Below are 144179 nucleotides of genomic sequence, written 5' to 3' on the forward strand. Positions count from 1 at the left end.
TGCCTATGTAATGCGATGCCGACCTATTCTAGAGCCAAAAACAATCTGCATGCGAGGAGGCGATTCAGGTTAATCCCCGACGATAGGTTGAAGATGAGTGATTTCCTCAAGGCTATCTCCTCGCGTAAGAGAATCGTAGGTGATTTTTTTAAACCATCAGTACATATTCCAAAGACGCATGCCTGAATTTTTGTCTCAATAATTTTACTTCTTCAGAATATCGATGTGTATTTTGATAGCAAATTTAGCAGTTGATAGTGCTCTGTTGTGGGAAAGAAAGATATTTAGGATTTATGGTAAATTTTTCATCGATCACCAATTGAAAATTTTTATTTCTATCTTCTTTGCTGTGCTGTATTTGTCAGAGAATTTTTATCGAATGGCTGTTTGTTTGCCAGCTTTAAAAATTATTTGTTCTCCATTTCTGGCAATGTACTTCCATAATGCGACTAATTACTTCCAATGTTGACATGCATTTGTAAATGTATGCGCCATGGAACTTTTTCCCTTAACATACGGTATACACTCTTATATTTCTACGATTCAAAGTAAAACGTATATTTTCTATTAAAAGTGGTTAATTGCCCAAATGTACCTACACATGCGAATACGTAACTATTTGGTATGAACTCTGCCGTGTCTTCCCTGCTCCCCAAGACTCCAAACAATGGCTCATATTATAGTTACGCAAATTTCCCACAAAACGTGCGAAAAAAATTCCTCGATTTCAAATACTAGGGGAATGTATTGATTTTGTCAAGGATATGAATAACTTTCCTAGACATGAATATTTTGATAGATATGAAATTTTATAGACACGAGACATATTCATAGTTAGGCCCTCTGTATTTTATTTCCCCTTTTTGTACCTTTTGGCAACAGCAATTCCGTATCTGCAACGCAAACACCTATAGTTTGAGACGGTTTCCATCATGGGCCTAGGTAGAATCAAAATGTCACCGGAACGGGGAAAACAAGTTATAATTCAGCGGTCCGCTTAATATTTCAGGGACAGCGAGCTCATCGCATTGAATGCGAAAGGTAAACCAGAAAAATGACCCGGACGGTGAGCTCATGGCAAGGGCACCGAAAGTCCAAAGGAGTATTTTTTAGGCAATTACTCTTGGAGGCTGCTTTATGATGCAAGATGGCGGGGAATACCATTCCAAGGGGACCAAAACATCATTGACACAGTCGCCAGGAAGTTGGGAGTTCACTCTTCATCTCATTCCACTTCATCCTTTGACCTCACGTTACTTAGCATTTCGCATTCAGAAGTGTATTTTTTTCACCCCCAGGCTAAAGCTGTGAACACGTGAGGTCGAAATGTAAAATAGTCCACGGTGCCAAATTTCCTTAACCAACAGAGAATGTATGCCCGCGTCGACGGCTTTATTTTCCGGCAAAGTTTTCGAGGCAAATTGGATGCCATCGTCGAATGTAGTGAACGACTTAAGGAGGTTTGAACATACACACGCATCCTATCACAATGGGCAGCACGGGTTAGGTATATTTGAATTGCAGGAAAAGAGGAAGACTTCTTAAATTAACGACATATGCAATTAAATACTTATCTCAACAACTTTATGTTGCTTCTTTTTCAATGCTGTACACTGAGTTGCACATGAATCACTATTCACATTCAATTAAATGAGGTTAAAGTCATAATAATGAACTGAAGAGGAAGGAGTGCGTCAGTTCTACTACGAGATTAAAATATACTAAACTAAGCACCCTTTTCTATATCAGTAGCACACGAAACTCTCCACGCCAAGGCAGATGGACAGGAACGCCACAAGCACGTAGATAGTTTTAAAAAAATAACGGCAAAAAGTCTAAAAATGATACAATTTTGATTATTTATCTCATTGGTTGGTGTTAATTTGAAGATACCGAAAATTATTTAAGCTGAAGGAAAAATTCAACGATATTTCACTAAGCGATTAAAGAGTTAGCAAAATATATTATTAATTTCTTATAGGCTATGCATGAGAGTAGGTACAACATCCAAAGAAATATTCAAAAAGTAAATTCCAACCAGCATGGCTAAAGGCAGTATTAAGATTTACCACCGTTTTATATTTATTATGGTAAAGCTTGAAGGGAGGAGATTAAAAATGCGTATTTTAATTCCAATCATGCTGGCATTTGTGCCATGACAATCGCATTTTCTCCTGTGGTCAGCCTCCTCACAAGACTCCCATTTCGCTCCATTCCAAGGGCTTCTTTTAGTCCCCTAGCATTCCGTAGCCTTTACGTCTTCTAGCAGTGGCATGTTCCTTCATCTCCTTACTTTTTCTCCAACCGCTGCTATCTCTGATTCCGTAGCCAAATTACCCTTAGCTCTGAAAATATTTGCGATGTAGTATCCTCTCTTACTGTGCCTCGTGAGTTAATGGCAGTTTTTTTCCCCTTCCAAACATATCCTCATCTTCTCCCTGACCCAATTCTACAATTATACCCTCCTACATTTCTCCACGCTGACAAAAAAGTACCTATAATTCCTTTCCTCCGACTTCTTTAGACTTATTACTATGATAGTTCTCCACAACTTACACAGCCTCTTAGCAACGGTTATTCCCGCATTAATGTTAAAAACATGTCTGTATTTAAAATATTACCGTTGCAAATTCCTCAGATCTTTCACTTGTGGGTAGAGCGTTAGTGAAGTTACTAATCAAGAGAGTCCGAATAATGCCTTCAAACTTTCTAAACTATAACGGTTGGTAAAGCACCATCTGTGATCACTGACGGCAGAGTAAACCGAATTTCACTGGTAAATCAGCGACAATGAAGGATGGAAGAAAGATCTTAGGTTTTCCTGGAGTATGATGAGGCTGAAGTTGTTTCGAGTTTCTCACCGGGTGAGACTCTCCATCTCTACCGACGTTTCGATGGCCGTGTCTTCCATCGTCGTCAGGGCTTGTCTACGAGTTGAACCAGCATTTGCGATGGTACGTTCATCAGTCAATTCACCGGCTGTTGAACGGATCCTGAAACGTGCTAGAATATAAGTCGGATCACTCAACTCGCAGACAGGCCTTGATGACGATAGCTGACACGGCCATCGAAACGTCGGCAGCGATGGGAGCCTTACCCGGTGGGAAACCCGAAATAACTTCGACAATGAAGGATGTTCACCGAAGTTTACGTACGTGATCATGTTAATTATCAAATTCCTAACTTTTGAATGCTATTCCTCGCGATTGCAATAACACAAATCGCAAATATTGATAACAAATGAATCGTTTGTGAAATTTTTGCTATAGATGTTACTATTAACATGCGTGTGTTTCCAGCTTTATCCGCATCTTAACTAGCCGCCGAGATAAAAGACTGTGAGATATCTTCCTGATTTTTCATTTTTTAATTCACTTAATTCAATCCTACTCTTATTTCATCTCCGCATTCCTCTTCCAGCCCTTAGTCAACTCATGCCTGATTCGCTTTTTTCAGGGCATAATTAAATGCTTTAAACGTACACGTTTTACTTTTCCACAACGCTTTGCCAGAGTTTTTTATGCCACATTATCGGAAAAAATGAAGCACAAATGTGAAAGACCACCACCGCTGCGTAAACTTGCCCGCAGAGATTCTACAACGGCTTCCATCAATTCCATGAGATGCAAAACCAAATGCCGAAAGTCATTTCAAAACACCTTTGGGCATAATAGGTGACTCAAGCCCAGACACGAGAAGCTTGAAAGAAGTTAGGCTGAAAAAAGTTCACGTGTAACTTGATATCTGCTTTCGAAGCCGATCATAAATGGTATCCGTAACATGAGCCCGGCGCGTTATATGATATGGTGTTGAATTTCATCCGTACCGAACTTAAAAATATACCCCTCTATTTCCATGCTTGAATTCGAAGTAATTATGTGCGTTAGCCACAGACAGTTTAGTTAAACAAAAGCCTCCTCAAATTTGGAGCTGCATAGGATAAATAACAAAAAAATGTTCCACAAAAAGTTTCTAACTAACCCACTCTGGAACTCTTTGCAATGCATTGTCACGGTAAACGATAATGACTTGTACCTTGAGTTGAAACCCACGCCGGTATGAAAAACATTCTGAAGGATATAAATTAGCTGAATTATTTTCTGACGTTGCAAGGTGGTTACACTAATTTTAAGTGAAACCTGAGACTGTGTAATAATGAAAAATTACAAATACAATGCTTCGTATTGTAGTTTTCTTTACAAAAATTAAAGCGTATTAGCTCTGGTTTCCGCGATGCAGTGTCATTTATAACTTATGTAATCATAAGAGTATTTCATCACCGAGCACTACACAGAAACAACAATTCAGGAATATAATTACCGCGATTGTATGAACCTTATGTATGCTTTGCAGAGCCACGCAGCCAAATATTCTTTTCCTGCGCGATACATGACGAGGTTGGGTGGAAAACGAGCTAAAAGACTCGCGCCCCGCATGCGATTATGTTCGGAGGTGCTAAAGGGATCCTTGGGGAGACGTTTGAGTGCAAATTTGGGAGAGCGGCAAGCAGCAGATGTAAGTTCGACGCAGGAACGCAGGGATGCGGCGTTTGCCGCGCCACAACGCCGAAAATTCCACGGACCAGCGTGAATTTCAATGGAAAGACCTTGTCCACCACTTGCGCACGCAGGTGGCCAAACTACCCAGGCGGGAGGCGTAACACTCATAAAGTAATTGCATGCATTTCATCCTGTATTCCTACATAAAACCTTAATATAACACTCCGCTTAAATTTACGTACATAAGTGAACAGTATACATGATAGAATAGAGGGGCCGATGCAATCCCGTCTCCGCGAAGGCACGGGAACCCAATTATTCAAAAGAGAACGGTCATGACAGATAAGGGATGGATAGACCTAATAGTAGGGGATGGATAAACCTAAAATCAAACCTCTGCTTATGGAAACACCTCGCTAGGACGCCATAAGAACCGATATTCTCATACACTCTCCTCTGGCTTAGGAATGGTTTTAGATTCCCCGTCAGATGGATAATATTCCATATTTGGATCAATGGAGTTACCGAAGAATGATGGACATGAAAGGGATCTACCGGGAAAGTAATGAGCAAGTGTTGAGACGAGTGTGAGAAAAGAGAAATCTTCTAAAAACCTTAAGGAGAAGACATAGTTGGCTATATTATCAGACATGTCATGCCTGATGAAAACAACCGTAGGAGGACAAGAGGAAACGAAGAAGGGCAAGAGACGGCCCCGCTTGAGTTACTTAAGGCAGGTTATAGAGGATGCAAAAGAGAAGAAATTCGTGGCTATGAAAAGGCTAGTGGATAGGAGAGAGGAGATATAGAGATCTTTATAGAGATAAAAAATTTCCGGTCTCACAATTTTTAACTGAATTTGAACCGCTAATGTATAGTTTAAAAGGTAATATTATTGTCATTGGTGACGTGAACATAAATATTATGGTACCTTCTAATGATTCTGATCATTATTTAAACTTAATGAGCTCCATGGGATTAGCGTGTCTAATTGACTCGCCAACCAGGGTAACAGCAAGCTCCGCTACCCGCATTGATCACTTGTTTGCTAGGTTATATAAAATGTGCACTCATAACCTCCAAACAGAAGTGCTTCATGAAGCAATGACCGATCACTCCTTGATTAGCTGTTGTATAAGCGTGAAAGAGCCATTATGCAAAGAAAAATTAACGACTGCGCCTATCAAAACTAAGATAGATTATGAATATTTTAAAATCAAAGTAGCCGAAGTAGATTGGGGTCCAGTTGTTAATGAAGTTGACGCATCAAAGGCTTTTTCGAAATTTCATGATTTTCTAATAGGTGCGCTATCTGCATCAAGAATTAAATCCAATACTTATGACACACGCAAAAAATTAAAACCATGGATAACTAGTCATCTACTAAACCTTATTGAAAGGAAAAATTATTTACTTAAAAAATATAGACGCCATCCACTAAACGAAAGTTTAGCAAAGGAATTTACTAACTGTAGAAATAATTTTAAAAAGGAACTCAGGATTGCCTCCAATAACTACTATTCAAAAAGATTCCAAGGAGCAAATGCAATCTCTAAAATGCAATGGAAAATATTTAAAGAAATAACCGGTCGCATACCACTCAGCCCAATTGAAATCTGTCTGGAAATAGACGGTAGTATCACTTCTACTCTGTCTAAAATAGCTACAGCATTTAACGACTATTTTGTTTCTTGCTTTGATGGCAATAATAATAGTAATAATAGTGGTATTGATGAATTCGTCACTGAGTGTTGCGGTTATTCACATAGCTTCGAATCAATGTATCTGGAACCAGTTGACCCCGCAGAAATAACTAAATTAGTGAGATCCTTTCCTTCCAGCAAAGCCCCCGGTTACGACAACATAAACAGTGAAATTTTGAAACTAGTAATTGATGACTTAACTACCATCCTTTCACATATATTTAACCTAAGTTTTACCAGTGGTGTTTTTCCAGACGAGTTGAAAAAGGCGGTGGTCACGCCCTTATTTAAAAAAGGGGATCGTTCAAGTATACTCAACTATCGTCCAATTTCATTGTTATCGATATTTTCCAAAATGATAGAGAAGCTAGTCAAGTCGAGATTAATTAAATTTCTAGACAAAAAAGGCTTCTTCAGGAAAAACCAGTTCGGGTTCTTAAGTGGAAAGGGCACAGAAGATGCTCTTGAAAATTATTTCACTCATGCTTACAGAGCCATAAACTCAAATCGACGCACTGGCAGCTTATTCATTGACATTAGAAAGGCTTTTGATTCCATCGATCACAAGATTCTGCTCTTTAAGCTTCAGAGGACCGGAATTCGTGGAATACCACTGAAATGGTTTAACAGTTACCTGTCATCGAGAATGCAGTGTGTAAAAATTGGTGAGGTTTATAGTAATTATAGTATGATAACTTCTGGAGTGCCTCAAGGCTCTGTCTTGGGTCCAATCTTATTTCTTGTTTATATAAACGATCTGTGTAATTTCAATTTTAGAGGTCATGTGACAGCATTTGCTGATGATATCGCCTTAAATTATTCAGGTTTAAACTGGATAGATGTAAAATATGATATACAGTCAGATCTGATCAATTTGCGACGTTGGTTTGCCTACAACAAATTGAATATGAGTGTAGCTAAAACGAAGTATGTATGTTATAACTTATGTAACAGGTACAAATTTGATTGGGTTTTACATTATCATGAAGAAAATTGTCCTATAACTTTATGCAATAGCTGTTTACCCATTAAACGGGTTTCTAGTATTAAGTACTTAGGAGTAACAATTGACGATTCCTTAAAGTGGAATCAACATATCAACAGTCTCACAAATGTTATGCGTCACACACTGGCAAATTTTTATTTCATTAGAAATAAATGTCCTGAAAGCTTTCTAAAGACAATTTATAACGCCTTAGTAAATACCAGGCTAAGCTATGGCATTTTTGTTGGGGTGGCGCATATCTAAACTCCTTGAAACCTGCTGTTTTTTTACAAAAAAGAATTGTACGTATTATTTTGAAAAAGGACAGATTTGAAAGATCCTTCCCACTTTTTCATCATTTGGGTTTGCTTCCGTTGAGGCATCTATATATTTATAAGGTCCTACGATGTTTTTATGCTAGAAGTGGCAACTCTAAAATATTTCAGTCCCTGCCTTCTCCCTTTAGCCAGCGTAAAATGAGTGTGCCCTTACCACAACCAAATTTGACTGTGTGTAAAAGATGTTTTTTGTACGTAGGACCAAAGGTTTTTAATTTGTTACCCCAGTCATTTTTTATTTCAAAGTCTTTAAAAAAGTTTTTGCAAAATTTACATTCTTGGCTTCTCGCTAAAGAAAGTGTAGAACAAATATTGTTGTAAATGAGTTATAAATAGTACTTTAGTTGTTTTTTTCATGTACGCACTTAAGCTTTGGTTGTATAGATTATCAAGGTAACACAAAATGAGCTACACTATATGTAAAGCATAAATATTATTATTTTGGATGGTAGCCTCAAACAGGTTATCCTTCGCGGCTACCTAAAATTACTCAAATTTGTTATTGTCATGTAATTTGTGTATGGAGTAATAAAATTATTATTATTATATTATTATTATTATTATTATTATTATAGGAATGGATAGCTGCATCAAACCAGTCTTAGAATTGTTGACTAATGATGATGATGATGATTGAGATCAAGCATCGTGGGGTAAGTATGTGGGCATTCCAACTGAAGGAAGAGGCTAACTTTTCGCGCAATTATTTTCTTACGTGAACGCTACTTACGTGGATTTTTTAACCCACTCCTTGAAATGGAAATTATTTTCCTCTAAAAGTAAAATTAATGAATATCGGGGGCAGACGGTAATCGGAACAGCAAAGATGTTGAACAAGAGAGAGTAAGTAAAGAATATACTCGCATGCATTTCGGAAAAGGCAAATCTTTTGATTAACTTTTCCGTAAAAGGCGCTGTCTTTTAGTCTCCACGCGGGAAATGGCGATGGAAGTCTTATGCTGCATTGCACTGGTAAGGGCCTCATTGGTAATCAACTACAAAATGAAATTAAAAAACCACATTTATTGATCTTCATTTAGTTGATTAAGATGTTCGTACAATCATTCAGAAAAACGTATATAGGTCTTGAGAATCACTATATTTTCACCTCCCGAGGAAGGATGGACAACAAACCAGAAAACAAATTGGTGTTCATACATTTTCTCCTCCACTTATCCAACAGTGCATATTTCTAAATACTGAGAAGTGTATTAATATAATAATCATAGGTTTTATTTTCTTTGATTTTTCAATTTTAATACAAATTACACGATAATAATGTTCAATTGCCTTTTGTTACCACTCTAATAAACCAGTGCGACAAACCATTGTGAGCATTGAAATATTTTGAGGCTAACCTCTAACTTAATGTCCGCGAGTTAGAGGTTCCATAGTATGCATAAGCATATACATATATCCGATTGGACGTGATTGTAATGCGTATTTGCCTTGGCAGATGCCGAGAATTTGAATATCTCATTCTTTTTCGTCGTTCCATTCCGCGTCGAAACTTCCCCGAAACAAGATAAGTTCGAGAAAGGATCTCTCAGAGAACGGGCGAATATTTTAACTTCCCGAGGATGGAAAGACAAGAAACCAGAAAATAAATTGGTGTTCATGCATTTTCTCCTCCACACCCATCCAACATTCTACTTTCCTAGAAATCTCCTTTCTCCGGTCGATGTACCTCCAGGGCTGGATTTCTCTCTTTCTCTCTCCCATAGTTCAAAAAGGAAGCAGGATCGGTATTGCGAAGTATGCTTTAGGTCAGGCCATCAAAATATTTACGGATAAGGAAACAATTGCAAATCGTTTTTCCAAAACATAATATGTGCGATACGGCCATTACATTGCCCTTCGCTAATTTTCCATGTAACATTTATCCAGAGATGTGATTGCATTGAAGTCATACCTGGCTATAAGTGGCTAAGTCACGTAGAAATAATTATCGATGTAAGCAAACCAAAAGCGTAATTACTGGGTGAACTGAGTTAATTCTATGACAGGCCAAAAATGCACCATTGAGCTAAAAGACAGCATTCTATTTCGTCATTAAGGTTCGAAGAATTCATGGGTAGGGTTTAGCAATTGAAATTTACGACTACATTCAGTTATTACAGTGAATGCATTTCGTAAATGAACTTATCGCTATGTCATCATCAGGATCAAAAAGAGGCTGGTTTGCCTCAATGAACATTACAACGGGCGATTATAGATAAATATGGCGTTAGTTTCAATACTTGTCCATCCCTTTGGCAATGACAAAGAAACCAGCACTATCAGTCCTTCCGACATCGGCATCATTAAAAAAGATACAGAAGCGCAGACTCCGAGCCAAAGGAGTGAATAATTGAATATTGGTGAGCACCGCAACACCGATTTAATAAGCCCTACAATCCTAATTACAGCCAAAGAGAAAGCATGAAATTGGATTAAGAGGTGAAAGCGACTAACAACTGAGAATTAATAGTTTTGTGACGGCGTCGCAGGAAAGTACTCTCAATCATCCACCATTACCGCAAAACTAAATCCATTGTTACTGGAATTGTATTTGCAAATGGAATGAGCAAGTTCTCTAGCTTAAGTTGTACATCTTTCGACGATTTTTCTTTTTAAACAAGCGCCACGAGTATTCTCTCATTCATTTAAATTACATTACGTGTCGGTTTACATTTGTCAAAATACATGATTTCAGCTTGCTTCAATTCTTAATAAACATTGTCACTTGTTCCCGAAAAGAAATTGATGCAATTGATTCAAAGAAAAATTGTCTTAAATAACTTTCCTAAAACGCGACAAAAAATGTAAAACAACTATAGCACCTCTAAAGGTATATAAGGAATCAATTGAAAATATACCCTATTGAATAAAATACAAAAAACATAATTTCTCTAAAACTCGCAAACAATACTGTCGGCTATGCGTTTATCCGATACGCAAAATTATGAAAAACGTATAACATTTTTCATTAACAACCGGAATGAATTTAATATGATAATTCAGACGGTTTTCGACCGGAGTAACAGTAAAACGGTTGTACAAATTGACGTACTTAAGAAGATGGAAAAATATGTAGATAAGTACTCGAAAATATAATGTACTACGGCGAACTGTTAATTTTTCGAGGCGATTCATATCTGTAACCCATCAAGTATTAATTCTCAATCTGTGCTCATCACTGATAGAAACACATAATTATCGTCCAAGATGTGATAAGTAGAGATCAAAGTACGCCATCATGGATCACGAACTTCATGCGCAATTAATCTCGTTCGCAAGCAGCAGGGATTGGTGTACGTAGCACAAATGTGACTAACGCAACATACCTGGATGCACAATTGCCTACCATCACGTTACGTAGAGCATTGAACACCCATGAAAAGGCAATTATTCAACCGCCCGTATACCCCGGTAATTGTCGATAATGGTCTTAAGCAAAAATAATGGCATACCATGGAAATAAATTGCAATAATAATTTATTTTTCCAAAAGACACTGTGAAAAATAGAAGTATAAGGTAAGTGTATAGGACACGTCAGAATGAGGCAATGAAGTGTAAGGTTTACACTACTTGGAGCATGTTGTAATCACTGACACCGTATAAACACACCGTGACTAGGAAGAAGAGGGCACGTCTTCTCTTAAACACACTGCATGGGCCCTCTTGTTTTAAATCAGCTGGTAAACTAATAAATCCCGGATCAAAACGCTTCCCTCAATAAATCGTTTGTCTTCCTTCCAGACATAGCCTCACAACCCATCCTCAGGTGGTTTGCCAATTTTTATAACAGAATATATTTGATAGTAACTAACAGATTTGATAGTACACGGAATCAAAATTCGTAGTATTACAATCCTAAGAATAGTGTATGGCAGCCCTTCACTTCCCTATTCCTAGATAGTCCTTTTACCTCCCTGCGACTCTTTTTCTCCACATCTTTTTCATCTGTCCTATGCACTTGTTGCTCAATCTTATTCTGGAGTATTTTATTCCACTGTCTTCTTCCATTACGTTCCCCAAGTAACTTATGTGTCTCATTGCGTATAAAATCCACCGAGTTCGTCTTTGGCGTACAGCGATACATTGTGCCCCTCGTCTATTCTTCCATATACCTCCTCATTTCTCACGCTATCTGTCCAATTTATCTTCAGCATGCTTCTCCAGCAACAGGTATTGAAGGGCATTATTCTTTTTTCATCACTTTTTCTGATGGTCCAAGTTTCTGAAATCAGGTGTGGGACAGCCCGCACGACTGTTTTCACGCACTGTTGAAATTATAAACATATCGCGTCCCATAATTATGAGCTCATAAAAATCAGTTGTTTCTTTAAACCACGATATAAAAAGAATTGCACGCACGGGAAGCCGTACCACAAGTGAACCGCGGAGTAATATTTCATGATTCATTTGGTCTGCAATTACCGTGAGATATGAAATTGTATTAAAATAATATGCTAAAATGAACTTCAGAAAGCGCAAAACAATAATGGAGACGGAAGCAAAATGCAAATAATTCAACCTACTTTCCACATAAGTAATACCACAGTGATTTTGAACGATAAATGTTTGAAGAAAAACTCAAAAGACAGAGTATTTCTATAAGGATATGTGCCTGCAGAAGGCAGACGGTAGTGAATTTTGGCCAAAATAAATTAAGAAATAGAAGGCAATAAAGTTATGCTCAGCTAATAGACAAACAACGAGCCAAATTTATCTCCTCAAAGTAAGCTGATACAAGAAATATAATTTCAAGTATGTATTTCAAATATTATTTCATCGAATAATCTAGATTAGTTAAAAATATCTTCAATCGTATTTACGATGCCAAAAAATGCTGCCACCTAAACATTTCGTCTAGCCAGGTAAATATTCTTATTTATAACTTTAAGTAGGTAGGTTATACGATATGGCATGTAAACGTTTACTACTGCTACACAACGAGGTTTGGTTGCAACGACAGTAGTCTCTCATAGCATGAAACACAATTTAAAGCAGCTAATTATATACAACGTGCTTTTTTCATCCCTCAAACCTAATAACAACTGCACCCCAAAACATTCAGTGATCACTGAAATTTTCCGTCTTCATCACTGTCAATGATGTTCAGTTACAGCATTAGTTCAACGCAGTTCTCCACTCAGTTCTCTTAAGAGCTAATCTTTTCTTCGGAATCATAATAAAACTAATAGCGGAGACCGTTTAAGTTCACAGGTGTGCTCATTACGACCAATAAAAGGACCGCGATACGAGACTAACTGGTTCTCTACAAATAGGATACGCACAAAACCGCCGATAAAATTAAGTAAATTATTATACAAAATAAAATCCAAAGAGCCAAGTGCGATGGAGAGGATTTTTTCCACATGAAATAAATATTTGAAATTTTCTATGATTATAAATTTCCACAATAAACGCGGAAAATTGCAAGTGTTTACTTCATTGTTATATTATCATAAAGCTCCATGAAAGAGTTTTTAAAGTTGATTTCTTAACTTTGAAACAATAATTTTATCAAAAGGTGGAGTAGACGTATTTGAAGAAAGGAAAAGTTACGTAAGGCATCGCCCCCGATCGCAAAAATGTCAGACACAATAAGAAATAGAAGTGACGATAAGGAATGTCTCATTAAAAGAAAAACAATTGATTTCTTAGGAATTTGGGGAAACGATAAGTTCGCTTCTGATTGCCCTCTCAGTACAAAAGGAAAGGAAACTATAGGAGAGGTATTTTAAAGAGAATGCCGAGGAATAGATTCCAGAAAAAGGCATCGCTGGCCTAAGAATGAAACAAAGGAAGAGGTTTTGAACAAACAAAACGCTGGAGGAATGCGGGGACCAAAAATAGACAACATCATGTCTCCTCCTGCTATCATTCTCCTAACTGAACCATTCAGTTGGCTGGACAGGAGAACCAGGCCTTTGTGAGAATGAGATGAGCTAAGATGAAAAGTGGGAAGAGCTTGAAGGGAAATATGAAAAATGAACATGGTGAGAATAAGGCTTTAGAGCAAAAGTCATCAGTGTAAGCCAATGAAATAAGTATCGTAATATTAGCAAGTCTTGTGAATAGAAAGCCCAGTAATTAGAAGCCTAATGAAATTCGAAGCATGGCTGGGTTCAACAAGACTAAATTTCAAGCAGCAGAATGTAAAATAAATTAACATCGTTCTTTTCTAGCAGTAGAAGTTGGGTGAAGCATGACTAATCATCAAATAAAAATAGAAATGTTTGCTATTTTAGGAGACACAAACAAATAAAAAGCGGGAAATAGATTAAACCTAGTCAAGAATACTCACCTTATATCATTTACCAAGAATTTTTATAAAGGGCCATCGTATCTTGAAGGGAATATCTGAAATTATAATTACGCTTAAATCATCTCTTCGAAGCAGGTAAACTTCAAGAGTTATGAATCAGGAATCAGGTAAACCATAAGAGGAAGATAGAGCAGCATAATTGTACATAACGTGCGGTATGATGACCTTAAGCAGAAAATCATCGAGGGCAAGTGGATGGCAAGATCAGAAAAGAACTTCTTATGAAGTTATGTCTAAAATATGCATAAAACATCGGGAGATACTATTCAAAACACGTCCGGAACGGCAGATTTTGCAATAAATGAGAAGTACCTAGCATCTTAAAAGGATTCTAATAATTATATTTTGTCCTATGATACAGGAAATCAAAAACTCAAAAGACATGGCAATCGCTTCGCAAAGAAGAAATTGCTTCATCTTAAGAGAAACAAAATTTCGCTCGAAATGTTTGTTTAGGAAATTTTACATCCAGGACCGAATATGACAGATAACTACTTTAACTCTCTTCACCAAATGAAATTTAAATACCTACATATCCTAATTATACCTGATTTGCAATCCAGCATAACAAAAAACTAAGTTTACATTGCCTCATAATTTATTCGACCGACCAAGTTCCCATCAACTAGTCCCCATAGCCATCGCCGAGGCTGCACCGACGAATCAAAACAACGGCAGTTGAATTGCCGCAACATTGCTCTTTCTAGTGAATATTCTGTGACAATTTACCAAAGGCTCTTTTGCAATGAAAATCCTAAACAAATTTCAACAAGTACAGTCATTAAACACAACAAGTACCTATCATTAAGCACATCTGATCCAAATCACCATTCCTGATAATGAATTTCATTTTTGTCCCACCAACCTTCAAACAATATTTACTTTCGTAATAACATTGGAAAACGATGAATTAACCCTAAAAATCATCGCCGACTCTATTCATGATACGACTTTTCGGACCCAAGGACCGCTATCACAGGATGAAAGCAGGGAAATTCCGACGCCTACACGAGATTTAACTCTTCAGCGAGATATTGCCATCCACAGCGTGAGACTCCGTTAAACTCCTCGAGTGCATTATCGCTCGGCTCTAGGTGGTGGTCTTGGGAGGAGGGAGTCCGGATCCGCACAAGTCTCGGAAAACGTCGGATAGGCGTGAAGATATACGGGCCGGAGCGAAAGGACAAGTGATATGAAAAAGAGGACAGACGCGAAAAGATGAAGAGAGAGAGAGGGATAGAGTTGGAGGCGGAAGGTGAGGAGGCAGTTCCCCAAAACCCTTGCAAGTATATATATCACGAACCTATCTTCGCGAGGAAGAGATTCCTTCACGCCGAAAGAAAGGAACCCCACCTCAATTATTTCCTCGCGCTTGACTTGGCCGGCGGATATAATATATCCTTCTCCTCCGCGCGCTCCCTCCGCCAAGAAACTGAGAAAGGCTCCGTCCCTTCCTCTCCTCGGAATTCCACATTCTTTCCCTCCAATTCCACGGCCGTTATTTTCCCCAACGCACCGCTTCCTCCGGCGGCGCCACCGTCGAGGCGAGAGGGCGAACCAACGAGATGGAACGTCCCAATCCAAAGTCTCAAAAACCTCTAAACAACGAATTGGTAAACCAAGAGAGGGGTCTCGCAATAAATGCATGACACCATCATTCCCAATTCGAGAGTGTATCTTCATTTGACTGAATAAAACTTTGTCTGCGTTCGAAAAAGCAATGGATCTGTTGGAATTTTCTATTGGCTTTATTTTGGAATAAGATTAAGACGTTAATCAGAAGAGACAAGAGGATAAAATGCCGTCAAATATTTTTTCTCGCGCAATAATACAGGGAAAATCTATAGCATCCACCAGAATTAGAAGTTCACTTAGAGGTTCTTTTATTGCACCAATTACATAGCTACCCAAACAAAAAAATTACCTGAAATTCTTATTACTACCATGAAAAAGAACCATCTTTTATTAGTCAAAAAATGTGAATCAAATTTGTCATCGTGAATATATAACGCCATTAAAATGTGGGCAAGGGTAAAGGCGTTGCTACGCTAAATCACGTCGATAAAAGAACATTTACTTCATTTTCAATGCACACGTGAATAGGCTATAGGAATAATGAACCAAAATCTAAATCTATGTATGATCAAATGCGAGTTTTCATACATTTAATTTTTATTATATTTAACATTTCTGGCCGTGCCAGGAGAAACGATGCAGCGTAAACAATCATGATCCAGCACCGACTTGGACACAGCTATTTTTACTCTTTGAAAATGTTTTTTGTCGCCAAAAATTATTTTATGCAGAAAAATGAAAAAAGCTCCTTTTTCAAGGGATAGCTGCTCATAAGCCAGGATATCAATGTAATTAATTGAATCGGAGACATAGTTTTCATGCCTAACCATCCGTGCTTTCCGAGCTAAATGGTACACATACATAATGCACCGACGTACTCATTCGCCTGCTCATGATTTGGTTTCATCAACATTCACGGGAATCCAAAGTGCAGGCCTGAGGATTTAAATGACGGCTTCAAAAGTCACAAATTAGATGCTGGACAGGGGGTATAACGGCTATGAGGACCATTACCAATAAATGAGTGGGTGGGCAATTGACAATCTGTGCTTCCGCATAACTAATCATGTTTGCTGTCATAGGGACAAGAAGAATCATATGTTTAGACGATATATTGAGACGCTTGAATAATTATATTTGTCATTTCAATTCTTCAAAGCGATATTAATTTTTAAAACATTTGACAAAAATTTTTATAAAAATAATTAAACAAAATTATAGAACATTAACAAAAATTATTATCACTAGGCTTGCTTAGTCCTCCAAGAAACCACTTATGAGAATTAAATGAGGTGTTTTAGGAGATGACCATAGGTGTGCGAAACCATCCGTGAAATTTTGTTCACCCCCTTCCCTTTCCAATATATATACCCTGTCATTTTTAGAAACGATGCCTCAAGATGTGCGGAAAGCATATTTCATTCGCGGAATCAACAAAGGGTAGGTAGGACAAAGCACTTATACTCTAAGGACGGATTCGCACACCACGATCGGCACTTTCGACAATCACATACAACGGTAGGCGTCAGGAGAGGAGAGGGGGTTGGATACAGAAGGTGGGTGGTTCCGGACGTGAGGATCGGAGCTGAAGCTGGAAGTTTGATGAGGGATGTGTGCTCCTCTAGCCTAGACTCTTTCCCGTTTCACCCGAAAAGGTCGAGGAATTTTATGACTCGCCTCCAATTCATCTCCCACTCGCAGGGTTACCTAAGTCAAAGATTCTCCGCAGACGGGAGAGATGGAAGTAAAATATGACCTTATGCAACGGAAGCACACCCCACGCTTCCCTGCAAATATTTATCCCACCGGGGCGCATCTCTGGGGCCTACACAAATACTTTTTTGCGCGGGATGAACGTCGCTTCCCAGAATAGAGCATTGGGTGACTTCACATCTCAATCAGGAGGTGTCTGTCATCTTTCCGTTGGCGTTGAAGAATTTGCCCTTTCACGTAACGTATCCGTTGCTGAAAGACATCCATTTATAATAAAAAGTCAATGAAGTAGTTTAACACCCTGTTCCGTTCTCCGACTCACAACTTCTGATATCACTCAATTGCTGGATAAAATGGGAAAGTAAAGCAAATGAAATGAGGCATAAAACACAAAGAAATATTATGTTGATTCTCACTTCATAAATACGGACACAGGAATACATATGTGAATAGGAATATGGCATTTAAACTAGAATAACTCACAGAGTTACCGATACCACAAAATGTCGAAACAATTTGCGCATACAATACGTAAAAAATTCATAATTAGTAATAATAATATTGAACTTATATTTACCTGAAAATGAGGTACATAATTTTCCGCATTGTATTACAGCGAGTAGGGAATAAAACTGAATCATGAGCACGGATGAAAAATTTCAGGGTGCTGTTTTTGTAAAAAAAAAACTTTTCGATACCTGGTAGGATTGTTTTTCTCATTTATACTGGACTCAATTAGTTTCAATCATCGGATTAGACAAGCAATATCATGCTTGGCGATGCCAATAAAAAATGATCAGAGTGGACCCTTCATTTTTTATATTTTCGCATGCTTAATAAACTTAAAAGAGTATTGCAAGTCACAAAACCTTAATATAAGTTCAAGCAAGAATTTGGTGCAAATTAATAGTCCTGTTATTTATTTCATTTATATTATTTCAATTACCACTAAAAATTACCCTAGTACCACTACGTGTACGCCTCAAGAGAGGCAGTTCTTGAAAGATGAATTGTAAAAAAAGGGATACTTTTCACGTAAAATTAATTGAACAATCCCACATTACTTAAAAAATTTTCATCTTAGAAACGTAGCCTATGATCAACTAACAAATCACTAAATTTCCTTAGACTCACACAATGATTTTTTCACGAATAACATTATTCTGTCAGACTATAATGTAATTCTATCCGATACTAACAAGACATGTAAAAGAGTTGTGGTCTTTAAAAAACTACTATATTCACAGATGTTAGGAGTCCTTCTGAGTAAATAGAATAAAAGAATGGCCACCGTGATATTTCAGTGTTCTCTTCCAATTTCTTATTTAGGAAACCATATCTCCGCCAACGCAGGACCCGGAGCATATGGAAAAAAATCTGCAGGAAGTTTGAATGAGCACGGAAAAGCGCAGGGAAATAGCCAAAGGCTGTCTATGTGAGCGATGCAATGGGAGAGTCGAGAAATGTTGTGTCTCGCTGGGGCACTCAGAGTGAACGAAATAACTTGCAAATTCTTTCAATATGCGATTTATTTACAAGTATAATTTTTGGCATGAATAAGTATTTTTTATTTAGTTTTTTGGTCATTTAACTTGTTTTTCAAAGACCTAGGGAATTGATTACTCTGTAGCGCGCACTATATAAGTAATCGGAGGAAAAGGAAAATGTAGGGATGTGCGATTACTCGAAAATTCGAGTCGAGTCGATTAGCTGCTACTCGACTCGAGTGTTCCGAGTTGCATTACGAATGTCGAGTCGAGTATTTTCGGTTAAAGAGCTGCTGACGCCATTCAGTCCAGAAATATGGCGACAGAAGGTCATCATGAAAGTCACGTATTGATATTGTTTTTAAAGTCAATATGTTCTCTAAAACCTTAGCCTGGAAATTTCATCATGCTGTATAAGTAGCAGTGAGCCACGATATTCGTCGACGTGGACGCCGAATACTTTTCGCCAGCTGCGGCGGCCTATCGTCTTCCGACCAGCCACCGTAGTCGGAGTAATCAGAGTGGGCCACTGAATCGCGCATGCTTTCTTATGTTATACTTTCGTACCCGACCGCACTTTCTTTATTGAAACGCGAATAGGAAAGGTAAAATTGTTAAGATTTTTAAAAGAAAGAAAAAGATGTAACTTTAAGGCTTTGGCAGACAATGCCGGATTTTCCCGGTGTTTGACGTCACAACTGGTGCCATGTTTTAGCCTTTTTGAGTACTACGTACGTCAGATGTTAATTTTCGTTAAATCCTCTGTTGGGTCTAGTTTCCTTCTTAAACTTACAAAACAAGAGTTGCTAAGGTTGATCAAACGAAGAGAGAAACGAAGAATTTATTTTTACTCTACAAAGCGTAAGCTAAGTTCTATAGTTCATTCGCTTCGTCCACTTAAATCCCATGAAGATTTAGGATCCATTAAAATTTTTCCGTAATTTTAATAAAAATTTCCAAAGTTCCCAAATCTTGCAATTTTTGTAAATATTTATATATAATCAAATTTTCGACATATTACCTGAATCTGCAGTCTGATATAAAAAGGAAATGATAATGAGAAACGTTGATGGCAATGGTGTTAAAATCTGGAGATGAATCAAATTACATGTTTCTTAAACAGCTCCATCCGCACAATTGAAATTAATTAACCTCTCCTAATTTTGAGACAATCACCATCAAAGTTTTTCATTATAATTTCTTTTTTTATATCAGGCTGAGGATTCAGAAGAGAAAATTCACAATGGGATTGGAAAAATTAGAATATGTTGGAGCATGAACTGTGGTATTTCCTGGTCCAGAAATGACTACACTCGACTCGATATTCGCAAGTAGTGTTCAGCTCGACTCGAGATCAAAAACCACTACTTTCATAGCCCTAGGAAAATGTGATGTGGGTTGCCCGCTAGGTTGGCCCGAAAATGGCTTGAAAACTCATTTCCTGAAATATGTGGTTTTACAATGCCTGCGAATGAACACCAAATTTCTACTTGCATCTAAGTCAAAATTTCTGATGATATGTGACATCACTTCATATTTTGCCTTTTGCGAGCCAAATTGGTAAATTACACCTTCATTATTTTGGAGAAAAATCATTGAAAATTAGTAAATGGTTTAGCATTAATAAGCATACTATACATTGATGTACTTCATGTATGTCAGAAACTTTACATCACCGTTTCGAAGTTTTGGTAAACATTACGACATAGTTAATTATTTCTTTCAGTCAGAGAGACCACCTTTGAAGCAAAGAGAGATCAACCGCGATTATTACTCACATCTGAATATGTATCTTTTGGATAGAAATATTATCGCTCTTAATCAACTAGATGTCTTAATATAGTGTGCTTGTCATCATAATCAGTAGATCAACCAAAATACAGTAGGCTTTCATTTCCTTTATTTATTCATTAATTAGCTGCACGAAGACGTGTTTTGCAGTCGATTTCTTAGAAGTCACGGAAAAAATGTGCGTGTTAACTCTAAAAAAGGGGAATTAACTATATATGGCATTACTGCCTAGATAATTTGTACTCATTTTTGCGTTTGCCCAGATTTCAGCAGCAGCCAAAGTGACATCGATGGATAGCTTCATCTCCGTCTTATTCCTACGAAACTAATAGAGTTACACCTTCATCAATTTACGTACTGCAGAAATCAAGAATAATAAGGGAGAATGCGGGTTGCTTACTGCTTATAATGATGGCACCGTGGCAGTCCGAAGTGAGTCAAAGGAAATAGTCAAAGGAAAATGGGCAAATAAATGGCATGTTAAGGGGGGCATTGCAGATTCCGACCGAATCCTTTGTTCTTGCTCTTCCCCGGTGGTTCAGATTCAAAATGTTACCTCGTTCATGACCAGGACTAAGTTATCGTAAACCAGCAGAAGCCTGATTAAAACCTTAACAAGAAGAAGAAACAACCTTATAGGCCACATCTTGAGACATGATGGTCTGATGAAGACAATCGTCGAGGGACAATTGGATGGCAAGAACGGAAAAGGAAGACCTCGAACAAAATATACGGAACAAGTGAAGAAGGATGTGAAAGAGAAGAAATACGTAGGAGTGAAGAGATAAGCTGATAGGAGAACTGAGTGGAGAGCTGCGTCAAACCATCTTTAGGATTGTTGACCAGTGATGATGATTTATGCCCTTTAAATGTAACAATTTTACTGCAGAAATTATATGGATTAACTTTCTGTCCAGCAGACGTTAAGTGCCAGCACCTCGAAAACACTCGCTGACTCATTATATCCCGATCGAAGTAACTGTTTTCAAAATTGTTTATGCTCAAGGTTTTATGCATAAGAGTGCACATTCGGATTTCCATCCGCCGCTAATCCTGTTTCCCATCAATACAATCCGGCTACGAACAATAAAAAGTAAATAAAAACATTAGAAAAACTACTTTTTGTTTGACATGACCGTAACCTCAAGAAAGTATTAAAAAATGGGTTAAAAGTAGCTCGACATCTTGAAAAATATTTTAAAACTACGGAGCACGAGGGAGAGCTCAAAGCAATCCATTTATTTCCTGTACTTCCTATATTTTGGATCAGAGTACTTGCGTTTGCGAGCAATATAATTTAGGATTTATTGATTCTAATTAAATCAAATTATTCCTGGTAAAAATTTTAGTTAATAGCCCTTATTATAGCCGCACTTCCTCGTAAAATTCTGATTCCTCCTCTGTAAGACGACGAGATTGGTGACTTTCGTGAATTCATTTTAAATTCGTGGTTAGTGATGGCACCTTGGTATTGGAGAGACATCCATCGCACTATTCGCGGTTGAATAAAATAGCGTGTGAAACATGCACTATATGGACATAAATAGGATTTTTTTTAGGATCACAAACATTCACTTCCAGAAAAAAATGGCAACACAGCATGCCAATCTGGACAACGGAGATACGCTGAGAAGTGGCAAGACGGGTCGGCAGCCGCAGTCAGTCAGTCCCGGGAAATTTGCATTCATTTCTCCCTCGGCACCGCCCCCAACATCCCACGCTTTGGATTCACGCCTGACCCTAGGCCATGCGACCGTGACTTCAAGAGGTGACCGACCAGAATTCCCTCGGAGTTGATGCGTGGGACTGCCCGCAGCATCCACGAGGGATGACTCCCTCGCTACGCTCCATCGCCCACGGACCACTCCGAAAAGGCAGGACGACGAGGAAAAATTCACAATTTTTCATCAAGTCCTCGGAGTACAGGCAATTCCGTACTGTTTGCTTTTTCCCTCGGCGAGTCTTTAGGCAAACATGGTACACAAATATAGAGGTTAGCGAGAGAATGTCCTAGTGCATGAGACAAGAAAAAATGCTGATTCGCAATGGTGTCCATAGAAAAAAAGTAGTGGGGTACACTACTTTTTTTCTTCTATAAGAGACAGCACCTAAAGATATTATCGACAGAAGCTTGCCAATTAAATATTATGGTATGAGAAAAATTATGAAAACGCTGAAAACAAGACGGGACAACTAAATTGACCTCACTACGTGGCATAGTAGCCGGATGATGATGATGATCGTGTGAAGATACAGGTGGAAGAGAAAAAGGGCAAGGGACGGCCCCGAATGAGTTATATAGAATTGATATATTGAGGAAGGAAAAGAGAGAAAATATGTCGCTTTGAAAATGCTAGTAGATAGGAGTGCGGTATGGAGAGCTGCGTCAAACCAATCAGAGGATAGTTGACTAATGATGAAGCCGTGGGACTTTATCCAGGTAAAATATCCAAGATCACTGTTATGCCGGAATAGACGACTTTTTGGATGCTCAATTATAGCACCCGAAAAGGACTGGCCTCTTAATTTGCAGCGCTGACCAACTATTACGGAATATAGGAGTGGGGATTTCAGATAAGCGATGGTCATGAAATAAAGGCATTTATTTTATACAATGATTGAAAACCCTGTACAAAAAATGTGCAAGTATTTAGTGGCATGAAAGCACATCCTAAATGATAGTGCGAGCCGGTTTCGTTTGTCTCGAAAGGAATAGACTGATCCATTGACTAAAAGAGGAAAGAAAAGCAGGGTCGTCCTTCTTCTGTTTATACACTGATATGCTTGGATCGAAATATTGGATCCTGTCCCCAAGCGCTCTGCTTATCTCTATTTCAGTGCGGAAATCACCCCTTTTACCTTTTTTTCCGGCACAACCTTGTAACACGCCATTTTGGCCGTGTTAGCGTGATTTGGCAATTATGGACGCCATTTTGGGTATTTTAAGAGCATGTGCTGGCGCGGAACGACAATACCCTTATTGTTCGCGGGGTTACCTTGGAAATACGTGGAATAAAGGCGGCAATTTAGCAGAAAAGATGGAAGGGGTAACCAATGTGGTAATAATGCAACATAAAGAGCCAATCACGGGTTGAAAAAAAGGAACTACCAGCGAATCAGGTGACAGAGGAAGTAAAGGGGTAATGGAATGTTCTAGAACAAAAAGGAGGGGAAGACACGAAATATATAGGCACTTGCCAAGCAGGGGAGCGTCATAGGCATGGGCGGTACTTGAAAATGTACCGGTATTTTTGTGATGAGTATTAAAAAGCAATAATAGTACTGTCCCGTTAGTACCGGCGAAAAAATACCGGTATACCGGTACTTTCATAATTGATAAAATATGTAAATAAGTTGAGATTTAACGTTTGTTTTACCCTAATTATCCGGTATTTCGGCGAATTAGCGTAACATACAGAAAGAATACACCGAAAAAATCATTAACTGGATTTTTTTACGAAAATTTGTCGAAAAAATACATGGAGGCTAGATTCTCTAATAGTGAAAAGGGTGATAGCGATGAAGTTTTTAAAGGTGATGATTTTGGTGCATACCATTAAATTTTGGTGTTTTCCTTGCGTATATGAAGTGTGAAGTTCTCTCGGGAACTCTATCAGATGACTTGTTTTCCTAGAGCCACCGGTTTTTTTCGGACTCGAGACCAACATACAAACGTTTTCTGCCGAGAAATTATTTAAAAAATCTTCTTATTCACAGAGCTTACGTTTTCAGCCTGCGATTACCTAGAAAATAAAGCTCCTCTAATGTTAAGACATTTAATTTTATGACTTTACACGACAAGAATCGGTGTTAGTTATGGCTGAAATACTGCGATAGAATAAAATTTGACGTGTAGGTCGCTGTTCCATTTATGTCAAGGAAGAAATACATATGTGGAGTTCCATAACTTTGACTTTTCTTGCCCTATTTGAGTAAATAAATATCGTGTGTATCAATAATTATAACGTTTGTGTCGAACTCAGTTTTTGTAGAAGTACCGTCAAATGATTAGAAAACAAGAAAGAAACTAAGGAAGAAGGGCTTTGCTAATAGTTAAGAAACAAAATTAACTTGGTCTTCTTTTGGTAGTTCACCTGATTGGTTGTATGTAAAAAAATGAGAAAAAATGAGAAATGGATAAACATTACTAATATATTAAAAAAGTTGATAACTAGTGTAAACAAGCTTAAGCTTGATAGGAATACCTATATCATGACAGCATCGGTATTCTACAGTCTCTTCCTACGTTGACCAACTGTATTACACCATCAGTTTAAATTAAAATAAACAGATGGTATTATTTTCATACCATTGCATTTTCTTGTCTCTTGTTATGATTTCTTGAAAAATATCCTTGGAATTAATTAAATATACACTTCTTGCTGAAAGACAATGTAAATTGCTGTTTATTTCTTGGAAATGGGCTAGAAGGTTGTAAATACATAGTATATTTACAACCTCCTTGGAAATGGCCTACTTCGCTTGCAAGGGGACTCCATTATTAAAGGGGACTGTTTTAATCAAGAACCCTACATGGAATTTTAATATTCGTGTTCGCTTGATATATTATCAACACTCAATTGTTAAAGTAGCTGGGTAGGTAGTTGATTGATAACACACAAGATGGCAGTGCCGTCGAAGTACCGGTATTTCTAGTACCGGTACTTCGGTAGTACCGCTAAAAAAATACTGGCCGGTACTACCGAAGTAGAAAAAAAATAGTATTCGGTACTACCGAATACCGGTATTTTTTGCCCATGCCTAGAGCGTCATCAGGAGTCTTGAGTCAGCATTCAGACATTGGCAGTCGCATTCACAGAACTGATCGCCATTTCCAAAGAGTAAAGGGGGAAAGACAAGGCCTTACATTCCAAATTAGTATGGGAGGTTAATTGGAATGACATTACGGAAATTTTGATAGCAATTATCGACGCCAGTGTTCTGTGATAAGGAGAGGCATGGAGCACAGCATCTGAGGAGGAATCCAGCGATCCGTGAGCAGATACTGGGGACTTGAATATCAGTGGAGGTCACGTTGCAACCATTCTCGAGAAACGGGAAGGGATTGAACCCCATAGTTGCAGTGTCGGTGAAGTAAAACGAACATTATAAATATACATGAATATACTTACAAAAGAAGCACCTATTAATTGATCGATTGACTGAAGTGAATTTGCCTTTTGGAAGAATAAAAGGATCATTGTAAAATCTATGCATTGTTCTAGTGTATGATCTTTATGGATGATAATAATCCATTAACCCTAGCCGCAAAGAACAAGAAAAAGGGAGAAAAAAAGATCCCTCTCAAGGTAAGCAGTGTTTAAGTGGAGTGTACCTTTTGGAGTGTCGGGCCGATAATCGCAGAACGTCGCGTATTCCAGGACCACGTGACGCAGTATATGTAATTGTACTCCGGAATTAATAGGCTATTGGGTTCTCAATAAGAACGATAGCGCACAGTGAAAGATAAATTTAAGGAAGGTTAAAACCTTTACTCCTCATTATTCTGGCTGGATTTACATGAAGCACTAATATAAAGATCCACAAGTAAAACAGAATTTTATACGTTCAAATGAAAAGTATGAGTTAAACACACCAAATCATTTATTTTGCCATGGAAAAATATTTGATTTAGCCGGGATCCGAACCCGGATCTCCCAATTGCCGGTCAGGCATGTAAACCACTTACAACACCAAATTATTTGTTTGGTAAAACCCATCCCGAAGTTCGCTCGAAGAAAACGGCTTGATGATGTAACTGACTAATACGCCTGACGGGAATTTGAAAGATCCGGGTTCGCATCATAGCTAAGTCAAATGTTTTTCATGATGTACTTCATCCTTTGGTGTACTTAACTTTTCACCCGTTCGCGTGACTTCGTACAAAGCCACTTGTTCCGTGCGGTACTTTGCCAAGCATGGGATTGGATGCAATGATAACGACCACTGAAGATGAATTTATTACTATACCCGATCCCTTTTTCCTTGTTCCTAGTACTCCCTAATCTTCCCTTGACTCCTTCAGCACAGAACTTCTTCCAGCACCCACGTGATCGCAATGAAAATATCTCATTTCAGACTTCCCACAAATCTAAGCTATTCATCAGATCTAACCATCCATCACAGGCTCTAGATAATTACTTTCCTTTCCACCACCGCAGCAAACCCTTCTTAGAACCCGCGTAAATAGTGTCTGGCTTGGAAATTATTTAAAGCAGAAATAATGTGATAAAATTAAACTTACCTGAGTGATAACAATGCTAAATTTACAGCAAGGTTAAAACAATTGCAAGAACTCCATCCTACCCTTTACCACCTTCAACTAGAAAATACAATCCCTGTAGCTTGAGTCGGACAAAGTAGTCCTATGAAAGCTATTTTAGTGAAATTTTTTCACCTGAATAAAAAAATGCGACTTTGTAAAAAAGTCTCTATTTTTTAAACGTAGGGAAAGTACTAGGGGTAAATATCGATTTGAATTAAGCCGAATCGAATTCGAAAATTCGAAAAATAAGGACCACACGCTAGTGTGGTCCTTATTTTTCGATTTTTTAAATTTATTTCGGGACACCCTCTTGTTTTATGCCAATTGGTGTAAAAAAATATCCTGAAAAATATTATTGCAATTTTATAACTGGAAGACGTGCCGCATCGCACTCAAAGTTGAGAATTTTTTATATTTTTGGGTGTTATTCGGATATAAAAGGCGATAATAAGGCGCTGGTATTTTTCAACTTATTTTCGATGATAATAAACGTTATATTGGACATTTGGCATGCTGCAACTAAAATATTTTCCAATTGTGACCGGTCGTTTCCGAGATAAGGCCCCAAGAGTGAGCGCATGCACCCCAGGGCAGACATTTTGGGTGGTTCGCGCGGGTTGCATTGGCTCAATATTTGTTGGTAATACTCACTCATCGTAAAACTATAAAATTATTTAGACAAACTTTAAACTATGCGCACATCAAATGGCGAAATAACCTCCATACCTACCCGTAACTAAGCGTCAATAAATTGCGCACTCATTATTTCAGAATTTAATTGAAAGTAGATTAGCAACGAACTGATCAATAGGACATTGCAGTATAGAGCCTTCTATTCTTGGGCTGATATGCTCGGATCGAAATAGGATCCCATTACATCCCTCGAGATCTGCTCCTCCCTCCCTCCGGAACCAACTCCACATTCCTTTTTCCGCCACATCTCTCATCACATCATTCCGGCTTAATGCCTGCCCAACCCATTTATTCTGCCTCCCCGGGAAACTGTGGAAACAGAGGCATTTGCCATGGTACGCAGCGAACGGAGGAGTTCTCTTAGGTTTCCGACGTATCCTTGGGGGATTTCTTGAGGAGTACCTAACTACTGGAGAGGAAAGGACTGTGAGGTAGGCCTCGCGGAATAAGAAACCTTAGGAAGAATGCGCATACGTTACGCCTACATTCTCTGCTCCAGTAACTCCTTGGAGAAACTAAGGCAGAGAGTACGGATTGCATGCATTACCCAAAGCAAATCTAAAGCGAAGTGGGTCAATAGTGAAGACCAAACAAAAAACCCTGGGAAGAATCTTCGAGTTTCAATCGATATTCTTTACGAAGAGAAAGCTCGGATTCGTCGAAGGTGCTCGAAATGTTAAGAAAGTGAAACGAATGGAGAGGTAGACTGACGAAGTGGTACATGGTTGGATAACTACTGCAGGAAATCCGAAGTTCGCGCAATCTAGCATTGGAGAGTAAACATGAGTGCTAAAAACAAAGCCGTTAGGTGAACAGAAAATAAGTTGACTAATAATGGTTGGTTGCAAAAAATTAGCAACGTGTAATCGGGTCTCTTACAGATATTAACGGTTGGTTTGAAAGGAATACTTTATTCACCAGCACACTCGGTGATCTAACTCACTCGTTTGTTTCAATAGGAAAGTAGAGACTTTAATTAGACACACACTCCACCACAGGCCATGTGCAATTCTTGCATTCAGGGTAGGGGGGTCAGTTCCTTTCTCTGATCTAATCCGCACATTGAGAACTTTGTTCGAGCTGTCCGAAGGATTCAGACGGGATGAGAACCCGGGACTCTCCTTCCGTTCGAGTGTAAGTGATAAGGATGTACCCCTTCATGACCTGACGTGAAGTTCTTTAGGAGACCCAGATAAGCGTTATTTTTGTACCAATACGATATCATTCAACCTATTTTCTGTTTACCCAGCGGTTTTATGATGACTTGCATTTATGCTCTCCAATTCTCGGCTATGTCTACTTTGAATTTCCCTCAGTCCTCATCCTACACATACCACCTTGTCATCTCGCTTCCCCTACATTATTTATTCTTCACAAACTTCCATCTACAACTACGAAGTACCATACCAAGTTGTGTGGCACAGGTGATTTCACACCCGGCATGCAGCGCTCATCGTGGCCTTATTCAGATACGTGCTCGCTTGCTGGACACAGGACAAGAAGAGGCTTAACTAGAGGGCCTGGTAAGTACCGGAAGCAAAACATTTTGTTGAGTTTAGACAAACCTGCGTAACTTGGGGGATTTCTTGAGGAGTACCTAACTACTGGAGAGGAAAGTCAAAAACGGTTGATTATATAAAAATGTGTGGAATATAACATGCGCAGTGGCGAATCCAGAGTAGGATAAGGAGGGAGTTGAATGGAGAGTAACCTACCGAAAGTAGTAAGCGTCAGAAAAAAATCAAAATTTTATGTAGTGTAAATTGGATATCCAAGGGGTGGCTATAGCCCTCTTAGCCCCCGCCACTGATAGATTCGCCGCTTAGCATACATTCGTTCAACATAATGCATTAAAGATTTTACACGCAGAAAAAGGTGCAGTTTAATTGATGCAATGGTATTCATACAGAAGAATGCATTACAAAGTTTGCATTCCCAAATAGTTTTTCCGTATAACTGACGCAATGGTACGCACTAAGTGCTCGGCCTCAATCGTACCACAAGACAACCAAAGACGTTGGTTACCATTTGTCGAAGCATCGACAACGCCTATGCCTGCCTAGTAACTTCTTCCTTCTGTTTCGGCCGGAGTTGAGTTTTGGATGAAGGGAATACTTTGGAAGGTGGTACGGGGAGAAGGGAGGTTCTTTAAACGTGTATGAATGAATACACCAGGGTTGCACAAGGAAAGAAGGGAGAAGGGAAAGTTGGCAGTAAGGCGTCCAAGTTGGGGTGAAAATGGCTTGCGTGCTCGCTGCAGTGGTGAGGGGGGGGGAAGCTGTAATAAGAGGAGGGGGGTAGGGGGGCAAGTTGGAGAGAGAATGAGGTAAGGAGAGCATGAAAACGAGGGTTTGGAGGGGGGTTACACTCTCTGGGGCTGCATGCGAATGTCCCATTGCTATGGGGATGGCGAAGGGTGTGGCGGAGACTGACGCTTAAGGAGCGAAGTGATAAAAAAAAAGGGTAGGAGGTGGATGGAGTGAAGGTTGGGGACGCTGCAAGGGAGAGGTGAGCAGTGGTACGGACTGTTAAGGTAGTAAAGACGGCGGGGGGGGAAGCATCGAACTGAAACATATGACGGCAGGGCACAATTCATTGGCCCTTTGCTCAAGGTGGGCGAGATCCATCAATTCTAGGAGGCCAGAGTCAAGAGCATAAGTTGTCAATATCCCTGTTTATCAACGTTCAATATTGAAATAACAAAAGAAATAAAAGAAAAATGTCCGTCTTTCTCCGCTTAAAAGATTTTCGCACGAAAATGTGATAAAAGCAAGAAAGACGACACCTAAGAATCAACCATTTTTTCAGCACGTCAAATTAAAAAAAAAAAAAAACGATGCTTCGCGGCCGTGAATTTTAAAATACGTACCGAACATTTATTTTAATAAAACTAATTATGTCGGTTATTTACCATGTGAAATGAAAATTTAAAAGGATGAAATATTCGATAATACCAAATGAATCTATCATTTGAAAATTTCACGTAGATGATAACACAGTAACTGCCATTATTACCAATTGATCGAATGGCAATTTAGACTATGTTTCACATATACGTGAGGGCCTTTAAGCCAAATAATCCAAAACATTATGTATTATTCATTGGCGAGAATGTATGAGTGAAGTGGAAAGAGAGGTGAAAAGAAAACAGCAGAAGGATATAGCGAGCATTGTAAAGGTTGCAATGGAGTGGATGAACTTCAACTAGTTGAATTGTGCCAAGGATTGTAGGGCAGGAGAAAAAGCGTAAAAATAAGAAATAGAAACGGGGACATGCCAATAGTTAGGAATGCGTATGGGTGCTCTAGATCCGTCTCTTTGGTAGGCCAAAAAAAGGATGCCACAAAAATCGTAGCTTTTGGAACATAGCATAGAAAAAAGATAAATTTTCCCATTGCCGGCAAGGGACTTCAGCTCAAACAGTTACCTAGCTCTCTGTACATTTACACTAATTGGAAATACATGACTAAATATGTTTACTAATTTTCACAAAATTGAAAGTAAAAGGGATGAATATCTTATCAGATGGAATAAGGAAGCCTTATAATATCTAGCTTTGAATACTATAGGCATAAAATAAATGAAGAATTAATAACCAGTTACTGATTGATAAGAGGATATGTAGAAGTGATATCAAATTCCTATTTCATTTTGTAAGAGAAAAAAATAGCTTTCAAACATTGTAGGTCTCAAACATTTTTCCATACTTTTCATGATCATTAACAAAATGATCATAGCACATTAGGAGATGATATGCGAATTTCCACATTTCGGATATAGGAGTAGAAAAATGTCAATTTGGCAAGGTTCTCAACGCGAGGGGCCTCAATTCTGGACTTCCACAACGCTAATCTCAACTGTAAGGCGGCCACTTGGGTAGTTCCCACTATAACGGACAAATTTCTGATCAGGTTTCAAGAATAAACCTTCCGTTTAAAGAAAGGACGGGGGAAATGTGTCTGAAAAGTACAGGGGGGAGGGTTTAGTGAAAACTTCGGAGATGTTGACGATGGTAAGCAAAGGCGTTGGCATTCCTATCACGAACTGGAGGAAAAGCACCCTTAAAAGAAAATGCTCAGTCCTCTAAAAGCAGGGGGAAAAGTGTTTTATGGGGTAATATAAAAATGCAGTCTAATAATCTGGATAAATCCAAATCATGGCGCACCTTCGCGTTCAACGGTGCACAAATTTAAATCCGAAATTATAAGACAAGTGGTTACTACTTTATTAAATTACACTGGATAGTATACTGAAATTAGCAAGTCGGAGCCGATGTTTAATTCCCTCTTTTCTCCTGAATTTCCTAAAATTGATGCTTGAATGAAAAATGACATTTTGTGACGCTAGAACTTTTAATGAATGCAAGAATATGAATTTATTTAATATTAAACAAGCACTTTTATCAATGTAAGACCGATAACTGGTCTCTTCAATCTGAAATATCCATACATGAAAAGAAAATGTACGCCAAGAATTCAAAACTACTTTCTAATGTTTAACTACTTTCCTTTACGATGCTATTAAATATCTTCTGGAAAAATAACACTCTGGAATGATGTAGTGTTTTATTGAGCAAAAAGTTCCAATTTTAGTTGCAATTTGAATTTTAATAAAACGACACGGAGGCTATTTCAATGAAACAACTTTAAACTGAATCTTCTATATTAATGGATGCAATAACCCATTTTATGTTATTCTCACAAATATGCCTAGAGAGGCCTTTGTTCCTTATTGTCATTTTAAATAACTTTCGTAATAAAGTCACATGATGGTGATTTCTAATAAGGTGACGTTAGGTAATATTAAAGTTATGTAAGCATTGAACATCGAAAATAGTATACTTGAAAAGATTAAAACTCATTACCCAAAAAATGGCTAAAACGGGTACTATTTAATCTAAAGTTACAGACTCTGAGAATGGCATACACCGCCTGTTTTCTTGGTTTTAAATTAATCGCGAGGGGTGCATCTCTTAGGTAGCACTTTATTTAACGGAAAAGCTTGAGTATAAAATCTCATCCACCCTTAAGAGGTAAGAATGATTGCAGGGGGTTTTCCGGGTTGGGGTGCACAAAGTGGTTGGAAATTAAGGGTGGTAGGAGACGCAATTTGGATGGATACAGGGGTTGCAGACACTCACGTGCCAACCTTAATTGCAGCATCTTCAACGGGACCTTTTTTTCTTCAAAGTCTTCACAGCAGGGAGGCTAGGACTTAATTCCTTTCATTATTACTCTTAACAGGAGGCGGAGAACTAAGACGGGTCGGCGTTCTTTCCTTGAATATTCAAGTAGTCTATCGGGATCATTCTTAAAGGCAGCCGCAGCGGTTACACTTGGGTGGGAAATAAGAAAGTTTTGGAGACCCTGGGATCACGATGAGGGACATTTTGATGGATCCAACATCTTGTCTCCCGGAAATCGAATCGTCGTTTGAATCTGCAGTAACTAGGAGAGATAAAAATGCTAGCAGCTGGAGCTGTTAGTCGGTTATGTATCACCCCGAACTTCGATTTTACGAAATTCCAAATCCAAAAAATTACTAGCGATAATAAAACACTAGCGACAAGCAAATAAATTCACTACGGCATGACTTGATGGAATGTATCAAATGTTTCGAATGAATAGTAAGGAATTTGTGATTGCTCATGATTTATTTAACCTAAAATGTTTTCTGAGCAGAAAGTCCTCATCAAGGTAAAAACGCATGGTAAGAAATGTACCTGAGTGTGTAATATGTCGAGATTGCCACGATAATGGCGGGGAAATGTATACTATAAACGAATTTGTATAAGGAAACATTTTCCCGGACCGGTAATCGAGGTAACCGAGAAAAGACTCACGGTTCCACCGCCGCGGTGTCACTTCAATGAAGTCCTTTCTTCCTTGTGTTGCCATCTTTGATAGATTGCGAGAGCCTAATATTTAGTATCATCAGGCTTGGTATAATGCCATGGAAATTAAGGCTGCAGATTGATTCATAGCTATCCTATTCTAATACTTGTTGTGACGAAAAAGTAAGGGCCTCGTAATTCCGCATTAAACATTTAACCGACAATAATTTCAGCAGACAACGTTATCTTCAGGTGAACGTTATCAATGCATATATTTATAGGATAATAAAACATTCTCATGGACGATGAATGCTTTTTTCCCTCTTGTTTATCTGAAATAAATTCCGTTTAGGAAAAAAATGAAATAAATTTAAAACACACAGTTTAAAATAATTTTCAAAACAGCATTTGTCGTAAAAAATTCATCCAATTATTGATCAATGAATTCATTATAACGAGAGAAAAATGTTTTTCCTCGTTTAATTTACGATATTTCTATTGAAATCCATACTGATGCAATTACTACAGAAAACTACGAATGCTAACGAATAGATGGACGCATAACTGGATTATTTAGAGAATTTATTTGGCTTATGGAAGTAAATAACTTGGAAAAATACCTATATTCAATGTTTCAATAGTTAGTAAAAAATTACAGAAATTATTCTCATCAATAATTTGGAACCATGAGCAATAAAAATCATAATACATTACGTTACCACAAAATACAGAATTAAGTCAGGTAAGGGAGAGCGTAGCAGCTTATTGGGTAAAGTGCCTGGGTACTGATCCCAGGTCCAATTTGAATTGATGCCTTTAGAAGCCAATTATTAAGATACCTTGAATCTGAAATACTCAATCACCTCAGGTTTAACCTGACGTGAGATCTACCCCACTTATTCACAGAAACCTTCAATTTGAAACACCGACTGAGCGAGGAAATCAGGTTAATAAATTCCCAAAAAAGTTATTTTTCCTAGAGAAAATAACTTAAACTCACTTTCGCTTCAATTCAATGCAAACTTTTAAATTAATATATATACCAGGGTCGTCCAATAAGTCCTTAGAATTTCCAATAAATTACTCTCTTAGTATCAAAAATTAATGTTGACTAGAAAGTAGCACTCGTGACTACTCAGCTGTTTCCATCCCATGGTTTCATTGCTGTTGCTGATTCTAGTGAGTAACTTTCATTTGTTTATGATAATGGACAAAATTTAGTTTTGTGCGACGATCAAACATTTGTTTTTGAAAGGTTTGACGTCGAAATATATCAAAGATAACTTGCATGAATCTTATAGAAGACCTGCTCTAAGTTTTTGAAGTTATTTACAATTGGGTAAATGAGTTAAAACGTTGCCGTACATCCTCATAATGAACATTGTTTCCCACGCTCTGTGGAAGTGTCTAACCCCAAAATGATTGACAATATCCACCATATGGTTTTAAGTGCTGCATGAATCAAAGTGCGCGATATAGGTAAGGCCACAGGCATATCGCAAAGCACCGTTAATTTAATTTTTCACGAAAATTTGGGTGTGAAAAAAATATCAGAAATTTTGCTGCCGCGTTTTCACGCGCAATAAACGCAATCGTGTGGTCAACTCAAAGGTTGTTTTGGCGCTTTTCCTTCGCAATCCTGAGGATTTTTCGCATCAGTTTATAACTTATGATGAAATATGAAATCATTACTGCACCTCAGAGACAAAATAACAGGTAAAACAATGGAATTTTTATGATGAACTGACTCCAAAGCAGGCGAAGATGTTGAGATGTGCCGGTCAAGTCATGGCTACGATATTTTGGAACGTATGCGGAATTAATTACGCCTAATAATTGGAAAAGGGGAAAACGATGACAGGGGATTAGTATGCATCGTTATTGCACGTGTTGATGTTAGCAATCAAGAGAAACGCCCGAATTTGAAGCAAAAACATTTCAACCTTCAAGAAGAAAATGCACGTTTGCACACCTGTTCAGAGTCAATAGCCAAAATTAGAGAATTAAAGTTTCAATCATTGCAAAATTCACCGCATTCGCCAGATTTGCTCTTCGGTGACTCTTTATCATTTCACAACTTGAAGAAATTGTTTTGCGGACAAAGGTTTACGTCTGAGGAAGAGGTCATCGCCCAATCCAATGTCTATTTTGAGTGGATTCCGATGTTATACTTTTCAGACTGAATATAATTTGTTTCCATATCTAAAGACTTATTGAACGACCCTCGCACATCAAATTAAAGTAACATATTATCCATTCTGCTTCAAATGGATAATATATGTACCTTTAAATTTAAAAAGATAGCTGCAAATAAATGTTTTAAAACTATCAAAAGCACGTATTTACCTGCTCTGCATATTATTTCCTCGGAAGACTCCTCTCTCTCTCGTGTCGAACAATGAAATGGAACAATTTTCCATCCGCATTAGGATTAACATAAGTTCTATCTCATAAGGACTGCCTCGGTACATTGCGGCTGAATACTTCACTTGAGTACACACTAGAGCGCTGGCGCTAAGCAACGTTCCTGTTGATTTCTCGGATGAGTAGCCTTTTTTCCCTTGATGGAAGCCATACAGGATGAAGCCGTGCTTCCAAGGAAACAGTAAACAAAGAAAACACTACTTTTGTTATTTGTTTGCAGAAGAGCTTCATTCGCCTCCGCTACTGTCTAATTCAAACACCACCTTTGTTACTCTGACTCGTGGCGAAAGAAAAAAATTCCTGTCAGCGGAAACTCCAGAAAATCTTGGTCGTAGGCGAAACTTATGCCGAACTTACATCACGCGTATTATACATTCCGAGCTATGCTAAAAATACAGCCTCCAAATTGTGTAGGCAAAGACGGAAAATTTATTTTAAAAGCCAATATGATGGTATTAAAGTTCCTGATAGCAACACATGCATTGGGTGAAATTGCATACAGGAAGTAGTTGATTGCATATGAAAAGGTGCATTTAACATGGAAAAAAGCAGTCATAATACCACGTGATTCACCGTTCAAATGTTTCGCAGAAAAAGAATTTCGTAAATTTCTTTTGTGATCAACGTTATCCATTAAAAAAGTTGGTCTCTATAAGAAAACAGTACTAATTGTAAGTCTTCAATTTATCATAGATTATCTGAGGGGAAGTACTAAATTAGTTACTGGTTTCATTATCAAGTCCAAACTGGCTGATCGTGATGAGGCAGGTGGAATTTTTAAAACACCAACAATATTTATCATATAGTGATTCTTAGAAATATTTACATGGACATCTCCTGAAAAATGTAATTTTTCTCGATTATATTTTCTTACTCTGTTAAATGATAGCTTTAAACACCTACTACTACGGCTGTTATTATTTCCTTCAACCGGGTAAACTCTGAAAAACACCATTACAGGTAAACTCTAAAAGCCAAGAGACATCGTTACTTCTGACCTATATTCGAGTTATATTAACTTCTGCATGTCACCATCGCCACTGGTAAAATAAATAAGCCACACTTTCAAATTATGAAAAACTTTGATACAGAAGTTGTAACAGTGGACAATACTCGGCCGTGCGCGATGAACGAGTTACTAGAAATTCTTTAAGGCAAGCCGGTGAAATGAAAACGTAACTGCTCTGGTCGGCCATGAATAGATTTTTCAGTTACTTTATAAATATTTTATGTCATGAATCTTATATTTTGATGCATACTAATATTATTCAAGTAACTAAAACATCAGCATTATTTAAACTTGCAAATATATAACACGTGGGCTCATACTGAAAAAATATTACAATTATTCCTAGATACAAAAAAATAGCGTTAAAGGTGAACTCTAAAAACCAAGGGACATGAGAATTTCATTGGCAATGCCAGTCAACAAGGTTAGTAAGAGTTTAAGGCTTCAAAGCAGCCGAAATTTAGTAGGTACCCTAGAGTAGGCATAAAATCCCAAAGGGATATTCCCGAGTCAGCTCGAGGGACTTAATTATATCGGCATAAAACTCCGTTCAGGGCCACAACCTTGCCGAGGCAGTTATACAGAAAAGATTTGAGAAGGTAAGTACGCAAAGGGAAGGAAAATTGAAGCAAGTCTTAATCTGCTGCAATCCTATGGTTCGCCGGCATCCGAAGCCGTGGTCATAAAAAGGATCGCGAACACAACTGAAGCAACCACGCACTTGCAAGGGAGCGGGGGATGAATGAATTTCGGGGGGGTTGGGATGAGGTGTACGGGGGAAGCTTTGTACCCCAACAGCCGTGCGAGTCGGAACTCCTAAAAACCCTAGCAACCTCTTCCCCATTACATCTCCGGCTCCTGGGGAACATTAAGGTCAGGCTCGTTACAAACGCGTTCACTGCTGCGCCCCCTCCCCCCAATCCTACCGACTATACTGCCAGGCCAGCTCCCCTCCGTGAATTAACCGACGTCTTGAGAGAAGGCGTAGGCAGGAAGAGGGAAGAAAGTTGGAGGCAAGACAAGAAGCAGAGGGAAAGTCAAAGGATGAATGGAGCAAATCAGGGCCAACTCTGAGGGGCACTGGCCACTGAGGTCACGTCCTGGTTTAAGGGTGGGGGCCGCAATTATGTGTGAGGCTGAATGACATGAACCTTAGCCATGTACGAATTCCAAGGATGCTAGCTGCATACAAGAGAGCGTAGCATTCTTCCAGTTTCATTGGTTTACTTTGAGGAACAATGAAGAAGAGGGTACATAGGCTTCTGAGCATGTCTCCAAGATTGCAATGGAAAAAACCGGGAATTTCGTTATGCATAAAATGGGTCTGATTGTCTGACTTTGTTAATAGAGTATGGTATCATATTGCTTATTTCGATAGGAAATTATATTTAAAAAGAAGAAAAAGTACCATGATTAAATAATCTATTTCTATGCTTCATTAGTTAACTCCTTTCAACTCCACCGAATAATACGGACTTAAGGTTTTAAAGTGGCCTCCGCTTTAATACTACTTACTTAGGTGAAAGTAACGTAGTTAAGCATACATGCTCCATGCAAAGATCCCAATAAAAAAACCTCCTAAAAGTCCAAAAATATCGTGTGATTGAACAAGGTCGATTTTGAGTACTCTACATGGAAAATAATAATGTTGTTACTAATTTTCTGGCCAAGAATTTACCGACAAGGTAAAAGAATAACTCTGCAATATTTTTATCCCAGCTAAATCTCATTTTTAACCGATGCAAACGTTATCCGTACACTTGAATCTTTAACTCTAGCAAATTTATTTGTTAACTAATCTAAAGAAGCTTGTTGTTTGTTATTTATTGCTGTTAGCAACAATTTTCGTTATTTATTTCCATCAGCAGGGCACCGATTAGAAAATAGAAGAAAGGCAAAGGAATCTATTGACGACTTTCAATAACCCGAGAATGTCATACAACATGTGCTCATAAAGAATAAGAGCATTGTGTCATGCTTTAATAATTGATATTTTAACATTAGGAAGCATATTATATAATTCAGCATTAGGTAGCATACGCCATTTGTAAATTCAACAGAGTTTTGCTGTCCACATGTTGACAAACAAATTTTACTGCGACATCATAGGGAAAGTATCTACAACAATTCTTTTTTCTACGTGTAGGTTTCATCTTAAAATCATGCACTCGACATAAGCACCGTTGGAACCGAGGAGAGTGCGATACACGCTTTGGCTGAGAGAACTCCACAGCGTCCAGAAAATGTTAGGGGGTAGAGAAAAATGCATGCAGGAAATGAAGAGGGTGGAGTAATGGCTGCTGTCTGGGGGAATGTCGGATAGAATGGATGTACAAGCGATGAAAAGGGCATGCGACAGATGGGAGGGTGAGAGTCAAACCCCCCCTAACAGCCACGATATGATAGATTGCAGCGCACACGACTTCACCCCGAAGCGATCCGCTAAATCTAATTTCACCGTCCATACCTTTGCAACTACGGGAATGTGCACGAAAGGGCTCTCGCTCACACCAATGACAACATTCACCGAAAATTGGAAACACTTGATTCAAATTTTGTGTCATGCCCCTGAATTACACAAACAAATCCAAAATCTCGAAACGATGAGTGACCATATAAATTAATTCTGCACCGGTGATAATTTTATTGCGTTAGCATAGGCAAGAATGTGATAGCAGATAGCATTAAGTCGATCACATTACTCATAATATGACAGATATTCAGTCCATAATACCCCTGAATCACGCTAAATCCACATAAAAAGGGATGGATACAAAAGATTTATTGGCTAAATTAATTACGACATATTTTCTGTATATTTTAACGCTGCTGCAAGAGTAAATGCAATATTGCAGTGGGATGGATTATGCCAGTCATATTTTGTTTAATCAGAAAAAAGTTATAGTCACCTATGCGTATTTCACCATTAAAATCTGCAATATCCAGCGGAGAAGTTCAGTGGATGTACACTACGTGTGTTCATATTTGTAGTCATAATTTCACTGGGATGCAGCTGGTTTACTCTGGACACTGCATTGTTGAGTGAGGTGAATGACGAAATGGAAATAAAATGATGAATGCTCCATGGAAAATAGTGCTCTAAACCAAATCGGGAGAAACATGAAAAGAAAAACGCCATGGAAGGGAGACCAATTAGAAGTCTCCTGCGTCCTCTATCGACCAATGGGATTTCGTAGATTTGAGAAAATTAGTCTCTAAGTTGAAGGATTATAATAAACAAACCGCGAACTTTAACTTATCTTTTCGTCAACAATTTTAATGTCGCTTGTAACTGAAAACAATTGATTATCATTAAAATGAGTTTTGTTTTACATCTAATAATTTTAAAATCCGACACACTAGACTTCCATCAAGGAAGTAAATCGGTTTCACCGAATTATATTAAAAATACCAGAAAAAAATAGTGGTTACCAAAAATACCACCTTTATTATGCTGGCAGTGATTGGAGCAAATTGGCGGTATAGTTGCATGCATCACGATATCCTCCTGTAAGGGCAACTTTGGCCTTATAAATATGCATATGATACTCCTGGGGCGATGGAGCTCAACACACACAGATACAACACCTCTGCCAGCCAATTTCACAGCTTAATCTACAAGCAGCCAATTACTCCAAGCCAAAATACATTGGTGTCCTGAAAAGGAATACTGTTCCTAACTAAATAAAGCATCGGCATCTTAAACCTATTCTAGACGTAACACATCTATTCATATGAGCTACAAGGAATAAAAGAAATAGATTCACGTTTAAAATCAACGTTTTCGGAAACAGTAATCCTTGCCATGATACCGCGCTAAAGCACTGAGAAAAAGAACACAAAATACAGAAAGCCATTCGACGATTTTTTATTTTTCAACATTATCTATTATTGTGGCTTTGCAAGTTGATAAACAGATTGACTCGATAAATGCACGTCTTTCATTCGCCTCAAAAGGTTGCGCTATTTCTTCTCATTACCTCAAAGATCCTCTTTCAGTGAATGAATCTCTCAAACTCTTTTCCAATACCTACCTTCCCTCCTTTGGCACCCATAAAATATCACCTAATCTGAACACGGTATTAGGAATAGAACTTTGATTAAATCGAGGATCCGGGACAGTCAAAACCAAGTAAATACCTACTCTGAACTTCGTTCGCGGTGATAGACGAAACCCATGGAGGTAGAACACGCTCTACCAGAGTAAAATCCGAAGCAACAAATTACTCGAGAAGCCCTCGCAGGGAAGAAAACTTGGGATGCTAATTTCGCAAATGGCTTCGCAGCGGGCACCTCCACCACTCCCCACCACGCGCACGGGATATTCTGTCGGATATCGGCCAAAAAGGTTGTGGAGTGGGGCAGGGGTTGCTTCTGTCTAAGCCGAGAAGCCAAGACGTGGTATTGTGAGAGAAGTAGAAGGCGGAAGGGGAGATGAAAGAACTGGAAGGAAGAGGAAAACTGATGCAAGGAAGATTGGAGGGGGAAATGAAGCTGAGGGGAGGGGGAGGGAGACACCAGCGGCTCCCGGTGGCAATAGGGGGAAGCAGAATAAAAAAAAGACTGCGAAGAAGGAGCAGCGTCAAAAAGGACAGGGAGGCATTAAAGTGGAGAAGGAAGGAAGGATGTAATTCTCAAGAGGGCAAGCGGAGGGCTGGGGGCGGGGGAATAGGGGTGGGGGTAGTTTTCCAGTGGCGTAGTAGGCACAGCCGGGGGTTGGGTGTGCAGAACGCTTTTATTTAAAAGTAGGTGGGGGAAGGCATGAACGGTCCACGAGCCAAGAATGAGCGATGGGTTGCCAGGGATATGAAAAGGCAGGGATGGGGTTGGAATGGAAAAATACATATATATAACCGAGCAATAATGCGAGGAGAAACTTAAAAGACTGGGAATAAGAATTTTCATTCAAACAGTGTCCCCCCTCATTCCACTTGGTGCATGAGAGGTTAGGATGGCGGAAAAAAACCTCAAGAGGAAATGCGATGCACAGAGGGAGACATAAACGAAAAACGATACCTTCCGTAAGACTTCGAGTTCCATTCTCATCCAAATGGAAGTTAAGGAGAAGCTTTTAGGCAATAATCATGCCCTTAAACTTTTTCCAGAGGATTTTGACGAAAGGGATTCAAAAATTCCACAAGCTGTTAGTTGAAATCGTTGAACTGCTTTGATACTGATACGTTCTGGTATCAATTTGGGTAAGTGTCAATTACGACATCCATAAAAATGTGAGCACAAAATTCTGGACCTAAAAATTCATCGTTTATGAGCCACCTTTTTAGCCAAATCAATTAATTATTACAACAAAAGCAGAAGTACTCTCAGGTGGGCAATGCCATTCAAAACACTAAGCGCTGAATACATAACTATAAATTTTGCGATATACTTAATTTAAAGTACACAAATTTGTGAAAGAAAACCATGTTAATATTTCTTTGATGTTAACCAAGTCAGTAGCTACAAGCACAACTTTATAGGAACATTTGATCTAGTTTGAGGTAAAAGAAACATAGCATGTAAGATATAATCATTTATGTCTTTCACAATTTCCTTTATGCAAATATTTGGCGCCACTAACGTGGTTTTAGGATTATAAAATACTGTCCAATGACAGAGAGATTCAAGGGATCCAAAAGATTTTTAAGTATGCATACAAATAAATTAAGAGGAGCAGTAAAGGAAACACTGAGGTGAGACTACAAAAAATATCAGAATTGCGCACCGCTGAATTTGTTTGAAAACACCTCCTTGAAAAAACCAGAAAGCGCTCGTAATCTTAACTCAGTGCACTGCGCTGAACCTCAATTTCCACAGGGCAAAGGGATCAAAACCCGAACGTCGGGAAAAAGAAGCAGAAAAAATAAATAACGGAAACTCGGAATAAAAATTTCCGAGCATGTTTTATATAAGCGCGGAAGTTGGAGGAGTTCGAGAAGTCGATGACGATTAATATACAAGACCGAGAAGAGATAAGTTAACGACGCGTGGCGAGAAATTTTAGTGAAACATTTCCTTAAAAAGGGGATTGGTGTGGTAACTTTTCTCTTTTTCCGCTCTTTCGAGTCAAAATTTGTTCCGAGAAGGGTGCGAGTTCTGATGAAGAAATTTAAAAAAAAATTAATAAAATGAGGAAAGACAATACCATTTTTTTTATAAATTTCATTTCCATTTCCATAGGGTTGGTTTTTCTCAGGAAAAAAGGGATGAGTCTTTAGGGATGGAGAAAGACAGTGGGGTGGGTTGAAGGGAAAGGAGGAATCAAGCTAGCTGGTGGAGAGGAGTGGATTAAGGAGAAGACGATAAAAGCGAATGAAGCGTGGACGTGGGAGTTTTGAGATGATTGGCGGGGAAGGGATTTGAGGTCGCGGTGGGGACGACAATGCGGAAGGGAGGCTGCGGAGCGTGGAGAGGGTAAGACGGTCGTTAGCAGGAGAAGACGTTGATCTCACTTAATTTGAACAACTGCGAGAAGGACTTCTCTGCCCGTGCGAATATCTTGTAGACTAGATTTTAACGGAACGCATCACTTCTTCCTCAACGCTCTCAATTTGTCTTTTCTCCCATCGTAATACGCGTTTAAAAATCATACTGTCACATCGCAATTTTCGTGATGTCTTGCGCAATCCTTTTTCTATATTTACCTATGTGATTAAAATTATTACAGCTGAGAAGACACTCAGGTAGAGTTCTCAAATTCTAGGTAAATAATGACGAGATTTCACATTAAAATAAATAAAAATATTGAGGTAATGGCGTCAATCTTAAATAAGTAATTTGCCTTCAAAATAGATCGGTTATGGAGAAAATACGCGTTCGCCTAATAGAATTTATCAGTTCCGATTGACTGGTTCATTTCTTTCGTCTTCAGTGGCGTATTATTCATATAAATATCGTATTTAGCCATCATCTAGTAATTCTCAGAGTATACAAAGACATTCTCAGAGTATACAAAGAGACATTAGTCATAATGATCCTGTACCTTAAATCTTGAAATTTTTTGTGATGCACAAAGTAAAAAGCATTTAATATTAACCAGTACCTCAAATACAAAAATTTATTCTTCGGTGAAAGAAAGAATGAATTTAGGTAAAAGAATCACATTCAAATCCGGGAAGTATTGACGAGAATCCACTGTAAATACCATTAAAATTTTAAGGTGATACCATAAGTTTAAGGCAATTCAAATCGAGTCGATAGGATCAAACATGTCGTGGTAACTTGGAGACGACGACTAAAGAGCATTAAAAAAGGAATTGCATTTCGCAAAAGCGATTTTATGCCTATGGGCCAAGTATACGAGAAAAACCGACTGGAGTAAAGGATAACTTAATAATTTCACGCAGAATTTCTAGCCGGTTTCAATGTAAACAACACAGCACAATCACAGCAGAAAAGGGAAAAAAACATAAACTGAGTTTCTTGCCCTAATGAAGATGTATTGAAGAGAAAGATTCACACCCGCTCGATTTTTTATCGTAACACTTAAGTATACATGACTTTATACAATTAAAATATCTGTGACTCAAAAAGTAAAACTTTTAAATTCTTACCCGATACATAAAATGAAAAATTTACCCAATAAATTTATCAATTATGCAATGTTAAGCATGAAACCGGGTAAATGTTGACAAGGGCCTTGTCCCTTAAAACATGATCATTCCAAGAAATTCAAAACTTTTATTAGTTTAGAAAATAAGATACTTTACGATTAGTGGATCGGGAGTGAAAATATCTCCGAAGAGAGGAAGAAACACATTAGGAGAGGATGTCTTAGTTTCAAAGATTTTGGGTTCAAAGGGAACAACAAATGTATCCAGAAGCAAACAAAGGGCTTGCATAAAAAGTTTTCATATTCAAAATTTTTCCATTTTTCCCCATTTTCACTCAATTTTTTACACAACTCAATCTTAGCAGGGAGGGGATCTTGAAAACAGTGTTAGAGGGAAGAATGTTAGGTAACCGAGGGAGAAGAAGGAAAAGAATAGCAGTTTTAGATAAAATGAAAGGGAGTAGGCCTTATTGTGCATTGAAGAGGGAAGTGCATGATGGAAGGGGAGGCTCCCGGAATTCTTCTTAAGCACTCCATGAAAACCTACCATAACCGATAGAATACTTTAATAATAATATCAATGGAAGCAGAATGTGGGGCTTTTGCGAAAAAAATGCAGAAATGTGTACTGCGATATAGAATCATGCAGAAATACTACATGTAGCAGAAATAGAGCGAAGAAGCTCCAAGTGGGCGTTAACCCTCGTGACGCCCAGGCAGGATGACAACAAAATGTCCACTTGTCCGCTCAAACACAACAACACTTCAAGCATTCAACCACCATTTTCTACTCTTTACTGCACTCCTAAAGGTTTTCCCTGACATTTCCATGACTTCAAGTCCAGATTTATACTTCTCGGACACTTACTTGACTTCCATCATCGGTATGAAGTCTGAAAGACATTGATCAAATCGCAAATATTATTTACTTTCTCGGGAATAGTATGAGTTACTCTTATTTTTTTCAAATTGTTGTTCTTTTTATTGTGATTCCTTTTTTGCAGAACCATTTTGTAATTTTTCAAGTTAATAATACATGAGTTTTGTGTTTTATCAAATCTGACTTGGTGTACAACTCCATTTGCCTTTTTTTTACTTAGCTGCATCTATTTGCTATGCCTTGTAAAGTTGCAATTTAGGAAAATATAATGCATAGACATTTCAAAAAACGAAAAATCATTTTTTTAATAATTATATATTTTATATTCAATGAGCCTCCAAATTGTATTATGTTATTCCTGTTCTAATGGATTTTCTCTTGCCCAATAAATACTTTTATACCCATCTATCTAAATCACGACATTGAAAGTGACGCGATGAGGAGACACATGATGTGGACTATTAAACCTAATTCAGATCCAATGTGAAGAGTGATGAATGTACGTAGAGCACGGCGGGAATAGCAGTTGACCCTACGGCTTCCTCCGTGTTCAGCGAGCCAAGTCTTCAGCTTCTCAACTTCGAGCAAGTCAAACAAAAGAAAAGCCGAACCCGCAGGCAAGCGCATAAGATGTGGGGAGGCAGCGAGAGATGAACCCTGAAAGTTTGCAAGCGGATCAAATGTCTTTAGGAAAGGAGAAAGAGAATAAAACTTCATGTTCCCAATAATGGCGCGAGGTGGCAGGGCAGTAGAGAAGGCAGTGGGCCGCTTAGGTAACCTCAACACAGAAGTCGGGACAGAATGATTGATTGGTGAGCGAATAAGAATAGACAGCGTTTGGGGGCTAGAAGTAAGCATACTACTTCAAAATCATGATAGGAGTAGACAAGATGGCATGACGGCCAACAGGAAAAATATACCCCGGCTTTACCATGGGTTCACTTCAAGTTGGATTCGGTGAAAAATGAGCAGGAGTACCAAAGTAAAATGTTTTCCGAATTAAATTTATAACTATCACAAAATTTATATTTATCTCTGAGTAAAAAATTCCAATTACTCCAAAAGTCGCTAAGGATGCACATTTGATAGTATCTAATTAGAGAATACGAAACTAAAGACATAATTAAAAGAATTACAATTTTAGATAGCATAATGCAACCTTGAAAAAAGGATATCAGCAGGCTCAGGTAAAGTAGAATCATTCATTTACTAATTTATTTATTTCAAATTTAACATCAGGATACTGAGATTTACTTTCCATAGCCAATAATGAGCATACGGATTGTTTGAGTAAATTAGGATGAAAAAACTCAATAACTATTGCTGTGATAAGGCCAGTGAAATCGCAAACAAGAAACTAACATCTGTTGTAGTACAGAGTAAAAATAAATTACCATTATATTTCCAGTTCATCACTTTCAAAATGTACAGAGTTAAATAAACTTCAAGTTGCATTTTTAAGAAATTCTTCTCACCGGCTCGTAAATGAGAATGGAATTTCAATATTTTTGCATAACTCAAGCACTATTTTTTGATAAGTGAAACCATGAATACAACAAGATTTAGTTTCCACTAATATTATTCACTGATCAACTGGAATGGATTATTATTTCGTAACTCAAAAACTCATACACGCAGTGAGAACTTCACAAATAAGTTACCAACAGAAGAATTTGTACAGAAGCCATAAAAAAGAATGAAACTGAACAAAACGTGCGACAAGTTGACTCTCATATCGTGTGCTGACTGAAGGGAGGAGAGGTTCCAGATTTACGAAGAAACACTAGGCATACCAAGAAGTCATGGCTCAAATAAATATTACGGGGTCTGTAAGGGGCTGCAGAGAGGGGAGACTGTTCTTCTTTTGACATCAGCAGCGAAGAGTCTCGACCGCCCACGCCATGCCCTGGCCGGAAACTTCAAGACAGTGTGGGGGAGGCGCATATAGTCCAAATAAGTTGGCTTCGGGACAAGCCGGACTAGTGCAGACGGACAGGTCGATGAACAGCCCCCTCTTCAACGGCCGTTTTGTATATTTTGGTGACACATTGCCCGTTTATGACAAGAGTATAGAGTTTAGAACTATCGACTATAAATTTTCAAGCAATGTAGAGTAAACACTTTTAAAATATTTTCCGTAACTCATGTACAAAAAAATCGACAGCTGACAAAACATTCAGGCAAAATTGCAGATTCAGGCGAATGCAGATAATGGCCTCCTTTACACACTCCGGCAGGTTCAAGAATGCAGTTTGAGTTTTGAAAGAATATTTTTTTCGGAAGATGTATTCTGGCTGTCTACCCTTCTTTTATGGACCTCTCTATTCAATTCACAATAAGACCTACTCCATTTCATTCTATCTAAGGATCCTATTCTCTTCCTTCCTCTCCCTCGTTTACCCAACACTCTACTCTCTAACACTGTTTTCAGCATCAACTCCCCGCTCAGTTCTTGTTCAAATCAGTACCTATTCTCTCCTTCGTACCCCATCTAAAAGTTACCTCTCCTCAACCACCATATCCAGCACTTCGTAGTTCCTCCTCCTCTCCGTCCACTTCACCTTCTCCTATCTTCGCCACACCCACATCTCGAATGCCTCCTGTCTTTTCTCATCCTCCTTTCTAAATGTCCACGTTTCAGTACCGTAAAGCGCTACGCTCCAGATCAGGTTCTTCATTAACCTTTTCCTTAAAAGTCTTACATAGCAATGTAATACACGGTCTCAGTCGTTATTTTGTGGAATTGCTTCATTGTAGAATAAAATAAAATAACTTTGTTTTAAACTATATTATATTTGTTTTAAACACGACCCGGGTTTCAGCATCTAATGCTATCTATGTACCTGATGAAACCTGGGTCGTGCTATTTAAAGTGTGGAATAAAACAAAGTTATTTTATTTTATTCTTACATAGCAAACCTCTCACACGCTCCTTTCTGTTCATTAACGCCTCCTTTGCTAATGCAATTCCCTTCCTAATATCCTTACTACTGTATCCTTTTTCCTCCAAAGTACTGCCTAAATAGTTGAACTGCTCAACCTGCTCAAGTTTTTCACCACCAACTTTTATCTTGAGCCTTACATTTCTATCTCACGATTCCTTCAAAAACTGCATAACCATCATCCTCTGCACGAAAGTTATATTAGGAAAAAAAGGCGGAGCGGGAGTGATGATTGTTCTCAAGGAAACCAATACGTAAACGACAGGTAAGGTAGTTCCTCCTTCCACGGTTTCAATCCTTTTCCGACATAACTTATGGAGAGAATTACTCCTTACTTGCTGCATTTGCAATACTGCAGCGGAATTCAAAAGATTTTCCATGGTTTAAAAAAATTGACAGTGAATCTGAAAAACTTTTAAGGGATGCAAGATAATACGCAATATTAATGCAAAGTTAAAAATATATTTTTCTGACATACAAGCAAAGGTATGAGTGTAAGAAAATTTTCCGCAGAAAAGCTATTTTCCCATCTAACTGTTAATGATATTGACATGTAATTTGGACCCATTGCCAAGGATTAGAAGTAAAGAAATAAAATTTTGAGTTTTTCTAATAATGTTATTTTCGAAAACCAAAAGAAAAAACCCGAAAACCTCTTGCTCAAATATCCTAGAAACATCCCATTATGCATCCATATTTCTTTAATTTTCTAGCTTTGCCTCTTTGCAACGAGGTCTTCCATTTCTCTGGGAGTCCCTAAAACAGAAATATATTGCTAAGTTTGAGATTAATATGCCCTTTCAAATCTCCTTAAAAAATTGCTTCACATAACATCTATGCGATTGATACTGCCTGGTAATACACTGTAAAAATTATAAAAAGACAGTGAATGCGGTCACTCCTTTTAGCCACTAGGGCACCAATGGGTAAATGTAATAAATTCTCGTGTACGTGCTCAATAATGCTCTTCGTTAAAAAGCATCAGATGCTTTACTTACAGAAATCGGTGAATTGGAGGATTTTAAAGCGTAGGGAATGGTCGTTAACTGGAGAATAAATTCGGAAATATAAATACATTCAAAGCATCTTGAAACACTTGTTCAAAATATGTATCAGCAATTTTCATCATTAAATTATATTTAAGATAAAGTTCATGTTGTACTTCTCTTTATCTGCTACTCCTTGCTTTTTATTGCAACTTCATGTATTAAATTGGTTAAACCAATCCTGTAACTTTATTTTTAATGATAAAATCTGGAGTCTACAACGTCGGAGAAACTGGTGTTTTCCTCGAAGATAAACGCAATCAGGAATACGCAATTAATACCTTAATTTACAGCTCATGCAGGGAATTCCACGTAAAAACTTGTAAGGAATTTGAAGCTCAATAGTTCTTGTCCTCGCGCCCTAAATGTAATATCAAAGGCAAGGGTGTAATGCGAAGCAGTTTGCTTTTTCCCCAAAAAGGAATAACTTCATGGATGGGACACAGAAGGACGGCATAGGGGTGGCCCCGATGGCAGTTGAGAATGTCGAGAGGAGTGATGGCCAGACAGAGACGCATCACGACGAATACCGCATTCGTCGCATTGGGGTGGCGCTCACATATAATCCATGGCTGGCCGATGATTTATGCCCGCATGCCATCCCCACCAGTGACTCCCCACCTCCAACGTTAAATAGATCAGAAAAGGCACTTTATGCCAGCCGTGAAATCTTCCGAGCGGAACAGATTTCGAATTTCGGAAATATTACGGGGGTGGGGGGAGGCGAGAGACTGCGAGGGGTTGAGGACGGTTCCGGACGACGGACTGCTGCCTTAGTCGCTTGAGAGGGTTGGTTCTTCTTTGGAGGGTCGATCGGCGGGGGGTTGATCCGGAAAAAGAGGATTTATAAGGCTAGAAGGGGAGGAAGACAAAGAACTGACAATGAGCACGATGATGGGGCGAAGGAGCCGTACTTCAAAAAACCAAATGTGCCTCGCGATTGCTCACTCGTTGAGAACGTTGGGACGAGAAACGAGGTTCTTGTCATTTTCATGAAAATTTCAAAATATCCTCTGCTAATTATACCCCATAGAATAAAAACAACGAAAAATAGCCATATCGTACTATATTCACACGAACCTGAATTTCAAATCCGTATGTAGCATGCTAGGTTTCCGATAACCGTTTAAGTTAATGGAGAGTTTTTATCACCGATGGAATGTGGATTTCAAGTTTTTTTTTACTGAGATGTCCAGAGGATTCTCTCCCAGAACAACGGGATTTTGTGAAACAAAACCAACCAGCCGGTACACGTCAGAGATACAGGTTAACAACATGGAAAGTTAACTGGCTTCAAAACAGCTTAGTATAATTATGTGCGTAAGTGGTGTAATCATACTTACCTAAGTTCATCTATCTACTTCAGTCAATATCCCAACGATTCCGAACCTACACTATGCATTTTAATCTAGCAACACCTCAAGCTTAAACTTATGACGCGTTTGAGAAAAAATATGGGATTGCAGCCAATGTAAGGCAATTGAAATCGAAGTAAAGCAGAAGAAATTTGCGGCATACATGAAGCCCGTTGAGTCCTTAAAACTTTTTTATGATGTATAGCTATTATTTTCCTATTTCCAGCACATATTTGAACGTTCACCTCGATAGCACATTGTAATTGCCAGAGATAGACCAATTTACCACCCATATTTTACCTAACTTGAAATTAAATGATAACAACAAAGCATACCCCCACTCATATGAGTCAATACTTCTGTGATTTGAATTTGGTAATCCCATACATCCAGGGACATATTAAGATTTTGATTCATACTTGTCGTAAAAAGTAATAATATTTCATATACGACCCACAAATTGCCATTGAACAACATTCGGCGCCAACGACCCACCTTGCCTGAGGAAGCGATTAATGCCTCAAGTGGCGACAGATTTATTTCATTTTTATAAATATTATATCTAATATTTATAAAAATGAAATAAACCTACCGCCTTTGACGCTTATTAACAAACCAAATATTCTGTAATTTGGAGAAAATTGCCCTCCCAGCCTAATTAATTTCAACGACCGATATCATCCCTTAAATTGGTTATAACTTACAATTCTTCAGTTTTCATCGATAAATAATTCATTATTTAACAAATTTTCAATCAGACAAGTTAATATTCATGTTTCAGGGTAAACCTTTTTTCAAATTAACTCTTGAAGGACTGGGGTTGAACGGCTACCAAGTAGCACCATTTCCCGTTATTATGAGGGGAAGTAATTATTTCAAACATTTCTTTTTTTAAGTTGAAATTCATTGATAACTGCCTTAAATATATCCTTTTTCTTTATTCACAAATACTACTGATTTATATTTTACAAATCGTTCTGCATTAAATAATTTAAAATGAACAGCGGTTACGTGGCTCATGCTTCTCCTGCTTTGACTACCACACGGCAATCGGTATGGCAAATACGGTGCTTATTTCCATTCAAAATTTAATAATAAATGTCAAATGCATAAATGTGCTAACTGAATATCAAAATGGCCAGACGTAATATAGTATACTGATTCCATCTATAAAACACTTGCTATCGTTAAAAATAAAGTATGGACTTCTAACCCGTGATAGTGCCGTGTTGTACTTTTACGAAATCAAACTATATCATAACAGAATATGTGCAATAAAAAATTTATAAAAGTCAGGAAATATTAAGAGGATAGAAAAAAATCTAGGCAATATGATTAAGTACTTAGAGTTTACGCGTCAAAAATACGGCTTAGGTAATTTTAGTGTTAAATTTGGCAATTAAGTATATCTCACGGCAGAATAAATTAAAAATTTTAACTAAAATTTGGATGAGATTTAGCATTGAAATAAAATAAACTCATCCCGCAGTCCACCAGTTTTAACAGTCTCCTGAATCCGAATTTAAGGCGCAAATGGCCCAAGGAAGGAGATTAATTCCTAACTCAGGCGATAGCATCACCCTTCCTTTTTATCCCGCCAGAGGGAAGCAGTCACGTTCCGGAGATGAACATGTAGTGCTTACCCACTCACTTATATATGCGTGTACGGCCTCGTCGTCGCCCGCAATAAACGTCTCACGACCCCAACAGTCAAAGAGACGAACCAACGAAGGGGCAGGGAGACAACCCCTCGAAAGCGCTCCCTCTCTCTCTCCCCCCGAGGATTTATGGCCAAGGGTTTCGTCGGCCGAGAATGATACCAATCCGCACAGCACTTGTCGATTTACGAGCCAAGACTCACATAATGGCCATCGTCAAGAAAGGTGCTTTTCATTTATTTTTTTCCTCCATTTTAATATCATTTTATTCCCGAGATGGAAATCATGCCGTGATTCTCATTATTGCGTTCTACCCCCCAGACCATTTTGTCCGACCTCACGGTGGTTAAACGCCCTCCATCAAACACTTCCGATGCGCAAACAATACTCAAGGACAGAATATTTTACGTCCCGTCCTGGAATGAATCCACCTCCCATCCCTCCCTCCCTTACTTCCATTTATATTAGCGTTACGTGCCGGAACGAATTGAGCTGTTGCGCCAAGATTTATAAAAGTTTTCCTGTCCCATCAATGCCTCCTGTGGAAAGTTTGGCAATGTGTCTCGGTAATATCGTTCCCATCGACATAAATTTGGCCGAAAAGGTCACGTCTATCAGACTTTTGTCACATCAAATAGTAATAGCTTCTTCCGATTGGATGATATTATCATGCGTCATGGCATTCTTAATATAGAGTACTTGTTACATACCATAGAATACTTGTTTTTCTCAGTGCACTTTATGCTAAAAAAATATTATTGTACCAACTTGATAAACTCTTCATTTTAATTTGTACAAACAGCCAGCCAGAACATATCAGAGATACACGATAACTTAACGGTGGGAATTAATGGCTCCGAAACAGCTAAGTATAACTATGTGGATAAGTGCTCTAATTATATTTACCTAAGTTGATACATCTACTTCACGCAATATTCCAAAGATTCCCTGAAGACCTACGTTGTAATTTTTCAAATACAGATAAAAGTAAATCATTTGGCAGATCATACCCACTCCTTAGGCTTGACTGGGAGGTTGGTTTGGATAGACGAGGGCAGAGCTCACCCTGGACTCAGCCACAGGCGTGAGAATCTCTCATTTAGGGTAGAAATGCCGATTCATTTCACGAAGACCGTCTTGCATCGCAGCGTTTTCCTATTAGGGGTGTCCAAAGGTTCCTCATCCAGGAAAATGCTTTGGGGCCACAGGATATCTTATCCCAATTGTAATAATATTCTAGCCCTGAATCGACAGTTCATTGCGCAGAGAATGGTTTTAACCAGGTCTATTGCAAGGCGCTGCAGTAAATGTAGTACTACCGTTTTTAGAAAGTATACATAAAGAAAAAAAAGCTTAGTGAACACAGAATAGGACAATTTTTAATGGAGAAACAAAAAAAGTGCATAAAAATAAGCGTGATTCACCTAATCACAACAGTAATTTCCATCAAAATAGGGAACTTAAGTTTTACCTTAGTGAAATTTTAATTAACGCCATTTAAATACATACTCTATCATCGAAGATAGAAGCATATATTTTTTACAAAGGCTTCACGCATTGCTTGCAGTTTTACCTTAATTCGCAAACACATGTTACTAATTGGGCGGTATTATAAAAGAAAGTAGCATTTTAATCACATAAATTACCGTAATGACTTTAATAGATTATAAATAAAATTCCGATAACCTACAGAAAACCGTTCTAACTGAAAATCCAAAACAAAAAATCTTTGTTATCAACATAATCACATACGGAAATTTGTATCTCAATATAGCGATTGGCAAATACAGCACTCATTTACTCTGACCACCACATTGATATATATACATAGTTGGTTGGAAACATTGGAGATGGATTGAATGAACTCATGGTGCACTCAGGAGGATAATCGCCACCGCATTTTTTTCGCATACCTTTCCCATTACCGTTTTTTTTTCGTTTTTATAATGGTCATGCCACCTCCACTCCACAAACACTTGACCCTTAGGGCCATTTTTATCTGTTTATATTTTTTCACAAAAAATCGTGTTTTGAATCATATAATTGATTACATTTGTCTCTCCGCCCAATATTCATAAATCCACCACTATTATTTCATTTTTCAAAACAAAGACTATTTTAATGCATAAAACTACCGTGAACTCATCCCAAAGACAATTCCGGACTAAAGAATATTCTTTAGGACGCCGCGAGAGTCTATTTACTTATTCATCAGCGGATGAGATACAATGATTCGTGATAGCCACGATGGGATAGTCAGCAAAGGGATTTTAGCGACGGGAGCATTGGACGCGAAAGCACGCAACTGTTTTGATATCGGTCGCATCTACAGCTACTGGAGGATTACGCAGAGAACTGCATGCACGGGATCTCCATCATTGGCGGTCTAAATTCCCATTATGCTCACTCGACTATCTCTGTCACTGTCTGCGCTCTCAATGCCTTATCTGGCTTAGCAGTCCCACCGACACCCATCATGGCCCGATACTATTGACTACCAGTACCTTCCTCAGTGCATTTTCACACACTGCTGAAGGCGGCTCATCCCTAACTGCATGCCTCCTGATCTGGGTTCAGGAACGGATGGGAAATAAGAATGTGTATCGCAAGATTAACACTTTTGAGTGCTACGGGCGTAATATTACGCCATCCGTCTTCTGAAAAATCGTAGTTAGCCATTTTTTAACTAAGTGATACTATCATTTTTTGCACAAAGTGTGTTTCTACGAATGAAAAAAAGGAATGTTCATTCTCTAGCATGATACCAAGCACTTATTCCTTGTATCGAAAGTTAGTTGCAAATAAATAGCACAAAAGTATTGAAAATTGCCAGCACTAGGTCATAGATTCACAGTAGGGGAGATTGGGTACGGCTGTGACAATTTTCATTTGATTGCCCTTAGTTCTGTTAGTAGGCTACTAAGATGAACAAAGAGTATTTCTTAATGTAATTCGGACATTATTACACACTTTAATATTAAATTTGTATGCCTGACCACAATTGTAAGCTCATAAGAGAAAGTTATTTTTTTTTAATTAGGTGTCACAACCGACCACACCCCAAGGGCTGTTGTGTCAGTACTTCGGATCGGTAGCTATAGGCGTCTAAAATACTCAAAAATGGTCTGATATCATATTAATTGCAAGAAATATTCGACATGAAACAGCACAATCTTCTTTCTGGAAACATCGAAACTTAATAACAAAATTAATAAAACCTGAGAGCACTTCAATCGTTTACAACCAATAAGGCTGTATAGCATCTAAAGTTATTACGTTAGTCTTCCCATGTACTCTTTAGTTAATAAATGAGTCTTAATTAAAAATTAGTTGAGAAATGGATTAAACATTTATAGTTATGCTCTAAAGTAATTCTATCTAAATATAAAGCCCATAAGGAGATAGTCCAAGATAAATACCCGCGCTAAAAGTTAAGTATTTTGATATCTGCTGCTCTTGTTCTGCCGAATGGCGAAAACACCTTGCTGAGAGCATCACACCCCATGCTGACAATACTTTCATTTTCGCACGCACATGGGCTATCGCGTTAACGGACATGTCTTAGCAAAGACATGCGATTAACTCCGCGCCTTACCGCAGCTCTCCGTAAAGAAGTCTCTTATTTCTATTCTTTGTAACCGTATCCGTAGTTCAAAATGCCACACTGTCCTCTTTATACGCTTCTCACGCATATTCTGGGCATCTAAAATAATGAAATACAACTTTTGCTGGTGTCACAACCGTACCCACAGCACTCTTTCGCAAAAACGCAAACGCTATGTCGATACAAAATAACTTCCTTACAAAGTAATTGCAGCTAATGAACCAATAATTTCCATCTTGTATCGAGGAAAAATACTCAACTTTCTATCTATTATCATGTAAAAAAAAACCTTTTTAAAAAATCGAACAAAAAATATTTACTTTTGACTTTTGAAAAACCAATGTGGGCCCCTGTTAGCGTTTACGGCGCGCGACGGCAGACGCAATACTGTGAAATGGGTTCAGATGTATAATCTGCTCCTCTATACCATTGCATAGTCCGCTATTCCCTATAATTTTGCTAATACGAAAACTGTCACTACTGTACCCTGGCACAAGCGTAACCAGTCTACCCTAATAAGTTCATTTTTTTGATGAAATGATTGTAAACTCAACGGAAAAAATATTAAAGGTGATATTTTCCCTGAGAATATTGGTTCAATAATAATCTCCATAATCGGCTAAATGGAATTTGGTGAGGCAGCATCGCAGGGGCGTGGGTGGGTGCCTTTCTATTCTTTGTTGTCCGCCCGCAGAGGGCTCTCATATTACTCTGCCTGGGTGGCGTGAGGCCCCAATTAAAAGAGAGAGGTCCCTGCCCACAACCATCCCTCCTGGATGCATCCTCACTAAATTACCTAAAGCCGGAAATTCAGCTGAGGAAAATACTCACGTGCCTTGAGCAGGAATCCCTTCCGATTGTTTCCTCTGCATGAATTTCATGTCCACTTGAGTTTGACTCAAAAAAGAGACGCTACTGATTGGCTTGGGGTTATTTCCTCGAATAATGTCTAAAGTGAGCGCTCTGACCTCTCTGTAGGCCTTCGAAATGGCAACTCGGAATTACCACTGGTGAAGATATTGCTGGATGAAAATCATGTTGGAGTGAAAGAATTTGATTTCTACAGAAGAATGATGAGGATTAATTGGATCGACCGAGTAATTTATCATGAAGTCCTAAGAAGTGTCGGTGAGAAGTGGCATAAAAACCTTGATAAGAAGACGGAACAACTTTATAGGCCATACTTTGAGACATGATGGCCTGATGAAGATAATTGTCGAGGGACAAGTAGATGACACGAACGGAAAAGGAAGATACTGATTACAGATATAGAAAAAGTAAATAAAGAAGTGAAAGAGAAGAGATACGAAGGCGTGAGAATATTAGCTGAGAGGATAATTGAGTGAGAAGCTGGGTCAAACCAATCTTATAATTGTTGACCAGTGATGGTTACTTAAAAATTAATGCATTTCTCTAAAGATACATCACAATTTTTCAAGGATAGGTACCATTGTCAAAAACAGCCTAAATTGGAAAATTTTTACGGATGCAGCAGAAGAGACGAGTCAGAAGGGTGCTGAGTGGACGTAAGGTTTGTTCGAGGTGGTCGAGGTGCACATTATGCAAAAGAGGGGTACTCTATGACGTTCCATCATGGCTCACGCATTCGGTGACGGCATTTGCATCCTCAACACACTGCCGGAGATGTGTTGTCGATGCAGGAAATGAGGAAGGCCAGTTTCATGGCATAGGAGGCGGAGGAAATGTATGGGAGGAGAATAGTGAGAGGAAGGGGAGGAAAAAAATGAATGCTCAAATGCGACGCCTCTATTTTTCGGGAAGCCCCCAGAGATTTCGGAATTCGATGAAAGAGGGAGTTGGCGGCGCAGGGGAGGCTGATGGCATGGCGGCAGAAGAAAATTCCTCCCGCCCCACGCACACTGGAGAGCATTTCCCGATCCTCGTTTTTTTTCTCTCCAACAACGAGAAAGAAAAAAGAGACGTAGAGCGTCTTATATGCGCAGAGTTTGGGGAAGGAGGGCGGGGAGGAAGGAAAGAAAGAAGGCTTTGCTCGCATGACCGTTTTATGAAGATAGATCGACGGTCGCCATAGAGTACGCTCCCAACCCCAAGCCTTCATTCCTGTTATGGGGGATTGTGAAACCCGATCAAACCAACGACCAATGGCAGTGATTCTTGCGCCTCAAATGCCATGGGATGGTGTAAAGCGAAATCGTTATTTATCACCTGAGAACAGTTTTGCAAAACGCCACCCCCGCCCCCTAGACAAAATCCAAGTGAAGCCATATGTCAGTCATAGCTATCAATACTGATTACTAATGCAAATTCCATTGATTTTCCACGCCGTGACCACCGATAGGGGAACAGGGATATCACCTTTAGACACCTAACGGGCATGCAGTTATTCTTCTCTTTGATGACCTTCACAGCGTCAGAGCGCTTGGAGATGGCAAAAATGATTTCTCCTTTTTTATATAGCAGCGTCTCAATAGCACTGACTAAAAGCACTTTTCACAATTTTAACGGCTAACTCTGATTTAATTCTACCTGAGTGAAGACCAGTTTTTTATAGGTTTAATTGAATTGTAATGCTGTCGTAAAATTCTCATTCCTCAGGCTTATGATTGATAACGGCTTAGAGAAAGTATTTTATTACTCATGATATATACACTACTATGTAATTCAATGTCTATATTTGTGATATCATTTTTTAAATTTTTTTTCCACAGCAGAATAAATTTTGTTCAACTCAGTTAATAACAATTTAGGTAAATTAAATTAAGAATTCTCCTGCAATTCAGTCAGTGCTATAAACCCAAAAGTAGTTTTGGTTAGATGGTAAAATTTATATGGGACTAGGCTAAAGGCGGGTTAATATCACACAGCTTATTGTTGAGAGCTAGCAGCACATGTTAAGAGGCTAACTAGCTTTGCCAGGTCACGATTGCGAAAGTAGTCAGCCATGTACGCCAGCAGCCCCATAAATCCATTATATTTGCAGGGACATTCGCACGATAAAACTTAATGCGAGAGCTTAAAAAATTAAGCATACAAAAACATAGATTCAAGCACTTTTTAAAATCAGATACAGAATATTATTGAGGTAAGTAATATTTTTTATTAATTCTTATTATTTTGTCTTTTTTACCATTACCTACTTTTTAGAGGACCAAACAACCTTATAGGCCACATCTTGAGACATGATGGCTTTCGAAGACAATCGTCGAGGGATGGATAGGTGGATGGCAAGAGCGAAAAAGGAAGACCTCGAATGAAACACCCGGACCAAGTAAAGAAGGATGTGAAGGAGATGATATATGTGTGAATAGATTAGCTGATAGGAGAACTGAGTGGAGAGCTGCGTCAAACTTATCTTTGAATTGTTGACCAGTGATAATGATGATGATGACCTACTTTTTCCCCATTTCTTGTTGCACATTTTTCTATTTTATATTTTTTCTCTATTTTTGTAACCCCACTCACGATTAATATGTCCGATTGTATGATGATAGCGGTATATTACTGTAATCAATGTATTTTTAATTTTCGTGAGTCTGGACTTAAAACTTTTGACAGTTGGGTAACGAATTGGTTCACAGATGGCAAGTTAATGGGGGAAAAGTGATTTGGTTTCGGCGACTCGTAATCGCCGCTGGAGTCGGTATTTCTGGAGCATGTGGCATGTAGAGCATGTTGGAGGGAGAAAATTTGAGTTGATTGAGTTCGTCCTTGGTGCCACACACATTTGTCCATCCCCAAAGGATCCATCGAGAGTCGGCATTTGAAGCTATGGCTGATTATCTGCACCACTCGGAGAATCTCATGGACACTTTTTCCTGTACTTGGAATACAGCACTCTCCGAAGTTACGGCCGAGATTATTATTTTTTTATGATTTATGAAGGATCGCTAAAATGTCATCTTGAAAATGCCTCACCGCAATCATACGCGCATTGCGGTAACTTGTTCCTTTCACGAAATTATTCTCAGCACCGGTTATTTCGCAATCCTTTTAATTTATCATCAATCGCGTTCTCGAAAAATTTACATTGACGTATCGTGCAAAGCATACGCGCACTTCTCAGAGAGAATACACGTCACAGCACGTTCTCAGCTAATATTTAGGCCAGATATTTCTCTCTCAGATATGACATCTGAATGTCATTTCCGGCTTACGACCAGCCCAACATAAGACCAAGGATTCGGAGCGCATGGTGTTTGTAAGACGAGGATTAAATGGATTTAACATTTATCCCAATATATCCTCTCATAAAAAAAGCTATACTTAAGATACAAGTACGCGTTCAAAGATTTTATTTTACATACTTAAATTGAGTACTTCAAGATAATGGCATGAGTAGATATTTGATGCATTGACGCGTTACGAAAAAATAGGCTGCGTGCGTCGTTCAATAAGTCTTTAGAAAAAGATATAAAAACAAATAATAATGGGTAACGTTTTCATTGGTTTTCATTATAATCTTATTTCAGCGCTATAAACTTTTGTAAGCATTTTTACGAGTATCTTAAGCCACCCTTAAAGTAGAATTTCAGGATATCCTCAACATAGGCATTTGTTTGGGTGATTACCTCCTACTATGACGTAAAACATTGCCCGTGAAGCCATTTCTTCAAGTTTTGCAATAAGAAAAAATTCACTGGAATCTGGTGAATAGGGATGCTTTTGTAATGATCAAAACTTTAATTTCGTAATTTTTGGCCATTGCAACTGAAAAGGTGCATAACTGTGCATTGTCTTGTTGAAGGAAGAAATTTTTTGGCTTCAAATGAGGACGCTTTTCTTAATTTCTTCCATCAACAGGTCCAATAACGATACATAATACTCTCCTATTATCGTTTTTCCCTTTTTAAAGTGACTGATGTAGATCATTCCCCATGCATCCCAATACATCGTTGCCAAGACCTGACCGAACCATTTCACCATCTTCACTTGCTTTGGAGCCCGTTCATCTTCAAAATTCCATTCTTTTACCGATTTTTTGTATCTATAGTAGTGATGAATACATATTCATCAAAAGTTATGAGTCGACGCAGAAAATCCTCAGGATGCCGAAAGGAAAGGCGTCAAACCAGCCTAGTCTGAGTTTACCATACAATTTCGTTTATTCTCCACAGTGAGCAAACTCGGTAGCGAACCTGCCGAGATTTTTTTCACACCGAAATTTTCGAGCAAAATTAAAACAATTGTGCATTGCGATCAGCATTGCGATATGCCTGTGGCACCATCTATATTGCGCACTTTTATTCGACTATCACTTACCATCACACCGTGAATTTTGCCAATCATTTTGGCACTAGACATTTCCACAGGGCATCCGGAACAATTCTCATTTTTTTGGATGTACGGCATAGTTTGAATTCATTAACCCAATTGTAAGTAGTGGCAAACACAAAAGCAGATGAGCCATAAAATTTATGCAACTTAGCTTCGATGTCCTCCAGCGTTAACCATTTCAAAAACAATTGTATTATCACCGCACGAAGCTCCCTTTTATCCATTTTTATAAACAAATTAAAGCTGTTCAGTACAATCGGTAACAACAATGAAACTATGGGATGGATACAGCTGAAACTTTAACAGCTGACTAGTCACGAGTGCTGCTTTCTGATTAACACTATTTTTTATACTATAAGAGATTATCGGAGATTCTAAGGACTTATTGAACGACCCTCGTATGTAGGTGCAAGGGATCGTGTGAGCCTGATGCGCCCCCTTATTTCGCTGTCGAGAGAAAAACAAAGACACACTAACATGATATTGCCTGTGGCCACAGAAAATACCCAATTCAAGATGCACTAAAGCATAGTTTGGGTGGTTTATCGAGACTGCAAGCCATTCGAAACAGGACGATGCGAACAACGGTCAATAAACCAGAAAAGAGATCGTATTTCTATGTTTTCCTTCATGGTTGACTACGAAAAGCGATTCAATGACCAGATTTCTTTTTTCATGCGATTGATTTCAGGAGAGTCAGCACGTGTATGGGATTGGTCGGAGAGGTCAGTTACGGATGTGTGGCATGGATTGTCTTTTCAGCCGCTGACCACATTGCGACTTTGGGTTTTTCTGCTCAGGAGCACAAGACGGGGGCAGTAACGAGTGGCCGAAATGTTCCCACTATCTCCAACGGAAATAGATGTCTCGTAGTTGGGGGGTTTGGTTGATGATTAAGCAATCCCTTACAAGATTAGGTAGGGATATTTTTGGAGCGCATTGGGGACTTTCGGATGGTCGTTCCCAAAACGGACGGTACAATCGGAATGGAACGATGAACAAGGGATGTTATAAACGCTACACTATGAACGAACTGGCAGTATTAAATCTGAATCACGCTATCATCTGTTCTGTCCCTCTATCGATATCTTTTCATGGACCAAATAAGTGATTGTTCACCCCTTCAATAGGCCAAAAGTAAATGTAAGATAAATAAAATGCACTGGAGTAATTTTTATTTATTTGGACTTACTCCCGGCATTGATATAAAAACCGTATACATCAAAAAGTATTATCCGAAGTTTTTCATTACAGATTTCATTACAGACCGGCATCATGTAAAAACATATCTCTAAGATAAAGTTGAATTTTTTTGTGAACTTTTCCTATTTTTTAATTCCCTATATGTTATCCGGGGCTGAGACGAATCCAAAGAGCCTAATGTCACTAAAATCGGTGCAGCCGTTCTCGAGTTATAAGTGTTCTAACTAACACGATTTTCGACTTACTTTTTTATATATATATATACAGCACTCTTGTAGCGATCACAACCTTCGACGTGAGCGTATTACAAACAACAGCGCTCGATGCGTGAGAGTGCAGCACTAACAGCTTATGCCAATTTTAGACAAAAAGGCTTCGAAGAAACGGCACTGTTGAAAACAGGAATAATTTCAAAAAAGATCGCTCAACCCATCATCCTTAGAATCACACGTTCATCCCATCCCCACCGTCACTTTTTCCATCGCTTATTCCGTCAATTTCTGTATTTACAACTTTCACTCAATTTAAATCCAAGCGAGGCGTGACAATCACTGTGAACGGCCGTACGGCTGAATAAACATCAATGGGCTGAGTTTGAATAAACGATACTGTTAAAGACAGGAATAATTTCAAAATAGATAATCAAATGGAAACAATAAAATCGTCAGCGTAACTTTAGCAGTAAATTAAATTTTACCCGAGATAAACCTTCAACTACACTTTAAATAATGCTATTGATGGAATTAACGATCTTACCGGGCACTTGTAGGAAGGCATAGAGATGGTCAAGTTTTTTGATCATGGTCGCGCATGCAAAGTTCAACAATTAATCTTTCCCGTCGTCATATTTAGGACACAAATGGTCATTAGTAGAATCAGCGTCCAAAGTACTACAGTACCCTCCTGGTCAAATTTATCAATATTGTTGAAATTACAATTCAAAGTGATATTTTTTATAATTTCCGATTAATTTTGAATTAACACTACCATTACATTTAATTCAATTTTTGCCTCTTATAAAAAAATTAATGTTTATGACGCTTTCGGAATAATATTACGCAACTTAAAAACTTAGGTACTTCGCCATAAGCCGGTATTTGGCCATAACATCCGCATTCCGTCTGGGGTTGTCATGAGTTTACTGGCGGACCTAATGAACCATTGGACAAATACATTTGAGAATCTAATGTGAAATAGTAGATTAGTCTAAAGGTATTCATCCCCCATAGATAAATTTTCCGAGACTTAGGCTTTTACAATTACCTCCGAATACAACCAAGAGAGATATTAATTTACTCCGACTATGGATTCCTAATGGCAAATAAAGATTTTATCCTGGGGTCGAATATTTGGTTCAATAATTACAAAGAAGGAAACCTTGTATTTTTTCAAATTGAAATGTATGTGCATGACCAAGAAATAATCTACCCGATTCAGAATCACTTCATGCCGCGGTCATGTCCTCGCGAATGTTTCATGAAATTAATGAAGAAAACTGCATTCATTACATTGCATAAGGAAAGATCAAGAAGGCAAAGGACAGCCTCTCAACCCATTTGGCATTCTCCCCTGGATTTAAACTTAAATTTTATCAAACAAGGGAGACTTCACGCATTGTAAACACCACTGTGTTATTATTTGAATTCATCTTTTTATTAATAACGTTATAGTCAGCAGGGACGACCATCTCGCCTTTTTTACGCAACGTTTTTTTTAAATAAACAAATGATAATTTACACGTCTTGGGAATCGCTAAGAAGGACCACGGCTGAATGCCACCTGAGAGCGTTAATCGCCGCTGGGAGATGCCAGCGTTCGCAGGAGGGAGACCACCCCGACATATTTCACTGCCACCGCCCGGTATCGTCTTGAAGCGAAGCACTTGAGGTTAGCACGGCGTAATGGGGCGAGGGTCAGGGGTTTAACCTCCGAAAAATGGGAAGGAGGGGATGATTCTCGGGAGGGGATGGGGTGAATTATTTGCTGCTGGCGGAGGAGGAGGAGGGGTGGTGAGAAGGTGGAGTGGTAGGAAGGAGCCAGGCTAAGATATATATATATCTCAGGAGGTCCCCCAAGACGGTGTCTTCGTCTCGGAAGGGGAGAGAATGCAGTGGGGAAAAAGACAAAAGACAGTCGATTTTTAGGAGGGAACGGAAAACAAAGGAAGGCGGTGGAGCGAGAGGACAAAAAGGGATGTATAGGGGGGGGGGGGGGGAACGTTCATCGGAGAGGGGTGCGGGGGGGGGGGTGAAATAAGAAAATGTTTGGGGTGGTCCCCCCCCCCCTCCGACGCTCCGGGGCAATCAAGAGGCTTCTTTTGGCGCAACCAGATCTCTTCCTTAACTTGCGGTGACAAAGATTGAGCGTGGCTGACGTCTCCGGAGTGCTCCCTTTAAAAGGGGAGGGAGGGAGGGCAGACAAATATCGAGGCTCCGATGGCCACTCAGTGGACGGCGATTCGTCAGCGTCCCGGCCCGGAGGAGCAGCCGTGGATGCAGGCAGCATGAGTTGAGCGGGGGCAAAGAGTCCTTGGCTGTGGGTGGCTAGGCTGAGACTTACATTAAGGCGGAAAACAGGCCATCATATCAAGCTAATGCATTAAAAATAAGATCTTAGCGTATCTCGGGGAACTAGTTGAAGAAATTCCTCTCGAGTACACAGTTTTCTACGACCGACGTTTCGGTGCAAGGCTAGGCCATCGTCATCAGAGCAAATGAGTGCTGAACTGTTTCTGATTGCCTTTTATTCCCTTGCCTAGAGGTCAACGTGATTGGGTGCTGTCTGCCCTGACCACAATGCCTGAGTTGAGCTTCATAGCATCAGTCATGGATGATTTGAAGCGGCGAGAAAAATAACTTATTTAAACAAGTAACCAAATAAAATTATGCTTGAGACTGTAGCAATGAGGTTTTATTACCCACCCCTTATTATTCTAGTGATTATATAACCGAGAAAAAAGGTCGAACAGAGTTCGAGCACCTGGTTGAGAGTCTCTTCAATATGCTTTATCCAAATCGTTATCTTACAGCCATTTGTAATAAAAAGACTATAAGACTACCTTATTTTTGCATAACGTAGTCAATTTCAATTACATGCAAATAATTATACTTGAAAATGTGTGCAAGTAATAGTAGAATAGGCTGCAATTCGGAACTACGGCATCTATATCTCAAGGATTAAAATGTCTTTAGCATAATTCCTACCTAGAGAGAACTAATATTGGAATATTCTCATACCCAAATACCAATAGATATATCTTTTACTAGATCAAATCTTCTAATAAAATTGCGAGTCATATTAGGGTTTGCTTATATTTAAATATTGACGCTTCAGAGCACAGTTTTCAGAGTCCTCTATATTGCCATTTAATTACTACGAGAGAATCGTGTTGAGAGAGCAATATAGAGGATTCTGAAAATTTTAAACCTGCAGCACTATCTACTGATTCATTGAGAAGCTACATCAGCATTAGTTTTGTTTCAGAAGTCGTTTGCTTGTCCAGGTGTGCAGGTCAACAATTATGTTCGCGACAATCGTTGATCCCGCCAACTGTGAAGTGCGTTCTGCCATACGATTCTTGTATAAAAAAGGATTGTCGGCTGCTGAAACTCAACGGCAGTTTTGCCTAGTATATCGATGGCTAAGTTCTAACAATACGTATCTCAAAAAAAAGCAACTTTTCAGGAGAGCAAAAAAAACGATTAATTTCTTTTAATTGGGTACTGTATTTAAAACCAAAAGCTCATAAAACTGAAAAAGAAGCATTCATTTGCAAATTAAGAGTTGTTCTTTGCTTGTATTTTATTTTTTTAATGTTATTACACTTTGTTTAAGATACCTGTCTCAAACTGGCCGAATTTGAGATACGTGTTGTTGCAACTTAGCCATCGATATGGACCTACAGATTCCTCTTCTTGCATTTGAATCCGTGGCTCGGTGGACAACGCAATGTTTCCAGACCAAATAGGAACTCAGGAATGGCGTTTTCAATTGTTTCAACTCTCAGGCGGCGAGCTTATATGCAGAGGGGTTGAAGAAGCTGTTGCAGTGGTACGAAAGACGGTTGGAAGTGAACGGCGATTATGTAGAGAAATGAAGTAGGTTTGTAGCCAACTAAAAGAGCCGATAAAATGTGTTTCATATGAATATATTTTTTCATGTGACCAAACGGTCCTTACTTTCTGAATATGCCTCATATAAGCATTTTACCAGGGCTCCATAAGCATATATGGGGACTTGAGAGTTACTCTCCAACCTTCTTCCTTTCTCCGCGGTGAACTCCGCAGAGGTATTTTCGGGAGACTCTTTACATAAGAGAAGTCAAAAGGATGGCCTCTTAAGTGCCCCGCGACGCAGCAGGGCCCTAGGGGTTGCCAGAAACTAAATAATGACGGTGGAAGGCGAGAAAAAAATGGTAGGTCATAATGTCACGAAGAAAAAAATGGCTGCGATCATTTCAGTCCTATCGAGAATAAAAAGCTTCTCTATAAACGGTCACCTGATAGATAGAGCTATGACTAGAGTCAGCTCTACTTTGGAATAAGAGGAGTAGAACAGACTTTTGAAACCAAAATTTAGACTGAGATACAGAAAATTCAATGATAAATAATCTTGCAAGTGGCAACGGAGGCACTGCATCGAAAAGATAAATAAAGAGCCACGAGATGTATATTTCATTCAGTTAAGCCACAGGACAAATATTTGAAGTGAACTCTTCAAACACGAATACATATTCAAATGGATTTTTAATTTTTTTTAAGTCTAACTATTACAGAAAGACGTTGCCTTTGCCGGCGTGATCCTTATAGTCGCACCTTGTAAAATTCAGAATTTAAAAAAGGTAATAAATTTCAAAATGGAGTGAATTTATCGATAAATACTCAGTTTTGAAAAGTAATCCGAAAAAAATGGCTTTCATCAGAGTGTGAGACAAATGCTTCCATTTGATCCTTTTTTTCATCCCACACCCAACTTGCACCATCACTATCGTAATTTTCCCCCTATTCCTCGCACCACCCGATTACTATTCTTTGTTATTATTTGTAAATACTGTTGAATATTTTTTTTTGTTGGTTACGTTGCTTAATGTTATGTAATTATTTCTCCTGTTATTGTAGTCCTCTGTAATTGGCCTCGTGCTGTTTTTGGACTAAATAAATAAATAAATATCGATGGATTAAAATTTCGTCAAAAGTTTTTGACAACCCAATAAAAACTATCATATTCTGACCTCCATTAATGAAACACTTATTTATCGGAGTAAACATATGGTCAGCGAATATAGGTGTAAACACATATAGTACATCCAGAACGGAAGTAAAAGCTTTTACGACGTTCCAGGAGATGGCATTGATTTCTCCAAATTTTGTACAGAAAAGTACACTTTTAAGTGGGATGTTATTCGGAGAAATGAAGTTAAACATCAACCTCCAACATAGATAAAGAAATGACATAATCAAATCATTCATTTCCGCGGATAAAGAAAGCAAATGTTTAATTTAGGTGATAATTTTTAACCTTAATGAGTAAAATGATATTAAACCACTATTTGACACGATTCTGGTATTGCAAAGTCTTCATTTAAACCTATTAACTGCTTTTTATTTCGAATTATAAATGAGCAGTTCAAGGGAAACTGTATGTATTAATGAATAACATTTTAAATTTCAAAACCTAACTATCTCCAAAGTTTATGGATATATGTTACCAAATTATATCAACATAAGTTATTGAAGACTGCAATATTCGGCCAACTTGCTATAAGCACAAAGTGCGAGTACTAAATAGCATATTTTCTTCGGATAACAACAGTGGAAGCTCGTCGCTGATTACCTGGAGGCTAAACCCTCTTCCAAGTGCTCACGGTGGAGAAGTACTGGAAGATTTCCCAATTTCGGGGACGAAATAAATTTTGCGCGGCACACCCAAGAACGACAACGACGCGGAGATACATCTCTTCGAAATTGCTTTAACGCTCATAAACCACGCCGGATTTTCGTCATTTTTATTCGGAACTCTTAAAAATACTAAGTGGATCCGCACAGGGAAGTTTGCGAATATTTTAGAAAGTCCCCTTTATATTTGAGCCACGTTCTTATCCGTCACCGAGCGCAGCATCTTCACCAACCCATCCCACCGCTTAATTCGCTTTTTCTAATTTCGCTTCCTCCCAAATCTTCAGCATCCTTTTGCGCCACCCATCCCCTCCTTTTAACTTTATTAAAATTTCAATCATAAAATATCCCGGCCTCCTTTGATTCCCCACCAACTTCCAGGGGGCGCCTTTTATAACTCCCTTCTTTCATCATCTTCCACAAGCACCCCGTAAAAAAATTCATTTGACCCATACACTATTCATATACATCCGAAAAACGATGCTCAATGCCCAGTTCATCCCCACAAGGAAACCTTTACAGAAGGAAAACGAGCATTTAATCAAAGATAAGGGTTGTAAGCTACCATCTCGAGCTATGAAAATATATATCTTATTATAACTAGGGGAATAAATTGACGTGCAATTGAAAAGTAACGGACGTAGAATCATTCATAAGAATTCTTGGCAAACAATTACAGATTCTGAATTTCAAAATAAACATGTATCTTGGAAGCAACCGTTTCACATGGACCTAATACTATGCTCAGAAAAAAAAATTCACAGCCATTTTCCTGATATTGACTCAAAATTGTATTCAGAGCACACGAAATATTAGATTTCATTCACTTGGTAATCTACAGTTAACTCATGAGTCGATTATTTTTGGGCCCTCCTCATATAATATTCGAAGACCGTGGTGGCTGAAGTCAATAAAATCTAGTCCCCCTAACTCTTCATTTTTTGAAGCTACACTATGTCAAACGCTTCCGACTTAAATTCAGGTGAGAACCAAAGAGCCCTAGGGGCAAAGTGATCTCTTGAGGTCTCAACTTTGAATTAAACTCACAATCACTAAAAAACCCACAGTCAATAAAATCAGGGGTGGCACAGAAGAAAAGCTCCGTTTTTTTAAAATAAAATGTATATACCACATACACGGAGAGACATAACCAATCATTGCTAAACTACAACAGCTTAGCGATTAGTACTTGATGATAAAAAATTAAAATCAGGGCCACAGAAGTTACGCAAGAAGGAAAATGCCATAAAACAGCTATATGTGCACGTCATGCATCACAATATCGTACACATAAGACGTAATAGTCCATCAATAAGGTGACAGTTACATTAGCCGCTTGGAAATGACACTAAATAGGATTACAGCCGGTCCCAGTGAATGCAGTTAACTTATTTCCGCCAACCATAGTCATATAGCTTCACCCTACCATTCTGAGAAGATGAGGACCTTGGTGAATAACTGCGAGCCATTTTGATTTCTAATAGTTACAACTATGGTGTTTAATATGCTGTTAGCCTATTCCGTCCTTTAGCTTATTTTTGAAAATGGTAAAAATAATTTCACTTGCCGAGACGGGAACGAATCAATTTCAATATGGACCCCTACTCTCTGTAATTAAGTTGCAATTTATAATTGAAGTAAATATGGAAGGACTTTTAAAATATGAATTTAGCCATAATACATCCAAAACCAAGCTTTTCCTGAGTATTTTATCCATGTTTTCTGCTGGTAGAAACAGGACCTATGACACTTCGATACGTTGCCGCCCAGTGTAGCCATGAGGCCAACGCATATCCAGAGAAAACTGTTCGATGAATGCATCACCAAAATATTTAGAAAGGATAACTTAAAACGAACATATGAGCAAAACATCGAAACATTTCAAAATCAAGGCAGACATTGTTTCGGGGCGGAAATGGTTTAATGCATAGAAAATATCTGTCACTACTTTTAATCTTTCATTGATGATTTCGTTAGACCGCATTTGGAATTCGCTGCCAGTGCTTGGGATCCTCATTTATTTATTTCTTTTTTATTTATTCCTTTATTTATTTTTTCACACACCATCGAAAACATCAACGTTCGACCATTACTTCAGGTCTAAAATCATGCATCAATCAAGCGTTCAATAACATCCGTGCCCTAGATTAGAGTAACTTACACAAGCGGGACTCGATCCCGCGACCTTTGGTTTGTCAGGCAGGAGGATTTAACACCGCCGCCACCGATGCCGACTGTTGAAATGGGCTTAAAAACAGAGTTAGAAAGGCGTGCAGAGAAGAGCTGCCAGGTGATAAACTCGGACGGGAATCTCTGTTAGATCGTAGACTAAAAAATAGACCAACCCTATACCGTAAATTAAAGAGCAGTGTAATTTCGGACGAAGTAAGCCATATCGGACGAACGCCAACATACTACGGTAGATCAGATTACATACATACGGTAAGAGAGATATACCTACTGCAGAATCGTTAGATTCCGAATGTCGCCTTTCCACGATCAATAAGAGATTATAATGGCAGCGTTATAACTTACAAATAGATTAGTTGACTTGTAATTTAGCGAAATAACTTATGTATTCCGTAGTGCATATATCTGAGTTTTCTAATAGTTCAAACAGAATCTTTTTTGTTTTCTAGCTCTATTGGCAGAATACCTTCATGAGTGGTAGGCGAGTTTTGCTTTTGCATGGACTTGAAAGTTTAATTTTTCAATATGCGTAACATTTTTGTGACCTTGCTGTGTGCATGTGGGAATCCTCTTGCATGCTGCATGCTGGTGATTGCGTCGCTCGCAGGGTAGATGATCTCACGGTCGCAATGAAGCCTTGCTTCATCTTTGCACCGCAGCGAGAAATCACCACGGGCGAACGTTGTTCTTTAACGGATTACGACGAGGGTTGGAGGTTGTTGAGGGTGCGCCAAGTGGGGAAACGAGGCATCTCTGAGGCACACCACTGCAAGAGGAAACAGGGGCGCTTTGCAGAATACGAACCCTACCGGACACAAGTCTGCGAGCCAACCTATAAACTCGCTCCCTCCTTCCACCTTTTACAGTTTCAATCCAAAGCCCAAGCCCCCCCTAACCACTCTCTTTCTCATCTTGAATGTTCAAAATAACGGCCACCCCAAGGTGATCTTGCCTTTCGGGAGAGAAGGAAGGAAAAGGACGGAAGACATTTCGATTTCCTTAAAGTGATGAAGCGGGTATTTAGGAATAGCATTAAGTTACATGATGAAAAGAACAAACAACCAAAGAAATATAAGAGGTAATTATACATTTTTCTTCGTGTAACCTAAAAAAGCAGTAAGTAATGGGCTATAAACTAGCGGAGCTAACTAATTAGCTATAAAATAGCAGAGATGAGCAATGAATGATATACACGGAGCATCTGATTAAGCACGTAAAATAGAAGAATGCTATGCAGGTGTTAACAGATTAGCCAATGGGAGGGTTGAGTGCGTCACATCAATCCTAGAATTGATGAGTTCTAAAGATGAAAACTGTAACGTAAAAATAAATGTGTACTCACTCGGGGCCCTTAACTACCGAACCGAAAAATAAAATAGGAGGCAATCCTATACGAACGGAGTACGAAGTACAAAAAAAGTGGAAAGAAAGATGATGTGGAGAGCAACAATAACGGGAGCAACAATAACGGGGTTGACGAGGACTTGGTTGCTTACTTCGCTTCCGTTGCTTTCTCGGCAAGCGCTCGCTCGAGACCAACGGCTGACTTGCCCAGCCGAAAGCGTATTGCATCCTGAACTGTTTCTCATTCACCTTCTGCGGATATGTTCCGAGCAGAAGAAAATCTCCAGACAGTCGAACGTCAAAAGTGACCAAATTACGACCGGATTGCGACCAATGAAGGGGAGAGGGAATTTAAAAACAGGGAAAGTAGGATAATTAAAAAGCCTACCTCCCAAGTGGTGTCAAGAAAATGTTTGCATTCTTCCCTGAATTTTCTGGTAATCGTCTGTTGTATAATTAAGTAGAAGGACATTCGTAAAATCGCAATAATGTAAATAACATTTTAATTGGATGAAATGGATTACTAAATCTGATAAAATTACCTAACAGTTAACAAGGGGCGGATAGTGTCCCTCCTTGTCCCCTAATCACTTGCTCTTACATTCACATTACGATGCCTCCACTACATACACGCTCAACAATCGCCCACCGAATCAAATCCGCTCATCTAGTGGCTCCCGTAGTCGGCTTTGAAAGATTAGCCAATAGGAGGGTTGAGTGCAGAACTGCTTCATGTCGATCTTAGAATTGATGAGTTCTGAAGATGAAGGCTATGGCGTAAAAATAAATGTGTACTCACTCGGATCCTCAGTTACCACACGGAAAAATAAAATCCGTTCATCTAGATAGCCCCAGTAGAACTAGATGAGCGGATTTGATTCGGTGGGCGATTTTTGATCGTTTGTGGAGTGGAAGTATCGATTAGTCCTGCAAAATAACAATTCCACCATTAATATTTTTGTTACCCAACCATTATGCTTATTCCACTGAAAATATCAATAATTACGACATCGTTCCAGCATATTAGGCGTGATTTCTACAATAACCATGACTTCCAGAAGATGGTGAGGTGGCTAGATTGTTGTTTTTGGTTTTGCACTTCCGTTAAGCCTGGCTCAAACAACGGTGGCGGCAGAATTTTTTTAGAGGTCGTCCAATCCTCGTTTGAATGTTGTACAGAGGTCGCCTTTAGCGCAACATAACGCCCGTCGAATACGACGTTAAGCCGTTGTCCGCTTGGTGCCTTTCGTTGAGAGCAGGCTGTTGGCGACACCGGGTTTCTCTCCACACGTCTTTCCCTACCCTTCCCACTGGGCGCAAATGACCTCATCTGTCTGTAGCATCCTCCAAATATTATATCATACCTTGCATATAACGGAATGTGCATCCCATATTCAAAAGCATTATTTTCAAGTAACTTCCATGCAATTGTACACGCTCAATTAAATTATAAGCAAACACTGCTTTAAATTGGTGGGCTATTTTTAGAAATAATTTGAGTAGATCGTATCTTTTAATTTGGGGAGCGCATGTTGGATCCTTCCCGATACTTCTTTCTGCCCTTCGGATTTTTTTTCAAAAACCAGTTTCACCCGCCCAAGAGGACCAGCCCCAATTTCCATAAATCACAAAAATTTAAAACGCCGCCCATGAAGTAGGTATAAGAGAGCCTCGGCGCCGAGGATGGGGGTTGAGAATAAAAAAAAGTTGCCAAATTACCATGGAAACCCTTCTTTTTATCATCCTTTCACCCACTGGTATCGTAAATCTATGCATTAAAGCTTTTTTTCACAGGAAAAAAAAGAAAAAGGAATGCTAAATTTTCAGAGTGAGAGAGAACGTTCTTTTCGGCGCGTTTAACACCACAAATTTGCCAAAGCCTCTTAACTTCTGATGATGACTTTTGGCCGGCTACCAGGTGAAAGGAATGGGCGGAGAGTATTAAGGAATTGGTGAGTTTGTTAATGCACTGAATATGCAGCACGTATCTCCACCCAAAATGGGGCATTTTTTGTAAAGTAAAAGTTTTATAACTTGGTTCTATATATTCTTACTGCATTAGGTTGGAAAAGGGTATTTCTAAGGCCGCTAAATATTAAACACGAGGCTATGCGTTAAGTTCTACTATTAGCGTGAGGGTTAATTATCTTCTATATGGATATATTTCTATCCAATTACACAATCATAGATGACTATTAGTAATGAGAGACTATGCATAAACTTAATAGCTATAAACGCGAAAACCCTGCAAGATTGATTGATCCCTGATCTTGGTTCATGTTTCAATAATTCAACAATACTTTGTCGGCCATTTTGAATCCCTACGATAAAAAACTAATCAAAGAGCATAAACCGTCATAAAGCAGGTGAAACTCAAGCTCTTCAGCAGCAAAAATATTATGGGGGATTATTTCATAGAGGTCTTTTGAAACCACTCCGTTTTTTTAAGTTATCATTGCTAAATATTACTCAATGTATGAAAATTTCTTTATTACAGGATTAGAAATTTTTTGCGTAGGAGTACCTGCAGCTATATCATTACTTCCCGAAGGCGATCCCGGCAACAGGTAAAAACCTCTAGGGCCGCTTTAAGCTCCTAAATGTATTTGTTGGTCCGTTGACGTAAAAACTTGCACGGAATCATATATATTGTGATTAAAATATGGAATTTATGCCCAAGATTCCTTTACTAAGGAGCTCACATGAGGTAAGGCTTTTCGTTTATGAAGTCACGCTGTCGTTTGCTTTACCGAGAAGTGGTTAATTGAGTACAGCAGTTGCACGAATGATAACGTATGTATATTAATAATAAATATTATCATGAATTTCCGCAAAAACATGAACTCCCTCGAAATTCAACCGCTGGCGCAGCGCAAGTACCTACACTGCCTACGGAAAACTTATACTTGTATAGAACTTGCAATATTAATTTCTATTATACAGATATCACACCATAAACGTATATCTGGGCCAGCACAGGTTTCAAATGACGTAAGGAAAACTCAGCGATTCTGTTAGATGGAGGAACATTTATCAACCTGTAGCTGTTTTAGGAAGAACCCAAAGTAATGCATAGTCTGCTGGAGAAGGATATTAGTTACCGAAGTAAATTAGTTTCCGAAGAAGGCCATTGCATTGAAAACAATCAAGTGCTATCAATACCGTTAAAAATTGGCTTCAGATCATATATAGTCAATATGGTTATAAAATTCATGCTTACATTCAATCGACGCCAAAAGCGCAAAAAACGATCAATACATCGCGAGAGAGAGGAAATAATGGATAAAAACAAAAAACACAAAAGGGATTGGGAGACTGACAAGTAGGTAGAAGCCGGAAATTTGAGAATAAAAATGTTACGTGACCATGGCTAAAACCCAAGACCTGCTGGACAGCATGAAAACTATAAATACCACAATTTCGGCATGCAAAGGAAGTGAATGAACTTTTCACGGACTCGATAGTAAAACTGAATACAGCTAACATCTCGGATTCCAAATATTCAACTATTATTAAGGCTACTAAGAAAGGAATTGTTTATAAAGAGAAATTCAAAGAGGGAGAGAAGTAAACGGAAATCGAAAAAGGAATTATTTCGGATTTGAATGAAGTACAATAGAATAGAGGAACTGCGAAAGGCACTTGACACCGGCGCTGGGACAGTCCAAAAAAGAAGAAAGATTTATAATGTCTACCCTGAGAACAATGCTTTTGCTTGGAGACGCACTTATTGTCATATGAAGAAGAGGAGAAGGTTTTACATAAATGGCATGTTATATTATCTAAATTTTAAATCAAGAAAGAATTGCTGAAATTAGAGGAATTAGAACGGTGTAAAATATTCACAATTTCGTCTTTTATGAGTGCAGCCCTTCGGATCAGAATTTCATTAAGAGAAAGCAATCTTAAGAGTATGCATCGCTCCCTCTCCGTTGCCCTTTTTTCATGTCATAATTCTTTTTCACAACTTAAATTACCATTTTAAAAATTACAGGGTTATGAGAACAGAACCTTTTAAAAATTCAACTGTATAATCCATGCATTCTGAAAACTTTCACACGATACACTAAGGTTTACAATAAATCCGTCACGAAAATTAGAATATACGTCCTGAATAAAACTTATTATTATAAATATATTGAAATTTACACGTTAAATACCGCATAAACTTATGAACGATTGGCTGTGCCCAAATTTGGAAAATTTAAATCCAGTAATTTCTCAGCCATCAAATATTCTTATTTGAAGTACTTGCAATATTTGACAACAGTCAACTCTTATGTACCCACTCCGAAAACTTCAACTCGTTGGCTCAGGTTTTTGACAATTTACACTCCACGCAAAACACCAAAATACGCGCGGTTGAATCATTGATCGAACGTATGTTTTTTTAATGAATATTCGGTCACGAAAAAGAAAAAAAATAGGGCGGGTCCAGCGGACGTGAGGCGGCGGACCCCGATAACTTCCTTACCGCAATCTATGTAAATACCACTAATTTCAAACAGATGACAATCGTAATTCCTAAGTTCTGGCATGTCAATCACCAGGAGAGGCTAGGACCAAATACAAACATCTTAAAGAAAAGTGATTGAAACTTTTAAAAAAATTTAACCATGGTAAAATTATGATTCCTCTGTTTTTTGTGACCTAGAACACACAATCTAAGTGGTGAGCGAATCAGCTGGCAATGATCTAATGACGTAAGTCGCACTCCGCTTCCTCGCAACCCCTTCCCAAGTGGAGAGTCTCTCCCTCTCTATCTGCGCGGCCTTATTCGCTAATTACACGCCCTTTTCGGTTCCAGAGGTCCGCGTTCCGGTTCATTTAGTTTTAGTCCCTCATTCCAGCGGCCGCAGTCCCATATTTTCAGTCCGCCTCATCACTGGCGGAACCGACTTCTCCTCCCCCGACCCCCCCTCCCGTAAGTTTCAACCCTTCTCGCGTTATTTTCACTTAATTCACCTTCGGGGACCGCAAACATACGGGAGACATAGAAGGGGTAAAGGAAGGGACATAGCGGGAAAAGCTTCCAAGAACGGAGTGAGAGAGAGAGAGAGAGGGGTTACATCCGAAGGCAGCATAACATGGGGGAAGAGCCAGTCCGTCCCGTAGAAACCTGGTTTAAGCTGCCACTTTGAGCGCATTGCTATCGGTTATCAAAAATATACGCAGCACATTGTATTTGTACTCATTCTCAACCCCAAAAACAGTGCATTTAAGGCCTTTACACTGCAATATTTTTTTTAACTGCAGTTCAGTATTTTCACTTAGGAGTAATAGCAGTGGAATACTATGAGTTTTTTATACTATATCATTCGTTCATGAACGGGAAGGAGCATCTGAGAGGGAAAGGTTAGTGAAGAGTTTGATCAGGAGTGTAGCTCTCTACGGTGCGGAAACGTGGACACTGAGGAAAGAAGATGAGAGAAGATTGGAGGCATTCCAGATGTGGGAGTGGCGACGTATGGAGAAGGTGAAATGGACGGAGAGGAAAAGGAACGACGAAGTGCTGGATATGGTTGGCGAGGAGAGCCAGCTTTTAGATGAGTTACGGAGGAGACTGATGTTATGGATGGAGTACTTCGCGGGGAGGGGATGTTGAAAATGGTGTTAGAGGGTAGAATGTTAGGGAAACGAGGGAATGGAAGGAAACAAATAGGATTTTTAGATAGATTGAAAGCCTTACAGTGAATTGAAGAAGGTAGAGCTGGAAGGAAAGGGAGGCTCCCAGATCACTTCTTGAATAATCCATGGAAACATACCTTAATCGGTATAATACTATAATAACAATAATAATCATCAAAAATATGCATTTAGGTTAACAGCCTAAATTACAGCTAATTTACAAGTGGAATTCGGATCGCTTCTCCCGTCAGCGAAGCGAGCGGTGACTTTTATCAATTCATTTAAATGCGCGTTGGGCGACAACACTTCCAGTGATCGACAAGAAAATCCTCTGATGTAGTGGTATTCGAGGCAACGAAGGAAAGCAATATGATAGATCGGCCACCTTTCGGTACTTTTTGGAACAAATTGTAACTTTCGAACAGAGTGGTACACACTAATATTCCAATAGAGGATAATCTCCAGTGAAGCTCGACTGCCACCCTCCACGCACTCAAATGGGCTTATAATAAGTCGGTGTGGATGTTGGGTAGTGGGTATGGATGGAGCGAGTAATTAGCGGGGAAGGAATGTTGAAAACAGTGTCGGAGGGTATAATGCTGGGAAAGCGAGGTAGAGGAAGGAAATGAATAAAATTTTTGGACACAATGAAAGGATTTATAAATAGGATAGAAGGGAGTAGGCCTAATTGTGTTTTGAAGTGCACGAGGGGAGTGGAGACTGCCAGAATACTTTCAAACCTATCTATATGGGTGGAATACTATGAGCATAAATAGCACCTACCCTATTAATCTTCCTACGTTATTTTCACTCGGTTCGCCTTCGGGGACTGCACACGGCGGAGAGGTCAGAAGGCGATGTTGGAGACGGGAAGGGAGGAGGGAAACGCACGCTCCGACGGCTGGCTCCCCCCTTCCTCTCCCCGTGAGGCGGCACACTTACGCCCTCGCCGTGAATTGCAGGCCTCGTTTGCCACACCGATGCCAAGAGTAACGTCCCCTCCGCGTCCATAGTCTGAGGAGGTCTAGTTAACGCTCGCTCGCGCCCGAGACTTTGTGCACTAACTTGTGGGTGTTACTTCCTTGGGGGGACGGGCGAATAAAACGCTAAATGTAAGACGGCCGAGATTCTCTGGCGCTCTGGGAGGAAAATGCGGGAGAATGCATCGAAAAATGCCCAGAGTATTTAACAGGTGACGGTTGACAAGCATTGCGAGAAGCCAATTTTGTGATTACATCGACGATGATAATTAAGACGGCTAGGGCAGGACAAGAAGTTAATGGTAGTTTTCTTGGAAATTTGAATATATCTCCTGTGATTTTACTTCATCGATTGATGACTGGAGGAAGCTTTTCGTACAATAATTTCCCGCCATTGCATTTGAAATCCGCATTTATACACAGGGCCTTTTAAGGTACGTGTCTAAGCATAGGAAAAGTTTTGATTGTTCCAAGAATGCATAAGTCATTTTCACATCGAACGGATTAATGTTCCACATGTACCGCAATAAACAAGATAAAAATGTGGTCACATTTCCGTGTTGCTATTTGAGCTATAGAAATATTAATGCTGTAATTGATGAAAATGAACATGGCGCTAGAGTTAACAGAAAACAGCTGGATAAAGTATTAAATTAAATTTACAAGGGAACAATTATAAAATTCCGTGTGTCCTAATTTTGAATTATAACCTCGATGTACGAAGCCAATGTTTCTAAACATTATTCATAATAACAAGCGCAGGAATCACGTATTTATTTCACAATTTGGTTGCGCGATTGCGCGATTGAAAAGTGAATAATTCATTTTTGAGAGATTATAGTGGTTGGAATGTAACTTAAACTGCGCTCATTACAGTAAGTATATATTATGTTACCTCAGCATACGAAGGAGGTGTGTCTCCGCGAATATCTGTATATTTACTGTTTGCTCGATTGCACTTATTGACCGTAGGATCTTGGGGAGCAATGGGAGGCCTTTTTGCGAAAGGGGGTCTAGTTATTTTTAATTTTAAGTGTTGATCCATCCTCATGTTATTTGCTAATAAATGCGACAGTCATTTAAGCTGAAGAACAACGATAAAAAGTCCTTGTACGAGTAATTTATCATAAAAAGTAAATGTTCAAAAACATTTCCATGGTAACGTTAATTTAAGAACCTTTCATTTTTAATCATTTTTTACGTCATCGTGCCACTAGAATCAATTTTTCGCATTCTTTGGAGTTGATTCTCCTCATATTACTCTAAATACTTTCCAGATATATAGTTGCATAAGAGGAGGAAGCCGATTGGAAGTTCTCTGTACCTATGTTTCTGATTGTCCTAACGGATTGTTTCCTTTATTGCGTTTGGAATGTTTTCTTTTGTGAATCTTAACCGAAACGAAATGAGCCATCAAAGGTATCCAGACGGGTGGGCGGTGAGACTTAAGGATCTTGCGGTACGAGGCCCGGGGATATTTTCTCATCTGAAAGTGATTCGTGACGGAAAACAAGCAAGTGGGAGGTGGAGGAGAGGGCTTAAGGTGACCTGTCTTCTGGGATAACTCGCGGACGTTCTTCCGATTGAAAACAAATAGTGAATTCCGTTTCGTGTGTTCCTTACACAATTTAGAAAGATTTCGCTGATGAAGTCCCCCCTTACTATAAATTAAAATTACGCTATTCATAACTCAAATCATTCAAATAAATAACTTGTAAATTAGTACGTGTTTATCGGTTTTAGGCGATCTTACCAATCTTTCATTGATGTAACGTTTGTTGGCTTTGGTTACGGAAGTAATCTTCTTAAAGCTGAGAAAGAATTATGTTGATATTAGATGTTTTGTAACTATTATGCCTTGCAATACCTTATTTTAGTTTTTCGTCGGGAGGATGTTCATATCATAAAGTACATATTAACTTGGTCCTAAAGGTGTGTACATAAATATAACTGTAACTTGCAAGAATTACTACACTCAAGGACTTTTTTAGGGGCTGTTCGGTAGATTATTGCATGAAGCGGCATTATTGAAATTATCTCGAAAACTTAACTACGTATTTTCTCGAAGGAACCTCTTTTTAAGTGTGGTGAAAAATGGTAGTACCTAGGGACAATTTTTACTCGAAGTTCATCATAACAACAGAAATTATTAGCGTCGAAAATTGTAATGCTAAATTCCAACTTACTGGGTACTTCTGAAGTACCTCCTAAGTTCTGTAACGTACTGTGTCCATTAGTACTCACAAGTCCTATCGGACGTAGAAATTCGTGGATAATTGAAAAAGATACCCTCAATGAATTGTGTTATTTGATGAGGTTATGTGCTATTCCGTATATTTTGCAATAGAAGTGTTAGCTTTTCAGTCTTAAATTAACCCGACTATATTCTTTTTTTTTATAAATCCCTTTCCAGGATTACTTTTTAGACAGTACGAAATGGATTGTTGTTGATGGGTCTCATAAATCACTTCACAAATTCATATTTTTCACCACTTATGCCGTAGTTATGCCACGAGCCACATTTTTCGGGTCCCACGTGCGTTTCGGTGCACCACGAGGAGTCCATGTTTAAATGGGATTAATAGAGTCGACGGCCATAAAGAGGAGAACCTTCGCACGTGGAATCAAATCTTGTGTCCCCGAAGCAAACTTTACGTCCTTGCATATCGTTAGAAGACGGACTGCGGGAAGTATTTTCGCTTCTCTTGATCCTCATTAATACTAAAATAATTAAGTACAGTTATTTTTTTGTCAAATTGATGAAATTTTGGATTGATGAAATATAGGCGAATTCTTTGGTCAATGTACAGTGGTACAAAGATTGAACCACTGTATACACATATGCATATAAGCGGTGATGTCATGGCAAAATTAGCAGTGCCGTAACGCACTTTCCTCAATTTTTTTAAGAAGTGAAATATTACTGTTAGTGTTTTTTTATTACTTACTTTTATTAGTGTATTTTGTTAACCAATGCCGGAACGGCGTTACGGCACCATGACACCAATACATGTAAGACGGAAGTTCAAAAAGTAAAGCAACACATTTTTTATCTGAAGCAGTGGTCGTTTTATTCAGCATTCAAATACTCTATGTTATTTCCCAATATTTTAGCTACGCATCACTATTTTCCAACGTAATCTCCAGTCAATGTTACTGCATGATGCCACGTTGAGCGGAGGGCCTGTATGCCTGCACGGTACCATTCGATTGGTGGGTGTCACAGCCAACGTCGCACTGTATCAATAACTCCTTCACCATCCTCGTTGCGGCGACGATGAGACACGCGTTGCCCAACGAATCGCCGCCCATTTTCCACTACCAGATAACACTAGACATGCTGCAAACACCTATGAATATCTTAGATACACTGGTCTTCCGCAAAAAAAATAACTTAACCACTGCCAATTGTTCGGAACCAAGGAGACTGCATAGAGGAGGCCCTATTTCAACCCATAGAGGACTGCTTTCTGCTCCCACTTCGGTCGCATTTTAATCGGTTTTCTAAAATGTCCGCGGCGCGGTGGTGAGTGCAATTCGATCCAATTTTTTCCAATAATTTTCATTATTTTGTTTGTAACTGCGAGTATTAGCATTGAAAAGTAATAAATTAGATAATTCACATCATCATGAATGACAGTAGTAGTAGTATCGGTAAACACCCCTAATTGTACCTCATTTCTCCGTGAAACTCGGATCAATTTCACCGTCAGAGACGCGAGTGGCGACTTTTGTAAACACCCATTCAAATGCGCGGTGGTCGACAACGCATTTAGAGGCCGACATCCGCATCCTCTTTTGTAATATTCATATTAGGAACGCCGTTAGGGACGCCATTTTAACAGCTCCGTATGCCACGATCACCTATCGGAAGGCAATGAAACTGCACGAGACAAAGCGGAAATGGTTGAAAATGTTCCACAGGAAATGGAAAGTTTTTCAAACAAAATGGGCCGATAAAATAATATGTTGCATTACTTATTGAGCTCACCTCGCAATAGAAATCACCAAAGAAAGTTAACAATCCTTAAATTGGTTTGACGCAGTTCTCCATTCCTCTCTTCTATCCACTATCCTTTTCTTAGTGACGTATTTCTTCGGTCTTACATTATAAACCACGGCGGAGGCGCGTACCCGCTGTACCGGCAAACTTCGCTTACCGCAAACAGCTAGTTGACAATACAATGGATATTTGGCGCATTTCTTTGTGTTGCCAGGGTAGTGCTATGTTTGCGTGATCAGGAAATTAAAAAATTGAAACAATTGATAACATCTGATTTTAATTCATTAAAACATGAAATAAGATGGGAAAGTATTTGCAATTAGTCCACCTATATTTCATTTATATTTTTTATTCAAATCATAAATTAATATGCATCAGCATTTTCCATTGTGACATCCTTATTCAGTTGGTTTCAAACTAATAGCCTGAATTGCCGTTGAAAATCCGTTTTCATAAGTGATTCTTTAAGTTAGTGGAATGAAAAGCCCATTATTTGAGGCCCATTGGAAGATCTTTTAAATGTTACATTTAAAAAACATCCACTTTGACACTCAGTGGAGTCCAATTACTTTGAAGTTAAGGTATGGGGTCATCATAGTGAATATCAGGTCATGGCGAAAAAACACATAATTTTGCCAAAAAAAATACAGTTTTTCAAACTTGGAGGAGATTACCTGAATTTCTGGCTTTGGATAGCCTGAGATTATTTCTTTAATCAATAATAAAAACAAAGGAAAATTAGTCACAAATAGTTCAAGGGGGATGCACTTTGGAATTAAAAATCGATAATTCTACAAAAGCAAAAGCATATTCAGCTTAGTACTGCGACCAACAGCTTTCTATTTTCATTAACAAAGCTTATATCACTACAACCACTAAATCATGAATAAAATATATAAATGAATATCCATGTGTGGCAGAAAAGAGGCAGCATAATTGGCTCCAAATATATAAAAATTAATTTTTCATCCAAAATCAAAGGGATGTGTAAGAAATCAAAGCTTCAATTTTCCTCTGGTAATTCACACTTACATCCAATCGATTCCAACATTATATATTCTTTCATTTCCAAGATCGTCCAAGTATGGAATTATAGCATTTTACCACATTTTGAATCGAGAATATGGTTGGCAATTTGTTAAAAAAAATTGGAAAAATTCGAAATTAAATCCTCATTTGAGCTCTTCTTGCTCCACGCCACGAGCAGTTTTAGGAAAGGAGCGAAGTTAAAATTTACGCAACACGAAAGTGCGAAAGCAAAAGAGGAATGTAATGAAAGTGGAAGAGGAAGAAGTTTTTTCCGGGTGTGGGCAGAATGTAGGTATTTATATGCCGTGGGGAGAGGTGGGAGGGGGGTGGGAGATAATATGGATGGCATGGAAACGCGGTGGGAATGAGGAAATGCGAGTTTCTGCAAGCGTGAAATGAGAAGACTCTCGCTGCGAGATAAAAGTTTGGGATGGTGGGCGGGGTGGAAGGGAGGGTTGAATATAGCAAATGGGAAGAGAAGAGGGTGTAAATAAGAATGGAGAGTGGCAGGGGGTGAGGAGACTAAGATACTAAATTCCGGGTGGAGTTTTAAAAATAATATTGAGAGAGTTGCTGCATTATTAAACGGAATGCATACAAGTCTTTGAAGGATGATTATGCAGAAAAGTAGGCCTCTGCACCTCATAATTTTTAAAATACTTCTATAAATGAGTGTAATAAAATTAATTTGCATTGTGTCGATACTAATTAACACATGCCAGAATATAAGTACAACTTTCGTAGAAAAGTGTTATTGTGATGAATTAAAAAATGGCAGGAACATTGCTGCAACAAGCACTCATGATAATTATGTAAGTACACATTTATAAATGGTTTTTATCAGAGAATTATTTACCAGAAAACCCTGGGCAGTTACGAAATAGAGACTGGCCTCATTAGTTTTGAGAACCAACGGCTATTTAGGCGTTAGATATTTTCCTACTCTACTATCTTTTTCTAATACGTTATAAAGAGAAAGTACCAGCTCCTGACCACATTAAAACATTAATGGATGGAATAAAGGCAAGGTCAGCCTTGAGCAACGAAACGAGGATAAAAAGTTTTAACCGGAAATCTATGAATGAAACCCTCAGCTAACAGTCCAAACCATTTTTAAATAACAATTATCACATGAATTCAAGTATGAAAAAGAGTGTAAAAATTGTTTCGAGGTTTTATAACTGATCAGTTTAAATGAAAAATTACGGTATGTAAGACCCTTGCAGTCAACAATTCTCGGTCGAAAAGACTCGATTGAAGAAATTCTCATTTAAATAAGGGGGTTAAACTAAAAAAAAGTTGTTTGATGAAAACAATGCAAGTGCTACAATATAAGGAAAATCACACACTTACCCATCATAATTGTTGCAGGGTAAAAATTTCCGTAGGCAAGTTCATTAAAAAAAATTACAATAGATCATTAATATTGCCCACATTTCTAATCTCTTTGCCAAGGCCCGAAAAAAAATATTTTAACATGTTCGCTTCTCAATGAATAAATTGAAATGCCAGGACCACCATCATTAAACATTTCACTGCCTTACGAGTGCTAAGGTATACATGTTGAAAATATATTCGAAATGCCCACCGCTGTATTATGTCTGTGGCATTGACTGATATATATACCCAACGAAATGTAATTATTAGTTAAAGTGAATACCATGAAATGGAGTGCAAAAATGCAACTGGAAGTGTTTCCAAGTCTATATAAGACTTCTCCGTTTTGGAGTAGGATAGAGCAGAATTCAAAAATATTTCGCAATCGGTAGAATGGAGTCAATTTCAAAAGTATCCGTAGGAATAGAAGGAATAATAACTTCGATATTTTCTTCTATTCCTACGATTAAGGATTTCCTAAAAGCCACGCCTACTTCTATTAATTATATTTAAAACGAACGTTTCCGGTAGTGTCAGGCTGTGTTAAAAGAAGAATATAACTGCATATTTAGTAAAATATGTTTAAAATTAAAACTATGGCCAATTTATCACTCGCAAACTTCTGCAAGGGTGCCATAAAATACCGTCAGCCATTGGCAGGCCAGCAGTATTAACATCTGTTCCAACAGAAATTTTAATCCAGCCAAAATCTACGGATATTTTTTTTTCACGGACGGCAGCCAGTCTTTCTCTTATATTGTTCCTTTCACATGTTCTCCGAAAATGAAGTCATATGGAACATCAAAGTATTTCCAGCGAATCTTCCTCCCATAATAAGGATGCAATATTCCACATGAGCCTTCACAGTAAGGAGTCTCAACATTAATTTATACGCTGCGCAGCTTCATATCCCAACTCATTACACTGCTAGCGTAATAGGACCTAGTACTATAAGACTCATTCCCCTGCCTTCATACAGCTTTGCTCATGCTGCATCCTCCTTAGAAAATACACGGCTTTCCCTATTAAACAAAATTTTTAGCGTGAAATGAAATTTCAAGTAAACTAAATTGTTTATAGCCCTGCGAAATTGAGGTCGTAACATCCTTTCTTCCCAGAATCAACAAAAGCATCCCGCGAAGGTAAAATTTTAAAGAGTAGTCCCACACACTAACGAGAGAAAGCCTTCCCAACACACAATTCTATAGGCCCTGCGGTATTCCTATTGACACTTCATGCTATAGAGTTGAATGAAAGATAGCAAATCGAAGCTATGATATACGCAAAAAAATTTATTACATGCAAGCACAATTTTCTAGCGTGAAATGAAACTTCAAGTTGACTAAGTTGTTTACAGCCCAGCAAAATTGAGGATGTATGTAACATCCTTTCTTCCCATTATCAACAACAACATCCCACGAAGTTGGTAAACATTTTGGAGGCTAGACCCACACACCACTCATGGAAAGCCTTCCCCACACCACTGTTTTAGGCCCTACGGCGGGGGATTTCAACCCTATTTTTTAATGCGAGGGCCAAACAAAGCTTTCACATCGTCCGTTGGGCCACAATACTCCAGGTCACACTACCACTACATCAATAAAATTTTTAAAAATTAATTTCAAAGTGCAATAGTCTTTATTGTTTAAAAAATTCAATCAATCAATTTGATTTTTGACATTGTTCAGTTTCAACGAGTGTGTGCATATTGGCTTTTTATTTTTGCTATTGTATACAATATTTTCTTTATCCTCTAGGGGCTGCAAATAATTAGCCAGCGGTGCGCGGTTGAAGACCCTTTTTCTTCAGTATTCGTATTGACAATTCATGACATACAGTTGTACGGGAGATACCAAATAGTAGTTTTAATATATACAAAAATATATTTCATGCAATTTTACTTTCATATTCAGTTAGTTTTCATATCTCTAAACTCGACTTCATTTATTCGTCTTGAATTTCATCCCACGCTCAATGTTTACCAGATGACCGTGTTCGGCCATTGATCAAGACCAACTAATCCGCAGGACGTCTGCCAGTCATTCACCCGCACGGCGCACTGGATTGGGTGCACTTCATTTGATCAAGTTCGCAGGTGGGCATTAACCCATCCAGGTTTATGATGCCTCGAGGACTTCCGTCTCCGCTGCGACCCCGACACGCTAAATCCACGCCCCAGGGGGGGCAAGAGGAGGTCACTGCGGAGTTGATGACCTCCACGCGCAGGCCAAATGGCGATTCTAAGCAGCGACACGTGAGTTCCGCACATTGGAGCCCGAGGTAGAATATTACTCGGAATTGAGATACACGCTCTCAGATTACGATGATATCTAAAATAGATTTCTGAGCGCTGATTAAATTAATAAAACTCCTTCATGCTCATATGGTATATTCAAGTTTATAACAGTAATTTATTCATTCATTTCAAATTTTTCATTACGCGAGTAAGAGAAAATGGATTGAATTTCCGAATGGAATTAGAAAATATTTAAACGGTCATGAATTCGTCCTAATGAATTCCTCCAATCTTTCTATGAGGTGGAAAGGCAATTTTTGTCACCTGCCATATTAAAGGTCGCAGGTTCGTACCCCACCTGATAAGATTTCATCATTAAGTGCATGGGTAAAAATGCCCTTCAATAGAGCATTTAATTTAAAATTTAATTACCTGTTGATTAAATTGCTATAGTTATTGGTATATTATTACTTCCACTACTTAAAAATTACTCTGAATTGAGACATAGGTTCGGCTCAACTGCACGATTAGCAAGAAATAGAATGTCTGAAGTAGTCTAGGCTCGTTTGACTATGGCCATAGGTTTTGGTCACTGTTAATGGTCGTGAGTTCAAACCCCACTTGGCCTGATAACATATTCCTGAGCATAAATGTAACAGTTCGTCGAAACATGTGCTTTGGAATGTATGGTCAACATTCAATGCAATATGAACATATTTTTATTATTCTAAGGGCCACTTACTCAGTGATTCAATCTGACGGTTGATTTAGATAAAAAAACTAGGGTAGAGCTCACCCCATTGTATGATTTCACGTTACAAAATGACTCCAATTTGAGATACAGAATCAGGTTATGAAAGACTGAAGGATTGGCTCGAAGTAAACTGAATTCTGGATAAAAGTCTAAAACGTCCATTAATTTAAAAAAAATAAACATTACTCTTGGCTCATTTGGTGGTTGTAATATACTTTCGTAACTTACCATATCAAGAATATATGAGTTCGAAACCCTTTCAGTAATATTTCATCATTCAGGGCATGACAGCAATTTTTCATAGAATTAAGTGTCATCGAATAATTTGTATTCAAGTTTTTTGAGAGATAGAATTTAAAATGCTTTCTTAAATTCAGGACATATGGCGACACTTGTCTGTTCGATTCACCATATTTGAGAACGTCGAAAAGAAAGAGCGTGAATAAAGAACTTATTTCACATGATCTACCCTTTCACAAGGTGTGCTCTGCGGTACCCTTGTAGCAAGTTCTGAACATTCAGAAAAGTAATAATTTTGCTAGCATTCGATATGATCGAGAGCCTTGCAAATAATTGATACTAATGATATTGGAAGATATTCTCTGAGTTAAGTCTGTTCCTCTTTTTGGATATCAGTGAAACAATTGCAATTTTCCAGTTCTGCAATTTTTGCAATCCAAGAGGACGCCCGCGGGTATTCCCCTCACACCACACCCACACATTTTTCGATCTATTTGATTTGCCTAATTTGATCGAGATAAATTTATCAAATAAATTAATACGTTTTGGTTTTATAGCCGATTCTGCTTCGGTTTTTAAGTTTGCAGAAATTACTTTGTGATAACTCATCTTCAAGGACATCATTGTGTTGAATCAACTTAAAAAAAAGCTTACAGTTAAAAGGCTTAATGCTTTTCATTTCCCCTCAAGGTTTGAGGAAGCCGAGGGAACAAAGCACTTCACGCGTGGCTTTACCAGGAAACATTGTTCAAATACTACGGCACGTGGCAGGGCGTGAGTTCGAGAGATCATGGGTCAAATGAGGGTCAAGGCTAAAGAGGAAAACCAAATCAAAGTCCATCAAATATAAAATTTAGGGTAAAACTTCTTAAATCCGACTTGCAAGCGTTCCTCCCACCCTACCATTGGCGAAAAAAGGCAGAACGCTGAACTTTAAGCATTGGTACGAAATAGGGTGGTTTCCTTTTATTTTTTTATCACCTAAATCGAAAGATTATTACTCCTGGAGTACGTATTTCACGCTTTTAGATTTTCATATGACGATATCTATTTTTTGCGATTAAATGAAAAGTGAAAATTTTCAAGCAAGCATTATCGCAATCAATGCCTTTCGTTTTCTTTGACGAAGGAAACTACCCTATTCTGCCGAAGCTCCACAGGATCATGCCATGTATGGTTCTACTCATTGTTTATTCGACTGTATTAATGGATCATTACAAATGGTTTAAACGTAAGCGTTTAGCTTCTACGGACGAAAGATTGAAGAAGAATACGCAAAAAACTATGAGAACTGCGAAACGGTCGTCTTATTCATTTCGTCACGGGAAAAATATTTGATAAGTTCATTTCATTGTATTTTAATAGAGAGAACAACATCTCTGCATAACAAAGAAATTTTTAAAATTAAATTTTACCCATTCCTTGATTTTTAAAACGACCGAAAGGTGGATTTCAATTTCCGAGGTTTAGAAGGGTACATGAATATTGAAGTTACGTACGCTATATGAAAAAAATATATCTAAACTTTTCACGCGAGGTAATGTTTGTATTGCTCCTTTACTTAAAATAAACCAAAAAGACAAAAACCCGCACGACAATGCAATCTACCAAAACGAATATTCAAATTCGTGTTTCTAAAAAAAATATGGCGTGGAATCATGCAATTAATGGCATATTGTGCGAGTGGAAAAAATGGGCTTAAAATTACACGTAATCATAGATGTGCAGAACGGAACACTACCTCGAAAACTTTCATTTATACGGCCTACGTGGAGCTGAAGGAATGTCCTTCCAATGGTATTCTTAAGGGAGAGTTCAATATAGTTTAATTTCATGTCTTACCGCACGCCACATCTAATGCGCCAATTCAAATGCATGCAATGTTTCTATGCACATGGGAAAGAAATAGCATTAATTAAGATGAAATTTCATGATATTATTTTCAGAAAAAAATAATCATTTCATTTGCTTCTTACAGTATTATTGTGGCAGAGTTCTAAAAGCAAATACAACAACATATATTTGCACGGCTAATTTTAAGGACCGCTGTACTTTCATTTAATACATAAATGCTTGAGTGCATACAAGAGGAAAAATAACCGGACAAATGCGATGTGTCTTTTAGGACGACGTGCTATGATATTGGATGAAATCACATAAAAAGCTTGATAAGCCATCAGTAGCAATTGATTGATAACTATGATAATAATTATATAGAAATTGACGGTATTGACCGGATGTTAGCAGCCCAAATAGCATTAAATACAGATATACATGTATACTATACCTGTATACTACGACTACCCTATTATAAAATACACAAAACAGTCCCACTTATTTCAAAGAAATTGCAATATCAATTCTTATGTTTTGACCTATTCATCTCGAAATCTACCTACCGCCAGCCATCGTAAGTCGAAGCCATCGCAATGCTAATGAGGTCTACTGCTCAAGCCGATTCATTCTATTACAAGTGTGTGGTTTGAATATTGTGCCAACTATGCCAACCTGTCATACGAAGAGCTGTAGCTCTCTCCTAGATATTATCTGTGTTGATGACCTTAATAAAATTACGTCCTCTGGTCAAACACCGGATCCGCCACTCTCATGCCACGACCAAGTCTTTGTTACCTACAAAATGTTAATTCCATCATTTACGCCAAAAATTGTAACCTTCAGAGACTTCAAAAATTTTGACGAGGAAAAGTTCATCACCGATCTATGCCAGATTAACTGGTCTTCCATCAGTAGACTGATTTCTGTGGACGACAAAGTTAACGAGTTAAACTCCCTCCTACTCAACACACTGGACTCGCATGCTCCAATCCGAAGTGTACGTGTCACCCATCCCCCGACACCATGGCTCACACCAGAAATTAAACTGAAGATAAAGGAAAGAAATATTACTCGAGCAATGTTCCGGCGATATTAAGTTCCGGCTACTCTCACTAGATACAAAACCATACGTAACCAAGTGAAGAGTATGATACGCAATGCAAAAAAAAATTATTTCAAACGCACTCTAGGAAAAAAGGGCGATCCTAAATCCATGTGGAAATCCATTCGTAATCTTGGAATTTTACCTTCTAAAACCAATAGCAATATCTTAAATATCCATCCAGATGTTCTCAATAATCACTTTGTCAAAAGTGAACCGCAAATCTCCCTCGAACCTCATATCCCACCTCCAGCGAATCATAATCAGTTCTTCTTCTCACATGTCTCATCGTCCTCAGTTTTTAGCGCGTGCAAAAAAATCACCTCCAATGCCAAAGGACATGATAAAATTCCCATTTCTTGCATTAAGAAGGCGCTACCTGTCATTTTGCCCTCGCTCCTAAATATAATAGATGCCTCACTTCAAACGGCACACTATCCTGCGACCTGGAAGCACTCCCTTATACACCCAATTGCTAAATGCCCCCAGCCCTCTACACCTGATGACTTCAGACCGATAGGAATTTTATGCGCTTTTGCCAAGATATTTGAGCGGATTGTATTTCAGCAATTAAGCTCATATACATCCACTGCTAACTTACTAAACCCCTTGCAGTCTGGCTTCCGTGGTCGACATAGCACTCAAACTGCACTCTTAAAAATTACCGAGGACATTCGTGAGGCAATGGACAAACGCCAGGTGACGATCTTAGTATTATTCGATTTCACCAAGGCTTTCGACTCCGTTTGCCATGAATTGCTCCTCCGCAAGCTGAGTACCCTAAATTTCTCAAAGAGTGCTGTTGACTGGTTTAGATCTTACCTCAGCGGTCGCACTCAAGCAGTGGTGGTCAGTAGTAACCTACAGTCAAACTGGATCCCTAATCCCGTGGGGATGGTACAAGGCTCAGTTCTTAGCCCACTTCTTTTTTCTCTATTTATAAACGACCTCCCTGATGACCTCATGCATTGTGACTACCACCTTTACGCCGACGATTTTCAAATTTATCGTCATTCATCGCCGTCCAATATTATTAATTCAATCGCACTTATCAATGAGGAAATCGAGAGAATTAACAGTTGGGCGCAGGCTAATCATTTGATTCTCAATGACAAGAAAACAACAGCAATAATTATAGGGAGCAATTATTTCTTTTCCCAATTAGACCATGAAAATCTACCTAAAATAAGACTCGGTAGCCACAATATACCTTATGAGGAAACAGTAAAAAACCTTGGAGTCATATTCGATCGAACCCTTAGCTTGAAGCCTCAAACAAACTATGCGAGGCGTAAAATTTTGGGATCACTACATCAACTTGTCAGAGCCAGAGAAATACTTACACCCGACATACGAATTTCATTAGTTAAAACACTAGTCTTCCCTCACTTGGATTATTGCACAGCCTTATTCACTAACCAAGACGACGCAAACAATAATAAACTCCAATTGGCCATGAACTCAGCTGTAAGGTTTATTTACGATTTAAAAAAATGGGACCATATCAGTAACTATTACAATCACCTCAACTGGCTTAAGTATAAAGAGCGTCGCACCCTTCACATAATAACTCTAGCCTTTAGTATCTTAACGACCGGTTACCCGCCATACTTGTATGAGAAATTCATTAGAAAATCTGAGGTTCATGATATACCTACCCGAAATCATAACATTGACCTCCATATTCTAAAACATCACACGCCTCATATGAACAAATCATTCATAGTAACCGCCTCACAAATATGGAACTCTCTCCCAGCCCAAATAAGAAGCAGTACAAATATCAATAGGTTCAAACACAGCACATATGGGTTTCTGAAGAATGCCTCCTTATCCCCAAGTTAAATTTCTTTTGTTTATATTCACTTTCTTATGTTCATATTTCTTGTTTATATTCACTTTCTTATGTTCATATTTCTTGTTTATATTCACTTTCTTATGCTCATATTTCTTGTTTATGTTCACTTTCTTATGTTCATATTTCTTGTTTATATTCACTTTCTTATGTTCATATCTCTTGTTCATATTTCTTTTGTTTGTCACCTTAAATTTTGTAATTAGTGTGTTATATCGAAGTGCGATTATTTATTATTTTTTTTTTTTGTCGAAAATATTGTATTGTTTCTTTCATGTACTAGGCGATATGCACTGTTCACATTTGACTGTATATGTATATATATTTATTTACTTTTTCTTTTATTTATCTATCTCAATATGAAATGTAGAAAGATGTACTTATATTTTCTCATGGGCCCCAGTGCCTACGAAAATAAACGATATTATTATTATTATTGTATTGAATATAATTCACACAGATATTTACGGCCAGGTGGTTGAGCGGCTTCAAATACAGTCTCAACCAGTGGCGGATTTACGGGGGGGGCTATAGATTGTATTGGGTATCCAATTTATACTAGATAGAATGGTAATTTTTTCCGACCCCCAATACTGCTGCAATTTTTAACCCTACTTAGCCCCCCCCCCTTTGTCCTTATCCTGGATCCGCCAATATTTTTGCTTTTCCTATGTATGCAGCAAAATTTTAGGGTATTTTAACGCATTTCAAAGGTAATTTCTAGCAATTAAAAGCCCTTAAAATATTTTTTCTCTCATTTATAAACAAATATATAACATATTAACATGCAAATTTCTTGATAAATACTTTGAATAATTTTTCTTAATAAATTGCTGGTGATAATGTTCTTGGACGAGGAAAAAAGTACAGAATTAGAATATCAAAGGGTGCCACCAGTGCCATCTATACGCAGTAAACGCACCATTTCGTATTTTCGAAAAATGCGCCAAAATCCCCGCTTAGCGTGTACCTAGCCGTATATCATTCGGGTTCCACTTTGAGAACTCCACAATCTAGGCCATCCAAGTGGATGAAAATGCCCCAAGCTGCAGGTTTCAATTGACGTCGCACGCGATCAAGGTGTCACGACCGATGACCTACGCACTGACGTCCAAAATCCACTCCCCATGATGCACCGCGGTCGAGTGAAGGTGACGTCGCCCGGAATATACGCACTCAATCTTGCCAAGGCCCTTCCCACCGCGACTCCCGCGTCGCAAAGCCATTGGCCGCCAGGCACGGTGACTTCCTCTCCCATTCACCCAAGGGGACAGACATTTGCATTCCTACCCGTCATGCACTGCGAGCCGTCCCATTACCCTCCAGCGACGAACACTTCTCCGGAGGGACCCGGCAGGTTGAATTGCCGTGGACGGCAGAGGCCCTAATCACCCGCCACATCCAAGTTGGCCAGTATGTCGCAATTTGTATTCCTGCCCTCGAAGTAAATAACTACTGCCATGTGACAAAAGAGTTTCCCGACAATTGAAGCAAAAGAGGACACTTCCATTCTCGCACGGAACTCGACTTCTTCTATTGTTGTCTGTTACTCTAAGGCGTCGCACCTTAGAGTAACTTAGGGCTAGTGGAGGACGGGTAATTGACTCCTTCTGTGAACATGTGTACCAATCATGTGTAACATCTTACGAGGGAAATTCACCAATCAATAAACTTAGGAGAAAAAACTAGGAATATATGAAATTACACACTATTATTTAAATATTTTTACATTTACTCAGCAATGAAAGGTCGCTCGGCTTCTCTTGAGTGGTCTTCCTTATAATTCAAATGCAGAGCAAGAGTTTGCTATTCGCCAATCGCATGCAAGTCACGTGACTCATTGCCACGTCACCATGGAGACGATCGAATTATGCTTACAGCAAAGTTGTGACGTCAAGAGTCCTCAACTAGTCCTCACTCTGAGCACAGTATTCTAGAACCTCACTCAATTTTGAGTCCCCGACCTAACTCAGTGTTTCAGATCTCAAACTCACTTTGATATCAGGTAAGGGTTCGAGTACAAGATACAACCTTCAACTAAACTCACTTGAGCTACATTAGTTGTGGTGTAATCTGCAAAATAATGCATTTACCTTAACTATTTTCATTCGTGGTTTCGTGATCGCCAAAATATAGTATTTGCTGGAGAACAATGGCACAAGTGGAAGTATTTTTTACAGATTATAATTGAGTAAAAAATCCACAGAGAAAAAGTGATTCGCCTTGACCGGGATTAGAACCCGGGTCTCACGATTTTCCGGCTAATGCTTCCTACAGTATAGCTACCGAGATGCAATTAAGGTGCACAGCTCAATTGCACTTATTACGCGATCTAGGATATTGCCTATCCATTCCAAGTTCCATGCGCGAAATATGGAAATTTTTGGGGCACCTTGTCCGGTATAGCTTAACTGGCTAAAGCACTCGGCCGGAAATCGGGGGATGCGGGTTCGAATCCCGGTCAAGGCGAATGATTTTTTTCTCTGTGGATTTATCGCACAATTTGTGCATTTCGGGTGACTCCCGTGTAGCTTATCACCGTGGCAACTCCCGGTATACTTAAATTAGGATATAATTTATTTTTCCAAACGTGAGGCGTTGGCTGCAGACTCCATAGAACTTGGCGACTCAATTTAAGCTGGGTCTCGCGCGAGGGCTTGTAATATCGACGTGGAAACTGAGTGCAGTTTGAGTCAGGATCATGATTTGCGTAGCGTTCTGGAATGCGCCTGCCATAAGCCACGCATATAAAGCATGGCAACGTGTTACCGAATTCATTTTTTTACTTTTCAATCAGAAAATAGTATTACGCAGATAGCGCTTTTTAAATAACTAACATAATAAATCTGCAGAAGGGACGTCATAGCTGTGAAAATTATGAGTATGATTTGACACTTCCTCGGCGAATACTACGTGCGAAATTATCTCGGGCACGCCACCGTGTAAGGAAATTGAAGTTAGCGAACGTTTCGGGATTGGATTTGTTGTCCATTTTCAATGCTACTGAATTGAGCATGGGCAATGAAACTTCGCCTTCCTTTAATTCCCTTTCCCAGTTGCGGGTGAGCTTCTTACTCAAGATAATTTCATACATATGTGAATTTCCTCGAGCTCCTTGCTTTTTCTCAAATTATATGAAAGCTGTCCATGATGATGATATCATCCTAGAAACATTGGCACAACAAAGCCTTAAGGGCTTGCCGGAACGGTTTCTTATTGGCAGCTTTAAAATTTTGTGGGTTATTAGAAATAGAGTTGACAAATTCTTCCATTTTAGCTGAACAGTTCAATTAAACGTTATTCTAAACAAATTTTATTTCCACCAGCTTTAACATTTTCTCACGGTAAGGTTGCAGCTGTATCATTTGCCGGTAAGCCTTGAGAGGTATCATAAAGCAATCATCAAACAATATGAATAGCATAAAGCAACTAAAAAAGTCCATTTTTTCCTAGAAAGTAGTGGTGCAACTCCATTTGTGGGAAGACTTTTTTTTCAATCGGTAGTACAATTAAGGTTCACAACTCAATTGGACTGATTACGCGATCTAGAATATTGCCTTTCCAATCCAAGTTTCATGCGTAAAAGCAGAATATATTTGACCACACATAATGGATTCATTCTTGGCCGTAATTTATCCTCTTGATCGAATATTGATAGCAAAATATAAAATGGAAATGAAGGGCATTACGAGATTTTTTTAGCAGAAACAGTGCATGAATTTTAAGGTTAGAATTTGGTAACAATGATTGAGAGAGTAATGGCCAGTGTATAAGCTTGCATATTAATTTACCTCTCACCAAAAATCTGATTTACAACAGTGATTCTCTCCAATAACTAAGTTCAATGAGCGTTAGCACGGTAAAACAGTGCTGGCGTTTGAAAATTGCATTTCAAAGTGTATACATTGTCTTTCACGCAAGTTTGAAGACATGAAATGCGTACACCAGAATAAAAAAGGTTCAGAGTGTACCCGTCTTGTACGGGCGTAAAGTTGACTGTCTCTATTTCGGATCCCATCACCCACCTTCTACACCAGGCAGGCTCCAAAACTCAATTCAAAACCCGTCCCTCTTAACCTCGCATATCAGGCATAATCTCAATGCAGACACGTCTAGAGCAGCGATGATATTCGGGAAGATGGATCCCACTCCAAACAATGGAGAAGGTTGATGAGTTTCCTCCATATCACATGAGTAACCTCCTTCCGTGGAGATACTAACTCAGCAATCAAGAATCGGGAAAGAACGTTTTCGCTTGAGTCTCGAGCTAGTCAACGATAGCGTCATATTCTCGGAGCGAAATTGCTTGAAATGCCTGCCTGCATCTTTTACCTTGTGATTGAGAATGTTGAAGGTTTTGAGGTAACTCAAGTGCAGCAGCCTTACCCAGTTGAAAATGCTGAACATACTGAAGGTAGGAAAATGGAGCAGTAAGTAGGTTAGTTATATGCGATTCAAGAAGGGTTTACTCGCTTCGGAAGTGCCTCCTCGCTTCTATAGATAGACAAGGCTAAATTTCAGAGACGGTAAGCCATCACTAAATTATATCAGCCCCAGTGCCTCTGTAGCTAACGATATATAATCTAAAGAAGTAAGAAAGGAAGAAATATGATCCACTTCTACATCCCCTCCATATCGTATGCAGATAAGCAGTTTTTGGGTCATCGATAAGGAAAGTAAATAAATATCAGATGCTACTGTTTATCATTCCTTTCAATATTCCTTTCAATATTCCAAATTTCGCTTTTTCTTACTCCAGCATGCATGACGTTATTGCAATTGTAAGGAATAAGTCAATCCTGAAAAACACTTCTTCCGATAATTTTTACCACTTGGCATTCTTATATTATGTCGCTTCCTTAATCCTCAATTCTTAGTTTCCTCTTTTTCAATGACTCACAAGCACCGTAAGGAGTTTTCATACCCTTCGAAATTTATTAGTGCTGTATTTCCGTATTTAGGTGCCCTTTCTGCCTTAAAAATGGGGATCCCAAAATATGGAATGTTTAAAAGGGCCCAGTTCAGCTCAAATAAAGTTCAAGTAAGTAGGTACGACTCTTATTAGCATATATTCACGTTGGTCTGCATCGGCCCTTTTTTGTACTTGACATATAAAAATTTAACATCCGGTAAATAGAACTTTTGCGTCCAATTATGGAAGAATTTTTTCTCCAGTAAATTTTGAGGAAAAATTGCATTTTTTTTTAATCTCTTCAGACTTTATGTGAATAGCTGATCAGTAGCAAAAATTACTTCGTTATGTATGCAATAATTTAAATAGCAGATGCAAAATATTGCTGTCAAAATTATTTTACGAGAAATTATGACGTCCTTGCTTCGGACCACTAACCACACGCTTCATGAGTCTCGCTATGCAAACGCAACTGATAGCAATTAGCCTTAAACCATGTCATAAATGAATTCTTCAAGTAAAAAAATAACGGTGAACAGGAGCTTCAGACAAACAATTTTTCGTTCATAAAATAGATTAGTAATATATACCGCTCACTTTGAAAAAATATAATCAACGTGTTGGACTGCAGTCACCGCAAGGGCTATTTTCCAACTAAGTAACATGATTTCATGGAGCATGCGTGAAACTTCAGGAAATAAGTTTACAAATACGATTATAGGGGGAGAAAAACTTACAAATTTGTACTTATATTTAAATTTAATTTCTTTTAACCGCATGCCAAATTGATTCTCCTCTTTAAACAGAATATTTTCCAACGAATTTAATTTATAACCAATGAACCGTGTCCAGCAGTTTAACTTTTCTTCGTACAAAAAGTAGACTCAAAATTGAGTAAAGACATATCAAATCTATCAAATAAAAATATGTAATTATGGAAGGTTCTGTTGATGTCCTTCAATTCTAAGGTCAAGAATAATTCCAGGCACAAGCCACTGAGTTTGCAAATTGTGCAAATTGTGTAATTTTGAGTTGAATCATTGTTTGAAAGAAAATAAATAAAGTGAAATATCTCAAGGAATTATATAAAATCTTAAAGAAAACTATTATAAGCTGCCGTGAAGTGGCGCCCTAACAATCGAAGAGGAATATAAAACACTAAGATCGATGGAGCACTTGAATGAATTCATCACCTTCAGATTGCACGATGGTCTCCTAACATGCGCAGGGCAAGAAGGGAGGTTGAAGGTACTTACTGCAAAGCGACCGCGTCGCTTGGCTTTGATAGGATTTTGGAACGGAAGCGTCTTAGCGTACCTAAGACTTTTGAATAGAACACTCGGGGATACTAGCGCCGGATTAGGCTGCGAAGGAAACTTCTATCTCATGGCTTCTTTACACTCAATGGAAAATTAACCTCATCTCTATGAGCGGGTTTATCTGGATTGTAAGAGATAAATTAGGTAATCATGAATTCAAAAATGGCAGATCAATTAATACTCTTTTCAGATAAATAAACATGGAAATTCATTTCCGATGTTCCTATTACAGCACATATTTAAAAATTTTCTTAAACAAGGAAGAAACATAAAATCCCAAGATAATAATATAGAAATTTGAAATTAAAAAAGTAGACGTAGATTAATTACGATGTGTAAAATACCTGGATATATCTAAGCGCTCATTGCCCCGAAGATGTTTCAAATGCACGACGAGGGCATTGATTGAACACTTTCGAGAGCGAGTTTCACTTGACCTCCTCAACTAAGTAGCACTACTTGGCTTAAAAGAGATAAATATGTATATGTTCAAGAGGAATGCATCGAAATTTTGTACAATTATTTGGCTTTGCATAAAAATGGGTGCTCAAATGGAAGAGTCAGAATGATGTCAAAAATGGTAAAGTAAACGAGTGACATCTTATAAATTGATTAAAGAGTACCTACTTAATTCCATAAATAAAGAGTTTCTAATTAATTATTTTATGAAATAATGCATTGTTTTCTGAAATTATTTATGATTTCCTGCAATTTATTTAATTTTAGCTATTGATTATTTAATAAGGTTTCCTTTTGCCGTAGGTATTGATCCTATGGACGCTTGAGGTATTATCAAACTTGGGATATCTAAAGTGGTACTTGTTTGCTGTTATGCAAATTTAATTCCAGGATAAATATGAGTAGGAGGCATTGTTTTCGAAAAATGGAGCCATTTGAAATTCGAAAACAGATCACTTTTACTCGTACGTTTATCATGGTATTTAACACGCGTGCCGATTGACATTAATGTACTGAACAGTATGCAGAGGAAGTGGCATGGGAAAAGCCTATAAATATCAGAATCGCACATCAGGAGGAATTGCACAGGAGACATACGCGATCATATTCCGGTTCTCTCTCTCTCTCTGCGTCCGCCTCATCTTTATTCAGCTCCGTCTTTCATTTCGGTGACTCGGATTTCTCGCATCCATCAAAGCCTTCAGCGGATCCCTTGACTCCCTAAATTTCCACATACCGCTCAAATCAGAGGGCAAAGAAATGGGTTCGATGCGATGGGGAATTGGAGTTGACATTGATAGGCAGGTGAGTTACTCCTTATCTCTCGTTCATTCTCAAATATTACGCGCGCAAATACGAACGGCAGAAGTGATTGAAGGGAGCTGCAGATGTTATAATGCTCGACTTTATCTACTGATGATACGTTTTTCGCTTATCGGAGAAAATATTACGGTAAATGCGCAGTATGAGAACGCCAAAAAAAGGAATAGGCAGTAGATAAAATTTTAACACGGCAATATCATGTGGTTTATTGAGCTACATTAGGCGCTCAGCATCCTATTTGCAAATGCTGATTAAAACAAATCTTCCACAATAAATGATAACACTTTGTTGTAAAAAATGCGCAAACTATCAGCAAATAATCTGAAATAGATCATCTACAGCCTTAAGACTGATAGATGATAAGAAAGTGAATAACCGGTGGAATTAAATTGATGCCATATAACTTTGAATAAAAAATCCAATTCTGCAGAGAAATTACGAGTTCATGAATTTTCACTCAAATATTTAGTGAATTTAAACAATCCACCTGTACACCAAATAAACATGACCACAAAAAAGTTTTATAAAACCGTCAATATTAGACATGACAACACTTGGTGACTTCCAAAATTATTAAGGGCATTATAAATAATAATGGCTAATATGCAGCCCTTCCACCATTTTTAAGCTTCAATACCGTCCTTAATATAAAATATTCATCCTCCCATACAAATACTACGAACAACCATACCTATCGTTTTCGTTTTAGCTGTAGAAACCAATAAAAGTTGAAACTTGACCTTGAGTGTATCACCTAAAACTATAGTATATTTATTCATATCTAAAGATAAAAATTTTCATCAAGTACAAATACTAGCTCAATATCCCGAAACCTTCGAAGGACGCCAATTTAGTTAATAATTTGTCTCAAATTAGGTATTTATTTCGGTTACAACTGAACAGAAAATATCCTTGATTGATTTCAATTTTTTTACCCCAAGTACAATATGTGCTACAAGTAACATTCGCAAAGTTAAAATTGTCATTCATTTCTTTCCAAACATTTACTACACATCGCAACCCAATTATCTAACCATGCGAATGCATTTTGAACTCTAGGGAAGCTTATAGCGACTCAGTCGAAGGCGTAAAAGATAACGCTACGAACGGTTTATCAAATAAATAAAAAGACTACTTTGATTTCCGGCGACTTTCACCACACTGCTGCCATTTGATAGGTCTCAACGTCCCCCGGAGCGGACCTGTCGATAAATCCACGAGTATTTAGCTTCAAGATTTTCACTTTTATCATCCGAAAGAAATCCCTATTAACCCTTTCTACACGCCATCCCGAAAAAAATGACACTCGTGCTGCGATCAGCAACCAATCTCCACGAGCGTCGAAATAAACCTCATGTCCGAAAAAGGAACGACCATCGTTACGATGTTCAATTTTTTTATATCCTGGCGTCCTCAATTTTATATGGAAACAATTCAGCTCACACGACGTGCTTTATCTCAGTCATGAAGGATTTTAATCGAATAATTACTCTCTCCTTCAAACTGTTCTTAGTCACTCGCCTCGTCGAAGAAAGACTGTTCTGCGTCACTGACGGACTGTCACTGCGACTGCGGTTTTCCGTAAAAGATGAACTAGCCCTCTCCGATTTATTCCATTGCATACGAAAGATGAATAAATAATGGACATTGAGTGGCGTTGTAGAAAATGATGTGCACATGCTCAAAGCCATTATTATATAAAAGCATGAGAGTGACGCAAAGACCCAATCTCAACATAACATAGATGCCGCGGTCATAATGAAATCTCACATAATGAATGAAAATTAATGCGTTTACTTTATTGAGTTCGAAGCCAATATTTTACATATGACATCATCTAATTTCAGTGTATATGAGGTCTCCCTAATTTCTCTCATGATTTTCCTCTTGCTTAAACAACGCATTTTTGTGAAGCAAAAGTATATTCAACTGGGGTCATAGTTCTTAGCTTATTTTTCATAACAAAATCCCAAGAGCAAGTAGTATCTAATGGTAACGGGCATATAATACAGGGAATTACAGTTGAACAAAAAAGAAAATATATCATAACCAAATCAGTACAAGAAAGAGAAATAATGAACTTCAAGGAACCTGAATAAAATCCTTCATTATCTGAAGTGCCTCAAAATCACTCTCACTAATGGAATGGGTTGACTATCACAGGACCAACTTACACCGGGTAAATCAAATAGGGTGAAATCGCAATGGGCCGTAAAAAACTGAGTTTTGCACGATCGTAATAATTGAGTCGGCATTTATATTCACTAGCAATGGGCGAGTAATACTAGGAAAATCCTGGGATTCATTAAATTTTTTGTAACAAGGATGTCCAACCAACACCATCCCTCATACGCACTGGGGATTTCGGGGTAGTACTCAGACGGAAATGGCTTTCATACAAGGGTATAGCGCGTTCAATCATACTCAGTGCAAGGTCACAACACCTTGTCGGATACCATGGGAAAAGGCCTAGTTCAATTACTTATGATTGAGAAAATGCAAAGAAACACATATATTCGATATTTACGAGTTTAAGCTGACTTTGATGAGGTAAATCATTCATAATTCAAAATCAAGTTCAGAAAAAATCAGAAAGACTTCATGTTTAAATGTGCATGAATTTCCCACAAATGCAGAATGTAGGTGGTGAAATCTTCTTGGGTATTCCAGCGGGTGAGTTGCTTGAAGAGCGACGTTTTAATAACTTCCCCCGCCATTGTCCTTAGGGCATGACAATCCGAAAATGGTGCCTTCTTATATAGCGGTCTACTTCGCGGGAAAATATCCTCTTTCGCATCGAAATGCCCTGAGGACGATGGCAGGGGCAGCTATCGATACGTTGGCCTATAAACAACGCATCCGGTCGAAAACCCGAGAAGATTTCATCTGTGTCATACGCTCGGAGGAGACAGACGGTATGTCTGGAGCGAGTACTTAGCGGGGAGGGGATGTTGAAAACAGTGTTATTGGGAAGAATGTTAGGTAACCGAGGGAGAGGAAGGAAAAGAATAGCTTTTTTAGATAGAATGAAAGGGAATAGGTCTTATTGTGCATTGAAGAGGGAAGTGCATGATGTAAGGGGAGGCTCCCAAAACGCTTCTTAATTACTCCATGGAAACCTACCTTAAATGGTAGAACACTTTAATAATAATACACCGAGAGAGAACAAAATCATGAAGCTGGAATGTAGGTTATTCCCAGCACGATAGGATTCCAAAGTTTTTTTTTCGCTCGGAGACAGAGTATTTCCATAGTAGGTATTATCTTCAAAGTAGTTGCATAGAGCTGAGAAAATCGCGAGCAGAGGCGAGAATCATTGCAACTCTTGCGATAACCTTACCCAGAATGTTAATTTGAATGATTGAATGAGTGTATGATCTCATATTTCTGGTAAAAGGAGGAGGTTCTACTATAGCAAAAGGAGGTGTGCTTCCCATGTCTTACACAGCTAGACATAGAGACATCTGGCACTACCGGAAATTCTACCGCTGGCGTTCAACGCTGGATAGGAAAAACCCGCGCCACGACTCGTGCTCACCGTGGAATATATAAGATTAAGCGAGCGGAGATAGGGAATTTTATTGCAAAGCGTGCGGGTAACTCCGATATAACGGAGGAGTTTGTATTTTACCCTTTACGGCTCGTTTAACGACTTCCTCGCAGGATTGTCGTAACATAAATCCGAAGAGGCTTACATGAACAATTTACCACATCCTAAATTAGAAGACATGATATCACAGAATGGATTCTGTAGATCGCTTCGGGTAAAATGGAATGATGCCGTGGTTTAATATTAAGGCAGGATTGTCCCACCAAAGTGTTGCTATTTTTGACGATGTTTAAACTGGAATGTGGACGGATTATGAGAACGTGTGATTTAGGTTTTATTTGGTGACAAATATTCGTGCCTATTAAACTGTTCCAGCATCGATGGAAAAAGAAAAGTAACGAAAAAGGGTATAACATTGAATTTTATTCAATTGCGTAAGAAATATAAGGGCAATTTGAAACCAAAATTGTTTTCATAAAAACGATACCGTTTTAGATTCTAGTCAAGCCTATCAAACAAAATGGTCATACATTCTTCTTCAGCATAAATAGCATGAAGATACCCGAAGAGTGTACGTGGTCCTTTCTCAAATTTCATAACCAAGGGGATGGCATAGAGGAGGCCCAATTCCATCCCACTCAAGGTTGATTTCTGTTGCCACTTCGGTCGCTTTTTAAACGGTTTTCAAAAATGTCCGTGGCACGGTGATGAGTGCAATGAGATCCACTTCTTTCCAATATTTTCTATATTATGTTAGTAACTGCGAGGAATAGAATTGAAAAATTATGAACTTTATTAAGCACATCATTATATATACAATTTTTGGTTAAAACCGCTAGTTATACCTTATTTCCCCATCAAACTCACATCAATTAGTCAGTCAGCGACGGGAGTGGCAACTTTTCTAAACCCATTTAAATGCGCAGACGATGATAACGCACTTATAGGCCGACTTGAGGATCCTCTTTTGTAATATTCGTGTTCATTACACAAAATCCGTATGTGTTAGTAAGAGAATAACTACTTGCGCAGAATTCTCAATTTAATCGGTTCAATCTGATTTTAATAACTGTATCAATACATGGGATTGGATAACTAACAGATATAATTGGGTTAATACAAAACTTCCCAAAGCGTCCTCAGTTCCCAAGCAAAATCTGCGACCATAATCTCCACTTTCCTAGTAGACCTAAAACCTCGTTTCAACCCAAAAAAAACGACAATTCCTCTTTAAAATTGTTCCTTCGTTAAAAATTAAGTATCCCGTATGATCTGTTTCACAGATCCTCCTTTTTTTAAATTATGCTTAACCAAATACCTTCTTTTGCCACCCAATCCCTGAATTCCCAAAGCTTCATCTTCATCCACGTTGCTATCTTATAATATCAATACCTTCATAATCTACTCATCATTAAAAATCGCTATAGCATTTCTTTGAAATTTTTGAATTGTGTTTCCAACTACTACAGTCAACTAATTGTTATAAATAGTACATTTTAAATTGCGAGTCTTGAAATACACATTAGTTTGCCAGCGACTTTATTTCCCCGTGGTAATTATGGAATTTGCAAATGCAATGCAAAGATCATGACAGGTGTGGAGAAAAAAGAATACAGCATCACAAAAACACCAGTTCTAATTTTTGGACATAGAACTTTGGGGCAAGTGCAGGTTATTTCAAATAGCATGACATAAATGAAGACGTAGCAATTGACATTGGAGGAGAACCTTTAAGCGAAAATGAGGATGCATGCGAAGCATTGCGGAGCATTCGAAGACGGTAGCTAAACCGTCTGATAAACTGAGATCAAATCGTCAGTCCTTATTGAGCAGACCTTGCATAAAGACTATGTAAGTAAGCAAGTAGTTTTACCAATACGCAAAATGAGAACTTATTGTGCCTCTAAGCGATCGACTGAACACGCGTCACGTTTTTCACAGTAGATTCACGAGAGAAAGACGACAAGACATTTGCAAAACCTAAAAGCAAAAAAATATCACAATCGCGCGATGCAAAATTAGCAGTCAAATCAATTTGTACAGAAATATATAAGATTTGGGGATAAACATTCCGATCATCTCTCACATGATGTTTAATCCAACATATTTCCGAGGCAATTCATCACGTCAACTTGATTATAGAAATCACATTTATAATTTTTTTTTATCTGATTGCACAAGAAAAAGAGCATGAATCCAACCCTAAATTGCAACAACTTTAGAAATTACAAAAATTAATTTCATTTCAAATGAAACTTTTCATCCGGGCTTATTACTACGAAACTTTATCAGGGCTATATTCACTTTCTTTGCTAACTTTTAACTTCAACTAGTTCAAATTATCCATTCATAAAAAGATGCAACAATGATCAAAGCGAAAACCGGTAATTTTTTCGTTAAATTGAGCTAGTGACAGCAAATAATATCCATAACACATTCTCTGGACCCCTAGTAATCAGCCATTGAGAGGAAGGCATACCAGCGAGAATTATGGACATTGAGCAGCATTAAAGTTTCAGTCGAAACGCTGGATGGAGACTAGTAATAAAGGTACAAAGAGTTGTATCAATAACCTGAAGAGACGGAGTAAGGCATTAAGCCGCAAAGAAGAACCTAAACCAAGGGGCTGAAGACCCCCCTCCAATACTGGTAAAACCCTAATCGCATAATATGGTTTTTTGAAGTTCTTACGTTTAAAAGCATTGTTATTATGGCCATTAGCTGCATGTGAGTGACCTGGTAGTGTATAATATACTCGAACACAGAAAATCCAGATGCTAATTGAATTTAGAAAAAAAACTTCGAGACCACTTATTCGATTGTCATAGGAATCATGAACAGGGAGGAGATATGTGTTAAAACATTGAGGGCTGGACTAATGGCGGTCTTATATTTTGTCACAAAATTTATTTATCGTTTGGCTAGTGATAAGAGTTCTATTAGATCAGCTCCCGGTTTTTTAAAAGCAATAAAAACACCGCTTACGGATATGTTTTTCCTTCTAACTTGAAAACGGATGTGGATTTCATGGAAAATGTAAACTTTAGCCACTTAATAGCCGAAATAAATTATTAGCGTAGACATTAAATTATCAATGGGATTGTCTTGTACTTTCTTAATTTTTGTAAATTTTCTGAAAAATATATAAAAATATTATGATAAAATTTGAACTTGTGTTTTAGTGTTACTGTATTCCTTTTTCTTGATATCTGTTGTTATCTTAGCATTGCAAGTGCAAATTGCATGTTTAACACAAGGAAAGAAATTCGCTGGTGAGCAAATGTATTTCTCCAGACTTGTAATTTAAAATTTGCTATTTTGTGGTTAAAATTAGATGACTATGGTAGTTGGTATCACGATTTTCGTTTTGAAAAGAAATACAGCAATGATTTTTAAGCGGTGTGAATATCATGAAGATAATGATAAATAATATCCATAAACACAGCTTTCTTCTAAATAAATTTAAAATGTTTTGAGAAAAACAACTGAAAAAGCACTCTAAACTCGCCAGACTCCATTTCCCGGTTTTAATAAACCCCCCAGAGACACCCTGGGAGAAACTGGGAGTAGTCACGGGAGAAGACCTCGCACCACTTGGAATTACTTCGCGAAAAGTCGTTTCTTCAACATAATACTTCGCATGACTACTAGCATGTATGATGGAGAAAGCACGCGAAATATTCCCATTCCTCAGAAAAATATGAGTGTCCTGCTGTTACCCTCACAACCGCCAACACTTTAGATAGAAATCTCGAGCCATATATTTTGAGTGGCCTTTTTTTCTCTCTCGGATTGAAACGCCTTTCTCGCAATGCACTCTGGGAAAGTGAGAGAGCGGAACAGAGCATTCTCCACCATCTTGCCTCCACTTCTCCGCTATCTCCTCCTGCTTTCGGGACTTTCGTATCACTTTTTAAGGCCGCCATTCCTTTCGGAAACAGCCGCGGCGAATGTTTCCTCTTCATCGCAGCGCCTCTTCTCGTCAACCCCTTTTCACGCCCGTACGCTCGTAAACGCCACGAGAATAAACCCCTTTACTCGATGCGAGAGCCACCTTCCCCATCGCCAACGGAAACGTCCCGAACCGTGACTTCAACGAACAAACCCTCCCCAAAACCCAGTCGTAAGAGCAAAAGGTCCCGATGCAGCAGCGAGAGGTCAAAGCCGAGGGTCAGGGAAAGAGAGTGGCTCAGGCATGGTAACCGATTACACTTCATTTACTTCTCACCCGTAACCGTAACATTTTCAAAGAGTTATCAAATTTAACGCATTGCTTTTGGAATTAAATCCTTCAAAAACTCAATATTTAACTATTGTAAGCTGAATAAATCATGGTAGAAACATAAAAATTGGCAATGATGACATCAAGACACTACAGTGCAATGCATCTCGGTACCGTTTTGACCGAAAACTCCTCAAGTAAAACGTAAATAAAAGCCAGACTGCAAGTAGAAACTAAAAGCCTCTTTGCACCAAACAAAAGACTAAGTTTATGGAAATTTTCTCGTGAACTTAAAATAAGACTGTAGAAAACACCACTGATCAATCATGCAGCATACGGAGCATAGACCTGATCCATGAGCAATACTTGAAAGAATAGTGCTGAGGAAGGTTTTTTTGCCTAGTCCTTTTTTAGAAACAGGGTAATGGAGAAGGCAATAAAATGAAAAATAATGTAATCTGTATGAATAGCCGAACATTATGGGAGTGTTAAGGATCTGGAGATTGAAATGGGCTGAACATGTGGTTAGAATGAGTGGGAAAACATTTCTTAAGATGGCGATGGATTTGTGATTTTTGATGGCAGATGAGATTGGAAAGCTTTATTTGTAACATCGCGCGGTCTTCTGGGTCTTATCGCGTAAAATAAAGTAGTTGGCATTGCTTTCTGAAATATATCGTCACTTCTCGGCATTACCCAATCGTCCGCGTAGTCACGGAAGCCCGCACCGCGTGAACGGATGCAATGGACAGCAGATAATATTTTTCCACACGCAAAATGCGAAGGAATCTCTCTTTTGTTTTTCTTAACACTTCACAATATTTGGGTAACATTCTGACATTAAAAGCACGAGTTTCCATATTTATGCACAAAGCAATCTAGAAATGCTTTTACGGCAGCAAGTTTGTAAGTTCTCTGGCTTTTTGCGGAAGTATATTCATATAGTTAAAGAAAACTCAACCAATACTAGTTTTTGAGAGGCAATGAAACATTTTGGCAGAAAAATCAATAAATATTTTTGTAACTATAGTTAATTGCTTTTCAAAATTAAAAATGGTACTTGAAACTGATTGCAAATATTTAAAATTAACTGAATATAGTAACATTTTTTAGTTCTTAACCTATCCCTACGTCTAGGGTAAGGTACAGGAGAGGATAAAATGACCAAAGATGACCGCGGCAAGTTGACGAAATTACGTATTGACCTTAACGTTCAGCCAGCTAACGCAAAATTTTTATGGAGGTAAGATATTTTTTTGACCAGAATGGTGGAAAATGACAATAAAATGGTGATTCCACGTCAAATAAGCGCAAAATGCTAACATTTATAAACCAACGCCCACCGATTATAATTTCGTATTCAATGAAAGCAATGAAAAAATTGCAATTTTACCGCATTACATCAATACATGACAACGTTTCGGGACACGAAAATGCGTATCTACCTTTGACTAAACGGATATAACCCTTTTTAAGATACATAACTCATGCCATAGCTGTAGCATAAATCTTGCATTGTCTTAAAGACAATAAAAACTTAGATCTTAAAATAAATAGATCTTTAAACTGCAATGCAATGCGGTCTATTCTCAAATCCCAGCTTAGAAAGACAAACTTTGACCTAAATATTAAAACACGCCCCTCCCTCCTGAGAAAAAAATACTAGTATATATTCTCTCAGACTGGCTTTCAAAAGGCCAAATTAGTTGAATCTTCCATGAACACAGCATATGTCTCTGGCATTATGTGATTTTTGCTTTAAACAATCCCACATGTAAAATATTTTTAACCGGATAACGTTAAGGACTGTAGGATAAATACTAAGCTATAAAAGTAAAACTCAGGTGAGATTAAAAGAATTACAAACCACCAAATCCTTAGAGACATTTACAATTCCTGCGGTTCAAAATGTTTTCACTTGCGGTTTATGCCTTACGTTAACGTCCAAATTTTGGAGCTCCCAAGTGATTTAGCAAAATTCAAAAAAGGTTTGCCGTAAAAGAAATAACGCACACGTATTTCTTGGACAACAGATCTGATCGAGCTAAAATAACTTTATACTTAATGTTTCGGCCTCCCTCGCTGCACTAAACGGTGGCGGAACTCATAGATCATCGATTCTGTTGCGAACTAAATACGGATTTTTAATAAGATGGACCCCTTTATTTGCCACTTTGAAACTTTCAGAGAATATGGGACCATAATGGAACTAAAACATTTATGCATTTTGATTGATTGGATTTGATTATTCGTTTTTAATGGATTTTTATTGGGACGTATTTTGATTTATTCAAGAGCCAACATGTTCTGCAATTTACGTGATGAGCTCTAATCCCATACATAATGAGTTCCCCGTCAGTCACATTAAATTTATATTCAATGGAGTAATTATACTGAAGTCCTCATAAAATTTTATTCCTATAAATAATGCTTTAGCGATAAATAACATTGATATTGTCTAGAAAACAATAGTTTTATCATAAGCCACCTTTAAGCCAAATGATCACGATCGGGAATATTCTCCTCAACCTTCGCCAGACTCGAGTTCTGCTTACGGCAGTGATATAACTATTCTTTCGGCCCTTACCTGCTCACTTACTGGTAGCTTTAGGGGTCCTTATGAGCGAGCTGATATCTAGACCGAGTATACTCTTGGGCAAGGAGCTAAATTTGACCTTTTGAACCGCCGGGAGCAATGGGAAATCAGGCATAAAAGAGCGTATGGACTAGGTGGGAGTTGCGAATCGTCTCTAACGCTGGGATGATTCGGAATCTTGTGCCCTTCGCTGAGCCTCACAGGTGAGTACATAAGGGTTCAAATTAATCATTACAAGGCGTTGGGGAAGAGAATGGAATAAGCAGAGGATAAACCCTTCTCCCACACGTTTCTGAAACAGGCATTGAGATTGGTGAGGTCAAATGGTCACTGCGCACATCGTCCCCGCCCAAAAGACAGATAAGATTTGACAAAGAGCGGAAAAAATAATGGCCAATATTTGTAGAATCAACGAATTTAATATTCACACTGCTGCGGTATTATCAAACAAGTATTCGTTTTGCTCGTGCATATATTTTAAATTAGGATTATGAAAGTAGTTAAACAAATGTGCTGTGGGTTCATCAGTTATTCTTCGGGCAAATATTATAAATATATTTCCAAACCCCCACTTTAAAATTTTATGTGAATATTTAAAAAAAATGGGATTTGGCTAAAATGCCGAACGATGTTAAGTAATGACGCAAGTGTTTCCAATAGCAGAAGAAATTTTCCATGGAATATTTAAAATAATTCAGCATCCATAATTACTAATGTTATTATGGCAATAAATTTTGAAGATATTTGAGAAATATGCATTTTATCACCGTTATTTAATATTCAAATCCGTCAAGAGTATAGATTTTATCAGAGCACTTACATGTTTTTGACATGATAAATATTTTTTGATTGTAAGCGCTGATATTAAATTATAATGAAATAAATTTTAATGAATTTATCATCATCCAGGAGTGCAGAGAACTTAGTGCACAAGTATTTATTTAGAAGTGTCATTAATCTAAAAAAAACTGACCTGTGTTTGATTTGTAATTGGGCCTTATTATGCTTTACTTTTTTCTGTACAATACAATTTTTATGGTATATTTCCATGATGGAGATACAATATCAAGCCACAAATATTTTCTAAACTTAGTGCAGAATCATTTGAGATATCAACAATTGATTTCAATCTTAATGCCAACAAGATAAATTGGAAGAAAATTGGAAAAATATTTTTTAAAAGTATTTCCATCCGTCAGAAATGAATAAAAAATACGCAAGGTGGGTTCTTAGCCGCATGCTGGCGCCACAATGCCTCTGTAGCTCTGATTGTAAAAGTGACTAAATGGTACGCGCAACTTGTGACTCATTTGTCTTCAGCGGGGGTGTTTTCCACTCCCTGGCTTATCCTCGTGAGGCGACAAAATACTGGGGTGCACGTAAGGGGAAAGATAAATCATTCACAAACCCAACGGAGCACACAAATCCCCATCCAGGAAGCATCCTTTGCTTCTAACCAACCGCGTTTCCCTGATAAAAGGCTATTTATTGCTTCAGAAAATTCGGCGTGCATTGCTTATCTAATTTGCTACGAATTACAGGAGCGAACGCTGTGCCGCCTCGCATCGCTGATAAAGCATATTTTCGTTTCCAAAGAGACAAAGCACCTACTTACATGTTAGTAGTAACTTGCTGAAGTGCACATTTACAAGAAGTACCATGCAGCTAATTAGAAAATTCGAACTTCAAGATCCTACAATAATTAAGAAAAGAACCTTCTTATGAACTTCAGACTCTTCACACGCTGATCGTCAAAACTTGCCAGTGAGTAGTAAGGATAAGGAATAGTTATCATACACTGTCAATTAATGTCTTATATATAACGCCGTTTTATATGATGTGGAGAGTTTAATATTGAAGAAAAAGGTGGCGAATAATCGTCAACTAATTATGACGAAGCGGTTATATTTAAGAATCAAGTAAGGCTAGTCTATAAAAAAAAACGATTTAAGAGGAAAAAGAAAAATTTCAACGAAGAGGAGCTCCATTCATTTGACCAGAATTCTGGAATAGATGAGAAATATTGTACAAGAATAGGTTGCAGGAGATATGGAGAGTGTGTTTGAATGCGCAGTAGAAGTAAGGATGGAGGACTAGCAAAGCATGGACAGAGAAGATGCTAGATGGATGGAATGAAGACTCAAGATATTCTAAATCGAAAAACGGTATATTGAGTGAGATATAGATCCCGCCGTATTTAATTATCAATTGATCGTATTTCATTAAAGTCTACGAAACAAGTGTGTTTTATCGAGTGAAAGAAAGAGTGACGGGTGTTTGACACGTAAGTATTCAACTGACTTCAATTTCTATTTTTTAATTATATTACTGTTAAAAAAAATATCGTAACATTTATTCATGTTAAAATATTTGATATCATTGTATTTTATATTGTTCTCATGTTGTCATTCGTAGCCCTGATGATAGTTTAAAATAAACTGAAACCTTTGCTAACAACGTTTTTGCATCACATACATTTGACCTATACTCAAAAAACTATTTAACCATTAATTAAACAAGGTCAAGATAAGAAGAAAAAAGTTAATAATTATTTATTCATTACTTAAAGGTTCCTTAATTGCAATAAATATGATAAATGACACTAAAATGGCATGTTACTTCAAAGATTTTTACGGCATTTATCAGATTATGTAAGAATTTTCATCGGTTCCTCAGTTTCAGTGACATTTCAGTGAGCGTCTTCAGGTCTATGGTCAGACCCGGGACAAAGGATAAAATCCCGTAAAACCTTTATTACCAGGTATATCGAGTGCCTTGTGTTCGGGAAAGTATAAATCGGCGTACAAAGTATTTATAAAAGAATATATCGGCGAGTCATGCAGATCGAGGAAAGTTCAAATTAAGGATCATCGAAGAGCGTCTGGAATCAATGGTCTTGACTTAGAGGTTACTTGGTGACATATTGACGTGGTAGATAAATATTAAACTATATTTTATTCCACACATACATTTAAAAATACTCGACCGGTTTCAAACTTTCCACGTGATTTCCTCTTGATAATGAGCTGGAGAGGTTGAAAACGGTCGAGTGATTTAATAAAGTTGTGTGGAATAAAAGAGTCAAATTTTTATCTATCACATCGAAGGAATACGAAGAAAAAGCAGCACCAACTGTCGGCCATATCTGAGCACGCATGAAACGAGCCTAGACATGACTTACTCTTTGAAGACGTCAAAATGATATCAAAGGAGAACAAATTCTACACTTGCCTGTTCAGAGAAGCTATCGAGATAGTGAAAACGCCGGAAATTTTCAGCAGAGATCAAGGCCACCACCTCCACGATGCGTGAAAAAGAGTTCTCAAACCACCGACCAATGAGAGAGCAGCTTGGACCTGGACGAAAAGATTCAAACAAGGAGGCAGATGTTTGTATTTAATCTATTTTATGTAAAAGCTATTTTATATTTTATGTAATTGCTATCATTCGCGGAATATACATTGTTGAACTTGATCGTGTTTCATCACTTCGACGACCTAAAGACGTTCACTGCTAAGACAGAGACACTGTTGTCGACAAAAGCCACAGCATGCGTTAAATACCCGAAGAAAATGCGGAGATCAGCTAAATTTACATATTTTTATAAATTACACTTGGCTCGGAGAGGTTCTTTAAATTCTGGAGGGACTTGAACTCGCGATCTCAAGACGCTGCGACAAGGTCCGGAAATTTTTCAGTATGAAAATCAGTCCGTTGTTTGCAAATTCAAGACGGTGAGGGCGCGGAAGTGAGATGGCAGGCTGCATTCTAGAATCGTAACGCTCAACACATACAAACGCTCATGAACGCTAGGATTAGGCACGCGTGCGATGCCGTGCACGATCGCAACTTCTCTCTCGCCACTTTCAAAATAAGCAGGTACCTTTTCCTCAAGGTCTACTCCGGGTTAGAAACCTTTCCCCCACACCCTCCTATAGCAAACCCTTCGAATAGAAAAGGACCTCCTCAATGGGGTTGAAAGCATCTTCAGGGTTTGCTAGCGGCAGCGGTGGAAAGGGGAAAAGAGGATCTGAAAGGACAGAAAGAGTATGTGTGCACACGCGGCGAAGCCCTTACGTCTTTTTCTTCGACGCGATTGGAGGGCTTTGGGGTGGAGTGTTCTTCGAATTTATTCGTCGTCGGGCGAATTGAAGGGTGAAGAGGAACCAAGTGTGGAAGGAGAGGAGTGGAGAAGAGCCACGAGGAAAGGGATGAAGAAAGGAAATAAGGAAGAAGGGGGCATTTGCGGAGAAGGGAAAACTCGGAAGGGATGGCGAAAAGCAAACAAGGAATAGGTAATAAATAATAAGGGGTGAAAGTTGGACGGCAGAGACGTCACTTGCAAATAAAGATAATTTCCCAAAGCAAGAGTCGGATTACGAAAGAGAGGGAACAAACACTTTCAAATACATTCCTGGGACAATATAAAAAATGGTGATGTCAAACGCAGTTTTCCTATGTAACTTTTAGTGTAACGTTAAGTTTCCGTTGGGTAACAACACCATGACCAGAGGCAATATTTTAATATCAGTTGTTGCTTATCATCTTCAAAAAGTGGGATTAAAGTAATTTGAAAATATGAGTGAATTTTGGCATATTTTCTTCGGAGACAAAAATGTATGGCAATATTTAGTAGTAATAGGATATTTTAATCGTTCCCGTTGCCCCGTGGCCAAGAAATGATGCCTGCGACTAAGACGATTGGTACGTCGGTATGGCAGCCACATCTGCCGCATTCCTTGATCGAACGAAACGGAATTGGTGCCATTAGAAATTATCTTCTGAGTGGACCATTTACACAACCTACCCCCTGGCCCATTTTAAAGTAAGCAAACACAGCAAGAGACATCGTTTGCTGTGTTAAACCTATATCCTATGTAACTTTTCCTTTAACTTTAACTTCATACAGCGTTTAGTTTCATCCAGTTATTAAAATACGCTTGTTGAGTTTTTCGTTCACGTTTCATGTCAATTTTTCTAAGGAGAGAGGGTAGCCTCCAGCATGACAGGAACGAGTGTAACTGTTGCAGATCTTCACGGCGTAGAAATGAGAGATAAACCTGACATTTGAATGAGCTTCGGTAATTTGGTAGCGACAATTTTGGTAATTTGTACCATGAAGCAGTAATAAGGAAGAGTGGGGATGTTTGTGCAATTTTTCTGGTCTGAAAATCATTTTTCAACAAAGATTCTTCTCCATAATACGCTCTACTTCATGAGAACATCGCTATAGTATGGAGTTTTTCGCATTCTAGGGAAAAAATGTTTTCGTGGAAAAGGATCTGAGCGAAAAACCCTCTGAAAGGTAGTTACGTAAGAGAGTTACACTAATTTGATAATATTTTAGTCAGCTCTAGGATTCACACAATGGCACGATAATTTTTCTAAGCTTAGCAATAAAAATGTTTCATTCAACACGTGCAGTAAAACTTCTTGAAACAAAAAGGCTTTAAGTCACTACATTGTCATATCGTATCGATGTATTTGAACTATTGACACAATCAGTGCCCATCTTCCTCGCGAATTGTAGGAGGGTCCTTGGTTTCGCTGACACGGATATTGCCCCGACTATCCCGAGTACGGCACCGAAAATATTGGTATCCGATTACTAAGTATCGATGAAAATGGAATGGAAAAATTATAGCGTTAGCGTAAATTTTAGCACTGAATATTAACTGAAAGTAAGAACGAACAAATACAACACACCTTAATGCCGAAAAATTCTCTCATAAACATTCGTCCTCCCAATAAAGCAGCATGGAAAGACCATTTTCTAGTTTCACAACTGAGTATATAGATTTGTAATTGTAATACACAATTGGAGTGATAAGGAGGCGATTAAAAGGTCGAAATTAAAAACCTGGAATCGCCAGATAATCTTAAAATTCTGAAAGACCGGAGAATTCACTCACAGGAAAATACCTGCATAAAATTTTCTCGCCATTTTTCAACTGCTACGTCTATTGGTCAGTCTTTCTCTACCTTTATTTCACAAACTATACCTGAAAAGTGAAGCCAAACACCAAAATATAGCTCTATTGTTCTAAGGACTGAATCAATGTCAAATGCATTGGTCTCTGTATTTCAATTTAATTTGGGTCTTTTCCTTAGAAAAAAAATTTCTTCAGTATTTCTCAAAAGGATACCCGTTTTTTGCGTGTAAAATCACATTTTCCAACTTTGAGCCCTTTACACGACCATACTCTTCGTTTATGTAGCGTGCAATTTGATTTAAAGAGGTTAAATATTTTTCAAATTGTTTTCAAATAACATATTTCTTATACCAGTTAAAATAAAGGTGTTGTGAACAATGCAACTCTCTGCAAATTTTGGAATCAATGGGTCATCATGAAATAAATTTTGTGTCATGCTGCATCTCCTCTATACTATAGAGCCCCTTAACAACCACTCATTCACTCACTCATACAAATGTTTGGGGTGAACGAGACGAGATACGACAAAAAGTCTTATGAAGACCCCCTCTAAAATTGTCTGAAACCCCAGGAAAAATTATGAAAACACTATGTTCCCAGTTTTTTATCTGTCTATTCAATTAAAATTGAGTACTTAAGGGGAACAGTTCAAAATATGGCCACCAAAATCCAATCCAGGTCCAATCAGGCGGCGCGGCAATCGTACAAACAAACAATCATAGCAACATATTTGTTTATGCAAGAGGAGCTAAATTGGAAACGAAGATAAAGGCATTAAAACAAAAACTAATAAATATAAGGTATAAAATCGTATCCGGCTCGATTTTGTGAAAGTTCTTTATATCCATGATAAAAAGAAGAACACAATGGTAATTTCCACACTTTTAATGTCACAACTCAGCAACCGACCATGGTTTCAGCACGTAAGTGTCATTTTCAAGGTGAAAAATCCAGTACTCTCTCGGTATATATACCCAGGCCAAGGCCAAGGTTAAATGCTAAGGACAAATATAATCGAATGGACAAAAATGGAGTACATAAATTAAAATGTGACGATTGTGGAATTTGTTATGTTGGTCAGTCTGGAAGAAGGTTCAAAGACAGAGTGAAGGAACATAGAAGAAGTTTTATATACAATGACGGGAAATCTTGTTTCGCTAATCATTTATGCCTCTGTAACCATTTTAGCAATTTTGACGTACATATTTTACATTGTATTGACAAAGGGCTTAAACTAGATTTTATGGAAAAATTCAAAATTGCCAATAGCCCGGATGGACTTTGTAATGATGTTTTATTTTGTACGGACTCTCCTTTGTTAAAATGCATCCCCATGACGTCAAAACTCTGACCTTCACTCAGATCCATTCGATGTATGTTTTTGTCCATCACTCACTTGTTCACCAAAACCGTTTCCCCTCCCACTCCCCCACACCTAATTCCATATGCCCCCACCTCCTACCTTGGCCTGGGTATATATACCGAGAGAGCACCTTGAAAATGACACTTACGTGTTGAAACCATGGTCGGTTGCTGAGTTGTGACATTAAAAGTGTGAACTTAAGAAATTGGTTTCTCAAACGCAGGTTACTCTAGGTGAACATGTTTCAATTCTTACCAACATGAGTGAATCTGTGTCTCAGCTTAGCATAGAATTGAAATCTGCAGTTAGCGAAACCGCCACCCTCAAGAAACTCGTGTGTGACCTTGAGGCCCGGGTTAACCGTGTCGAACAAGATTCCCTCAAAAACTCTGTGGAAATTCTTGGGGTTCCGGTAGAAGATGGTGCTAATGTTGAAACATTAGTATGTAAAATTGGCCAGGCTATGGGTTTGAATTTAACTGTAGAAGATATTGACCACGCCTACCCAATTAATACTCGTAGAGGGTCTCAGAGTACTGGTGAGGCCCGACCTATTATCTTTGTCCGTTTTCTCCGTTCACGCACTGCTGAGGCCTTTATTCGTGCTCGTCGTGCTAAAGGTAAAATGTGCCTATCCCATATCGGGATGCCGGGATATTCAGCCAGTTCACCAATATACATTAATGAATCTCTCACCCCTGCCCATCGAAAACTTTACGTTGCTGCAAGAAGTCTTAAAAGGGAAGGGAAGTTCAAATTCCTCTGGGTGCGTGGCGGCCGAATTTTCGCCCGTATAGCTGAAGGTGGTGAAAGACTTACCAGAAGCAACAATGGTGATCTTGATTCCCTAGCATAGCATCAGGATCTGAGATCATGTGTTGCAGCTTCTGTAAATCTAAGTCATAAATCTAAGCAGCATGAACTCCCTTTTGTAAAATTTGCCACGTAAACTGTCAATCCCTCCTATGTCACATTGATGAATTTCGGGATTATTTTCTTACTGAAACTTTTGATATAATATGTATGTGTGAAACTTGGCTTCACCCTGATGTTTCGGATGATATGGTAAATTTATCTGGTTTTCACTTAATCAGGCATTATAGGATTGGGAAAAAAGGTGGTGGCGTTGGAATATATGTTCGTTCAAATCTGTCCGTGACTCTCCTTTCCCACTCCCCTCCTGCCTACTGCTCAAGGCCTGAATACCTCATCGCTAGTGTTTCTGACGTCAACTCTGCCAATTTACTATTATGTGTTGTTTACCGACCACCCAAGATCGGGTTCATTTCTGATTTTGAAAACGATTACCATTGTTTTCTTCTTTTTATCATGAATATCAGGTAAGAAATTTAGAAAGTAATTTTTGAAATGTCGATTTCTTTACATCTTCTTTCCACATGAACAAACATTTGTTTACATCAAAGCGTGTTCAAATGAAAAGCGGAGAAATATAAGGTATGAAATTACTAATTGTTTTTGATGTATTGCATCGAAAGAGTGGTTGTCATTAATTTCATAGTTAGCAAGTGCACATAATGCCATTTTAAAAAGATGATTCGTGCTGTTGACTGTAGTTCGTGTCTTGTTGGCGATACGCGTTTTTTGTAGAAAGACTTATAAACAACACTTCCATAAAATGAAGGTAGGTAAAAATTATTTTATTTTCATTGTTTGTGATGGCGATAACTTTTTGTTTTTGTTTACGTTCTTTTTCCCGTTAATGCCCTTTTTAATGTGCAATGTTATCCGTGGTGCTGGTGCATGGAGGATAGGTGCATTTACAGGTATTTCTTATTCAATTATTTGTCTTGCGAAAATCACGTTTCGTTGAGTGACTAAGTTATTCAAATGTAAGCATTATCTAAAGCTTGACATTGACATTACCTTGTTCACCAAAGGCTGTCATCTGCTACTCACCAGATCTATTGCACATTGCGTGTGATATTAAAGCTGTATATTTGTGAGCTGAGATATTTGTGTATCACGATTCATTAAAACTTAAAATAGAGGTATTTCTTAAGTGGTATCATTTGCGATCATGATAAATAATATTTCGATAAAATTCGTCATAATAGTCCCAATTCATGCTAAGGATCTCCATCTATCGCATTTGCACTAGCTATTGATATTCAGTTCCTATGCAATTCCATTGTGTACCATCTCCCTCTGAACCTTACGAAAGGAAACAGCTGTCTCATCTTATTCATGTATCCAGAATTTGGTTGAGTTATGTGAAAAATAATAAATGTGTTTTTCATTGTAATACGTAGAGTGGTTACGTTGTGATAATACACATGAATTGGGTGTTACAGTGGAAAATGGTCTTAACGATTTTGTATTTGAATTGAATAATTTAGAGAGACTGTCAGACTCGTAGAAATTTATTTTTCCTTTTTTAGCCCCGCAGAAAAACGTTTCTCTTTATAAATATTTATTTTCATATTGCAGCCTACGTGCCATGCGCTCGTTTTACGTGAAAGTGGAAATATTGTTTCTATCTAATTTAGCCAACTTAAAAGTAAACGACCCTTAAGTAACAAATGGCAAACAAAAAGTGTAAGACCTCCCACAGTGACCATAACAGGCCGAAGGTCTTTTCCGGGGGATCTTGAGAGGCAGAGCCTTCCAGCGAGCAAAAGCGAGAACCAAAATTAAATACCTCACTCACGGAAAATGCCCAACAAATACAGTAACAACCGTCTTAGTTTTAAACCCCCTACAAGTGCAGCCTGGATACAACACTGCTGTTACACGATTAATTCAATAAATTTTTACAGGAAAACTAAGTGTTCGAGCAAATGTTGCAAACGTTTCCTCTTCTCGCCCACCATCTCCAGTACTTCATGGTCCCTCCTCCTCTCCAATCAACACATTCTCCATTCTTCACTACACCCACCCACATCTCGAATATCTTGTCTTTTATTTTCTTCCTTCCTAGGTGCCCATGTTTCCGCATCCTTAAACGCTAAATTCCCGATCAGACTCTTCACAAGCCTTTCCTTTATACTGTTACGTAACGAAATTCTCATAAGATATTCCCTAATCATGAATTCTTCCATTGCTAAGACAATTCTCCTCTTGATATCCTTACCACTGAATCCGTTTTCCTCTGTAGTGCCCGAATACTCGTTCTCCCTCACCTCCATTCGCCGATTCTAAATAACCAGTACCACTCGCCACATACGGCATTGGGCTAATATTCCTATAGGCTCTGCATTCTACATCTACATAATACCCTGCGAGCCACCTGTGTGATGTTTGGCAGGGGGTGACCAATCACCAACATGCAGCATGCAAGAGGACCGCCACGTGCACACCACATGATCATAAAATATTTAAAAAATAACAAAAATAAGTACATATTCATGAGAAGGAAAAACTAGCCAAAGAATATTAATTCTTATACCAAATCCATGCAATGTTAAAACAATGGAAAAAATAAAAACATGCGTTGAGTTGGCGTGGCGAGAGACGCCATTAATTATATTAATCGAGACATTGTTGCTATTCTTAATATGGTACGAGGAAAGAAAATCTACTTCTTTCTTCTTTTTCGGCAGCGTAATTAGAACTGTCGCCACGAAGCCTCTTTCCTATATGCTTTCTCATAGATACTGCGCACGGGTACGAAAAACCGAAATTCTATTTTAAAACTTCCATAAATTCTCCAGAAACTCATACGTTATGTATTTTTTCCTTACCCAGATATCATTGGTATAAGTGCATAAAAAATTTAAAATATACTTATCTATGGCGATAAAATTGAGATTAGAGGCAATATTATCGATAGACAATGGTGATCATTTCGGTCATGCTTAGGTTATTTGCTAAAAGTTTACCGTTGGTTACATTTTAATTTTGCATCGATTTTCTTTCCAGCTGATGACGAGTTTGGTGACCAAAAAGTCATCCTTTATTTCACACCAATGAAAAATCTACAACTCATCCACTTTTATATTAGCATAAGTTCATCCGCATATAGCTTACAAAATATTCGAAAGAGTTTCCTTCACTCAAAGCAAAAATCTGCAATGAAAAAAATACACGATGAAGAATATAATGGTGATATTGATTAATGTTAGGTAACTGTTACTTACGAATTAATGCTTAAAACTTCCAGTAAGAAGTTGACAACTTTGCTTGGGAGCCTATGATCTCAAAAGGGAGAAAAATATTGCAAATATTAACCCTGACTAAGTCACGTCCTGTAATGCGAAAAAAACTGAAATTAAAGGACTTAAGAATATACATGTATATGTCTTTAGCTATGACTAACGTGCCCTGCATCCTAAATGTGCATTTCAATTCCAAAATAAATAAGCTCATCATCATGAAATATGAACATAATAATGGAAGAAAAATAGCTGAAAACATCGTATAGTGAGAATTTATATGCATTAATGGAGTAAAAATGAAAAAAAAACAACGTTCATTCTGATAAAATTTAATTTTATTAGAAAATTATTATTCATACTTGATATAAATACAATATTTTCTACCATGAACTGCGGAACTAATGCTTAAATTACAATTAAAGTTTTTTTTCATAAAATCAATTATTTTAATCATGGGAAACGAAAATAACACAACTCGCTGCAATTCAAAGTCAAAGAAAGCCAGAAATAATTAAAATATGGGTCGAAAGAATATTTTAAGGGAATGCAGTATGTGGAGGAATTGTTCCCGTGGAAGGTAAAGGGATAGATACGTTTGCCATTGGTCAAATAAAAAGACTCTCTGCACGTGACATTGAAGTTGTCAGGCTGACTGACGGCTTCATTTCCCTTTACCGATGGCCTGCAAGCAACGTTAAGTGGCCTTCATTGTTAACCGTTCGGTAGCAATCCGTATTTTGCGGGGAACGATTTTTTTCCAACACAACTCCACCATGGATCAGAATTATTTTTACCTCTTTGACATTGTCGCGGGGAAACTCTGAAGTTGACATTATACGCAAAGCACTTGTCCTACTTTCAGAGTTAAAATGTGAAATTTCAAATTCATGAAATAAAGTCGCCGCCGACCGCAAAAGGTTTCGAGCTGGCGTGGAAATGAAAGAACAGAGCGCAATGGAAAACATAAGCCCACACCTTTTCGCAAAAAATAGTTAAATAGTGATTTAGAGCGAGAAGCTCTTCAGCTAAGTATCAAAAGTCTAATTTTGCTGTTAAAGGAAGAGAAATATCCGTTTAAAAAATATGAAATATACAAACCTGGTCATATTGCTTGAACTCAACAAATAAATGATGATGAGACACAAAAGAGATGGAAACTCAAAAATAAGTTTTTGAACAGGAAATGCAACCGTTTCATAAGTAACCGTAAATATGTTATAGTAATGCCCCTTAAACGTATGACCAAATAAAAGTTTAAGGTTTTCTAGTCACTTTCACGTAACAATAACATCTGACACTACCATGAGAACCCATCAAATGGCTGTCTAAGATTCAAAAAACGTAAATGTAAAGAAATTAGACCATATGATAGGTATATAACTAACCATATATTTCAAATCCGTATTTTTGAAATATATAAAAGAAGACCATTACTTACTTTTCCCAATGATCCATAAATAATGACTGAGTTATATGTTACTGGAGTCGATTGATGTATTTGTTTATTGATACTTGTTAAGTTCATTTAGTGTCAGAAGAAGAAAATTAGTTTATTCATACTGTTGTATGAATATTTTGTTACTCCTACGACTATTATCGACTGAGTTTATTGATTTATTTACTTATGGATAATTTAACGTTCATTTGGTGTCAGAAAAAGAAATTTAGTTTATTCATTTTGTTGCATGAATATTTTGCTGCTCCCAAGTCTATTGATAACTGAGTTAATTTATTTATTTATGGGTCATTTAATGTTCATTTAGCGTCAGAATGACATTCAGTTTTTTTTTCCTTTTGTCGCATTATTCCTTTGTTACTCCTATGCCCATTTTTAACGGACACATTGTGATTTAATATTATGTTCTACAGGAACTCAGGCTCCTAGAACAATTAATGATTGTTTTTATTTAATTATAATTAGTAAGGATGAATTTGAGGCCTTCCCACGCTCAAATACAGGATTGAAACACGAGTTAATCAACTGAAAAACAATTTACCTAAGGAATTGAATTCCGTTAAGATCAATCTTGAGCACCAATTCCAATCGGAAACTATCGCTATTCTTAATTAAAATCACGTGGATTTCTTTCCGATTGTCTTCACGAGAGAGGCCAACTAATGGATTGCATACAATGACTAACTATCCGATCAATTTCCCGAGCTATTTGAGTGCAAATTGCTTCGTCAAGAGGTTTCCATTAAGGGTGAGAGATGGCAAAAATTGGCGTGGACAACGAAGACCGCGGAGGCATGAGAACTGCTCGGAATCCCATCCGACGATTGTCGTTTTCCTCGCCATCACTGCGCCATTTCCACTTCATAAAAAGGATTTGTCCGTCACTCTCACCCGTCCCATCCATCTGTCCATCCACTTGTGGAAACCACGCGAAATGCCCAGCAGCATTTCATTCTCGAAGAGCACACCTAACGACCACGCTGAATCGAGAATCCAGATCATAAAAGATATGCCACGTCCCCCCGTTTCTGAGTTCAATCTATATGACAAAAACGGATACTTGCACCACAAAACCCCTATCCCTAGAAACCTGGTCTAAAACATTCTCTTGCTATGTTGATGTGATGAAGGGTGAGAGACTCGTGGGATAGGGATCATATGAAAGGATCAACATCCGTCAATATTATCCTCACATAGTCTAATCAGAGTTAAAACCCTAATCGGCAGGCCCAATTCTGCCTGTGGAAGATTTAAGGCCTCTCAATTAAAATGTAAAGAACGACGCATCGCGCACAAACACTATTTTCTACAGTCTCAAAAACATCACAGGAGAATTAATGCTCCAGGAATAAGTGATGGCTAATTCCGAACATTGTTTTCATAAAGTACTCCTAGGATGTATTATCAACTTAGAACTTGTACTCCTTGGAATAGGAATCATATGACAGGATCAACATCCCTCAATATTATCTTCACAAAGTTTAAAATTCTACTCTAGAGGTTTATTTCCGCACATATAAGGGTAATTTATTACCAATTCCACGGTGAATTTAACAAAAATAGCACTTGGGAAAAGCGACTTTGAAATTTTTCAGTGAAAAATAAAAATTGCAAGCCATTTCCTGCAAAATAATTCCAAATTTTCCATTTGGAAAAATATAAACTTAAAATATGGTACATGGTGGGAATTCCGTACAAAATAAAGGTTAAATTAAAATACAGAGTGAAAATTAAAAAATGTTCGTCGATTTTCATTTCAACTTTACTTTTACGATTCAAACAACACTTTTTCGTAGCTTTGCGAAAACCATCATGCCTGAAGATGTTTGATGAGGGCTTCGCCAAGTCTGTGAATTTGGTCGACTTACTGGTGACTAATTTGTTTAAAAAATTTTGAAATGTAGATACATGCTCAACTTCGATAACGTCGTGGCGGGAGGCCTCGTAAGTTCGAAAAAAGTGACCTTCTCGGTAGAAGATGAGTAAATCGTGGAATAGGGTGACAGGATCAACATCCGTCAATATAATCTTCACTGAATCTAATTAGAGTTAAAACGCTATTCGACAGGTCCATTTCCGCCTCTGTAAGAATTAGGACTTCTTAATTAAAATGGAAAATCCGATGTTTTGCGCACAAAAACTATTTTCTACAATCTCAATAACATCCCAAGAGAATTAATTTTCTGGAAATAAGTGAATTGCTAATTCCTAACTTTGTTTTCATAAAGTACTCCTAGGATATATTCCCCTCTTAGAACTTGTAACCCTACTGCATACGCTAATTAGTATTTCGTTTAGCGCTTTAAGCCTCTTAAATAAAATGGCAACAAAAACTGCTTTCACTTTAATGAATTCCCAATAGAATAAATGACCTAAGAGTCAACTTTTAACCAATTATAATCAGTTTTTTCAAACCTTCCTCTCATTCAAGTTATGCGAGATATTATTAAAATAACTAGAGAGAAATTTTCATAAAGAAGGGCGAATATTGGCCATTCTATTTAACATAGCTGTGCGCGCCGATTCTGCAGTTCTGCAAACGGAATCAGTATCTAGGATTACGCTAGAATCGTTTAAGGATTAGTATTCTGTGTTTGAGCTAATCGAAATGAATTTCGTCGTTTCACTTGATTAAAAACAACTATATCCGTGGTATTAAGATACAAGTTAACAAAGCGACACAACGATAGAGTCGGGCTATGTGACCGCATCGACGCCTTTTCCTCCCTTCATCGGAGTTCCTTCCTTCATCCTTTCCTTTTTTCTTCTCCATCGGAGCAGTCGAGGCCACAGGCAATGTCTCTCGCTCCGCACAGCCTTACACACGGAGCGAACGTAAGCGAGTGAGGTGATGGTCAGTCTGTCTGCAGGCGAGCAACATGTGACGTGGCCCGAAGACAATTGCGCAGCGATATTCGAACAATAGCGTTCTATGTGATGGCTAAGGGAAAATAATCCTCTGGAAAGGGCGCGGTTTTCATTTTGGTCCCGTTAATAAGGAAGAATTTTCAGCAATGGATGGAACGAGTCTGTATGCCATGGAGACGGAGGTTGAGAGAATCCCTATGAACGTGAGCTAGGTCTCGTTGAATAGGGGCACTTCTCTCTCCTAAAGGCAACTTTCATGGCTAATCCTCCCGACCAGCGAGGTTTACACTAAAGATTTACATTCCTTCTTTTGGGAGGGAAACTCCAGCAGTTCGATCACATATTAATGATTACTGGCTGGAAACTTAAGCACCCAGAACATGAGGCACTAGAATCAAGAGCCACGCACACCGTTACACTCCCTCTGACAATCGGATAACCACATGGATCAGTTTTTATAAAAGCGCATAGGCTCGCCCTCATCCATAGACATACTCATAGATAGACTTAGTACATATATATTGCAGAAGACGATGGGCTCCAATTAAGGGAGAAACCTGATCGTGTTTTAAGGCAATCTTGACCTATTTCCAATTATCTGAACTATGTTACGTATTCACCGATAATCTCAATGTCTACATCGTGCGTTAAGTGAATAGCCTCATTAAAACTTAGGCCTATGTAGTAACATATTGTTCGCTATGAGGAGGTCACCACAAATAAGCAAAATGAAAGAATAACTTCCCTTCTCTCGAAAAGACTCTCTTGTGACTTCCTCCGTTTTGAAATCGAAAATAGACACCAAGCGTTTGCCACTGTGAAAACGAAATGGGGAATACTATGCTTTAGTAATTGATTTATTTATAGTTTATAAATACAATTCATAGTTTCGCTAAATATATTTTGCTAGGTAAGTCAAATAAGTGATAATGGAATACAAAGGCATTCACTATTTCACATGAGAATAATTTAAAAGTTATCTTCCTTCAAAATAAATCTTAACAATCCCCTACTGACACCGACAATATTCATCCATCACATGTGAGTTGTCTAAATTAGTGACTTAAAGACTGACCTGAGCAGACTTCTACCCCGTCGACGCCCACGGGTGCCATACATCACCGCAGTGCAACGCCGAGCCTAAAACATTGCAATGTAAATAATATGTTATTATTAGCGTTCATTTTGGTTCAAGTACTTAGTAGAAGGTTTCTACTCTTATTCATTTAGTTTGAATTGTGTTTTTGACCACATCGCATCGTCCTGTCTTTTTCACAGCAAAAGGTTTTTTTCCGAACTCATTAGTTATGGGTACTCGATCGAGGGCACTGTTGGGCGTTACCCGTATCAATTCACCCTGTGGTCCTATTTCGCTCAACGTTGCGATTTTTAGCTCTATATTTCATCAAAAAGCAATTTTTGTAAGAGAAATAGGTACTGAACGTTTTTTTTTAATGTGTATAAGCTATATCCAAAGCTTTTTTTCATTTGAAATATTATAAAGCAATATTTAAATAATAAAAATAATGACTCGTAGATTTCCGGGGCGCTGATTTTCCGATATGTTCGTGGCTTCTGGGTTTCACCACGTGGGATTAGTAAGTGTATTGATAATGCTGTGGGTTAATTTCAAGGTTATGGTTTGTCAACCTTTCGAAATAATTTGAATACCAACTTAGAATCATTTATTCCTTACACTTAGGCCCTTTTTTGTGTCTCACTGTATCGATGAATTGTTTTCTTCATGCATAGAACGATACTTTCAGATTGCGTGAGAAGGATGCGGATGAAGTTTTAAATGTTTAATTCAAAAATGCTTCAACTACTGGGGTTTTTGGCTTCATGGAGGAAGAAGCTGAAAATGTCTTGATAATGTCCACCAAATATTTGCCAAGCCACCGGAGGCGAGGAATCAGGTTATGAAGACGGTGGCTTGGCTGACAACTTGGTCGTCAGCTCAGAGCAAAAGCAGAAATAAATGGACTGCATTTTTTAAGAAAAATGAATGAAATTTCTGTACTCAAATGGCAGAAAAAAACTATGTTTCGACGGTACAGAGTCTAGCGCTGGCTATTCAGGACTCCGGCATATAATTCTGTGAATAATTTTCAACTATTTTTTGATTAACAGGTGCTAAACTACTTAGTCGTGGCAATAATTACGCTATGTTCTGTAATCGCCGTTCACCTAACAATTCTTTCAAGAGATAAAAAAAGTTTTCTTGGGAATTATGGGAGTATGGTGAGATAGTGCGGATCCCATGGATGTAAGGAATTTATATGAGGCAAGCCTATCTGGTTGAGCTACAAGGTGTGGTTCTTGAACGGTGCAGCTGGATACCTAATTGACTCAGAGGCCTACCAGGGAAAAAAAAGCATAAAGGAAATACGAGAAGCGGTGCTAAAAATCAACAGCGCGGATGTTATCAATGTTCGGCAATCTCAGAGAGAATGCACGGTACCTGCAGTGCAATATTTTTTCGACAGCCTTTTCACAGGTTGGTTGCATATTTCTAGTTCATGTAAAATTATGTCACTATCTGGATATCACAAGGAAAAGAAAAGACGCTTTCATTGTTTTTGTTCAAGGACTGATTCTCCTGATGGAGCAGACGAAGAAGGTATATAATAGGGTTGTAATAATAAACAATGGGGTTTTAATGGGTGCATCACCACGCTATGGTGTGCATCCTGTGACTAGCGGAGCAAAGTACTCGAGTGGGGCCAAAAATTTCATTTCTGTGACGAGACCAATTTGACGAATACAATGAGAAAATGAGTGGTACTGACCTCATAGATCGAGGGATAAATCACTTAAGAGTGGACGTGCGCCGTGAGAAATGATAGCGGCCAATTTTTACGTGGCTTTTGAGAGTCTGTGAACACAACCCTTGGATTTGGAGGGGCGGTCATATAGTAACTAGAGGTATGAAGGCTTATTGCTCAAGTATACTAGTAAAGTATGGAACTCACTCACATCAGGGACAATGGATGAGGAAAAACACCGGGCACCTTGCAACAAACATTATATGATACGATAGCATGAACCATCATGGTATTTCCACTCAAAAGGGAAGTAGGAGAAATGTGCTGGGGATTATTGCGTGACTCAAACAAAAACGAATGTAAGAAATGTAACTTTGGTCTTTATGTTGAATGTTTCGCTACTTACGATTCATAATCTAATATGTAGCAAATAAATTAAAAAGAGGATTTGCCATAGTTGAAGGCGTATGATTCTTCCCGGAATGCCTTTAGCAGCGAAGAGACCCCGCATGCATAAAAACATGCAGTGATAGGACATGAATCCAGAGAAATCTTTTTTCAACTGTCAAGGATAAATAGAAACCGATTGTCCGTTAGGTTAAATTTAAAACACTCCTGATTAGCACGGGTGAAACTCCTTCTAGTTCAAAGCCCGAAAAGCGGGGGCATTACGATCATGTAATTGAATTTTATGAGTGAATGAAATTTAACATAAAATGCTGGTCTATTCAAAACCACTTAAGTTATGATCCATCCTTTCCTAAATGACTTTTGCAAACAATAGCTGTTCCTGAACAATTATGATTATTAGCAAGGCTCTACAGATAAACTGGAAGTTCAATAACTTAGGAAAAGACCGAAGGAGTCACAAGAAAATTTCTTTGACAGAAAGTCCAGATCAGGATTTTCAAACCCAATCGCAACTGCCTGACATTCTTTCCTTCATCTGATTCTGAATTAGCTCCTCCATACTCTATAAAAATACTATAATATTTAAATCTAAACATAAATACAGCCTTTTTAACTTCGGAATTTATCATAGCTCTGTTTTCGAATCAATTCAGGAATAGAGATGGAATAAGTCATGGAAAAATGATTGCAATGATTATGAAAAATCCTCAAATTTTCCAAAATAACAAAATTAATTATTATAGTCTATTGTTATAGCAAAAACATGTGAAGGTATTAATCAATAGCCAAAATTATATCGAAGTTGTGAGTAATTATTTTTGGGAAAATTGAATTTCTTTTATCTAAAAATAAGTGCGGAATGATTTTGAAATATTTTTTAACCAGCTCATCAACATGTCAAAATCAATGATAGAAAAACTGTACATAAATATTGGAGTAACTATTCGCTAGAGAAGGACAAAGAAGAGAGATCATATTATGAGGCGCATTTTAAATATAACGGAGGGAGTAATCAAGGTGAAGTTCCCTGAGGAAGGCCAAATACTTGAGGAGATGGTAAAGGGAGACACAAGGAAGAAGAACTATGACGAATTGAGAACTGAGAAAGTTGTGAACTAGCTTGGGAAAGGGAGAAATGGAAGATTACGATACACCAATATCTGGAGTGAAGTAGGTACTATGAATAAGTGATAGTATGTGAAAAAACGCAAACAGTAGAGCCATACCTTTGTTCAACTTTAAACCACTTTTGGAGAAGGATATTGGAAGAAAAGTACGCCTCAAAACTTCATTTATCAACCCTCTGCAAGGTTGTATCCTATAATGCGTACCACCAAATGCGTGTGGAAAAGGGGTTAAGGGAAAGAAAAGAGTGGTTTCAGCTCGAGTTGGAAGGGTATAAGGGTGGAAGAAGGGAGAAATGGTTTTAAAATACCTTGAGAGGGTCATATGGGATGGGGATTGTTTGGGATGGAGAGATGCGAGGGAAGCAGGCAATGGAAAGGAGGAGTTGCCGAAAAAAGATGAGGATGCTTAAGCCCTTCAGAGGGTTGGGGGGGAAGAGTATGGGGTTTGAACGAGGATACGAAAAGGGGCCCTTAAAGAGTATAAAGGGTGCGAGCCAAAGATGTATGGAGGGAGGGTGGAAAGGGTTTCATCCTTGCCAGAGCGTGACTCGCATCTCTGTACGTGCGTCTATCTTCTCAGCCCCCCACAACAATAACAATCATCAGAGCTTGCTTCTCATTGGATTTCAGGTTCAGCTAAAACCTCTCAACCACTTGTGATGCAAAGCATTTGATTATAACATAACTTACAATGACAATGGGTGTTGAATATATTCATACAGAGTTTGATCGCGAAGGCGATTTGATCTGGTGAAGGTAGAGCTCACCTCGGACAAGAGCTCTCACATTTTGATGAAAATTGGATAAAAATTACCGCTCTTTAAATTAGTGATATCATTTAAAACTTTTTAAGAAAACAGAAAGAGATGAAGAATGAATGTTTTAAAATTGCAGTTAGGTACGCATATTTGACGTCATATTTTACAGAAAGTAAGTAACATAAAAAAATACTTGAAGAATTATTTTTATAATTAACTCGTTTATTCAACAAAAATGAAAGCAAAATACTAATCAGCATGATTAATTAAAAGGTGTCGTCAAATAATATTCAATGAAACAATGAAAATTCATGATTATTTTTTTATGATTTTCCTGGTAAAAATAATTATCCCATTAAAAATATTTTTTTCAAATCTAGGACAGAGATCTTACAATTAAGAAAGAAAATTTACAAAGCCCAGAATGATGGTTAAGAGTCCATTTTCGAAGAGACTCCCTATTTTCCGTTTTATATAACATCATAACTTATGCAATTCTGAACCCACCTGATACTTCGTCGGTATGTAAAGATGTGTTTATCCATACGGTTCGACCCTAATGCACGTTTCACAAAAGCTGTTTGTTCAATAGTATCAGTTCTTGATAAGAGATTTGGTTTTCCTCAGTACATATTTAATTTAGTTTCAATGGTAACTATTAAATAATTAAATATTAAATTACTGGATCCCATTTGCAAATGGCCGATTATTTGAGTCACGACCTTGAGTGCGATCTCTATTTAATGCAAATTAAAATATTCATAAAGTTTATTAATATTGTCAACAAGAGAACCATATATTACAATAAGAGTTAATTTTTCATGAGAGGAACCATTATCGCTTCTTAGTTGATTGTGTGTTGGAAGAGGAAAGATGAGCTCAACGTCCCAATGAGTTCACCGGCCGTACCGTTTGAAACTTAGTTATGTGTGCAGATCGGTTACCTGTAATAGTTTGGAGAAACTTTTGACTCACCCAATTCCCGAAAACCAACACAGTAAAACGATTTATATCTTTGGAGAGGTTTTAAACGCTACAGCCGTTAAATTCCATATTTTCACAAAACTTTATCACTTGCTATTCAACGATACATGGTATTTGGAGGAGGCGACCGACAGCTAAGTTTATTTGCGCAATGAAATAAGGATAGAAAGGGAAAAGTGGAGAGAAACCCGGCGTCGGCATTAGCCTGCTCTTAGCATAAGCCGTCTTGATTTCCTAGGTAATGCCATCCAAAATCGTTCATTGCCCTCAAAGACAGTGGAGCGCCCTTCACAAGGCAATCTGGTAGGGATTGGACAGCCTCTAAAAGATTTCTGCTACCTTCGGGATTCGAACCCTGACCAACTGGATAAGAAGCCAGATCTTTAGCCATCACACCATCCCGAATCACAACTCCGGCATACATATGGCTGCCTCATCATGTCTATTTCGAACACCAACTATCGGACTGGTTTGACTTAGAGGGGCTTATGTGTTTTCGATTGAAAATGATCGCTTTCGGAGAGCTGCTTGATCTTGAAATAAATCTCTCTATGAGTCATTCATCGCTACAGGCAAAAACGGTTAAAACTCTACGGAAATAGATCGTTCCTATGCAAGTGAACTCTTTAAGTGAGTCGTTAACACAGCGCCGCGGCGCGTTACCCGGTGGTCACTCATTTAAATTTCAAATTAAGCCCGTATCGGGGGAAATCTGTGACGTCATCCGCGTTTGAGCCCAAATGCTGTATTACCATAGAGTAAGTATATTCTTATAGATATATACTTACTCTATGGTATTACAGAATAACCGTGTAGGTCGGTGAACTCCGTTAATCTCCATCGCGCACGCTGCCACCCGCTTCGGAATGATATTTTGACGCGTTGCCCCCCCCCCCCGAGATGATGATGATGATGGGTGCCGATTGAGGATGGGAGAAAATTTCAGAGGAGAAAAGCATCAGTGTCGTACCACACGCCCACGGGACGGGAAACGCAAAAAAGGGATCAAGAGCGGGGGGGGGGGGCGCCGGAGGAAGGAAGGGGTGTGGCGTTGGAAGTGGCGAAACCTTTCATCCACTTCAATTTGCGGACGCAAACTTGGACGACCTTTTTGCGCATTCAGGGGATCCCAAAACAGGGGCGGGGCATTTACCTTATGGGTAAACCTTATGGGGTAAAGTCCTTTCGCTTCACGGACACAAAAAAGTAGGTAAAGAGGGAGAATTAGGATTTGCAATCTAAGAGTGAAATGGGGTCGATCACTGAAGCCTAAAATCGCAAATAATTCAAATAATTTGGTAAATGAAAGGTTTTGGACATTATAGACAGCAGAAACGCGTGCACTTAGGTGATTAAGAGAAGGATCCTGAGGAAAAAGTTTTGGAATTATAGAAAAAAATGGAGTTTTCCGAGGACAATGGAATGAAGAAACAAACTGATTCAAAGAAGGCCAAGATATTGTGAGATTTGCCAAGCCACATAGACTCAGATGGATGGGACATTTGTTTAGATTGCCAAGAGAGTGGCCAAAAGGAGTTAAGGAGGGAAAATTATTCAATGCAAAAGAAAGAGGATGTCCATGCCCAAAATGGCAAAACGGAGTGGAAGCAGACCTGGTTGCTTTGAGGGTGAGAGTATGGAGTAAAAAGGCCATGAAGAGAGAGGAATGGAGGCCAAAAGGCTGCAGCGCCAAGGAAGAGGAAGATAAAAGGGATAGATCCGTTGCGACTGAAAAGAAATCTTCCCCATTCGGTCATTTTATTTGCTAATTTTAAAATAACAAAACATAGAACTTACCACCCACTTTTCATGAGTTGATGAGGTCATTGGAGCTCTGGTCCATTCACTCGTTCAGGGAAGAACTTTCACTGAGGGATGCTGACATTCTGCTCTAACGATTGCAAACATCAAGGAACCGCACGAGGCTAGTGTCACAAGGCCCTAGGAGTCACTGAGGAGCGATAACCCTATGGGGATGAGTTCCTGACGTCATCAACTCATTTCTGAGAGGGCTACGTTAATCTATTATTCGCCACGAATAGCAAAAACATACAGGCGTCGCGTCGCATCGAAACACGGGTTTCCTCATTTTTTTTATATCGATCACGATCGAAATAAAAAGAAAATTGGTGAGCGAGTCCATTCGCTATTTTAAAAAATCTTAGAGGCTAGCCGGAATGTGGACAAGAAAACACCCAATGGCCGTCCAGCCAAGCTATCACTCACACCACCGAAACGCATTCTGACAGCACATGTTCAATATTAACTCATGAAAGGTGGACTGCAATTTGGGAGATTCGGGTTCGAATACCGGCGTTAACAAATGATTTTTTGAGGTAAATTTCACCCCCTCTACATATAAATATATGTACGTGAATGCAAGATATGACTGTATAAGAAGAGAAAACGAACATTTAATTCAGGCGAAAAACAACTAAAAATTGATAACTTAACAACTAACAACAAAAACACAATTTGAAAAGATAAACGAAGTGCAGTCACCAAATAGATGAACCAAATTATTGCTCTAATAATTTCACAATCAAAAGGAGAGCGCAAGTTAAAAGGTCTTAACACTTTCTAAAGCTGAATTTTGGAGGAATTAAATAAGAGACCGACTTCGATAAATTGGAATTGGAGCATTTAATTGCAAAGACAATTCTGATAGAAAATATCAGTAAAATTAAAGAGATTAAACTGAGAATGCTATGATTACACTAGATTTTAACCATTAATATGATTTTCATTTTAATGGCGGGGTATGATAGCTTTTGTAATATCTAATTAAGGAGGGTAAGGAGAGGAAAATAAATAATTTACAAATTTATCGTGTTAATGAGGAGGTTATGTTGGAATGCGAAATTAATGCAAAATATGTATGTTCAATATTTACTGTGGTTCAATTTAAACTCAATAGCAACTAGAAATTTAACGTTTAAAAAGTCATAATCATTCCAGTACTAAGCACCGTTTCATGGGTATGAATACAGAATGGCTTATTGGATTGGTTGTGACATCAAAAACTTCATCCGCACAAATGAATATAATGCTCCCCCTTTGATCTGCTCTTGATATTCGACGATCAGTTTTGTTTCCCCAGTCAAGCAACAGAAATGTGCACGCAATTTTTTCTGCTTCCAGTGGAGTGCATTCATATTTTGCATGTATCTACTGTCATCTACGAAACTGACACAGTATTACGGTACGTTACACAATAATAACTCATCCCTCGACCATTTATAGCTTTGATCTAAATACAGTTTTCCTTTCTCTTAAGCATCAGCTCCTACTTTAAGTTCAATTAATTCCCATTTAATATAAGAATAAATAGAAAGTGGACTGACTTGATACAGATCAATTTTTACATCCTTATTAGAAAGAGCGTATAGCGTTCAATATGGCTCACATTTTTAGAGTATGGTGGACACCCATCCTGATGATCACAGTTTTTGGCGTTTCATGGGGCCATCTACGGTGAAAGTGTAAAATGAACGATCCACTTTAATGGAGGCAGCAAAGGACCTTGTGTGAGTGATATATAAACATAAGTCCAATGTTGATGCAACATCTAAGAGATAGCTAAATTTTCAAATTTATTTCTCTAAATTTCTACCAACTTCAACAGTGTGTGCACCCATAGCTATGTAGGCCACTGCGACCATATAGCACTTCCGTCATTTCAGTAAAACTCCTGTAAAAGAGTCTGTGTCAGCAATTGAATGAGACAACAGACGGTCAGATACAGATCAAATGCTAGCCGTGAACTCAGCATCAACCAGGAATCGTGAGGCACGGGACACATCTCTCCCGCAAAAATCATCCATGCAATTGCAATGGTCATGGATAGAAATCAATATGTATTTATATGCAGGAACACCAATTTCAATAGAAGTAACAAATGTGGTACAATAATACCCTGAAATTAAAATAATATTCAAATGACTAAGGCATATCTATCATCATTTGATCTTACCTACAGGTCACCAGATAATTTTACGATAAAAACATGCAGCAAAAAAGAGTTACGAAAATATTACGAGGTGCTACTTTCATTCGCGGAAAATAAGCTTCGATAACCCAGAAGAAAATATAATTTTACGCAATTTAACATAAGGAGAATAGTTTAGTTATTAATCTATGATTAACGACTCAATGCTTGAAACAAGCACGCGATAGAAGTATGAATGCCACAATAGTTTGTCCACTCAGTGATTCCTCAAATATCGTGAAGTGCCAAAAAATGAGCACGCATTATATATTAAGTGCTCAGACTTCACTTTCAATTAGTGGAACCACATATCTATCGGGCGAAATAAATAATTTAGTAATGTCCCACAAAATGCTTTTATTCCGAATGGGCGCTGGGCGCTGGGCGCTATTGACGCTGGGTTTCAAAGATATTTCCTCATAAGGTACCTTTATAATGATGTACTATAAATTAGTTGAAGCCCATGGCTAGAATGATTACGTTTTGTTTAATATTACTAGGTGAATTATTTCGCACTATAGAGTATATATTAAATGGGATCAGATTCTAAAACTCTCTCTCCACTTTAGAGCATAGTGCAATATCAACTCATTGTACTTGGCTGCATTTCCCATGGGGTCCCATGTTTAGATCCCGGATGACGGGTATTAACACCCCAGAACAAATTCCTGAAAGTTCGAGGTGGCTCAGAGAAAGGAACTGGCGCCCCTTTCCTGAATGTGTGAAATTAACTCGTCTGTGGTTTATTTCGGGGTGAGCTCTATCCTCATCTATCCAAAGCAGCCTTCGGAATGAATCACTAATTGAGACACAGAACAGAAGAGTTGGATAAGTCCACGGGTTTGAGGGACGACAAATCCAATGCCATTTATGTCTTTTGAAAGCAAACCCCATGCCAAATAGTACTTAGGAGGCTCGTAGGACATTACTCGGAAGCAGTTTATGTCAGTGTGCCTGGATACGTGCACTTCGACTACTTTTGGACCGTCTGACGTCAAAGAAATGTCAGCAATGACACGCATCTACCTCGCACGGGACAATATTATGGGGTAGAGCTGTCAATACCAAGACATTCGGAGTAAATGCGTTTGACGGGAGAATCTGACAGGGACAGAGAGAGTGGAGGACACCGGAGGGTAATGGGGTCATAGAAGGTCATGACGATTGATGCAAGACTTAGATGGATTGCAGCAGTGGAGGGCAGACATTTATTGTGGTTGCACTAAGGGAATGGCGGGAACTGGAACGGGCGTAACAGGGTTGCCACGGAAACAAAATGATGTAAACAGAATACTCTGAAACAAGGATACAATCGGGAACAGGATGAGGAGTTGATAATTTAGCAGCCTATTAAATTCCTTGTGCAATAAAAGATGATGATTCAAGATACTAATGAAATAAGAGACACCCACCCTCATAGATCAGGGTACATTTCAAAATATGTGGGTTGAAATAAGTGTGACTAAAGCGATACTACTCATAGTACGTGTATATGTCGTTCTCACGTATGTACGAGTGGTAGTAGTACTCGACTGTAGTTGGGCCGGTACGGCGTACCCCCTAAAATTCAAACTCGCTATAAGCGTATCGGTCAAACTAACTTTTTAAATATGTAAATAAGAGCCCCACTTTATATTTTCCAATGGATTGCAGAAAGAAAAATCGGAAACGATTATTTACTTATTCAGAGTTATCTCGTGGCACAATTTGGAAATAATACAAGAGTTGGAGTTAGACATTTCAATCGCGGCTGGATGTATAATGCATGTTCAGCTGTTGGCAAATTTTGGTGAGTACCGCCTAATTTTTTTCCCCAACTACAGCACTGGCTGTGATATCGGGAATGATGTGAAAGGCCTCGGAGGGAGGGACCGTGTGATTCAGAAAATGATCACTAGAGCGATCATTTAAATTCCCGTCGCGAAAAGCGATCGCTCGAGTGATAACTTTCGCGACGAAAGAAGATGATCGCGTGATTCAGGTCATTCGCTCAAGGGTTAAGGTTAAGGCTGAAGAAGGCTATGTGCATTTTCACCTTTGACAATGACATAGTCTACATTGTCGAAACCAGAGTCACGATATTAAAAATTGTGTAACTAAAATATTTGTATACTTGTGATTATTCTTCGTTAAAACTTTCGTGGCTACTCGTCATGTTAGCTGAAAATTTTTGGGCTATGTCACTGCGTAAATGTTCGGGTGGCCTAAACGTTTCCCGACCGATGCTAGTCGCTTTTTCCAGGGTTGAGGTTGGAATATTATTCATATATACACGTATCCGTGGCCTGTGATTATATTTCATGTTACACAGCTCCACCAAATATCGCCATCAATCCTTAAGTAGCTCGTTTAGTGACCGACTGGTGAATCCTTTACTGTAACATTCGCGGTTCTGCTGTTACAGGCAGCAAGACAGTTGGATGAACTCTCCCGGGATTGGAAAGAAAAGCTGATGCAGTGGCTGAGGCCGACAGGGTTTCCTCCACGACCACTGGTCCGCATGATCTATTCGCAGGCACTCCAATTACCTCGGTGAGTTTAGCTCGCCTCCCCCGAGAGCATAACAGTTGCCTACACGCTGCTACCCGCTCCCTGGCCTGCCATAAATGAGAGCCCTGAATCGGGGGAGTTATTAGCCAGGGGAGCGATTGCACTGCGATATTGGCTCGGCCGTCGATGAGGGAGTGCGGTCGGCGAGGGAGGGTTTATGGGGCGTCATCCGCAAATTGAGATTCTCGTCTTGAGGACTTCCCGCAACAATACGACTTATTAGGCGCACATGATTATCTAGGGGGAAAAGGCAGACGCTCACTGAGGAACAGCGAAAATCAATTTTCTCTTCGGACTTCCAAAATTTCCGCAGAAATCACAAAATACCGTTCTAGAAGCAGAGCAAAAATTTTCGCCATTATTGCATTCCCTACCGCTCCGGGAACTCGATCAAACATTTGAGAGTTCGAGGTATGCGACGTGTACAATAGCCAGCATTTTCACCCAATTTTTATAGCTCTCGCGAAGCTTTGTAAGTGCTTTCTGTAATCAGCTTTCTGTGATAGAAAGAAATATATTACGAAAGCAAGGTTCACAGCGTTCAAAAGAAATCACCAATGGTCTGGATGGGTCTTAAAATATATTAGAAATTCGAATCAGCAAATGAATTGGATGTATTTCCCGTAAAAGCTTTACTGTGCACCACATTTGTTTCCGAGTACATTTGTAGTGACAGAAAAATGCTTAAGTCTCTTCAAAGATAAGAAAATAGGGATGATTATTGAGCCTTTCACAAGCAGCATCTAGAAGAAACTACGAAGTCCAATATGACTTGGTTTTGAGGACTTTCTTATAGATTATATTTTTTTTTAATTAACATACCAGATATATGTTACATCCACACAATTTCAATGCAGCTAACACAGCCAGTGCTAAGGAGGAAGTAAGAGGTTAGCAGGGCCAAAAGAAGAAGAAAGCCACATTGGAATGCTAAATTTTTATGTATTAGGAAAACTACATGGCTCTGTAAGCCCACGAGCTTATCAAAATTGTTCCAGCGAAATCTCATTGAAAATCGGAGAAAAATTGCTCATTCTGCATTTTCGGAGTATGGTTCGATAAGAAAATGAAAGACTAAGAAAAAGCCGATGAGATGATCAATTAGAAAGAATTTTAAGGAATGAAGAGTGAAGGGATCCAATTCAGAAATCTTGATAAGTGTATGCCTTAAGTGAATAACTGCTTTGTATGTGAATTACTACAAATCAATTATCATATTCCATCCTCTCGTTGGATATAGAGCAATGTTATACAGAATTAAAATAGAGCTTCAGTGAGTAAACTATTCTTTCTAATGATAAGCAATTCCAAAGCACAAAATTACTATTTACGGGGCATTTTGTATAGGTCTAAGTTGTGAAGACAAATTACGCCGCCATTAAAAGCAGATAGGGGGAAAATGATATCGACGAATCACTTATGAGAGCAGAGACATTGTCACAGCACGTAAACTTAATCATGCCGGTGAAGCAGTGTAATTTCCTGCTCATTCTCTTCTTATCAGCACCGGGACCGTTAACCGTTCTTCGCGAGATAATGCAAGCCTAATTCATTTTGCTCGGATGAGTTGCGAGGGAAACGTGAAACTTCTTCATAGACGACAGCGAGGAAGAAGGAGCTCATTTGAAGAAAATTACAATTACGGCTCCATCAACAAGCCCTTCACATAGTCAAATTGACGACTTGCATGCCAAATTATGGCCACCAGGACTTGGAGCACAGCTCTGAGCCACCGTCGACCAAATTTAGTCTCCATTCAAACCCATTTTGAAAGTATTCTCTTGCCTTATTAACTCAGAATAATAATCTGCTACGAAATATTACAATGTGCTTGTATATGTGAAGACTGCAAGGAAGCGATACCGGGAAATGAAACAACGAGTGCCATTTTCCTGATTTCATGGAAAGTGGCAAGTACGACAAGGAGACATGAGCAACTACAGAAAGAAGGAAAGGAGAGAGTTTGGAATTAATGAGTCGCTAACAGCAGAAAGGCATCACGTCCACGTTGGACGATTTTAATTCTTCCTTATTGAGTTGCTGCTAGGTGCAAGAGTCAACGTTTCCCACTAAAAAGAAATATGTTATGGAAATATATGCTCGGTGTTATTAACATGGCATGTTTCTTTTTAGTGGGAAACATTTAGTCTTGCACTTAGTAAAAACCTGAATAAAAAAAGGTGAATCGTCCAAATTGGACAAGATGCCTTTCCTTAGTTAGCGATTTAAATGAGAATGAAGGAAGAAGGTAAGTCCATCACGTTCATGAAACCATTTATCAGATTAAAATTGAAAGTAATGAGAAGATGAAAGTCTAAGAAAGAGAATATTACACGTCTTATATTTTTCTGATGCATGATTCTTATTTAAAACTCTACAGGCACCATGATAGTTATAATTAACATAATAACAGCAAAATTTTGCAGGTGCTTAGAAGGATTGAATAGATGGTATTTATGGCAATAAATGCTAAATCACCCTAAAATTATTTGTTAATAACCTGGCAGCAACAAAACGGAAGACCTTAATGGTGCAAACTACTTAATTGACGCAAGATAAATTTCTTTTATTCTGCTGCATGATATCAACAAGTAAATATTATAAACAAATATTCTATAAGATCTAATACGCATAAAGCACCATGTCTTGGACAAAATGTTTTAAAGTTCAAAATCCACAGCAACTATTAGGAGGCGGATATATTACCATAAAATTAGCCTTCATAGTCTGATCTTCGAAAAAAAATAAAAACGTTCATTTACGAAAGGTCTAGGAGCCCGAAACGGTTATCCTACAAAAAGAGCTTAAGGATCGATTCAAAATCTTCTTTCTTTGCTCATTTAATGTCCTCATAATTGAGACATCGGATTATCAATTTAACCGTTCAAATTTTCATATTCTTTCATTTGATCATAGTCTATGATAATATTCTCTTTGAAAAAAGTGGTTTTAATGATACCGTCTCTCCATTTCCTGACGACAATAGCTTATTTGATAGGTAACCATAACATTTGCTTTATGAAAGGAAACTTTGGATCCAGCTATTGTTGACTGCCAGTAAACAAATTTAAGTGTCTCTCATCTTTACTCAAGAGAAACTGATATTTTGACAGCTGATGCTTGATAACATAAAAATATACGTAAAAATTGTTTATTCGAGATAAGTCTCGGAAATTTGTGTTATTGTCTAAGATAAACATTGGAAAAACAAGGGAAGTGAATTCAAAAAATACTTTCACTGAATTTCTCATGCATTGGTCGGAATTTTTAAGAGTACTGTTTAGAATTTATTTAAACAACCCTTCACATGAAACAATCATCATTCGGTGCAACAGTTAATTTTTAATTACCAGGTCTAATAATAAGAAGAATTAGGAATGGGTAAAGAAATCACTGCAGAGGTAATTACGCAAGTGGCTTTTTTGTAAATAAAAGACGTAGCGTTGAAATGGACAAACGGATAAGAGGACGAGGCGTTTGCACGCGGACAGGAAACGCGTATTTTGCGTATTTCTGATGGAATATTTTTTTCATGGAAGCAAGAAACTCAATAGCTATACAAACGTGTATTCCTGCCTGTGTGATCATATGGACTTGCTAGCTGGGTATATCAAAATATGTTTTACATCCACATAATTATAAGGAAAAAGAGAATAGAGAAGTGTTTGTAGCAAATATAGACATGCATAATTTATTAGACTGAAGTGAGAGATTGAGTAATTAAATTTTGGTCGAATACTGCAGCAACGGGCGCACTTGAATGTGGCAAAAGTTAATGGCAAAAGAAATACAATACCAAAACACGCGGACAAAACTCTTTTGTATCGACGAAATTAAAGCATAGCTTTCACGGGAATGACCGGATGCGTAGAGTCAACTCTATGTGAGCGTATCATCACTCAGCTAACTCAATAAATTGACCCAAATTCATGTGAAATAAACGAATCTCTCTATACTGTCTGAAATACAATACGTCAGTCCGTTAAAAAAACGTATTGCCTTAAAATTCACAACAAAAGCAGGCTGCAGAAAAAAATGTCCAGCATTCTTTTTTTAAAGGCCTTGGGGACTTAAAATTTTGAAAAAGTACAACCGATTAGAAAAGCTAAGGAATCAATTTAAAGGTTTTTCATTCACTATCATCGTAATTTCTAATACAGGTTTTAATTTGGTGCAATTTTCAAAATTAGAGTGCTGGTCACAAAAATAGTTGCATCCATAAATAATAACTTAAACGATATATTTTTGCGATATTGTTAATGTTTACTTACACTGTAAACTCTTGATTTCTTAATGTTACAATACGTAAAGTTACAACCGAAAGTGAAAATAACCACCATAAGAGATGAATGCATGATTTTAAATAGCCCAACATTTAAACCATACCATAAAAGCATAAAAGCAAAATTACCATGGTTTTTTGCATGTTTTCGAAATTGATAGAACCCCGAAAACCCCACAGGTCAGTCTCGCGGACTGACGGGTCTCTCTCGATTTTCTCGCATAGCAGAACGAAATAAGAAGTGAAATCATTCTTGAAACATGATGAATATTTCTTTAACGTTTTGGGATCCATGCTTGCCCTGGGCTAATGAACTGTAAAACTTCGGAACAAAACCGGGCCGATATTCCGGACTAAGCACCATCCACAGCTTACCTATTTCATGCAAATAGTATGAAACCAACGAAAGGATATTGTCGATGAGAATAAAGAGAATAAAATGTAAGGCCTGCATTTTTTATATGATGGCGATACAATAACTATATCATTCGATTGTTTTATCGACCCAGTTGAGAATCAACGGGGCCCTTCCGCTACTAAAAAAATATATATTTGAGGGCACATAAGCATCACACACAATTCAAACCGAATGCAGCCAAGCATTCAACACACCGCTGGCCACAAAATAGTTATGGTACTCGCAGTATATGTACATAGTGCTTAGCTTCCAGCGTTCACGAGATCTTTAAGCACGCATCCTTAGCGCTGGAGGCGTGGAGAGAACCCTGACTAACCGCAGTTTACTCTTTGAAACAAACGTTAAAACAATTGTTCCCGCGCTGCCCACGCATGCCTAAATGCATTACGAGCACCTACACGACGCAGTAAGCTCGTAATAATGATTGTGTGTGGAAACACGTGCAATATAAACACGAGGACGGGCCTGCCTGCTCGGTAAAGGAGGACTCATATTCCGTCCGCCGCAGCGATCGCGCCCCCTGTCGTCTGCGGCAGACATCCGCTCAACACATTCAAGGAAGGCGACGGCGGCGGAGGTTATTAAATCCAACTACACACACTGTGTACAGTAATTCTCGAGCTCTCAAGCTGGCGAGGGGAAGAGAAAGAGATGGCGGTAAGAGAATTCATTTTCGGCTCATCCCTTA

The sequence above is a fragment of the Ischnura elegans genome, chromosome 10, assembly GCF_921293095.1.
Source record: "Ischnura elegans chromosome 10, ioIscEleg1.1, whole genome shotgun sequence".
NCBI lineage: Eukaryota > Metazoa > Arthropoda > Insecta > Odonata > Coenagrionidae > Ischnura > Ischnura elegans.